At 45.0% G+C, this 144179-nt stretch overlaps 1 protein-coding gene across 1 annotated transcript; it reads left to right on the top strand.

Annotated features, from left to right (window-relative positions):
* Positions 1–29988: 29988 nt before the first annotated feature.
* LOC143797694 (uncharacterized) lies at positions 29989–111972 on the top strand. The gene is made up of 6 exons (XM_077281084.1): positions 29989–30053; positions 33936–34014; positions 34348–34420; positions 53445–53552; positions 110741–110807; positions 111918–111972. The coding sequence occupies exons 1-6, from the start codon at positions 29995–29997 to the stop codon at positions 111970–111972; spliced, it is 441 nt and encodes a 146-aa protein (XP_077137199.1). The 5' UTR covers positions 29989–29994.
* The last annotated feature ends 32207 nt before the right edge of the window (positions 111973–144179 follow it).

The following is a 144179-nucleotide window of genomic DNA, read 5'->3' as shown; positions in this document are numbered from 1 at the left end:
AAAAAAGATGTTTTAGCAAGCAATTTTTTATTTTCACAAGGGTAACAGGAGAAATTGGACCCCAATGTTTGTTGCCCAGATTGTTGTGAGTACGCTGATACCCCATATATGTGGGGGTAAACCACTGTTTGGGCACACGTCAGGGCTCGGAAGGGACGTAGTGACATTTGAAATGCAGACTTTGATGGAATGGTCTGCGGGCGTCACATTGCATTTGCAGAGCCCCTGATGTGCCTAAACAGTAGAAGCACCCCACAAGTGACCCCATTTTGGAAACTAGACCCCCGAAGGAACTTATCTAGATGTGTGGTGAGCACTTTGAACCCCCAAGTGCTTCACAGAAGTTTATAACGCAGAGCCGTGAAAATAATAAATGTGTTTCCTTTCCTCAAAAATATTTTTTTAGCCCAGAATTTTTTATTTTTGCAAGAGTAACAGGAGAAATTGGACCCCAAAAGTTGTTGTCCAGTTTCTCCTGAGTACGCTGATACCCCATATGTGGGGGTAAACCACTGTTTGGGCACATGCCGGGGCTCGGAAGGGAAGTAGTGACGTTTTGGAATGCAGACTTTGATGGAATGGTCTGCGGGCATCATGTTACGTTTGCAGAGCCCCTGATATGCCTAAACAGTAGAATCCCCCCACAAGTGACCCCATTTTGGAAACTAGACCCCCCAAGGAACTTATCTAGATGTGTGGTGAGCACGTTCAACCCCCAAGTGCTTCACAGAAGTTTACAACGCAGAGCCGTGAAAATAAAAAATCATTTTTCTTTCCTCAAAAAAGATGTTTTAGCAAGCAATTTTTTATTTTCACAAGAGTAACAGGAGAAATTGGACCCCAAAAGTTGTTGTCCAGTTTCTCCTGAGTACGCTGATACCCCATATGTGGGGGTAAACCACTGTTTGGGCACATGCCGGGGCTCGGAAGGGAAGTAGTGACGTTTTGGAATGCAGACTTTGATGGAATGGTCTGCGGGCATCATGTTACGTTTGCAGAGCCCCTGATATGCCTAAACAGTAGAATCCCCCCACAAGTGACCCCATTTTGGAAACTAGACCCCCGAAGGAACTTATCTAGATGTGTGGTGAGCACTTTCAACCCCCAAGTGCTTCACAGAAGTTTATAACGCAGAGCCGTGAAAATAAAAAATAATTGTTCTTTCCTCAAAAATTATGTTTTAGCAAGTAATTTTTTATTTTTGCAAGGGTAACAGGAGAAATTGGACCCCAACAGTTGTTGCCCAGTTTGTCCTGAGTACGCTGGTACCCCAAATGTGGGGGTAAACCACTGTTTGGGCGCACGTCGGTGCTTGGAAGGGAGGGAGCACCATTTGACTTTTTGAACGCAAGATTGGCTGGAATCAATGGTGGCGCCATGTTGCGTTTGGAGACCCCTGACGTGCCTAAACAGTGGAAACCCCTCAATTCTAACTTCAACACTAACCCCAACACACCCCTAATCCTAATCCCAACTGTAGCCATAACCCTAATCACAACCCTAACCCCAACACACCCCTAACCACAACCCTATCCGCAACACACCCGTAACCCTAATTCCAACCCTAACCCTAATCCTAACCCTAATCCCAACCGTAACCCTAATCCCAACCCTATCCACAACTGTAACCCCAACACACCCCTAACCCTATCCGTAACCCTAACCACAAGCCTAATCTTAACCCTATTTCAAACCCTAGCCCTAATTCCAACCCTAACTCTAATTCCAACCCTAACCCTAAGGCTATGTGCCCACGTTGCGGATTCGTGTGAGATTTTTCCGCACGATTTTTGAAAAATCTGCAGGTAAAAGGCACTGCGTTTTACCTGCGGATTTACAGCAGATTTCCAGTGTTTTTTTGTGCGCATTTCACCTGCGGATTCCTATTGAGGAACAGGTGTAAAACACTGCGGAATCCGCACAAAGAATTGACATGCTGCGGAAAATACAACGCAGCGTTTCTGCACGGAATTTTCCGCACCATGGGCACAGCGGATTTGGTTTTCCATAGGTGTACATGGTACTGTAAACCTGATGGAAAACTGCTTCGAATTCGCAGTGGCCAATCCGCTGCGGATCCGCGGCCGATCCGCTGCGGATCCGCTGCGGATCCGCGACCGATCCGCTGCGGATCCGTGGCCGATCCGCTGCCTATCCGCTGCGGATCCGCTGCCAATCCGCTGCGGATCCGCAGCCAAATCCGCACTGTGTGCACATGCCATAACCCTAACCCTACCCGTAACCCTAACCCTACCCCTAACCCTACCCCTAGTTCTAACCCTAGTTCTAACCCTAACCCTAGTGGAAAAAGAAAAAAAAATATTTTCTTTATTTTATTATTGTCCCTACTTATGGGGGTGATAAAGGGGGGGGGGTGTTTATTTATTATTTTTTTATTTTGATCGCTGCAATAGAACCTACCATAGCGATCAAAATGTACTTGTAATGAATCTGCCGGCAGATTCGGCGGGCGCACTGCACATGCGCCCGCCATTTTCCAAGATGGCGGCGCCCATGGAGAAGACGGCCGGACACCGGGAGGGACATCGAAGCTAGGTAAGTATGGGGGGGTGGGATCGGAACACGGGGGGGGGGGGATCGGAGGACCGGGGGAGCGGACAAGAGGACCGGGGGAGCGGACAGGAGGGAGGAGGGGAGCGGACAGGAGATCGGGGCAGAAAGGACGACTGGGGGGGCGATCGGTGGCGGTGGGGGGGGGGGCAGATCGGGGTCTCCAGCCATGGCAGATGCTATTGCAGCACATCGGCCATGGCTGGATTGTAATATTTCACCATTTTCATAGGTGAAATATTACAAATCGCTCTGATTGGCTGTTTCACTTTCAACAGCCAATCAGAGCGATCGTAGCCATGGGGGGGTGAAGCCACCCCCCCTGGGCTGAAGTACCACTCCCCCTGTCTCTGCAGATCGGGTGAAAATAGAGCTAACCCTTTCACCCGATCTGCAGGGACGCGATCTTTCCATGACGCCACATAGGCGTCACAGGTCGGATTGGCACCGACTTTCATGACGCCTACGTGGCGTCAAAGGTCGGGAAGGGGTTAATGACATACACGGTATATAGTGTAGTGCAGCAGTATCCACACTGTGCAGTGATGAGGCGGTGACCCAACCAAGTTCAAAACAAAACGTGTTTAATGTCTGAAAACTCACACAGTGGCCAACATGCTGAATCCACCGGATCGCAGCTTGGAAAACAAAAGATAGTCTGAGACAGGTTGCCAAGAGCGACTACACGCCCGTATCTATGGAGGGTGCCAGACCTTTTGGCTACACTTGGCCCTGTGTTGCCTCACACAGGGAATTCTCTGCCAGCAAGATCACACTGACACACCCAGACCCTCCTGCAGGGTTTTTTTTTAACTCTCTACCAGACTCTGTGGCCATAGGCGACTTGTAAGGTCTGGGTTGGAAGAAACGGTCCGGCCCCACTTCCTTCCTGCAGTTCGTGTCAAAAATAAAAGCCCATACTGGTTTTCTTGAACAATTCCTTGGTCCAATAACTTGACTAGGTTCCAGCTCACTTTTATTTTGCCTTGTGACTCACAGGCATCCTACTGTGACCACAAGGCACTCCAGCGGATCTACTGAGCGCATCCTGGGGGACACATAGCGACCTTCCCATATGACACCTTTCCCTGCCTCACAATTGCTATAAAACATTAGTCTCTGCTATATGGGGCAATGCTGCGTTCAGGAGAAATTGCATAGTAAATTATGCAAGAAAAAATTGGGGGCTGATGTACGAGTTTTTTTCTGAATGGAATTTGACTAAATTATTGTTTTTATTTTTTCATTAACTAATGTAAAGCACTTCAAGTGTTAGCTAACTTCTTGTATAGTTTGAAGCCTCCATTCTTTAAACTGGGGTGACTTTTGAGATATTACAATAAAGAGGCCCTTCAAGGTCACTTCAAAAGTGAGTAGGTCCCTAAAATGTTTTTCTTTTTTTTTACATTTCTTTAAAAATATGAAAAATTGCTGTTAAAATGTTAAGGATGTTTGACAATTCATGTCATCATAAAGTAGACATGTCGTAAAGGTGGCAGTGCGCTCTTTACCATTCAGTCTTTTTATTTTGTGATTCAGCATGTATCAAGGTATATACACTGCTCAAAACAATAGAGGGAACACTTAAACAACAGAATATAACTCCAAGTAAATCAAACGTCTGTGAAATCAAACTGTCCACTTAGGAAGCAACACTGTTTGACAATCAATTTCACATGCTGTTTTGCAAATAGAATAGACAACAGATGGAAATTATTGGCAATTATCAAGACACACTCAATAAAAGAGTGGTTCTGCAGGTGGGGACCACAGACCACATCTCAGTACCAATGCTTTCTGGCTGATGCTTTGGTCACTTTTGAATGTTTGTTGTACTTTCACACTCGTGGTAGCATGAGACGGACTCTACAACCCACACAAGTGGCTCAGGTAGTGCAGCTCATCCAGGATTGCACATCAATGCGAGCTGTGGCAAGATTACTTGCTGTGTCTGTCAGCATAGTGTCCAGAGGCTGAATGCTCTAACAGGAGACAGGTCAGTACACCAGGAGACGTGGATGGGGCCGTAGGAGGGCAACAACCCAGCAGCAGGACCGCTACCTCAGCCTTTGTGCAAGGAGGAACAGGAGGAGCTTTGCAAAATGACCTGCAGCAGGCCACAAATGTGCATGTGTCTGCACAAACGGTTAGAAACCGACTCCAAGAGGATGGTCTGAGTGCCCAACGTCCACAGATTGGGGTTGTGCTCACAGCCCAACACCGTGCAGGACGCTTGGCATTTGCCACAGAACACCAGGAGTGGCAAATTATTATTATTTTTTATTATAGCGCCATTTATTCACATTATTTACATGTGAGGAGGGGTATACATAATAAAAACAAGTACAATAATCTTAAACAATACAAGTCACGACTGGTACAGTAGGGGAGAGAGGACCCTGCCCGCGAGGGCTTACAATCTGCAAGGGATGGGTGAGGATAGAGTAGGTGAGGGTAGAGCTGGTCGTGCAGTGTTTTGGTTACTGCAAGTTGTAGGTTTGTTGGAAGAGGTAGATCTTCAGGTTCTTTTTGAAGGCAAGATGGTAGGCAAGAGTCTGATATGTTGTGGTAGAGCGTTCCAGTGTAGGGGTGATGTGCTAAAAAAATCTTGAATGCGATTGTGGGAAGAGGATCTTGTGAGGATCGGAGGTTACGTGCAGGTAAGTCCCGGGAGATGAGGTCACAGATGTATGGAGGAGACAGGTTGTTTATGGCTTTGTATGTCATGGTTAGGGTTTTGTACTGGAGTCTCTGGGTAATGGGGAGCCAGTGAAGGGATTGACAGAGAGGAGAGGCCGGGGAAAAGGTGGATTAGTCGGGCAGCAGAGTTTAGAATAGATTGGAGGAGTGCAAGAGTGTTTGAGGGGAGGCCACAGCAATAGGTTGCAGTAGTCTAGGCGGGAGATGATGAGGGCATGGGCTAGGGGTTTTGCAGATTCTTGGTTTAGGAATATATACGGATCTGTGAAAAATTTATGAGTTGAAGGCAGAAGGAAGTGGAAAGGGCTTGGATATGTAGTTTGAAGGAGAGATCAGTGTCAAGGAGTACCCCAAGGCAGCTAGTGAGATTGTGAGACTGGGGAGAGTGGGCAGACGTTTACTGTAATACATAGGTTCATTGGGGGGGGGGGGGGGGGTCGCGTGAGATGGGGGAAAGGTGATGAATTCTGTTTTGTCCATGTTAAGTTTTAGAAATCTAGTGGAGAAGAACGATGAAATAATGGACAGACATTGAGGGACTCTAGTTAGTAGGCTGGTGAAGCGGACAGACATTGAGGGATTCTAGTTAGTAGGCTGGTGATATCTGGTTCAGAGATGTAGATCTGTGCGTCATCAGCATAGAGGTGATACTGAAAGCCATGAGATTCTATGAGATGTCCCAGACCAAAGCTGTAAATGGAGAAGAGCAGTGGCCCTAGGACTGAACCTTGCGGGACTCTGACAGATAGGTGGTGAGGTGAGGAGGTGGTGTGTGAGTGGAAGACGCTGAATATACGGTCTGTTAGGTATGACGAGATTCAGGATAGGGCCAAGTGTGAGATGCCAAGTGATGACAGGGTCTGTAATTATAGGGAATGGTCCACTGTGTCAAAGGCAGAGGACAGGTCCAGGAGGAGGAGGATAGAGTAGTGTTGCTTGCTGTTGGCGGATAATAGGTCATTGGTGACCTTAGGGCAGTTTCAGTGGAGTGGTGTAACCGGAAGACAGATTGTAAGCTGTCGAAGAGGGAGCAGGAAGAGAGATGGGAGGACAGTTCAAGATGGTCATGTTGTTCCAGTAGTTTGAGGCATAGGGAAGAAGTGATATAGGTCGAAAGCTAGATACAAAGGATGGGTCAAGAGAGGGCTTTTTGAGGATAGGTGTGATTGAGGCATGTTTAATGCTTGAGGGGAAAACACCCGTTTTTAATGATAAGTTGAAGAGATGTGTTAGGGTTGGGATGAAGACTGTGGCGAGGTTTGGGATGAAGTGGGAAGGGATCGGGACAATGCACAGGTGGGGAGATGCGATCTTGAGAGTAGAGTGGAGAGTCGATCTTCTGTAATGGTGGAGAAGTTTGTTTTGGACGTGGAAGGCTGGGCAGTTGGGAGGAAGGGCTCTGGGGGGTTGTCGACCAAAACTCTCTGATGTTATCAATCTTTATTCGCCACTGGTGCCCTATGCTCTTCATAGATGAAAGCAGGTTCACACTGAGCACATGTGACAGACGTGACAGAGTCTGGAGACGCCGTGGAGAGCGATCTGCTGCTTGCAACATCCTTCAGCATGACCGGTTTGGCAGTGGGTCAGTAATAGTGTGAGGTGGCATTTCTTTGGAGGGCCGCACAGCCCTCCATGTGCTCGAAGAGGTAGCCTGACTGCCATTAGGTACCGAGATGAGATCCTCAGACCTTTTGTGAGACCATATGCTGGTGCGGTTGGCCCTGGGTTTCTCCTAATGCAGGACAATGCCAGACCTCATGTGGCTGGAGTGTGTCAGCAGTTCCTGCAAGATGAAGATGCTTTAGGGTACCGTTACACTAAAAGACTTACCAACGATCACGACCAGCGATACGACCTGGCCGTGATCGTCACCGCTGTGCTCTGCTTTACGGCCGGCGCTGACACAGTCAGTGCAGGAAGTTCTCGGCAGCAGCGCGTAACCCTGTGGAGGCCGGGGGACGTGACAGACATCAGAAGGTGAGTATGTACTGTTTTTTTTTTTAACTTTTACAATGGTAACCAGGGTAAATATCGGGTTACTAAGCGCAGCCCTGCGCTTAGTAACCCGATATTTACCCTGGTTACAAGTGAACACATCGCTGGATCGGCGTCACACACGACGATCCAGCCATGACAGCGGGTTATCTGACGACGAAAGAAAGTTTCAAACAGTCTGCTACGACGTACGATTCTCAGCGGGGTCCCTGATCGCAGTAGCGTGTCAGACACAGCGAGATCGTAAGTATATCGCTGGAACGTCACGGATCGTGCCGTCGTAGCGACCAAAGTGCCACTGTGAGACGGTACCCTTAGTCCAGGTCTTGGAGAAGATCCCTCAGGAGACCATCCGCCACCTCATCAGGAGCATGTGGGCTTCTGCCGCCTCTGCCCTTCAGGGAAGAAGTGGCCCTGTATCCTGTGATTCTGCGCCACCCCCCCGCAATCTACATTTGGACTATAAGACACACCCTTCATTTTTCTCCCAATCTTATGTGGACAAATTGCATCTTATAGTCCAAAAATTACGGTATATGAATGTCATTTATTTTTAATATCATCCCTAAGCTAGAAGACTTGGTGGTGTCCTTAGCAATCATAGAGGTCATACCAAATACTAGACGGAGTAGTTTTGATGTGGGGCGTATTCATTTTTGTGAAACGCAGTCTTGTCCACATTTTGGAAACTGTTCTTGTGTTCAGTGAGGTATTAATTAAGATCTTACTTTTTGGAGGGTCTGTAGTCACTTTATGCTGAGCACTGAAAAACTTGTATTTATCCATTCATAAATATATCACACACCTACGTGTTACATGTTATTTTATCGCCTGGACTGATCAGTATTTCCTTTAATTACTATATAGGTATCGCTGACCATGAGGACAATGTCGGTATGTACTGCACATTACCATTCCATGTTTCCTAACCCTGTCTCATGGTAATCAGTATTAACCTTCCTGACAGCCCCATTTTTAAAGTCTGACACGTCACTTAAGTGGTAATAACTTTGAAATGTTTCTGCTTCTGCCAGTGATTCTGAGATTGCGATTTTCTTTTTGTAAAACATTGTACCTTTTACTACTGGTAAATTTAGATTAATATGTTTTGCTTTATTCATGAAATTATGACACAGTTTCTGGAAATGTTGAAAATGTGCAAATTTAAAATTTAAAGGCATTTTCCCATCTAAAAGATCCTATCCCAATATGTAGTAGGGGTAGTAATAATATTAGCAAATACCTCGAATTAGAAATGTAGAATAGTTTTTTTGATTAGCTATGTCTCGTTCCTCATATGCAGGCATTGCAGGATCTTAGGTATCTATAGTTACGTCCACTGATGAAGTGACAGCTAGTTGCTAGTGGTGGTAACGATGGATACCTAAGATCCTGCAATGCCTGCATATGAGGAAGGAGACATAGCTAATAAAAAAAACTAATCTACATTTCTAATTGGAATTCTTTGCTAATATTATTATTATTACCTCTACTACATATTGGGATAAGATCTTGTAGATCGGAATATTCCTTTAATTGTTTACCCTTAATGACATATACTGGTTATAGCTTTAAAACATTAGTGTATGCTATATATATAGGGCATTGGTACGTTCAGGAAAAATTGCATAATAAATTGTGGAGGCAAAAATTTGGGTCTGAGGTAACATTTTTTGAATGGTATTTGACTAAATGGAATTTTTTATTTATTTATTCCATTTTTCATGAATTAATGTAAATCTCCTCAAGGATTAGCAAACGTCTTGTATACTTTGAAGGCTGCATTCTTTAAATTGGGGTGACTTTTGAGAGACTGCCATAAAGATTCACTTCAAAAGTGAATAGGTAGCTAAAATGCATTTTTTTATATTTCTTTGAAAACTATGAAAAGTTGATGTTAAAATGATAAGGATGTTTGACAAATCATGTCATCATAAAGTAGACATGTGGTAAAGGTGGCAGTGCGCTCTTTATTCCTCAGTCTTTAGTTTGTGGTTCAGCATGTCTCAAGGTATATATTATATGTAGGCTTATTGCTCTTTACTTTGTTTTACTAGCATGTGATATACTTTATCTACCGTATTTTGTACTATAGGGTGCACCCCAAATTTAAGGTAGAAAATAGGAAAAACAAGTTTTTTATAAGCTGGGCGTCCGTCGTTTAGTCCGATTTTAAGGTATCTTACCTGGGAAAGGGCGGTTGCTGAGCGGGTTCACAGTTGGCATGGTCCCTTCCTCAGGAAGCCGACACCAGCAGAAGTGGAGCAATGCTGCAGGCCCTGGGTAGGAAAAATGGTGTCATTGTCGGCGGTGAAGCAGAGTGGTGTGCACACAGGGAATCTGCGGGCGCCCAGGTCCGCTAGCTGTAACCACATGGACCAGGGATCATCCCACCGAACGCTCGCTCTCCTTTTAACGTGGGCATAACACTACTCAGACATCCCAGCGTGAGGGTAAAACAGTGTGGCATTGTTTTATTGAACCTCAAAACAGGAAGATAACACACAGAACAGTCCCAGCAAAATACCCCCAGATGGTGCACATTACAGAGTCTCACCCTTCTGCTGATTTGACCGGGATAATGGCAGCTGTTATTTCAGAGCTCCCATCGTCGACTACTGCACCTGTGGCACGCACATAGAAAGGAGGTAATGACAAGTGTAGGAAGATGACAGTCCATTCAGGTACAAGGCCAGTTGACCGAGTGTCACAACCTGGCTTCTCCGAACATCTCCATGGAGCCAGGCGACCGGCGGGTCCCAATCCTGGCTTTCTCTAACCGTATCCATGGTTCAATGATGGTCAATGGAGCAGATCTGTATTTTTCCAACTGGTGACAAGGTCCCTTAGGTTGTTTCCTGTAAAATGATAGATCTGTTTCCCTCTTGATAATGTATTTGCTGCTGTCTGGTCCTTTGGATGTTTTGTTATCTTGGCTGAAACTCTGTCTGTCTCTCAGTCTCTCTGTCTATAGAGGCACGTAACCTCTTTTTATGCTTAGTGTCCTTCATTCAGTATTGACATAAAGGGTAAGAATGGAGATGAGATCAACTAGGAATGCTTATTTATTTAATCTATTTACATAGTGTTTCCTCCTCTGTTTTTGAAGTCACAAAATTATCTGGCCTACAGAATGCATAATTAGCACATCAGTAAACATCACTAGTCATTAACCCCTTCACCCCCAGAGCTTTTTTCGGTTTTGCGTTTTCGTTTTTTGCTCCCCTCCTTCCCAGACCCATAACTTTTTTATTTTTCTGTCAATATGGCCATGTGAGGGCTTATTTTTTACGTTACGAGTTGTACTTTTGAACAACACCATTGGTTTTACCATGTCATGTAGTAGAAAACGGGAAACATATTCCGTCGTGAAATTGCAAAAAAAGTTCAATCCTACACTTGTTGTTTGTTTGGCTTTTTTTGCTAGGTTCACTAAATGCTAAATCTGACCTGTCAGTAAAATTATCCAGGTCATTGCTAGTTCAGAGACCGCAAACATGTCTAGGTTCTTTTTTATGTATGTGGTGAAAAAAAATTACAAATTTTGCTAAAAAATAAAAAAGAATTTGCCATTTTCCTATACCCTTAGCGTCTCCATTTTTTGTGATCTTGGATTGGTTGAGAGCCGGGCTGACATTTTTAAGGATACCATTTTGATGCAGAATCATTCTTTTGATCGCCCATCACTGCAAATTTGTGGCGACCAAAAAAACTTAATTCTGGTGTTTTAACTTTTTTTTCTCACAATGCCGTTTAGCGATCAGGTTCATCTTTTTTTTATTGATAGATCGGACGATTCTGAACGTGGCGAAACCAAATATGTGTATGTTTGATTTTCTTTTTACTGTTTTATTTTGAATGGGGCGAAAGGGGTAATTTGACCTTTTGTATTTTTTTTTATTTTTTTTATATTTTTAAACACATTTTTTTTTTTACTATTGCCATGCTTCAATAGTCTACATAGGAGACTAGAAGCTGGCACATTTCGATCGCCTCTGCTACATAAAGGCGAGCTCAGATCCCCTCTATGTAGCTGAATTACTGCAATGCTATGGGTGCCGACCAAAGAGTGGCGCTCATAGCAATCCGACATCAAAAACCATAGAGACCTCAAGGAGACCTTTAGTTGTCATGCCCGGTGCAGCAGTGCACGTATTTCCGGCCTAATAGCCGGAAACGTGCTTTAAATGCCGCTGTCAGAGTTTGACATTGCCATTTAACTAGTTAATAGGTTCGGGTGGAACGCGATTCCACCCGCGCCTATTGCGGGCACATGTCACCTGTTCAAAGCAGCTGACATGTCCCGGCATTCATGTGGGCTCACTGCCGCAGCCCGCATCAAAGCAGGGGTACTGCCATTGGATGTACTATTCCATCCGATGTCAGTAAGGGGTTAAGGATAAGAGCACAATATGTTAAATGAAATGTTAATATTACAGTCTTACACAAGCAAAAGTCTGTTTTCTTGACCAACACATAAATTCACGTCAACATACAGATAACAGTCTGTTCTTCTTGGTTTGCTAAAAATAGTTGTCTGGTTAGTTAAGATAAAATGCTATCTCCACAATTAGTTTCCCAGTGGCCATCTTCCTGAAGACGTGGGCTTTTGCCGCTGCCGGCCTCCTGAGAAAGGGGCACTGCCTCCAGTGTTCCGCAACCCCACCTTAATCTACATTTGGACTATAACACGCACCCCCATTTTCCCTTCAAACAAATGGTGAAAAATTGTATCTTATAGTCCAAAAAATAAGGTCTATAAATCCTTTATTTTTGGGATAATCTCTGAGCTAGAAGACTTGGTGGTGTCCTTAGCAGTCATAGAGGTCATACCAAATACTGGATGGAGTAGTTTTGATGTGGGGCGTATTTGTTTGTGTGAAACTCCATCTTGTCAGCTTTTTTGGAAACTTTTCAGTGAGGTATTAATTAAGATCTTACATTTTGAAGGGTCTGTAGTCACTTTATATTGAGCTCTGAAAAATTGTATTTATACTTACATAAATACTGTATATCACACACCTACGTGTTACATATGATATTTTATTTCCTGGACTGATCAGTATTTCCTTTAATTACTATATAGGTATCGCTGACCATGAGGACAATGTCGGTATGTACTGCACATTACCATTCCATGTTTCCTAACCCTGTCTCGTGGTAATCAGTATTAACCTTCCTGACAGTCCCATTGTTAAAGTCTGACACGTCACTTTATGTGGTAACAACTTTGAAATGTTTCTGCTTCTGTCAGTGATTCTGAGATTGTGACTTTCTGTTTGTAAAACATTGTACCTGTTACTACTGGTAAATTTAGATTAATAAGTTTTGCTTTATTTATGAAATTATGACACAGTTTCTGAAAATTTAGAAAAATATGCAATTTTTAAACCTAAAGGCATTTTCCCATCTCAAAGATCCTATCCCAATATGTAGTAGGTGTAATAATAATATTAGCAGATACCTCAAATTAGAAATGTAGTATAGTTTTTTATTCACTTTGTCTCTTTCCTCATGTTTAGGCATTGCAGGATCTTAGGTATCCATGGTTACGCTCACTGATGAAGTGACAGCTAGTTGCTAGTGGTCGTATCTATGGATACCTAAGATCCTGCAATGCCTGCATATGAGGAATGAGACATATACTACATTTCTAATTGGAGGTATTTGCTAATGTTATTATTACACCTACTACATTTTGAGATAGGATCTTGTAGATGGGATTATCCCTTTAGCTGTATACCCTTAATGACATACACGGTATATAGTGTAGTGCAGCAGTATCCACACTGCAGTGATGAGGCAGTGACCCAACCAAGTTCAAAACAAAACGTGTTTAATGTCTGAAAACTCACACAGTGGCCAACATGCTGAATCCACCGGATCGCAGCTTGGAAAACAAAAGATAGTCTGAGACAGGTTGCCAAGAGCGACTACACGCCCGTATCTATGGAGGGTGCCAGACCTTTTGGCTACACTTGGCCCTGTGTTGCCTCACACAGGGAATGCTCTGCCAGCAAGATCACACTGCACACCCAAACCCTCCTGCAGGGTTTTTTTTTTACTCTCTGCCAGACTCTGTGGCCATAGGCGACTTGTAAGGTCTGGGTTGGAAGAAACGGTCCGGCCCCTCTTCCTTCCTGCAGTTCGTGTCAAAAATAAAAGCCCATACCGGTTTTCTTGAACAATTCCTTGGTCCAATAACTTGACCAGGTTCCAGCTCACTTTTATTTTGCCTTGTGACTCACAGGCATCCTACTGTGACCACAAGGCACTCCAGTGGATCTACTGAGTGCATCCTGGGGGACACATTGCGACCCTCCCATATGACACCTTTCCCTGCCTCACAATTGCTATAAAACATTAGTATCTGCTATATGGGGCAATGCTGCGTTCAGGAGAAATTGCATAGTAAATTATGGAAGCAAAAATTGGGGCTGATGTACGAGTTTTTCTCTGAATGGAATTTGACTAAATTATTGTTTTTATTTTTTCATTAATTAATGTAAAGCACTTCAAGTGTTAGCTAACTTCTTGTATAGTTTGAAGCCTCCATTCTTTAAACTGGCGTGACTTTTGAGAGATTACAATAAAGAGGCCCTTCAAAGGATGTTTGACAATTCATGTCATCATAAATAAGTCATGTGGTAAAGGTGTCAGTGCGCTCTTTACCACAGTCTTTTTATTTTGTGATTCAGCATGTATCAAGGTATATACACTGCTCAAAACAATAAAGGGAACACTTAAACAACAGAATATAACTCCAAGTAAATCAAACGTCTGTGAAATCAAACTGTCCACTTAGGTAGCAACACTGTTTGACAATCAATTTCACATGCTGTTGTGCAAATAGAATAGACAACAGATGGAAATTATTGGCAATTATCAAGACACACTCAATAAAAGAGAGGTTCTGCAGGTGGGGACCACAGACCACATCTCAGTACCAATGCTTTCTGGCTGATGTTTTGGTTACTTTTGAATGTTGGTTGTGCTTTCACACTCGTGGTAGCATGAGACGGACTTTACAACCCAAACAAGTGCCTCAGGTAGTGCAGCTCATCCAGGATGGCACATCAATGCGAGCTGTGGCAAGAAGACTTGCTGAGTCTGTCAGCATAGTGTCCAGAGGTTGGAGGCTCTAACAGGTGACGGGCCAGTACACCAGGAGACGTGGAGGGGGCCGTAGGAGGGCAACAACCCAGCAGCAGGACCGCTACCGCATCCTTTGTGGAAGGAGGAACAGGAGGAGCTTTGCAAAATGACCTCCAGCAGGCCACAAATGTGCATGTGTCTGCACAAACGGTTAGAAACCAACTCCAAGAAGATGGTCTGAGTGCCCAATGTCCACAGATTGGGGTTGTGCTCACAGCCCAACACCTTGCAGGACGCTTGGCATTTGCCACAGAACACCAGCAGTGGCAAATTATTATTATTTACTATTATAGCGCCATTTATTCCATTGAGCTTTTTATGTGAGGAGGGGTATACATAATAAAAACAAGTACAATAATCTTAAACAATACAAGTCGCGACTGGTACAGTAGGAGAGAGGACCCTGCCCGCGAAGGCTCACAATCTGCAAGTGATGGGTGAGGATAGAGTAGGTGAGGGTAGAGCTGGTCGTGCAGTGTTTTGGTTACTGCAAGTTGTAGGTTTGTTGGCAGAGGTAGATCTTCAAGTTCTTTTAGAAGGTTTTGATGTTAGGCGAGAGTCTGATATGTTGTGGTAGAGCTTTCCAGAGTAGGGGTGATGCGCTAAAAAAATCTTGAATGCGATTGTGGGAAAAGGAGATAAGAGGGGAGCAGAGAAAGAGGTCTTGTGAGGATCGGAGGTTACGTGCAGGTAAGTGTTGTGAATTCCGCTCTTGGGCTCCCTCTGGTGGTTGTAAGAGGCACTTTTGTGAATTCTGCTCTTGGGCTCCCTCCGGTGGTTTTAAGTGGTACGGCTGCTCCTTGGATTTAGCAGTCAGCAGCTGCTTCCACTGATTGTCTTTCTGGCTCGGCTATTTAACCTGGTTCTATCCTTCAGCCTGTGCCAGTTGTCAATGGTTCCTGCTTGGATTCACATCTCTGCTTGGATTTCCCTGATATTCTGACCAGTTCAGCAAAGATAAGTCCTTGCTTTGTTCTTTTGCAGTCCACTTGTTGTGGACTTAATCGTTCTGCACATTCTATGTTTTTTCTTGTCCAGCTTGTCAGTATGGATTTATTCAGTTAAGCTGGAAGCTCTGGGAAGCAGATTTACCCTCCACACCTTTAGTCGGGTGTGGAGATTTTTGTAAACTCTGTGGTGGATTTTTCTAGATTTTAATACTGACCGCACAGTATTCTGTCCTGTTCTATCTATCTAGCTAGACTGGCCTCCTTTGCTACATCCTGGTTTCATTCTGCGTATGTCATTTCCCTCTCCACTCACAGTCAATATTTGTGGGGGGCTGCCTATCCTTGGGGATTTTCTCTGAGGCAAGATAGCTTTCCTGTTTCTATCTTTAGGGGTAGTTGGTCCTCCGGCTGTGACGAGGTGTCTAGGGAGTGACAGGAACATCCCACGGCTACTTCTAGTGTTGTGTTACGCTCAGGAACTGCGGTCAGTACAGGTACCACCTCCTCCAGAGCACGTCCCATGTTGCTCCTAAACCACCAGTTCATAACAGTACAACTGGCCGAAAATGAATTAAATGCATCTCAAAAGAAGGAAAAAAAGTTCTGAGCCTTTTTTTTTTCTGCAGTCTGTTTTGTCTTTTTTTTCCTCTTAATCTCTGGGTGGTTCAGGATTTTGGCGCTTGCATGGATGTTCAGGGTTTGTTTTCTCGTGTGGATCAACTTGCTGCAAGGGTACAGAGTATCCAAGATTATGTTGTCCAGACTCCGGCTTTGGAGCCTAAAATTCCTACTCCTGATTTGTTTTTTGGGGACAGATCCAAGTTTTTGAACTTTAGAAATAACTGCAAATTGTTTTTGCTTTGAAACCCCGTTTCTCTGGTGATCCCCTTCAGCAGGTTAAAATTGTCATCTCTCTGCTGCGTGGTGGCCCTCAGGACTGGGCATTCTCCCTTGAATCAGGGGATCCGGCATTGCTTAATATAGACGCATTTTTTCAAGCGCTCGGATTATTGTATGACGAACCTAATTCTGTGGATCATGCAGAAAAAACCTTGTTGGCCCTATGTCAGGGTCAGGAAGGCGCAGAATTATACTGCCAGAAATTTAGAAAATGGTCTGTGCTCACTAAATGGAATGAGGATGCTCTGGCAGCAATTTTCAGAAATGGTCTTTCTGGAACCCTTAAAGATGTTATGGTGGGCTTCCCCACGCCTGCTGGTTTGAGCGAATCTATGTCTCTAGCCATTTAGATTGATCGGCGCCTGCGCGAGCGCAAAGTTGTGCACCATATGGCAGTGTCCTCTGAGCGGAGTCCTGAGCCTATGCAATGTGATAGGATTTTGACTAGAGCAGAGCGGCAGGGATTCAGACGTCAGAATAGGCTGTGTTTTTACTGTGGTGATTCTGCTCATGTTATTTCTGATTGCCCTAAGCGTACTAAGAGGGTCGCTAGGTCTGTTACCATCAGTACTGTACAGCCTAAATTTCTCTTATCTGTGACCCTGATTTGCTCATTATCGTCCTTTTCTGTCATGGCATTTGTGGATTCAGGCGCTGCCTTGAACTTAATGGACTTGGAATTCGCCAGGCGCTGTGGTTTTTCCTTGCAGCCTTTGTAGAGCCCTATTCCTTTGAGGGGCATTGATGCTACACCGTTGGCCAAGAATAAACCTCAGTATTGGACTCAGCTGACCATGTGCATGGCTCCAGCACATCAGGAAGATTGCCGTTTTCTGGTGTTGCATAACTTGCATGATGTTGTTGTACTGGGTTTTCCATGGTTACAGGAACATAATCCAGTGCTGGATTTGAAATCTATGTCTGTGACTAGTTGGGGTTGTCAAGGGGTTCATAGTGACGTTCCTTTGATGTCAATTTCCTCTTCCCCCTCTTCTGAAGTCCCTGAGTTTTTGTCGGATTTCCAGGATATATTTGAGCCCAAGTCCAGTTCCCTCCCTCCACATAGGGACTGTGATTGTGCTATTAACTTGATTCCTGGCTGTAAGTTCCCTAAGGGCCGACTTTTCAATCTGTCTGTGCCAAAGCATGCCGCCATGCGTAGTTATGTCAAGGAGTCTTTGGAGAAGGGGCATATTCGGCCGTCTTCGTCACCATTGGGAGCGGGATTCTTTTTTGTTGCCAAGAAGGATGGCTCCTTGAGACCCTGTATTGATTATCGCCTTCTTAATAAGATCACGGTCAAATTCCAATACCCTTTACCTTTGCTTTCTGATTTGTTTGCTCGGATTAAGGGGGCTAGTTGGTTTACTAAGATTGACCTTCGAGGGCATATAATCTTGTTCGTATTAAGCAGGGTGACGAATGGAAAACGGCGTTTAATACGCCCGAAGGCCATTTTGAATACCTTGTGATGCCTTTCGGCGTTTTCTAATGCTCTTTCTGTATTTCAGTCCTTCATGCATGATATTTTCCGCAATTATCTTGATAAATTCATGATTGTGTATTTGGATGATATTTTGATTTTTTCCGATGATTGGGAGTCTCATGTGAAGCAGGTCAGGATGGTATTCCAGATCCTTTGTGATAATGCTTTATTTGTGAAGGGGTCTAAGTGCCTATTTGGAGTTTAGAAGGTCTCTTTTTGCGTTTTTTTTTTTCTCCTTCGTCTATAGAAATGGATCTTGTTAAGGTCCAGGCCATTCATGACTGGATTCAACCCACATCGGTGAAGAGCCTTCAGAAATTTTTGGGCTTTGCTAATTTTTATCGCCGTTTCATTGCCAACTTTTCCAGTGTGGTTAAACCCCTGACCGATTTGACGAAGAAAGGCGCTGATGTGACGAATTGGTCCTCTGCGGCTGTTGAGGCCTTTCAGGAGCTTAAACGCCGATTTACTTCTGCCCCTGTGTTGCGTCAGCCGGATGTTTCTCTTCCTTTTCAGGTTGAGGTTGACGCTTCTGAGATTGGGGCAGGGGCCGTTTTGTCTCAGAGGAACTCTGATGGTTCTTTGATGAAGCCGTGTGCTTTTTTTTTCCAGAACGTTTTCGCCTGCGGAGCGCAATTATGACGTTGGCAATCGGGAGTTGTTGGCTATGAAGTGGGCATTTGAGGAGTGGCGACATTGGCTTGAGGGAGCCAAGCACCGTGTTGTGGTCTTGACCGATCATAAGAATCTGATTTACCTTGAGTCGGCCAAGCGGCTGAACCCTAGACAGGCTCGATGGTCCCTGTTTTTCTCCCGTTTTGATTTTGTGATCTCGTATCTTCCGGGATCTAAGAATGTTAAGGCTGATGCCCTCTCCAGGAGCTTTTTGCCTGATTCTCCTGGAGTCCTTGAGCCGGTTGGCATTCTTAAAGAAGGGGTGATTCTTTCTGCCATCTCCCCTGATTTACGGCGGGTGCTTCAGGAATTTCAGGCTGATAAACCTGACCGCTGTCCAGTGGGGAAGCTGTTTGTTCCTGATAGATGGACTAGTAAGGTAATTTCTGAGGTTCATAGTTCAGTGTTGGCTGGTCATCCTGGGATTTTTGGTACCAGAGATTTGGTTGCTAGGTCCTTTTGGTGGCCTTCCTTGTCGTGGGATGTGCGTTCTTTTGTGCAGTCCTGTGGGACTTGTGCCCGGGCCAAGCCTTGCTGTTCCCGCGCTAGTGGGTTGATTTTGCCTTTGCCGGTCCCTGAGAGGCCCTGGACGCACATTTCCATGGATTTTATTTCGGATCTTCCTGTTTCCCAGAACATGTCTGTTATCTGGGTGGTTTGTGACCGGTTCTCTAAAATGGTCCATTTGGTACCTTTGCCTACATTGCCTTCCTCCTCTGATTTGGTTCCATTGTTTTTTCAGCATGTGGTTCGTTTGCATGGCATTCCGGAGAATATTGTGTCTGACAGAGGTTCCCAGTTTGTTTCTAGGTTTTGGCGGGCCTTTTGTGCTAGGATGGGCATTGATTTGTCTTTTTCTTCGGCGTTTCATCCTCAGACAAATGGCCAAACTGAGCGAACTAATCAGACCTTGGAAACCTTTTTGAGATGCTTTGTGTCTGCTGATCAGGATGATTGGGTGGCTTTCTTGCCGTTGGCCGAGTTTGCCCTTAATAATCGGGCTAGTTCGGCTACTTTGGTTTCGCCTTTCTTTTGTAATTTTGGTTTTCATCCTCGTTTTTCTTCGAGGCAGGTTGAGCCTTCTGATTGTCCTGGTGTGGATTCTGTGGTGGACAGGTTACAGCAGATTTGGACTCATGTGGTAGACAATTTGACGTTGTCTCAGGAAAAGGCTCAGCGTTTTGCTAACCGCCGTCGGTGTGTTGGTCCCCGGCTTCGGGTGGGGGATTTAGTCTGGTTATCTTCTCGTCATGTTCCTATGAAGGTTTCTTCCCCTAAGTTCAAGCCTCAGTTTATTGGTCCTTATAAGATTTCTGAGACTATCAATCCGGTGTATTTTTGTTTGGCCCTTCCAGCCTCTTTTGCCATCCATAATGTTTTCCATAGATCTTTGTTGCGGAGATATGTGGTGCCCGTTGTTCCCTCGGTTGATCCTCCTGCCGCGGTGTTGGTTGAGGGGGAGTTGGAATATGTGGTTGAGAAAATTTTGGATTCTCGTTTTTCGAGGCGGAGGCTTCAGTATCTCGTTTTTCGAGGCGGAGGCTTCAGTATCTTCTCAAGTGGAAGGGTTATGGCCAGGAGTATAATTCTTGGGTTGTTGCCTCCGATGTCCATGCCGCCGATTTGGTTTGTGCTTTTCACTTGGCTCGTCCTGATCGGCCTGGGGGCTCTGGTGTGGGTTCGGTGTCCCCTCCTCAAGGGGGGGGTACTGTTGTGAATTCCGCTCTTGGGCTCCCTCCGGTGGTTGTAAGAGGCACTTTTGTGAATTCTGCTCTTTGGCTCCCTCCGGTGGTTTTAAGTGGTACGGCTGCTCCTTGGATTTAGCAGTCAGCAGCTGCTTCCACTGATTGTCTTTCTGGCTCGGCTATTTAACCTGGTTCTATCCTTCAGCCTGTGCCAGTTGTCAATGGTTCCTGCTTGGATTCACATCTCTGCTTGGATTTCCCTGATATTCTGACCAGTTCAGCAAAGATAAGTCCTTGCTTTGTTCTTTTGCAGTCCACTTGTTGTGGACTTAATTGTTCTGCACTTTCTATGTTTTTTCTTGTCCAGCTTGTCAGTATGGATTTATTCAGTTAAGCTGGAAGCTCTGGGAAGCAGATTTACCCTCCACACCTTTAGTCAGGTGTGGAGATTTTTGTAAACTCTGTGGTGGATGTTTCTAGTTTTATAATACTGACCGCACAGTATTCTGTCCTGTTCTATCTATCTAGCTAGACTGGCCTCCTTTGCTACATCCTGGTTTCATTCTGCGTATGTCATTTCCCTCTCCACTCACAGTCAATATTTGTGGGGGGCTGCCTATCCTTGGGGATTTTCTCTGAGGCAAGATAGCTTTCCTGTTTCTATCTTTAGGGGTAGTTGGTCCTCCGGCTGTGACGAGGTGTCTAGGGAGTGACAGGAACATCCCACGGCTACTTCTAGTGTTGTGTTAAGCTCAGGAACTGCGGTCAGTACAGGTACCACCTCCTCCAGAGCACGTCCCATGTTGCTCCTAAACCACCAGTTCATAACAGGTAAGTACCGGGAGACGAAGTCACAGATGTATGGAGGAGACAGGTTGTTTATGGCTTTGTATGTCATGGTTAGGGTTTTGTACTGGAGTCTCTGGGTAATGGGGAGCCAGTGAAGGAATTGACAGAGGGGAGAGGCCGGGGAAAAGGTGGATTAGTCGGGCAGCAGAGTTTAGAATAGATTAAGGGGTGCGAGAGTGTTCCAGTTGCAGTAGTCTAGGCGGAAGATGATGAGGGCATGGACTAGGGGTTTTGCAGATTCTTGGTTTAGGAATGTACGGATCTGTAAAATATTTTTGAGTTGAAGGCAGACGGAGGTGGAAAGGGCTTGGATATGTATTTTGAAGGAGAGATCAGTGTCATGGATTACCCCAAGGTAGCCAGTTTGTGGGACTGGGGAGAGTGGGCAGACGTTTACTGTAATAGATACATTACACCTCCCCGCAATCTACATTTGGACTATAAGACACACCCTTCATTTTTCTCCCTATCTTATGTGAACAAATTGCATCTTATAGTCCAAAAATTACGGTATATGAATGTCATTTATTTTTAATATCATCCCTAAGCTAGAAGACTTGGTGGTGTCCTTAGCAATCATAGAGGTCATACCAAATACTAGACGGAGTAGTTTTGATGTGGGGCGTATTCATTTTTGTGAAACGCAGTCTTGTTCACATTTTGGAAGCTGTTCTTATGTTCAGTGAGGTATTAATTAAGATCTTACTTTTTGGAGGGTCTGTAGTCACTTTATGCTGAGCACTGAAAAACTTGTATTTATCCATTCATAAATATATCACACACCTACGTGTTACATGTTATTTTATCGCCTGGACTGATCAGTATTTCCTTTAATTACTATATAGGTATCGATGACCCTGAGGACAATGTCGGTATGTACTGCACATTACCATTCCATGTTTCCTAACCCTGTCTCATGGTAATCAGTATTAACCTTCCTGACAGCCCCATTTTTAAAGTCTGACACGTCACTTTAAGTGGTAATAACTTTGAAATGTTTCTGCTTCTGTCAGTGATTCTGAGATTGCGATTTTCTTTTTGTAAAACATTGTACCTTTTACTACTGGTAAATTTAGATTAATAAGTTTTGCTTTATTCATGAAATTATGACACAGTTTCTGGAAATGTTGAAAATGTGCAAATTTAAAATTTAAAGGCATTTTCCCATCTAAAAGATCCTATCCCAATATGTAGTAGGGTTAGTAATAATAATAATATTAGCAAATACCTCGAATTAGAAATGTAAAATATTTTTTGATTAGCTATGTTTCGTTCCTCATATGCAGGCATTGCAGGATCTTAGGTATCCATAGTTACATCCATTGATGAATTCACAGCTAGTTGCTAGTGGTGGTAACGATGGATACCTAAGATCCTGCAATGCCTGCATATGAGGAAGGAGACATAGCTAATACAAAAACTATTCTACATTTCTAATAGGAGGTATTTGCTAATATTATTATTACCTCTACTACATATTGGGATAAGATCTTGTAGATCGGAATATTCCTTTAATTGTTTACCCTTAATGACATATACTGGTTATAGCTATAAAACATTAGTGTATGCCATATATAGGGCATTGGTACGTTCAAGAAAAATTGCATAATAAATTGTGGAGGCAAAAATTTGGGTTTGACGTAACATTTTTTGAATGGTACTTGACTAAATTGAATTTTTATTTGTTTATTCAATTTTTCTTGAATCTTAACCCCTTTCTGCCAATGGACGTATTATTCCGTCCATGTGGGGTGGGCCCTAATTCCCAAGGACGGAATAGTACGTCCAGCGCGATCGGCCGCGCTCACGGGGGGAGCTCGGCCGATCGCGGCCGGGTGTCAGCTGCATATCCCAGCTGACATCCGGCACAATGTGCCAAGAGCGGTCACGGACCACCCCCGGCACATTAACCCCCGGCACACCGCGATCAAACATGCCGGCGGTACAGGGAAGCATAGCACAGGGAGGGGGCTCCCTGCGGGATTCCCTGAGACCCCCGGAGCAACGCGATGTGATCGCGTTGCTGCAAGGGTCTCTTACCTCGTATCCCTGCAGACCCCGGATCCAAAATGGCCGCGGGGCTGCATCCGGGTCCTGCAGGGATTACTTCCGGGTGCAGAGCAGGCTGCAGATGAAAGCTGCAGCCTGCACTGCTGGAAGTAAGATCGCCGATTTGACAGAGTGCTGTGCAAACTGTCAAATCGGCGTTCTGTGATGTCCCCCCCTGGGACAAAGTAAAAAAGTAAAAAAAAAAAATTTCACATGTGTAAAAAAAAAGAAAAAAAAAATCCTAAATAAAGAAAAAAAATATATATTATTCCCATAAATACATTTCTTTATCTAAATTAAAAAAAATCAAACAATAAAAGTACACATATTTAGTATCGCCGCGTCCGTAACGACCCAACCTATAAAACTATATCACTAGTTAACCCCTTCAGTGAACACCGTAGAAAAAAAAAAAAGGCAAAAAACAACGCTTTATTCTCATACCGCCAAACAAAAAGTGGAATAACACGCGATCAAAAAGACGGATATAAATATCCATGGTACCACTGAAAACGTCATCTTGTCCCGCAAAAAACGAGCTGCCATACAGCATAATCAGCGAAAAAAAATAAAAGTTATAGTATTCAGAATAAAGCGATGCCAAAATAATTATTTTTTCTGTAAAATAGTTTATATCGTATAAAAGCGCCAAAACATAAAAAAATGATATAAATGAGGTATCTATGTAATCGTACTGACCCGAAGAATAAAACTGCTTTATCAATTTTACCAAACGTGGAACGGTATAAACGCCTCCCCAAAAGAAATTCATGAATAGCTGGTTTTTGGTCATTCTGCCTCACAAAAATCGGAATAAAAAGCGATCAAAAAATCTCCCGTGCCCGAACATGTTACCAATAAAAACGTCAACTCGTCCCGCAAAAAACAAGACCTCACATGACTCTGTGGACTCAAATATGGAAAAATTATAGCTCTCAAAATGTGGTAACGCAAAAAATATTTTTTGCAATAAAAAGCGTCTTTCAGTGTGTGACGGCTGCCAATCATAAAAATCCGCTAAATAACCCGCTATAAAAGTAAATCAAACCCCCCTTCATCACCCGCTTAGTTAGGGAAAAATTTAAAAAATGTATTTATTTTCATTTTCCCATTAGGGTTAGGGCTAGGGTTAGGGTTAGGGCTAGGGTTAGGGCTAGGGTTAGGGCTGTTATGGACCTGGTGGTTAGGTGCACCCTGAATGACCTGATAGTTAAACACGGAATCGGGACGAGCTCTGGGGAAATGGGAACTCTGCTGACCGCAAACCCTACTCCTATCAACACACACTAGAAATAGCCGTGGAGCGTGCCTGACTCTGCCTAGATGCCTCTTCACAGCCTAAGAGCTAACTACCCCTAAAGAAAGGAAACAAAGCCTCACTTGCCTCAGAGAAATTCCCCAAAGGTAAAAGCAGCCCCCCACAAGTATTGACTGTGAGTTAAGAGGAAATCACAAACACAGGGATGAAATAGGTTTTAGCAAAGGAGGCCAGTCTACCTAAACAGATTGAGGATAGAAAAGGGATCTTTGCGGTCAACACAAAAAACTACAAAAACCACGCAGAGTGTGCAAAAAAGACCCCCGCACCGACTCACAGTGCGGTGGTGCCACTCTGCACCCCCAGAGCTTCCAGCTAGCCAGGCAGTTTCATGATATCTATCTGGACTAGAACTTAGCAAGAAAAACAATATGCAACAAATGAACAAGCAGGAACTTAGCTTCTGCTGGAGTAGACAGGTCCTCAGAAAGGTCCAAGAGAGATCTGAACCAGTGCAAAGACATCGACAGCTGGCATGCACTAACGATCTGAGTGGAGTTAAATAGAGAAGCCAGTAGCAGTAAACGAGACCAGGTGAGGAACGAACCTCAATGGCTAGTAGCTCCACACACAGCCACCAGAGGGAGTTCACAGACAGAACTCACCGAAGTACCATTCATGACCACAGGAGGGAGTTCGAGAATGGAATTCACAACATAGGGCTAGGGTTAGGGCTATGGTTAGGGTTAGGGTTGGGGCTAGGGTTGGGGCTAGGGTTAAGGCTACATTTAGGGTTGGGGCTAGAGTTAGGGTTAGGGTTGAGGCTAAAGTTAGGGTTAGGGTTTGGATTACATTTACGGTTGGGAATAGGGTTGGGATTAGGGTTAGGGGTGTGTCTGGGTTAGAAGTGTGGTTAGGGTTACCGTTGGGATTAGGGTTAGGGGTGTGTTTGGATTAGGGTTTCAGTTATAATTGGGGGGTTTCCACTGTTTAGGCACATCAGGGGCTCTCCAAACGTGACATGGCGTCCGATTTCAATTCCAGCCAATTCTGCGTTGAAAAAGTACAACAGTGCTCCTTCCCTTCCAAGCTCTCCCGTGCACCCAAACAGGGGTTTACCCCAACATATGGGGTATCAGCGTACTCGGAACACATTGGAGAACAACTTTTGGGGTCCAATTTCTCCTGTTACCCTTGGGAAAATACAAAATTAGAGGCTAAAAAATAATTTTTGTGGAAAAAAAATTTTTTTTTATTTGCATTGCTCTGCGTTATAAACTGTAGTGAAACACTTGGGGGTTCAAAGCTCTCACAACACATCTAGATGAGTTCCGTAGGGAGTCTACTTTCCAAAATGGTGTCAATTGTGGGGGGTTTCTACTGTTTAGGTACATTAGGGGCTCTGCAAAAGCAATGTGACGCCTGCAGACCATTCCATCTAAGTCTGCATTCCAAATGGCGCTCCTTCCCTTCCGAGCCCTCCCATGCGCCCAAACGGTGGTTCCCCCCCACATATGGGGTATCAGCGTACTCAAGACAAATTGGATAACAACTTTTGGGGTCCAATTTCTCCTGTTACCATTGGGAAAATTCAAAACTGGGGGCTAAAAAATAATTTTTGGGGGAAATTTTTTTTTTTTTTTCACGGCTCTGCGTTATACACACTTGGGGGTTCAAAGTCACAACTAGATAAGTTCCTTGGGGGATCTAGTTTCCAATATTGGGTCACTTGTGGTTTTTTTTTACTATTTAGGTACATTAGGGGCTCTGCAAACGCAATGTGACGCCTGCAGAACATTCCATGTAAGTCTGCATTCCAAATGGCGCTCCATCCCTTCCGAGCCCTCCCATGCGCCCAAACGGTGGTTCCCCCCAACATATGGGGTATCAGCGTACTCAGGACAAATTGGACAACAACTTTTGGGGTTCAATTTCTCCTGTTACCCTCGGGAAAATACAAAACTGGGGGCTAAAAAATAAGTTTTGTGGGAAAAAATTTTTGTTTTATTTTTACGGCTCTTCATTATAAACTTCTGTGAAGCACTTGGTGGGTCAAAGTGTTCACCACACCTCTAGATAAGTTCCTTAGGGGGTCTACTTTCCAAAATGGTGTCACTTGTGGGGGATTTCAATGTTTAGGCACATCAGTGGCTCTCCAAATGCAACATGGCGTCCCATCTCAATTCCTGTCAATTTTGCAGTGAAAAGTCAAACGGCGCTCCTTCCCTTCCGAGCTCTCCCATGCGCCCAAACAGTGGTTTACCCCCACATATGGGGTATCAGCGTACTCAGGACAAATTGTACAACAACTTTTGGGGTCCAATTTCTTCTCTTACCCTTTGGAAAATAAAAAATTGGGGGCGAAAAGATCATTTTTGTGAAAAAATATGATTTTTTATTTTTACGGTTCTGCATTATAAACTTCTGTGAAGCACTTAATGGGTAAAAGTGCTCAAAACACATCTAGATAAGTTCCTTAGGGGGTCTACTTTCCAAAATGGTGTCACTTGTGGGGGGTTTCAATGTTTAGGCACATCAGTGGCTCTCCAAACGCAACATGGCGTCCCATCTCAATTCCTGTCAATTTTGTAGTGAAAAGTCAAACGGCGCTCCTTCACTTCCGAGCTCTGTCATGCGCCCAAACAGTGGTTTACCCCCACATATGGGGTATCGGCGTACTCAGGACAAATTGTATAACATCTTTTGGCGTCCATTTTCTCCTGTTACCCTTGGTAAAATAAAACAAATTGGAGCTGAAGTAAATTTTGTGTGAAAAAAAGTTAAATGTTCATTTTTATTTAAACATTCCAAAAATTCCTGTGAAACACCTGAAGGATTAATAAACTTTTTGAATGTGGTTTTGAGCACCTTGAGGGGTGCAGTTTTTAGAATGGTGTCACACTTGGTTATTTTCTATCATATTGACCCCTCAAAATGACTTCAAATGAGATGTGGTCCCTAAAAAAAAAATGGTGTTGTAAAAATGAGAAATTGCTGGTCAACTTTTAACCCTTATAACTCCCTAACAAAAAAAAATGTTGGTTCCAAAATGGTGCTGATGTAAAGTAGACATGTGGGAAAAGTATTTTGTGTGACATATCACTGTGATTTAATTGCATAAAAATTCAAATTTGGAAAATTGCAAAATTTTCAAAATTTTCGCCAAATTTCCATTTTTTTCACAAATAAACACAGGTAATATCAAAGAAATTTTACCACTATCATGAAGTACAATATGTGACGAGAAAACGTTGTCAGAATCACCAGGATCCGTTGAAGCGTTCCAGAGTTATAACCTCATAAAGGGACAGTGGTCAGAATTGTAAAAATTGGCCCGGTCCATAACGTGCAAACCACCCTTGGGGGTGAAGGGGTTAATATTATTGAAAGACATAAATATATACCATCCGCTGCTGGTATTAATAATAATGAATAAATAGAACACTAATTAAATAAATAAATAAATAATTGCATCATGAGACACCTAACATAAAAACCTTTTCGATACCAATATTACATAAGTGATAGTAAATCGCCTTAATCAAAAAATAGTGCATAGAAGTGAATAGAATTGATAACAATGAATATTCAATAATACCAACATAGAATATGTGAATTGATAAAAGACTATATACGCCATATCAGATAACCCAAATATGAGTCCTCAGCATTAGATTCTTTATATTATGTCCTCTTTCTGTTTATTGATTCTTTTTTTCTTCTATTCTTTTCTTTAACCCCTTCTTTTCTTCTTTATTGGCCACTTGCAAGTTGTTCACCTGTTTGAATCTCCTCTGAAGAGTCGCATCATGGGCCCATCAAAACAACTGTCAAATGATCTGAAAACATGCCTATTTTAATGCATCCCATTATTTTATTTGCCTTTGTAGCGGCTGCCTGACACTGGCCACTAAATGTTAGTTTGTCATCCACCCATACTCCATACTCTTTTGCCCAGAGTATTAGAATTAAGCACATAGTTATACATCTTATTACTTCTACCCAAGTGCATGACCTTACATTTATCCCCATTAAAGCTCATTTGCCATTTATCAGCCCAAGCTTCTACATAAATCATCCTGTAATATAAAATTGTCCTCCTCTGTATTGATTACCCTGCAGAGTTTAGTGTCATCTGCAAATATTGAAATTCCGCTCTGTATGCCTCCTACCAGGTCATTAATAAATATGTTAAAAAGAAGAGGGCCCAATACTGACCCTTGTGGTACCCCACTACTAACCGTGACCCAGTCCGAGTGTGCTCCATTAATAAACACCCTTTGTTTCCTATCCCTGAGCCAGCTCTTAACCCACTTACACATATTTTCCCCTATCCCCATTATTCTCATTTTATGTAACAACCTTTTATGTGGCACCGTATCAAAAGCTTTTGAAAAGTCCATATACACTACATCTACTGGGTTCCCTTGGTCCAGTCCGGAACTTACCTCTTCATAGAAGCTGATCAGAATAGTCTGACATGAACGGTCCCTAGTAAACCCGTGCTGATACTGGGTCATGAGGTTATTCCTCTTTAGATACTCCAGTATAGCATCCCTTAGAATGCCCTCCAGGATTTTACTCACAGTAGAGGTTAAGCTTACTGGCCTATAATTACCGAGTTCAGTTTTTGTCCCCTCTTTGAATATTGGCACCACATTTGCTATACGCCAGTCCTGTGGTACAGACCCTGTTATTATGGACTCTTTAAAGATTAAAAATAATGGTCTATCAATGACTGTACTTAATTCCTGCAGTACTCGGGGGTGTATCCCATCCGGGCCCGGAGATTTGTCCATTTTAGTGATTTTTAGACGCCACCGTACTTCCTGCTGGGTTAAGCAGGTAACATTTAATTGGGAATTTTTTTCACTAGTCATATTGTCTGCCATGGGATTTTCTTGTGTAAATACTAATGAATAAAAGTCATTTAGCATATTGGCTTTTTCCTCATCCTCATCCACGATTTCCCCCAGACTATTTTTTAGGGGGCCATCACTATAATTTTTTAGTTTCTTACTATTTATATAGTTAAAGAATATTTTGGGATTATTTTTACACTCTCTGGCAATGAGTCTCTATGCCTCAATCTTAGCTGCCTTGATTTGCTTTTTACAGAATTTATTTAATTTTCTGTATTTATTTAATGCCTCCTCACTACCTACTTCCTTTAATTCTCTAAATGCTTTCTTTTTGTCCCTTATTGCGCCCCTTACAGCTCTATTTAGCCATATTGGTTTCCTCCTATTTCTAGTATGTTTATTCCCATATGGTATATACTGTGCACAGGTCCTATCCAGGATGCTAATAAACGTCTCCCATTTTCTTTGTGTATCCGTAAGTAGCCGTAAATCCGCTCATCTCTAGTCCCAACTACCCAGAAACAGCCGCCAGGCTTGGATTTAGGTCTACACCCTCAATGCTCAGGCGTCTGCTGAATTTGCCTCACTGCCAGCACCTCTCTGACATCTCCTCCTGCCAGGGGAGAAAGAAGTAGTAAATGGGCATGGATTGGGGTGTGGCCAGGGGTGTGGCCAAATTTACCATGCCGCATAATTTGTCCCTCTGTTCTTCTAAAGGTGTGGGGTATGCTTCTACTTCTACTTACCAAATACCTCCAATTAGAACTGTAGTATAGTTCTTCTGATTTGCTATGTTTCTTTCCTCATTGTCATTTTCATCTCCTAAAAATCTATTCATCTCTTAGAGGAAGTGTTAATGTGCGAAAAATACTGGGCCGAGAGGAGGGAACTTATTGACTTGAAGCAGCCTCTAGAGTAAGTATATTACAATTTGTAAATGTATGCCGTTCCATTTTTTTTTACTTAACCCCTTAACAACCAGAGATATTTTTCGTTTTGCATTTTCATTTTTTGCTCCCTGAATTCCCAGAGCCATACATTTTTTATTTTTCTGTCTATATGGCCATGTTAGGGCTTGATTTTTGTGGGACGAGTTGTACTTTTCAACGACATCATTGGTTTTAACATATCGTGTACTGGAAAATGGGGAAAAAAATAAATTCCAAGTGCGGTGAAATTGCAAAAAAGTGACATCCCACAGTTTTTTTTACCATGTTCACTAAATGCTGAAACTGACCTGCCATTATGATTCTCCAGGTCATTACAAGTTCATAGACACCAAACATGTCTAGGTTCTTTTTTATCTTATTGGTGTAAAAAAAATTCCAAAGTTTACTTTAAAAAATAAAAAATAAAATTGTGCAATTTTGCAATACCCGTAGCATCTCCATTTTTCGTGATCTGGGGTCAAGTGAGGGATTATTTTTTACGTGCCGATCTGATGTTTTTAATGATGCCATTTTGGTGCAGATACTGCATTTCATTGCAATGTCGCAGCGACCAGAAAAATGTAATTGTGGAGTTTTTACCTTTTTTTATCGCTACACCGTTTAGCGATCAGGTTAATCCTTTTTTTATTGATAGATCGGACGATTCTGAACGCAGGGATGCCAAATATGTGTAGGTTTGATTTTTTTTTATTTTGAATGGGGCGACTTTTTATTTTTGGCATGCTTTAGTAGTCTCCATGTGAGGCTAGAGGCTGCCACAACTTGAGGCTCAGATTGTAGTAGCAGAATAACAGCCTTGCTATGAGCGTGGGCCACAGGGTGGCGCTCATAGCTGTCCGTCATCAACAATCATAGAGGTCTGGTTGTCATGCCGACACACCGATGACCTCCGATCATGTGACGGGGTCACCTGTTATGACCCCAATGGCGAGGGTCTCAGAGATATCAGCAAGTCTGCGAAGTACAAAAATCCAGCTCATAGGGCAGTGGTAACTGGGTTGACCATATATCTACTCCTAACGCCAACACTAGAAGTAGCCAGGGAACATGCCTACGTTGGTCGCTAGATGTCTCGCGCCAGCCGGAGAGCTAACTACCCCTAGAAGAGGAAATCAAAGACCTCCCTTGACAAAAATGCAAACAAAAACAAATAGCAAAAAGCAAGAAAGCAGACTTAGCTTAATCGAACAGGAACCAGGATCAGTGGACAAGAGCACTACAGATTAGCTCTGATATCAACGTTGCCAGGCATTGAACTGAAGGTCCAGGGAGCTTATATAGCAACACCCCTGACCTAACGACCCAGGTGAGCATACAAGGGATGAATGACATACCCAGAGTCAAATCACTAGTAGCCACTAGAGGGAGCCAAAAGGTAAATTCACAACAGTCACCGGTGCGTGCATTTCCAACTGGATGGCCGGAAGAGCTTGTTAAAGGCTACTGTCAGAGTTTGACAGCGGCATTTTAGCTAGTTATTGGATGCGGGTGGATCGCAATTCCACCCACGCCTATTGCGTGCACATGTCAACTGTCAAAAGAGCTGACATGTCCCGGCTTTGATGCAGGCTCACTGCCGGAGCCCACATTAAAGGGGGGGGGAGATACTGCCATCGGACGTACTATCCCAATGGCAGAAAGGGGTTAATGATACCATTTTGGTGCAGATAAGTTGTTTTGATTGCCCATTATTGCATTTTAATACAATGTTGTGGCGACCAAGAAAATGTAATTTTGGCATTTTGACTTTTTTCTCCCTACGCCATTGAGCGATCAGGTTATTTCTTTATTTTATTGATAGATTGGGCGATTCTGAACCCGGCAATACCAAATATGTGTATGTTTGATTTTATTTTTATTGTTTTATTTTGAATGGGGTGAACTTTTACATTTTGTTATACACTGCTCAAAAAAATAAAGGGAACACTAAAATCCCACATCCTACATATTACTGAATGAAATATTCTGGTTGCAAAGCTTTATTCATTACATAGTGGAATGCGTTGAGAACAATAACACCTAAAAATGATGAATTTAAATCACAACTAATATCCCATGGAGGTCTAGAGTTGGAATGATGCTCAAAATCAAAGTGGAAAATCAAATTACAGGCTTATCCAACTTCAGTGGAAATGCCTGAAGACAAGGAAATGATTCTCAGTTGTGCGTGTGGCCTTCACGTGCCTGTATGACCTCCCTACAATGTCTGGGCATTGTCCTGATGAGGCGGTGGATGTTATCCTAAGGAATCTCCTCCCAGACCTGGATTAAGGTATCAGTCAACTCCTGGACAGTCTGTGGAGCAACGTGGCATTGGTGGATGGAGCGAGACATGATGTCCCAGATGTGTTCAATCGGATCCTGGTCTGGGGAATGGGCGGGCCAGTGCATAGCTTCAATGCCTTCATCTTGCAGGAACTGCTGACACACTCCAGCCACATGAGGTCTGGCATTGTCCTGCATTAGGAGGAACCCAGGGCCAAACGCACCAGCATATGGTCTCACAAGGGGTCTCAAAGAAATCCCACCCTACACCATTATTGACCCACTGCCAAACCATTTATGCTGAAGGATGTTGCAGGCAGCAGATTGCCCTCCACGGCGTCTCCAGACACTGTCACGTCTCACATGTGCTCAGTGTGAACCTGCTTTCAGCTGTGAAAAGCACAGGGCGCCAGTGGCGAATTTGCCAATTCTGGTGTTCTGTGGCAAATGCCAAGCATCCTGCACAGTTTTGGGCTGTGAGCACAACCCCCATCTGTGGACGTCGGGCACTCAGACCATCCTCATGGAGTCGGTTTCTAACCGTTTGTGCAGACACATGCACATTTGTGGACTGCTGGAGGTCATTTTGCAAAGCTCCTCCTGTTCCTCCTTGCACAAAGGTAGTGGTCCTGCTGCTGGGTTGTTGCCCTCTTACGGCCCCTTCACGTCTCCTGGTTTACTGAACTGTCTCCTGGTAGTTCCACCAGCCTCTGTACACTACGTTGACAGACACAGCAAACCTTCTTGCCACACCTCGCATTGATGTGCCATCCTGGATGAGCTGCACTACCTGAGCCACTTGTGTGGGTTGTAGAGTCCGTCTCATGCTACCACGAGTGTGAAAGCTCAACCAACATTCAAAAGTGACCAAAACATCAGCCAGAAAGCATTGGTACTGAGATGAGGTCTGTGGTCCCCACCTGCAGAACCATTCCTTTATTGAATGTGTCTTGATAATTGCCAATAATGCCCATCTGTTGTCTATTCCATTTTCACAACAGCATGTGAAATGATTGTCAATCAATGTTGCTTCCTAAGTGGACAGTTTGATTTCACAGAAGTTTGATTTACTTGGAGTTATATTCTGTTGTTTAAGTGTTCCCTTTATTTTTTTGAGCAGTGTATTTTAAAAACATTTTTTTCAATTTTGTCATGCTTCAACAGTTTGCATGGGAGAATAGAAGCTGCCATATCCCGTTTGGCTCTACTACATACAGGCAATGTTCACATCACCTGTATGTAGCAGAATTACTGACTTGCTATGAGCGCTGACCACCACGCAACCTCTGGTTGTCATGCCAACACATCGGTGACCCGCAATCTCGTGATGGGTGTCACCGTTGGGCGGATTTCCAGCACGATTGCCGATAGTGCATGTTATATGTTGCTGTCATTTAACTGGATAATTGCCGTGGGTGGAGCGCGATTCCTCCCATGGCTGTTCCCGGCACATGTCAGCTGTTCAAAACTTAATTGCTTATTTCCTAATGTAGTATGTTTTGTTTCCTTAACGCATAAACTGTATTTATAGCAGGTTTACTAGATTCTGCCTTATAGAGGGAAACATTTTGTTCTGTTTTAGAGACTGGTTGCTTCCAGACCCGCTGACGGTAATGGTGAAGCAGGAGTTTGCCCAAGACCCTTTTTTTGGGAAAATGGAGGTAACGCCACATATGATCCCACATATATGTATGATCGTCTGTGTGACACATTTTGATCTGTTTCACCACATAATGTAAATATATTGGATATAGACATGACCTAGTGAAGGCACTACATTGTTTCATCCTCCTTGTTGATGTCTAAATATAAATTTCAAAGACATAGCAAATGCAGCAAAAATGTACAAGGTTTTATTAATGCTAGAATATTAATTCATTGTTACACTTTGCCAATATTTCTTGTGATAGATTGTGTCTTTTCACGTTTCATTAAAAAAAAAGTCCACCTAAGTGCTCCATGTAAGCAGATTTTCTCCTCTCTATATGACACAGATGCCCCCTCTTTTCCCGACGTCACCCAGGGACTATGGTGAACGAGAGAGTCGCAGAGCAAGCCATAGCGAAGGTGAGATTGGAAGGACACAGAAAATAAGAAATAAGACTGAACCCTAATGTTCATCAAAGATGATTTTACTGACTATCACTTATTAAGGGGGTTTTCCATTTTCAGAAAAGCCTTATCTCCAGACATAGATGTTCAGTACTCACCTCCGCTACTGCGCCGCTGCTGCTAATGTCTGTTATTGTCTGCAGAATTTCCATTAATAGCACTGCAGCCAACCACAGAGCTCAGAGGCTCTGAGCAGCTCATGCGGTCTAAACGGGCAGAGCCACTGAGCTTACTGATTGGCTTCAGTGCTGTCAGCGTGATATTAACACTGCAGACAAGAGCAGAGACTTGTGCAGCGGCAGAGACTCCCTGCTGGACCTGGGCAGGGTGAGTAAGGCTCAGTTTTTTGTTTTTTTTTCAAACAATTTGTGAAAGCTTATTAACTAAGCAGTTGCTGATCGTTAACCGCTCTAATGATGTTACCGATGAGTAACTGCTTAATAAAGGACGTGGCATGTCTTGATCTCAGCCAAGCTCTGATGTGAGATAAAGCAGTTGTCAGTGAGCTCTGCACAATGTTTCTCTCTGTCTCGGCCTCTTCTCTTGCCCTGCTCCACACTCCTGATTTCTCATTCCATATAGCATATACAATCCATCTTGTCTGAGCAAGACAGATTTGAGCTTTTCTTTTCAGAGTGGATGACAAGTTAAGGAAGCAGGGCCAAGGGGAAGAAGTGTCTGATGAGTGAGGAAGGAATCTGATTTTGATGATCATATTTTACAAAGATTGTTCTATTCGCTTACACTACTGATTTATGCATAGTTTGTTTAAAGTACCGTTTGATTTGAAATTAAAGGTGTACTCCCATCTTCAGTATGCTATCCCAATATGTATTAAGCATAGTAATAATATTAGCAATGTAGCATAGTTCTTCTGATTTGCTAGAGTGGGGAAGAAAGTATTTAGTCAGCCCCCAATTGTGGAAGTTCTCCTACTTAAAAAGATGAGAGAGGCCTGTAATTGACATCATAGGTAGACCACAACTATGAGAGTCAAAATGAGAAAACAAATCCAGAAAATCACCTTGTCTGATTTGGCAAGATTTATTTTGCAAAGTTTTGTGCACTTCTGAAAAGAAGGACACTGCTGAACAGAGGCCAGACGGATTCCGGAGTAACTCTGCTGCCTCATTATAGTGAACTAGACTGTGGCCTGATACTAATGCATCGGGTATTCTAGAATATGCATGTCCTCGTACTATATGGACAATGATGATTCCAGAATTCGCTGTAGACTGTGCCCGTCGCTGATTGGTCAAGGCAACCTTTATGACATCATTGTCGCCATGGCAACCATTATGACATCTACGTCGATACTGTGCCCGTCGCTGATTGGTCGAGGCGAATTCACGGCAGACTGTGCCCGTCGCTGATTGGTCGAGGCAACCTTTATGACATCATCGTCGCCATGCTGTGCCCGTCGCTGATTGGTCGAGGCCTGGCGGCCTCGACCAATCAGAGACGCGGGATTTCCAGGACAGACAGACAGACAGAAAAACCCTTAGACAATTATATATATATAGATGTGTCTCTCGTGCGTTTCATCCGAATCACGTCACTAGGAGATTTAGATGGAAACCCCAAAGTAAATGATCAGCGTAGAGCGCCGGATAAATGTGATCCTAAATGCTATGTAAAATGTTCTCAACAAAAGCTTCAGCTCAATCTACAAAAAAACAAGTCCCCACTCAGGTCTGTCATGTTACCCATGAAGTCAAAATCGTCACTACATCTGTAGATAAATTCCCCAAGGGGTATAGGTACCAAAATTGGGTCACTTGAGGGGGTACATTGCTCTTCTAGCAATTAATGGCTCTGTATATGGAGTCTGCAAACTGTTCTAGGAACATCTGTGCGCCAAGAGGCAAATAACGCCCCGTCCCTCCCGAGTCTCTCCGCATGGCTAAGTAGTACTGTACAGCCACTTGGGGTATTGCCACGTTCAGGAGAAATTGTGGGACACATTTTGTTGCCATTTTTACCTACTTCTTGTGTGAAAATGTAAAATCTGCGGCTAAAACAAAATTTTGGTGGTAAAAATTATTTTTTCTTGACTGCCCAATGGTACAAAATTCTGTGACACACCCATGGTGTAAATATGATCAGCGCACCCGTAGATTATTTCATTGAGAGGTGTCGTGTGTCCAGTGAGGTCACTTACATGGGGTTTGCACTGTGCCTGAAAAAGATTTCCCAATTACATGTAGGGTGTTGTTGCAGTTTGTTGTAAAAAAAATTCCTATTAGCCCTTAGAAAATGTAAAAACTTGGGGCTTAAACAACATTTTAGTGGTGAAAATGTAATTTATTCTTTCTTCATGGCTCAGTGGTATAAAATTCTATGAGGCACATGTGGGGACAATATGATCACTGCACCCCTAGATGAATTCATTGGGGAGTGTAGTTTGTAAGTTGAGTTCACATATAGGGGGTTTTATCATGTTCTGGCACCTCAGGGGCTCTGCCAATGTGACATGGCACCCTCAAACCATTCCAGCAAAATCTGAACTCCAATATGGTGCCTCCTTCTTTCTAAGCTTATCACTGTGCCAAAAAAGTAGTATTCACTGACATCTGGGGTATTGGCGTAGTCAGGAGACATTGCGCAACACACTGTATGGCACAATTTCTCCTGTTACCCTTATGAAAATGCAAAATTTGGGGCCAAAATGAAATTTTTGTCGGGAAAATGTGTTTTTTATTTTTGCAGCTCAACTTTATAAACTTCTGTGGAGCACCTGGGGGTTCAAAGTGCTCACACATCTAAATACATTCCTTGAGGGGTCTGTTTTCCAAAATAAGGTCACATGTGGGGGTTTCCACTGTTAGGCACATCAGAGGCTCTCCAAAATCAACATGGCGTCCACCAATTGTTCCAGCAAATTTTGCATTCAAAAAGTCAAGCTTTCCAAGCTCTGCCGTGCGCCCAAACAGTAATTTTTTTGTGAAAAAAGTTAAATGTTCATTTTTTATCCCCATATTACAAAAATTCCTGTGAAGCGCCTGAGGGGTTAATAAACTTGTTGAATGTGGTTTTGAGCACCTTGAGGGGTGCAGTTTCTAGAATGGTGTCACACTTGGGTATTTTCTGTCATATAAACCCCTCAAAGTGACTTCCAATGTGATGTCCCTAAAAATAAACGGTTCTGTAAATTTTGTTGGAAAAATGAAAAATCGCCAGATTTCACAAATAAATGCAAGTCATGCCGATGAAATGTTATCACTGTCATGAAGTATAATATGTCACGAAAAAGTATAGGTGGGATCCGTTGAAGCTTCCTGGAGTTATTTCCTCATAAAGTGACAGAATGGTGAAAATTGGCCTGTCATTAACGTGCAAACCACCTTTGGGGTAAAAGGGTTAATATTGAGCCACATTAATTTGAGCCTATCTGTGTGCCCTCCACAAAAGTCAAGGTCTCTCATCACCCCCTTGGGAAAATTAATCTCCCACCCCTGCTCTGTTATGTATAGCACCGTGTTATGTATATTGCTGTACATAAAGGAAAAATGGCATGACACGCATAGTTATCTCTGTTATTTTACATCTGCAGATGTGCACTAGGGGACCTGTGTGTTACTCACATGATTTATGTCACATGATACATCGGGTACCTTGGGGTAGGGCCCTCTTGTTCCGCCTCTGTCAGGTGTACAACCTTTGTATCCACTTATACCCTGCCAGTGTGTAGAATAGTAGAAGTGTCAGGCATCCATCTCTCCGTATGTCATGCCAGTGTGCAATTTGTTCTTGCCTAAGATCCGTATGACGTGTATGCAATCAGTATGCAATGCATTTTTAACATAATCTTTTGCATAATATAATGCTCTATGTAACTTAAAGCTAGTTTCCAAAACTAATAAAGCAAACATATAAAGAGCTAGATAGATAATAGAATGGATAGCCTGTAGCTCGTATAATGTCACAGGCCCCCTACATATTATAAACTTGTGCCCTTTAGTGTCTTTCATGTGGCACTAAAGTATGTTTAGCCTTGTTAAACCTAATAATTACATTATAAAGAATGACGTAAGATCACCCTTATTTTATATAAACGGCAACAGTAAAGCAGAAGGGAATTTTTTTGTGTGTGTTTGTGTTTATTTTTGACTAGTGGGTTAGTAATGAGGCTGTCTTTTAGACACCTCTCCATAACTAACCCCAGGGTTTGATGCCAGCTGTAATCTTTGACATATCACAGCTAACAACAACACAAACTACAATTACCCCCTTTGCCACTGGGCCATGGCAATTGGGAATAGCAAGACATTGCCCCAGAATTCACACGTCTAATGTGATGCGTCACTTCTGGGGCAAATGTGTGTTGGAATTTTAGGCTGGCAATGGCACAATAACCAGCCTGATAATATAAGTCGACATCCTTCTGCTTTATCTTTGCTGGTTACCAAAATTAGGAGGTGACCCCATAATTTTGAAATATTTGTTAGGTTAAACAAGGCTAAACACCCATTAGTGCCACATGAAATACACTAAATGGTGCACATTTATAAGATGTAGGATGATTGTGACTTTATATATCTTCCGGATATCTTTCTATTCTACATATCTATCTGTTCTATTTATCTATGCTATCTCTCTATGTATCTGTTCTGAGGGTACTGGCTGTGAATGCAGAGCTCCTGATGAGCCTAAACAGCTCAACTCCCCACAAGTGACCCTATTAACCCTCAAGGAACTTATCTAGAGGTGTGGTGAGCAGCTTGAACCCCTAGGTGCGACACAGCATTTTACGTATAACGTTGAGCCTTGAAAATGAAAAAATATATTTTTCCTTGCAAAAAATAAGCTTCAGCCCCAAAAATAGACCGTACAATTGTTGTGCTATTTGTCCTGAGTACACTGATACGCCAGATGGGGTGAAAAACTACTGTTAGGGCGCACGACATGACTCGAAAGGGAAGGAGCGTCAATTGAATTCTGGAGCACAATTTTGACTGGAACAGATTAAGAATGCCATGTCACATTTATCGAGCCCCTGACATGCTAAAATAGCAGAAATCCCCACAACTGAACCCATGTTGGAAGCTACGCCTCTTGAAGAATTTATGTAGCAGTGTTGCAATTTGTTACCATCTTTTCAGTTAGCCATTAAAAGGTATCAACCACTGAGGACTCTCAATTCTAAATATTTTTCTATCTACTGGCTAACACGGTACCAAGATATATTTCTTTCCTGTAGCAGTGTAGTGAGCATATTTAACCCTCAAGTGATTCACAGAATTGTAACATTGAGCTGAGTCAAAGGAAAATTACCATTTTGTTCCACTACAATTCTACTTTGGCCTACTTTTAAATTTCCAAAAGGGAAAATAGGGGAAAATGGACCACAAAGCTTAGGTGTGCCATATTGTAGTGCACATTTTGCTAGAATGCCTTGAGAGTACAATGTCAGATTGGCAGAGCCCCTCAGGTGCCAGAACAGTAGAACCCCCTTCCCCCATAAGTGACCTCACATTACACACTACAACTCTCAATGAATTCATCATCTAGGGGTGTAGTGATCATATTGGCACCAGGGGTATGTCACAGAACCATTGGATGGTGAAGAAAAAAATAATTACATCGTTACCACAAAAATTTTGTTTTTGCCCCAGATTTTACGTTTTCGTGTAATTCATGTAATGCCACACAACTTCTGCTGAGCGTGGCAATACCCTATATGTGGCTGTGCAGTACTGCTTAGCCACATGGCGAGTCTCAGGAGGGACGGAGCGCTATTTGACTTTTGGAGAACAAATTATCGTAGAATAGTTTGCAGACTCCATAGACAGAGTTCCTACAGTAGGTGCCAGAAAGAGCAGGATCCCCCCTCAAGTGACCCCATTTCGGAAATGACACCACTGTGGAAAATTTTCTACTAATTTAGTGACGACATTGACTTCATAAACACGCAGCAATGAATGTTGCTGAATGAAAAATTCCAAGTCTGCCAGTGTAAAGCCTGAACGTTGTAGTTCCCATACATTGTGCCCAGCTCGTGCTTCTGGAGACAAGCACCTGTGAATTAAGTGGGTTCTCATTGCTACAGAAATGCCAATGTGTTTGCTAAATGTGGTTTAGGCACACTGTGGGGCTCAGAGGGGCATTTGGATTTGGTAATGTAGAATTTGCTGGATTTCCTTTGGGGGCGAGGAGCCATAGTACTTTTCCAGAGCCTTTGTTCTTCCTGTCATGTGGAAAGCTTCTATATTTCCATTGGCAGATTACAGACCTGAGTGAGGAATTGTTTTTTTTGTGGATGGTTTCAAACTTTTTTGGGGAAATGGACGTCCTAAATCTCAAAAGGATGTGATTGAAATGATACCCCTGAGGGATCCATTCACTATATAATAAGGCAACGTAGTTACTCTGGACTCCGTTTGGCCAGTGTTCAGTGTCCCGCCCCCCTTTTTATTTTTTTCATACACACGCATGTTTCAGAACTTTACGTGGAAACACCAGTAGTGCAGGATAAATGTGAACCAAGCCTTACTACAATCTCTGAGGCAGAATGAACAAATCAACAGCAGATGAAGAATTGGTTCTATTTATTTTACGCCAAATTTTACAGTTGTGACCAGTGTCACTTTATGTCGTGATAACTGTGGAACACTTAACATATCCCACTGATTCTGAGAGTGTTTTTTCATAAGATCTTGTACTGTTAGAAGTAACATTTCTTCAACATGACTTGCGTATCTATGAAAAAAAATGACATTTGGCAAAAATTTAGCAATTTTCATACTTTTAAAATTTGTGCCCTTAAGTCCTGCTTTTCTTCTTCTGAACATGCCCAAGGGACGACCTCTCACATGCTCAGGTCCTGTAGCAGCTCCTATTTTACCACTAGGAAGGTCCTGGAGAGCTTCCGCTATAAAAAGTTTGCATGGCCGCATAACCATGCGCTAGTATAAACTTATTATTGTGTGTGGATGTATGCCTGTCGATGGATGAAAGCTCTGAATCATTCCTATCCCTGGCGCCTGACAGTGCTATCCCGCACAGCTAGCACACGATACAGCATCTGATAACAGTGACCACCAGTGCGGCGCCGTACGCTAATAGAGCGCTTTCCTGGCCCAAGTTTGGGTGGTTAGTGGTGTCCACCAGAGCGGCACTACACGCACCCTTGTGCAGTAAATTATTAGTTCTGTTAATCTCTGACACCACAGTAGCAGTGCCGAGCGCAAGAGGTCTAGAGGAACGCTTTCCCTGAGTCTTGGGACAGAGTTCTGTGACTCTTTGCTTGTGCTCTTTGTGCGGTACCGTGGCCCTGTGACGCAACTGGGTTCCCTTCCTTCATACCGGGTGAAGCTATCCCGTGTGTGTATCCACATTATACCACCATATAGTCCGTCATTACTCAGCAGCAGCTTCCATCTCTGCACGGTGGACCCCGGGCTGCGAACGCACCTTATACCATCCTTATGATTATTTGGTGCATTCCTCTAGCCCTAACATTATACTAGGCCAGGGTCTGGCTAGTAATGGCGGACCAACCGCGACTGCAGCGGTACATCCAGCAGCTGGAGAGCAGGTTGGCGGCTCTTGAGCGCACAACCTCGGCTGTAGATGTTACCGCAGTAGCTGTTCAGGATTCTAGCATGGCTGCAGCTAGTTTGTCCACTGCCACCCATGTTCCGACCTTATCCCGCCTCCCGCTGCCAGATAAGTACTCTGGCGATAGCAAATTGTGGAGAAACGGGATCAGTGGGTGCTCTCGTCCGCCTGCCCGGCTGTCTTTAGCAAGACTGCATGGACCAGGGCTCATACCACTGAACGCCTGCTCTATCACCCGTTGGGCAATACACTACACAGATAACACAGGGTTAAGGTAAAACAGTGTGGCAACACTTTATTGAACCACAACACACAATAGCAAACAGAACAATTTCAGCGATTACCCCAACACAGTGCACATACAGGCTCTTACTCTTCCGTTTTCTCACCGGGATAATGGTAGATGTTATATCAGCGCTCCCAGGGTCGCTATTCCACCTGTGATTTACACACAGAGAAGAGATATCGACAAGCCAAGTAAGATGACAGAGAACAGTCCATAAAGTCCGTACAAGGTCAAAAGCCAGTTGACATGATGTCAGAGCTCCCAGGGTCGCTATTCCACCTGTGATACACACACACAGAGAAGAGGTAACGACAAGCGTAGGGAGATGACCAAGAACTGTCCATAGAGTTCATACAAGGTCCAAAGCCAGTTGACACGAGAGTCACCACCTGGCTTATCTGACCATCTCCATGGAACAAGGCGATCAGCGGGTCCCAAACCTGGCTTTCTCTAAACATACATCCACTAAGATAATGTTTATTAAATAGAATACAATATTAAAAAACAATGGTAAGGGGAATTCATAGGTTTGTCAAAAAGAGGATGCTGTTACAGATAAAGTTTATGCATGTGAATAGTACTATATGATAAAAAAGAAGAAAGAGCAGCCTATTACTTAAAGTGCTAACAAGAAAAAATACTCTCCAATAAAAAATATATATGCAAAAAAAGTAAAAAAATGCAAAGAAGTAAAAAAGTGATATTAAAAATAGAGATTGAGCATCTCCAAACAGATAGCTCAATATTAAACACAAGTGAAAAAAAGTGCTAAGGTGAAGTAATAAGCAAGATGAGTCATATAAAATGTGCTAGCATATAAAAATAGGTATTTAAACAAGTAGTGCAAGGTCAATGGTAGACACTGGGTCTGAAAGAATCGTGGCAGCAGTTCAGTACTAGTGGTATAAGGTACAACTTACAGAGAATAATATGGGACCCAGGGCTCCAGGACAGCGTCCACCCCAACTCGCGTTTTGGCGCTATTGCCTCCTGATGAAGTTGTACCTTATACCACTAGTACTGAACTGCTACCACAATTCTTTCAGATCCAGTGTCTACCATTGAACTTGCACTTCTTGTTTAATACCTATTTTTATATGCTAGCACCTTTTATATGACTCACCTTGCTTATTACTTCACCTTGGCACTTTTTTTTCACTTGAGTTTAATATTGAGCTATCATTGTTTGGAGATGCTCAATCTCTATTTTTTATATTACTTTTTTACTTCTTTGCATTTTTTTTACTTTTTTTGCATATATATTTTTTATTGGAGAGTATTTTTTCTTGTTAGCACTTTATGCTCTTTCTTCTTTTTTATCATATAGTGCTATTCACATGCTTAAACTTTATCTGTAACAGCGTCCTCTTTTTGACAAACCTGTGAATTCCCCTTACCATTGTTTTTTAATATTGTAATCTATTTAATAAACATTATCTTAGTGGATGTATGGTCGTTTTTGGTGCTCTTTTTTCGGTTGTTTTAAATTGGTCCAGTCTCACGGGCACTGTCTATTCACGTCTGTCACTGTGAGGTATATATATTCCTACGTGAGCATTTTCTTTTGCAATCTGTTTATTTGATTTCTCTAAACATATCCATGGTTCAGAGATGGTCACTGGATCTGTGTTCTTCCAACCGGTTCTGAAAACCCCTAGGTTGTTTCCTATAGAATCATAGATCAGTGTCCCTCGTGATGGTGCCATGATGAATTGGCTGCAGTCCTTTCTCTTGTCTGTTGGGTGGTTTACAGAATGTCTGACTGGTAGCTCTGTGTTACTTCACAATCCTTTGCCAGATATGAATGATCATTTTTCTGTTGTCGAGGATTGGAAGGGGCCAGATGCTGCAGTGATGACAGCACTGATAAAAAATAAGTTCATAGAAGGTGCCCCAGCTGCTTACAAATCCCCATTATTCACCATGTTCAGAGCGCTTATGGGAAACTCCACTAATGTACAGTTATTGGGCAGCACGGTGGCGCAGTGGTTAGCTCAGCAGCCTTGCCAGCGCTGGAGTCCTGGGTTCAAATCCCACCAAGGACAACATCTGCAAAGAGTTTGTATGTTCTCTGTTGTGAATTCCGTTCTTGGGCTCCCTCTAGTGGTTGTAAATGCACATTTGTGAATTCTGCCCTTGGGCTCCCTCTGGTGGTTTCAAGTGGAACTGCTGCTCCTTGGGTTTAGCATTAGCAGCTGTTCCCACTTATCTTCTCTCCTGGCTTTGCTATTTAACCTGGCTCTGGTCATCAGTCCGTGCCAGCTGTCAATGTTTCTGGGTTGGATTCAGATCTCTCCTTGGATTTCTCTTATGGCCTGTCCATTTCAGCAAAAGATAAGTTCTTGCTCGTTCTTTTGTTGTCCATTTGCTGTGGACTTAATCGCTCATGTTATGTCTCTTTTTGTCCAGCTTGTCAGTATGATTTATTCAGTCTAGCTGGAAGCTCTGGGGAAGCAGATTTGCCCTCCACACCGTGAGTCGGTGTGGAGATCATTTTTGTATAGTTTGCGTGGATTTTTAGTTTTTAATACTGACCGCACAGTATCCTTTTCTATTCTGTCTATCTAGATTAGTAGTGGCCTCCTTTGCTAAAATCTGTTTTCATTTCTGTGTATGTCATTTCCCTCTCCACTCACAGTCAATATTTGTGGGGGGGCTATCTTTCCTTTTGGGGTTTTTCTCTGAGGCAAGATAGCTTTCTGTTTCCATCTTTAGGGGTAGTTAGTTCTCAGGCTGTGACGAGGTGTCTAGGGAGTGACAGGAACATCCCACGGCTACTGCTAGTGTTGGTGTTAGGATTAGGAACTGCGGTCAGTACAGATACCACCTCCTCAGAGCTCGTCCCATGTTGCTCCTTAACCACCAGGTCATAACAGTACAGCTGGCCAGCAATATGTTGAATGCATCTCAAAAGAGGGAAAGAAAAAGTTCTGAGTCACTTTTTTTTTTTTTTCTTTGCAGTTTGTTTGGTCTTTTTTTTCCCCTTAATCTCTGGGTGGTTCAGGATTCTGGTGCTGACATGGATGTTCAGGGTTTGTTCTCTCGTGTGGATCAACTCGCTGCAAGGGTATAGAGTATCCAAGATTATGTTGTTCAGACTCCAGTTTTAGAGCCTAGAATTCCTACTCCTGATTTATTTTTTGGGGATAGATTCAAATGTTTGAATTTTAAAAATAACTGCAGATTGTTTTTTTGCTTTGAGACCCCGTTCCTCTGGTGACCCCATTCAGCAGGTGAAGATTGTTATTTCTCTGCTGCGTGGAGACCCGCAGGACTGGGCATTCTCCCTTGAGTCAGGGAATCCTGCATTGCTCAATGTAGTCGCATTTTTTCAAGCGCTTGGATTGCTGTATGACGAACCTAATTCTGTGGATCAGGCAGAAAAAACCTTGCTGGCTCTGTGTCAGGGTCAGGAAGCGGCAGAAGTATACTGCCAGAAATTTAGAAAGTGGTCAGTGCTCACAAAATGGAATGAGTATGCCCTTGCAGCAATTTTCAGAAAGGGTCTTTCTGAAGCCCTTAAAGATGTTATGGTGGGGTTCCCCACGCCTGCTGGTTTGAACGAATCAATGTCTTTGGCCATTCAGATTGATCGGCGCCTGCGCGAGCGCAAGGTGGTGCACCATATGGCGTTGTCCTCTGAGCAGAGTCCTGAGCCTATGCAATTTGATAGGATTTTGACTAGAGCAGAACGGCAGGAATTCAGACGTCAGAATAGGCTGTGTTTTTACTGTGGTGATTCTGCTCATGCTATTTCTGATTGCCCTAAGCGTACTAAGAGGGTCGCTAGGTCTGTTACCATTAGTACTGTACAGCCTAAATTTCTCTTGTCTGTTACCCTGATTTGCTCATTGTCGTCCTTTTCTGTTATGACATTTGTGGATTCAGGCGCTGCCCTGAACTTAATGGACTTAGAGTTCGCCAGACGCTGTGGTTTTTCCTTGCAGCCTTTGCAGAGCCCTATTCCCTTAAGGGGGATTGATGCTATCCCATTGGCAGAGAATAAACCTCAGTACTGGACACAGTTGACCATGTACATGGCTCCAGCACATCAGGAGGATTGTCGTTTTTTGGTGTTGCATAATTTGCATGATGTTGTTGTGCTGGGTTTTCCATGGTTACAGGTACATAATCCAGTGCTGGACTGGAAATCTATGTCTGTGACTAGTTGGGGTTGTCAAGGGATACATAGTGATGTTCCTTTGATGTCAATTTCCTCTTCCCCCTCTTCTGAGGTTCCTGAGTTTTTGTCGGATTTCCAGGATATATTTGAGGAGCCCAAGTCCAGCTCCCTTCCTCCTCATAGGGACTGCGATTGTGCTATTAACTTGATTCCTGGCTGTAAGTTCCCTAAGGGCCGACTTTTCAATCTGTCTGTGTCAGAGCATGCCGCCATGCGGACTTATGTTAAGGAGTCTTTGGAGAAGGGGCATATTCGCCCGTCTTCGTCACCGTTGGGAGCGGGATTCTTTTTTGTTGCCAAGAAGGATGGCTCCTTGAGACCCTGTATAGATTATAGCCTTCTCAATAAGATCACGGTCAAATTCCAATACCCTTTACCTTTGCTTTCTGATTTGTTTGCTCGGATTAAGGGGGCTAGTTGGTTTACTAAGATTGACCTTCGAGGGGCGTATAATCTTGTTCGTATTAAACAGGGTGACAAATGGAAAACAGCATTTAATACGCCCGAAGGCCATTTTGAATACCTTGTGATGCCATTCGGGCTCTCTAATGCTCCATCTGTGTTTCAGTCCTTTATGCATGATATCTTCCAGAATTATCTTGATAAATTCATGATTGTATATTTGGATGATATTTTGTTTTTTTCCGATGATTGGGAGTCTCATGTGAAACAGGTCAGGATGGTATTTCAGATCCTTCGTGCTAATGCGTTATTTGTGAAGGGGTCTAAGTGCCTTTTTGGAGTTCAGAAGGTTTCTTTTTTGGGTTTCATTTTTTCTCCCTCGGCTATTGAAATGGATCCTGTTAAGGTCCAGGCCATTCATGATTGTATTCAACCCACATCTGTGAAGAGCCTTCAGAAATTTTTGGGCTTTGCTCATTTTTATCGCCGTTTCATTGCTAACTTTTCCAGTGTGGTTAAGCCCCTGACCGATTTGACGAAGAAGGGCGCTGATGTGATGAATTGGTCCTCTGTGGCTGTTGAGGCCTTTCAGGAGCTTAAACGTCGTTTTACTTCTGCACCTGTGTTGCGTCAGCCCGATGTTTCTCTCCCTTTTCAGGTTGAGGTTGACGCTTCTGAGATTGGGGCAGGGGCCGTTTTGTCTCAGAGAAGTTCTGATGGCTCTTTGATGAAACCGTGTGCCTTCTTCAGAAAGTTTTCGCCTGCTGAGCGTAATTATGATGTCGGTAATCGGGAGTTGTTGGCTATGAAGTGGGCTTTCGAGGAGTGGCGACATTGGCATGAGGCAGCCAAGCATCGCGTTGTGGTCTTGACCGATCATAAGAATCTGATTTACCTTGAGTCTGCCAAGCGGTTGAATCCTAGACAAGCTCGATGGTCCCTGTTTTTCTCCCGTTTTGATTTTGTGGTCTCGTATCTTCCGGGATCTAAGAAAGTGAAGGCTGATGCCCTTTCTAGGAGTTTTTTGCCTGATTCTCCGGGAGTCCTTGAGCCGGTTGGTGATTCTTTCTGCCATCTCCCCTGGTTTACGGCGGGTGCTTCGGGAGTTTCAGGCTGATAAGCCTGACCGCTGTCCAGTGGGGAAACTGTTTGTTCCTGATAGATGGACTAGTAAGGTAATTTCCGAGGTTCATTGTTCAGTGTTGGCTGGTCATCCTGGGATTTTTGGTACCAGAGATTTGGTTGCAAGGTCCTTTTGGTGGCCTTCTTTGTCGCGTGATGTGCGTTCTTTTGTGCAGTCCTGTGGGACTTGTGCGCGGGCCAAGCCTTGTTGTTCCCCTGCTAGTGGTTTGCTTTTGCCTTTGCCGATCCCTGAGAGGCCCTGGACGCATATTTCCATGGATTTTATTTCGGATCTTCCTGTTTCCCAGAAGATGTCTGTCATCTGGGTGGTTTGTGACCGATTTTCTAAGATGGTCCATTTGGTACCTTTGCCTAAGTTGTCTTCCTCCTCAGATTTGGTTCCATTATTTTTTCAGCATGTGGTTCGTTTGCATGGCATTCCGGAGAATATTGTGTCTGACAGAGGTTCCCAGTTTGTTTCTAGGTTTTGGCGGTCCTTTTGTGCTAGAATGGGCATTGATTTGTCTTTTTCTTCAGCATTTCATCCTCAGACAAATGGCCAAACGGAACGAACTAATCAGACCTTGGAAACCTATTTGAGATGCTTTGTGTTTGCTGATCAGGTTGATTGGGTGACCTTCTTGCCGTTGGCCGAGTTTGCCCTTAATAATCGGGCTAGTTCGGCTACCTTGGTTTCGCCTTTTTTTTGTAATTTTGGTTTTCAACCTCGTTTTTCTTCAGGGCAGGTTGAGCCTTCTGACTGTCCTGGTGTGGATTCTGTGGTGGACAGGTTACAGCAGATTTGGACTCAATGTGGTGGACAATTTGACGTTGTCTCAGGAAAAGGCTCAATGCTTTGCTAACCGTCGTCGGTGTGTTGGTCCCCGGTGTGTTGGGATTTAGTCTGGTTATCTTCTCGTCAAGGTTTCTTCCCCTAAGTTCAAGCCTCGCTTTATTGGTCCTTATAAGATTTCTGAAATTATCAATCCGGTGTCTTTTCGTTTGGCCCTTCCAGCTTCTTTTTCCATCCATAATGTTTTCCATAGATCTTTGTTGCGGAGATATGTGGTGCCCGTGGTTCCCTCTGTTGATCCTCCTGCTCCGGTGTTGGTTGAGGGGGAGTTGGAATATGTGGTGGAGAAGATTTTGGATTCTCGTTTTTCGAGGCGGAAGCTTCAGTATCTGGTCAAGTGGAAGGGTTATGGCCAGGAGGATAATTCTTGGGTTGTTGCCTCCGATGTCCATGCTGCCGATTTGGTTCGTGCTTTTCACTTGGCTCGTCCTGATCGGCCTGGGGGCTTTGGTGAGGGTTCGGTGACTCCTCCTCAAGGGGGGGTACTGATGTGAATTCCGTTCTTGGGCTCCCTCTGGTGGTTGTAAATGCACTTTTGTGAATTCTGCCCTTGGGCTCCCTCTGGTGGTGTCAAGTGGATCTGCTGCTCCTTGGGTTTAGCATTAGCAGCTGTTCCCACTTATCTTCTCTCCTGGCTTTGCTATTTAACCTGGCTCTGGTCATCAGTCCGTTCCAGCTGTTAATGTTTCTGGGTTGGATTCAGATCTATCCTTGGATTTCTCTTATGGCCTGTCCATTTCAGCAAAAGATAAGTTCTTGCTCGTTCTTTTGTTGTCCATTTGCTGTGGACTTAATCGCTCATGTTATGTCTCTTTTTGTCCATCTTGTCAGTATGATTTATTCAGTCTAGCTGGAAGCTCTGGGGAAGCAGATTTGCCCTCCACACCGTGAGTCGGTGTGGAGATTATTTTTGTAAACTCTGCGTGGATTTTTAGTTTTTAATACTGACCTCACAGTATCCTTTTCTATTCTGTCTATCTAGATTAGTAGTGGCCTCCTTTGCTAAAATCTGTTTTCATTTCTGTGTATGTCATTTCCCTCTCCACTCACAGTCAATATTTGTGGGGGGGCTATCTTTCCTTTTGGGGTTTTTCTCTGAGGCAAGATAGCTTTCTGTTTCCATCTTTAGGGGTAGTTAGTTCTCAGGCTGTGACTAGGTGTCTAAGGAGTGACAGGAACATCCCACGGCTACTGCTAGTGTTGGTGTTAGGATTAGGAACTGCGGTCAGTACAGATACCACCTCCTCAGAGCTCGTCCCATGTTGCTCCTTAACCACCAGGTCATAACAGTTCTCTCCGTGTTTGCGTGGGTTTCCTCCGGGTACTCCGGTTTCCTCCCACATTCCAAAGTCATACTGATAGGGAGTTTAGATTGTGAGCCCCAACGGGGACAGTGATGATAATGTGTGCAACCTGTAAAGCGCTGCGGAATATGTTTGCGCTATATAAAAATAAAGATTATTATTATTATTATTCCGTTGATGTGATCTCTGAGTCTTTTTATACCCAAGGCATGTAAGCTATTTTTAGAATTACCCAGTGTCCTTCAGTCCTACATCAAGATAAGGTAAGCAATGGTAATGGGATCAAGAATCACTATTAGCATATCAGGACACATCAATAAGCAAAGCTTAACACACCCTATGTACAGTCACTATTAGAGACTTAAGGTACCTTCACACTCAGCAACTTTACAACGAGAACGACAAAGATTTGTGACGTTGCAGCGTCCTGGTTAGCGATCTCGTTGTGTTTGACACGCAGCAGCGATCAGGATCCTGCTGTGATATCGCTAGTCGGAGCTAGAAGTCCAGAACTTTATTTGGTCGTCAGGTCGGCGTGTATCGTCGTGTTTGACAGCAAAAGCAACGATGCCAGCAATGTTTTACATGGAGCTAACGACCTGTGAGAACGATAAGTGAGTCACCGTTATGTCACAGGATCGCTCCTGCATCGTTCTGGAGCTGCTGTGTTTGACGTCTCTACAGCGACCTAAACAGCGACGCTGCAGCGATCGGCTCAATGTCTATATCGCTGCAGCGTCGCTGAGTGTGACGGTACCTATACACAGTATGTTAGATAGTATATCAGTTGGCAAGTCTGTCTTCTTGACCCACCAGACATAAACACTTAAATTCACAAGCCAACATAGATAAAAAGCCAGTTCTTTTGGTTTGCAAAAACATGGTTGTCTGGGAAATAAAGATACAATCTGGTTTCTTCACACAAGTCATGCCCCTTGCACTGTGAACCAGTGTGCAATACATCTTCAGCTTCTGGCTTCACGTTTCCCCTCAGAGCAGGATAAAGTGGGATTCATAATATCTCTCTTGTCGGACAGTGCATTGGAGTGGGCTACACCGCTGTGGGAGCGTGACGATCATGTGGTGCAGAGTGCTTTGCGGTTTCTGAGCACTCTGAAACAGGTTTTTGTGGGACCTCAAGTCACCCATGATACTGCGCTCCAACTGCTGGCACTGACACAGGGCTCACCCTTGGTCAGCCATTTATCCGTCCACTTCCGGACTTTAGCATCTGAGCTAGAGTGGCCGGATAAAGCCCTCATCCCTGTATTTTGGAGGGAGCTGGCTGACCATGTGAAGGACGTTTTGGCCACTAGGGAGATTCCCGCCACACTCGAGGAGCTAATAGCAGTATCAACTCGCATCGACCTTCGTTTTAACGAGCGAAGGTTGGAGCAAGCCCAGTGTAGGCAGAGGTTTTAGCTGGCTCCCACCTTCGCCATATCTCTGGAATCTCTGGTCCAGGCGTCCGAGCCACATGAGGCCATGGAGGTGTCACGAGCGGGATCTAAGTCTCGGATCGCTCGTGCACTCAAGGTCTGTCATGTGTACCAGCGATCAGGACATCTTGCCTCCAAATGTTCCCAGCAGTCGGGAATACGTCAGCATCTAGTGGATGTAGGAGGAGGTACACTAGACACGGCGACATTTTCCTCCAAACTGTCCTTCAAAGGGACAATCACCTTTGGCCCATCCACTCTTACAGTCGGGCTTTGTGTGGATTCCGGGGCAGAGGAGAATTTTATGTCCTCTGCCTTCGCCCAACGCCACGCAATACCCCTGGTGATGCTCGCCAAGCCGGTGACTGTACGAGTGGTGAATGGGTCGACTCTGCCCTCACAAATAACACCCCAGACCGTCCGATTTACTTTATCCATGTCTCCATCCCATCAGGAGATTATCTCCCTGCTAGTCATTCTCGAGGGAATTGATGAGGTTCTGTTAGGGATACCAAGGCTACGCTACCACTCTCCTCATATAGAGTGGTCCTCTGGGAGAATTCCGGGATGGAGTGAATCTTGTGAGGCAAGATGTCTGAGGGTGTGCGTTCAGATTGCTACTACTGAAGTACCCGCAGCTCTCCCCAAGCCCTATTGGCCCTATGCGGACGTGTTCTCCAAAAGGGCTGCGGAGACCCTTCCACCCCACCGCCCCTATGACTATCCTTTTGACCTCTTGCCTGGTACAGAGCCTCCTCGGTGTCGAGTCTATCCTCTATCTCTCCTGGAGATGGAGGCGATAATACAAGCAACTCTTAGTTTGTATAGGTGCAAATCCCACCAGCCTGTATACTTGACCGGTTGGCAGTTGAGATGGCCCGACGCGCGTGACCTTCTTTCTTAGGGTGTGTGTGTCAATGCCGGGTAGCGATCCAGGGTCCATTTATAGTCCTATCTGTACATTGATGGCACGGTAAGTAATGGCGCTCGCTCCATAGTGAAGGGCAGTGACGTCAGGCGGCTCGGCGTCCCACGTGACTGATCCACTCCCCGTCCGACGTGTCAGGACAAGGGGCGGAGCTACAGACGCGTTGCCACGGAGACTCCCTTACCAACTACGGAGGAGAGCGCTCACCGCAGGAGGGGGAGGTGAGGGGGCCGATCTTACTGATAATCCATCGCCACGGTGACTGACAAGTTATACAGAGAGCTGTCACAAACAAAGGAGAATAATATAAATACGAGGATAGCAGGATAAATCTGATACCCTCAGTGGAAAGTTAGTGGGCAACAACCCACAAAACAGATTTAATGATAAATGTGCTGTAACTAAATATAAGGGTAGAAGATAGATCTAAATCATCAATAAACGGGCAACAGTCCACATAGCAACTAATATCAAAACAGGTTAGTGATTGATGGGCTGTGACTTATGAGTATTATGGACCCATCAAATTGGGACCCAGTTTACTCCTGCCCATTGTGACTATGTAATGTGAAGCATCATTACAAAGAGAGGTATATTGTGATGTACTCAATATACAATTACTGAGACAAGAAAAGTGAAAAAAGACAAAACTAGTAATACAAAATATTAAAGAGAGAATATATTACAATATTAGGTTATTTATATATGATAATACGTAATTAAGTGATTGCTTGCTCATGATAATTACATATGCTAGTGGACTTCACCGAGTGAAAACAGAGAAATTATAATAATAAATATAGAAGAAAAAGATGCTGCCGCCAGATACGACAGATAGAGGAAGAAAAAAGTCAAATTAATAAGTCCCTATCACTTAATTGTTTTTCTTTCTTTCTTCTTAGAAAGAGAATCCTCCACCCAAGGGCAACATGGAGGACAGCTGCAAGTGAACTCGCACCTCCTTCTCCCCAATCCAGAGACAGAAGTGTCATCCGGACCATCAATTGGTGGTAAGTATGGAAGGATAAATAGATGAATTGTGAAAACTAAAAGACTAAAGTTAAAAACGTGTTAATATAACAAGGTCAAGACATAAATAGATATTAACATCCTAACTTTTTTTAAAGGAAAGGGGCAAAGCTTAAAATTTCATTTAACCCACTGGGCTGAACTGATCCAATCTTGAATATCCATTTGGCTTCTAGTTGAGACAGATTTTTTCTCCAGTTACCTCCTCTCTGACTGATAAAGACCTTATGGATTCCAATCACTTTGAGGAGTTTGGAATCGCAATTGTGGTGGAGTTTGAAATGTCTTGGTATCGGTTTTAAATCCGAGACTATCATAGCATCTTTGGCATTATTTATGTCCCTAACATATTCTCTCACTCGCATTTTTAAAGGTCTAGATATCAGACCTACATATATTTTGTCACTCGGACACATAGCATTATCTACAACACTGTCACGCTGCAGCGATGCAGGTATGTGTAGACTGCACGAGGGAGAGTGGGTGACAGAAAAAGAGGTCACACTTGCCGCACCACAGCCCAGTGCACGCTGCACTGCGCCACCAGGTGGTGACAGAGAGTGGTCAAAACGAGCCAAGTCAGTAAAAGTCGGTAAGCGTATAGTTTAAAGGGGAAAACAGAACTCGTGGTCAAAATACAAGCCGAGGGTCAGAACCAGCCAAGAGCAAAGGTACCAGAGACGTGAGGCAGAGAACGGAGTCAGAGTAAGCCAAAAGGTCAAAAAGCCAGACAGACGTGTCGTAACCAAGACGGAAAACAGGAGACAAAATCAGAGTATAAGCCAAATCACAAGGGGAGGGGAAACTTGGTCAGGTACAGGAGACAGGTCATGTACAGGTAAGGGAGGTCAGAAGCAAAAGGAACACAGGGGTATCACAGGTAACAGTCCCAGCAAGCCCAAAACTATCACTGGCACAGGCTGCCAGCAAGAGCACCAAGAAATAGCCACTCCCAAATCAAAGAGAGGCAGAAATAGTTAACCCCACCATGACCAGGTCGGAGCAGGAGAAACATAGCAAACTCCGACCCGGATCATGACAAACACCCACAGTATTGCATGTTATATGCTGAGTGATTGTAAAATTCTCAGTTCCTGCCTGTGAATCCCAGCCCCGCAATGTGAATAAATCAGAAGACACTGCGGGGCTGGGATTCACAGGCAGGGCGGCCGCACAGGCGCAGTCAGCTAGACTGCATATGAGGACAGACGGGCCACGCTCACTGCGCCTGCCCAAGGCAGGAAAAAAGAGCGCAGGCGTCGGCTCATTTCAAAACAGAGGTGAGGAGGCGGCGCCCGGCACCAAGAAGATTTGAGTGACGGCTGTGTGGTGTCTAAAGCAGGGGGGGGAAGGCCTGCCTCCTCGACTGAAGACAAGGTATTTAGGACAAATTACAAAACTGATTATTTCGGCAGTTACAGCTCCCAGAACTAAAAGAGCCACCTTGTCAGAGTGCAGCATTACTGCTGCACAAGGTGGCTCTTTTAGTTAAAATTGCAATGGGGGGGTTTCAGGTTTCCCCTTAATTTTTTATTTGTAAATGAGGCCAATCGTACAGAAAACGACGTTTCGGCCCTATAGGCCCTTATCAAGGTTATCTATAACAAAGGAAATTGATCTCTGTATATGAGTCATTTTGTTCTTATTTGTATGACCAATTGTATATTTTGATATATTTTCTCTGATTTCCTTTGATATAGATAACCTTCATAAAGGCCTATAGGGCCGAAACTTCATTTTCTGTGCGATTGGCCTTATTTACAAATACAATTTTTTTTTCTTGGCAACATTAAATGCCTCAGGTTAATTCAGTGACTGTTTATCCCTTTTTCCTGTTGGCATTATTATTCTGTGGACAGTAGTCCCCTTACAAATCTTCGCTATATTGTTATATGGAGCATCTTATGGGGCCATAATGAACTGTATCGAGCATTATATGTGACACATTGTTATATGGAGCATCTTATGGGGCCATAATGAACTGTATGGAGCTTTATATGTGACACATTGTTATATGGAGCATCTTATGGGGCCATAATGAACTGTATGGAGCTTTATATGTGACACATTGTTATATGGAGCATCTTATGGGGCCATAATGAACTGTATGGAGCATTATATGTGACACATTGTTATATGGAGCATCTTATGGGGCCATAATGAACTGTATGGAGCATTATGTGTGACACATTGTTATATGGAGCATCTTATGGGGCCATAATGAACTGTATGGAGCTTTATATGTGACACATTGTTATATGGAGCATCTTATGGGGCCATAATGAACTGTATGGAGCACATTGTTATATGGAGCATCTTATGGGGCCATAATGAACTGTATGGAGCTTTATATGTGGCACATTGTTATATGGAGCATCTTATGGGGCCATAATGAACTGTATGGAGCACATTGTTATATGGAGCATCTTATGGGGCCATAATGAACTGTATCGAGCATTATATGTGACACATTGTTATATGGAGCATCTTATGGGGCCATAATAAACTGTATCGAGCATTATATGTGACACATTGTTATATGGAGCATCTTATGGGGCCATAATGAACTGTATCGAGCATTATATGTGACACATTGTTATATGGAGCATCTTATGGGGCCATAACGAACTGTATGGAGCATAAGGCTACGTTCACATTTGCGTTGTGCGCCGCACCGTCGGCGCCGCAGCGCACAACGCAAACAAAAACGCGGCAAAACGTACGCTAAAACGCTGCGTTTTGCGCCGCATGCGTCCTTTTTGGCCGAAAGTTGGACGCAAAAAAAATTAAACTTGAAGCGTTTCTTGCGTCCAACGCTTGCGGCCATGCGGCGCAAAACGCAGCACAACGCATGTCCATGCGCCCCCATGTTAAATATAGGGGCGCATGACGCATGCGGCGATGCTGCGGCGCCCGACGCTGCGGCGCTGACCGCAAATGTGAACGTAGCCTTATATGTGACAGATTGTTATATGGAGCATCTTATGGGGCCATAATGAACTGTATGGAGATTTATATGTGACACATTGTTATATGGAGCATCTTATGGGGCCATAATGAACTGTATGGAGCTTTATATGTGACACATTGTTATATGGAGCATCTTATGGGGCCATAATGAACTGTATGGAGCATTATATGTGACACATTGTTATATGGAGCATCTTATGGGGCCATAATGAACTGTATGGAGCACATTGTTATATGGAGCATCTTATGGGGCCATAATGAACTGTATGGAGCACATTGTTATATGGAGCATCTTATGGGGCCATAATGAACTGTATGGAGCTTTATATGTGGCACATTGTTATATGGAGCATCTTATGGGGCCATAATGAACTGTATCGAGCATTATATGTGACACATTGTTATATGGAGCATCTTATGGGGCCATAATGAACTGTATGGAGCATTATATGTGACACATTGTTATATGGAGCATCTTATGGGGCCATAATGAACTGTATGGAGCTTTATATGTGACACATTGTTATATGGAGCATCTTATGGGGCCATAATGAACTGTATGGAGCACATTGTTATATGGAGCATCTTATGGGGCCATAATGAACTGTATGGAGCTTTATATGTGGCACATTGTTATATGGAGTATCTTATGGGGCCATAATGAACTGTATGGAGCTTTATATGAGGCACATTGTTATATGGAGCATCTTATGGGGCCATAATGAACTGTATGGAGCACATTGTTATATGGAGCATCTTATGGGGCCATAATGAACTGTATGGAGCACATTGTTATATGGAGCATCTTATGGGGCCATAATGAACTATATGGAGCACATTGTTACATGGAGCATCTTATGGGGCCATAATGAACTGTATCGAGCATTATATGTGACACATTGTTATATGGAGCATCTTATGGGGCCATAACGAACTGTATGGATCATTATATGTGACACATTGTTATATGGAGCATCTTATGGGGCCATAATGAACTGTATGGAGCTTTATATGTTACACATTGTTATATGGAGCATCTTATGGGGCCATAATGAACTGTATGGAGCACATTGTTATGTGGAGCATCTTATGGGGCCATAATGAACTGTATGGAGCACATTGTTATATGGAGCATCTTATGGGGCCATAATGAACTGTATGGAGCTTTATATGTGGCACATTGTTATATGGAGCATCTTATGGGGCCATAAAGAACTGTATGGAGCACATTGTTATATGGAGCATCTTATGGGGCCATAATGAACTGTATGGAGCACATTGTTATATGGAGCATCTTATGGGGCCATAATGAACTGTATGGAGCACATTGTTATATGGAGCATCTTATGGGGCCATAATGAACTGTATGGAGCACATTGTTATATGGAGCATCTTATGGGGCCATAATGAACTGTATGGAGCTTTATATGTGGCACATTGTTATATGGAGCGTCTTATGGGGCCATAAAGAACTGTAAGGAGCATTAAATGTGGCATATTTTAACACTTAACCTACTGATGTCTCAATCAATGTTACTTTTATTGGTATCTATTTTTATTTTTGAAATTTACCAGTAGCTGCTCCATTTCCCACCCTAGGCTTATACTCGAATCAATAAGTTTTCCCAGTTTTTTGTGGCAAAATTAGGGATCTCGGCTTATACTCGAGTCGGCTTATACTCGAGTATATACAGTATGTTTGAGCATGGTCTTCAATTTAGTCTAGCTTAGGCAACCCATTCCTGTCCACTTACTTTGGCTATTATGCACTGATGCACTTTATAAGCATGGTCATTAAAATCAATGGGAGATATATACAGGTCCTTCTCAAAAAATTAGCATATAGTGTTAAATTTCATTATTTACCATAATGTAATGATTACAATTAAACTTTCATATATTATAGATTCATTATCCACCAACTGAAATTTGTCAGGTCTTTTATTGTTTTAATACTGATGATTTTGGCCTACAACTCCTGATAACCCAAAAAACCTGTCTCAATAAATTAGCATATCAAGAAAAGGTTCTCTAAACGACCTATTACCCTAATCTTCTGAATCAACTAATTAACTCTAAACACATGCAAAAGATACCTGAGGCTTTTAAAAACTCCCTGCCTGGTTCATTACTCAAAACCCCCATCATGGGTAAGACTAGCGACCTGACAGATGTCAAGAAGGCCATCATTGACACCCTCAAGCAAGAGGGTAAGACCCAGAAAGAAATTTCTCAACAAATAGGCTGTTCCCAGAGTGCTGTATCAAGGCACCTCAATGGTAAGTCTGTTGGAAGGAAACAATGTGGCAGAAAATGCTGTACAACGAGAAGAGGTGACCGGACCCTGAGGAAGATTGTGGAGAAGGACCGATTCCAGACCTTGGGGAACCTGAGGAAGCAGTGGACTGAGTCTGGTGTGGAAACATCCAGAGCCACCGTGCACAGGCGTGTGCAGGAAATGGGCTACAGGTGCCGCATTCCCCAGGTAAAGCCACTTTTGAACCATAAACAGCGGCAGAAGCGCCTGACCTGGGCTACAGAGAAGCAGCACTGGACTGTTGCTAAGTGGTCCCAAGTACTTTTTTCTGATGAAAGCAAATTTTGCATGTCATTCGGAAATCAAGGTGCCAGAGTCTGGAGGAAGACTGGGGAGAAGGAAATGCCAAAATGCCTGAAGTCCAGTGTCAAGTACCCAGTCAGTGATGGTGTGGGGTGCCATGTCAGCTGCTGGTGTTGGTCCACTGTGTTTCATCAAGGGCAGGGTCAATGCAGCTAGCTATCAGGAGATTTTGGAGCACTTCATGCTTCCTGGCACCTGCTCACAGTGCCAAAACCACTGGTAAATGGTTTACTGACCATGGTATTACTGTGCTCAATTGGCCTGCCAACTCTCCTGACCTGAACCCCATAGAGAATCTGTGGGATATTGTGAAGAGAAAGTTGAGAGACGCAAGACCCAACACTCTGGATGAGCTTAAGGCCGCTATTGAAGCATCCTGGGCCTCCATAACATCTCAGCAGTGTCACAGGCTGATTGCCTCCATGCCACGCCGCATTGAAGCAGTCATTTCTGCCAAAGGATTCCCGACCAAGTATTGAGTGCATAACTGAACATTATTATTTGATGGTTTTTTTGTTTGTTATTAAAAAACACTTTTATTTGATTGGACGGGTGAAATATGCTAATTTATTGAGACAGGTTTTTTGGGTTATCAGGAGTTGTAGGCCAAAATCATCAGTATTAAAACAATAAAAGACCTGACAAATTTCAGTTGGTGGATAATGAATCTATAATATATGAAAGTTTAATTGTAATCATTACATTATGGTAAATAATGAAATTTAACACTATATGCTAATTTTTTGAGAAGGACCTGTATAACCAGAAATTTGGCCAGAACAGTCTGAGCTATACACACCAGCCATTGTATCGATCATGGAACTGACTACTTGATCTACTCCCTTGTAGGACGATATTTGTAATTTATTAATTCTCTATGTAGATCTATGTGACCACTTATATTAAATGTTATTTATCCTGTTCATATAGTAGGGGTTACTCATGGTTTAACCCCTTAGTGACAGAGCCAATTTGGTACTTAATGACCGAGCCAATTTTTACAATTCTGACCAGTGTCACTTTAAGGCTACTTTCACACTAGCGTCGGGAACAACCCGTCGCTGTGCGTCGGGCCGACGTTCCCGACGCTAGCGTGGTCTCCGCCGCACAACGGGGGCAGCGGATGCATTTTTCCCACGCATCCGCTGCCCCATTGTGAGGTGCGGGGAAGTGCGGGGAGGTGGGGGCGGAGTTCCGGCCGCGCATGCGCGGTCGGAAAAAGCGGACCGTCGGGAGCAAAAAACGTTACATGTAACGTTTTTTTCTCCCGACGGTCCGCTACCACACGCCCAAGCGTCGCAAAACGGACGCAACGTTTGGCAATGCGTCGCAAATGCGTCGCTAATGTTAGTCTATGACGAAAAAACGTATCCAGCAAGAACTTTTGCTGGATGCGTATTTTCGGCAAAACGACGCATTTGCGATGTATTGCAGTTAACGCTAGTGTGAAAGTAGCCTAAGAGGTTATAACTCTGGAACGCTTTATCGGATCCCGCTGATTCTGATATTGTTTTTTCGTGACATGTTGTACTTCAAGTTAGTGGTAACATTTCTTCGATATTACTTGCGATTATTTATGAAAAAAATGGAAATATGGCGAAAATTTTTAAAATTTTGCAATTTTCAAACTTTGTATTTTTATGCCCTTAAATCAGAGAGCTATGTCACAAAAAATAGTTAATAAATAACATTTCTCACATGTCTACTTTACATCAGCACAATTTTGGAAACAATTTTTTTTTTTTGTTAGGGAGTTATAAGGGTTAAAAGTTGACCAGCAATTTCTCATTTTTACAACACCATGTTTTTTTTAGGGACCACATCACCTTTGAAGTCATTTTGAGGGGTCTATATGATAGAAAATAACCAAGTGTGACACCATTCTAAAAACTGCACCCCTCAAGCTGCTCAAAACCACATTCAAGAAGTTTATTAACCCTTTACGTACTTCACAGGAACTAAAACAATGTGGAAGAAAAAAATGAACATTTTAACTTTTTTTTGCAAACATTGTACTTCAGAACCATTTTTTTTAATTTTCACAAGTGTAAAAACAGAAATTTAACCACAAATTTTGTTGTGCAATTTTTCCTGAGTACGCCGATACCCCATATGTGGCGGTAAACCACTGTTTGGGCGCACCGCAGAGCTTGGAAGTGAAGGAGCACCGTTTGACTTTTTCAATGCAGAATTGGCTGGAATTGAGATCGGATGCCATGTCGCGTTTGGAGAGCCCCTGATGTGCCTAAACAGTGGAAACCCCCCACAAGTGATACCATTTTGGAAACTAGACCCCTTAAGGAACTTATCTAGATGTGTGGTGAGCACTTTGAACCCCCAAGTGCTTCACAGAAGTTTATAACGTAGAGCCGTGAAAATAAAAAATCTCATTTTTTCTACAAAAATGATCTTTTTGCCCCCAAATTTTTATTTTCACAAGGGTAACAGGAGAAATTAGACCACAAAAGTTGTTGTGCAATTTCTCCTGAGTACGTCGATACCCCATATGTGGGGGTAAACCACTGTTTGGGCGCACCGCAGAGCTTGGAAGAGAAGGAGTGTCGTTTTACTTTTTCAATGTAGAATTGGCTGGAATTGAGATCGGACGCCATGTCACGTTTGGAGAGCCGCTGATGTGCCTAAACAGTGGAGACCCCCCACAAATGACAGCATTTTGGAAACTAGACCCCTTAAGGAACTTATCTAGATGTGTGGTGAGCACTTTAAACCCCCAGGTGCTTCACAGAAGTTTATAACGTAGAGCCGTGAAAATAAAAAAAATCGCATTTTTTCTACAAAAATGATCTTTTTGCCTCCAAATTTTTATTTTACCAAGGGTAACAGGAGAAAATGGACCCCAGAAGTTGTTGTACAATTTGTCTTGAGTACGCCGACACCCCATATGTGGGGGTAAACCACTGTTTGGGCGCACGGCAGAGCTTGGAAGGGAAGGAGCGCCATTTTGGAATGCAGACTTTGATAGAATTGTCTGCGGGCGTTATGTTGCGTTTGCAGACCCCTAATGTACCTAAACAGTAGAAACCCCCAACAAGTGACCCCATTTTGGAAAATAGACCCCCCAAGGAACTAATCTAGATATGTGGTGAGAACTTTGAATGCCCAAGTGCTTCACAGAAGTTTATAATGCAGAGTAGTGAAAATAAAAAATATTTTTTTTCCCACAAAAAAGATTTTTTTAGCCCCCAAATTTTTATTTTCACAAGGGTAACAAGAGAAATTGGACCCCAAAAGTTGTTGTCCAATTTGTCCTGAGTATGCTGGTACCCCATATGTGGGGGTAAACCACTGTTTAGGCGCACGGCAGAGCTCGGAAGGGAAGGAGCGCCATTTTGGAATGCAGACTTTGATATAATTGTCTGCGGGCGTTATGTTACGTTTGCAGACCCCTAATGTACCTAAACAGTAGAAACCCCCAACAAGTGACCCCATTTTGGAAAATAGACCCCCCAAGGAACTTATCTAGATATGTAGTGAGAACTTTGAATGCCCAAGTGCTTCACAGAAGTTTATAATGCAGAGTAGTGAAAATAAAAAATATTTTTTTTCCCACAAAAAAGATTTTTTTAGCCCCCAAATTTTTATTTTCACAAGGGTAACGAGAAATTGGACCCCAAAAGTTGTTGTCCAATTTGTCCTGAGTATGCTGGTAACCCATATGTGGGGGTAAACCACTGTTTGGGCGCACGGCAGAGCTCGGAAGGGAAGGAGCGCCATTTTGAAATGCAGGCTTTGATAGAATGGTCTGCGGGCGTTATGTTGTGTTTGCAGAGCCACTGATGTACCTAAACAGTAGAAACCCCCCCACAAGTGACCCCATTTTGAAAACTAGACCCCCCACGGAACTTACCTAGATATGTGGTGAGAACTTTGAATGCCCAAGTGCTTCACAGAAGTTTATAATGCAGAGTAGTGAAAATAGAAAATATTTTTTTTTCCACAAAAAAGATTTTTTAGCCCCCAAGTTTTTATTTTCACAAGGGTAACAAGAGAAATTGGATGCCAATATTTGTTCTCCAATTTGTCCTGAGTATTCTGGTACCCCATATGTGGGGGTAAACCACTGTTTTGGCACACGGCAGAGCTCGGAAGAGAAGGAGCGCCATTTTGGAATTCAGACTTTGATAGAATTGTCTGTGGGTGTTATGTTGCGTTTGCAGAGCCCCTGATGTACCTAAACAGTAGAAACCCCCACAAGTGACCAAATTTTGGAAACTAGACCCCCTAAGGAACTTATCTAGATATGTGGTGAGAACTTTGAATGCTCAAGTGCTTCACAGAAGTTTATAATGCAGAGTAGTGAAAATAAAAAAATATTTTTTTTTCCCACAAAAAAGATTTTTAGCCCCCAAGTTTTTATTTTCACAAGGATAACAGGAGAAATTGGACCCTAAAAGTTGTTGTCCAATTTATCCAGAGTACGCTGATGCCCCATATGTGGGGGTAAACCACTGTTTGGGCGCACGGCAGAGCTCAGAAGGGAGGGAGCACCATTTGACTTTTTAAGCGCAAAATTGGCTGTTGTGTTTGGAGACCCCCTGATGTACCTAAACAGTGGAAACCCCCAAATTATAACTCCAACCCTAACTCCAACACACCCCTAACCCTAATCTCAACCCGATCCATAATCCTAATCACAACCCTAACGATAATCACAACCCTAACCCCAAAACAGCCCTAATCTCAACCCTAACCATAACCCTAATCAAAACCCTAAATCCAACACACCCCTAACCCTAATCCCAACCCTAACCCTAATCCAAACCCTAATCCCAAACGTAACCCTAATCCCAACCCTAATCCCAAACGTAACCCTAATCCCAACCCTAATCCAAACCCTAACCCTAATCCCAACTCTAACCCTAACTTTAGCCCCAACCCTAACCCTAACTTTAGCCCCAACCCTAACCATAACTTTAGCCCCCGTCGTCACAAAAAAAGTTCAATGTAACCTTTTTTTTGTACGTCGCGTCCGCCATTTCCACGCATGCGTGGCCGTAACTCTGCCCCCTCCTCCCCAGGACATAGACTGGGCAGCGGATGCGTTGAAAAACTGCATCCGCTGCCCACGTTGTGCACAATTTTCACAACGTGCGTCGGTATGTCGGGCCGACGCATTGCGACCGCCCCGTACCGACGCAAGTGTGAAAGAAGACTAAGGCTACTTTCACACTAGCGTCGTACTCGGCCCATCGCAGTGTGTCGGGCCGACGTACCGACGCTAGCGTTGTAAGCGCCGCACAACGGGTGCAGCGGATGCTGTTTTTTCAACGCATCCGCTGCCCCATTGTGAGGTGCGGGGAGGCGGGGGCGGAGTTCCGGCCGCGCATGCGCGGTCGGAAATGGCGGACACGTCGCACAAAAAAGTTACATGTAGCTTTTTTTGTGCCGACGGTCCGCCAAAGCACGACGCATCCGTCGCACGATGGATGCGACGTGTGGCAATCCGTCGCAATGCGTCGCTAATGCAAGCCAATGGAGAAAAAACGCATCCTGCAAGCTCTTTTGCAGGATGCGTTTTTTCTCCAACGACGCATTGCGACGGAAGCCAAAAAACGCTTGTGTGAAAGTAGCCTAACCCTAACCCTAAATTTAGCCCCAACCCTAACCCTAGCCCTAACCCTAACCCTAAATTTAGCCCCAACCCTAACCCTAAATTTAGCCCCAACCCTAACCCTAACACTAATTTTAGCCCCAACTCGTCACTCCTGCCGGCCGGCAGATGGCAGCAGATGGCGGGCGCACTGCGCATGCGCCCGCCATGAGGAAAAAGTCGGCCGGCAGGAGAAGACAGAAGAGGACCCAGGGACACCGGGTGAGTATGTTAGGGTCCCCGAATCCTCCTATTTCTCTGTCCTCTGATGTGCGATCACATCAGAGGACAGAGAATTACAGATCGCTTTTTTTTTTTTTTTTTTTCGCGGTCGCCGGTAAACTGTTAATTACCGGCGATCGCAAAACAGGGGTCGGTGCAAACCGACCCCGATCATGTTCTTTGGGGTCTCGGCTACCCCCGGCAGCCGAGACCCCAAAGATCTTCCGGGTGCCGGGCGGCGGGCGCACTGCGCGTGCGCCCGCCATTTTTTCCCTGAAAAAAGATGGCGGCGCCCATCGGGAGCAACGGGGGAGATAGGTGAGTATTGGGGGGCTATTGGGGGCCATCGGGGACCCTATTTCTCTGTCCTCCGATGTGCGATCACATCGGAGGACAGAGAAATTAAAAGGCAAATCGCGTTTTTTTTTTTGTTGTTGCGACCGCCGGTAAACGGTTAATTACCGGCGATCGCAACTCGGGGGTCGGTAAAAACCCCCCGAATCATGTTCTCTGGGGTCTTGGCTACCCTCGGCAACCGAGACCCCAGAGAAAATCCGACTCTGGGGGGCGCTATTCACTTTTTCCACAGCGCCGTTAGTTAACGGCGCTGTGGTTTAAGTACCCTTAGCGGCCGCCGTTAAAAGGCGTATCGGCGGTCGTTAAAGGGTTAACTTGACTTGTTATTTAGCAGTATTTTTTGCATTTGTATTTCTGTCATCAACGTTTTAAAATAAGAATTTCAATAAATATGGATTATTTTATAATATTTGGCGTAGACTTCCAATATTTGGAGGGAATGGTTGAGATTTAGGAAGTGCCATAAGTTTAGGCCAGTTTTTTCTCAAACCTCTATTTTACATACTGAATATTCTATTGTTTGAAAAAAAAATACAAAAAAACAAACAAACATAGCATTCATCTTGCAGGCGGCAGTGCCTGTGCTGTAGCATGATACGATGTATAATATGCATATATTAATTTTATTTAGGAGTTTTGTTGGGAAAAGAAATGATCTTAATCAAAATGGCTCCGGTGGCCGTGCCTGCGCAGTAGCATCTATCGCGTTCTGATAAATGCTACTTCGCAGGCATCGGCACCATTTTGATAGAGCCAAATTATTTTTTTCCCTTCACCGATGACAGCCCACCTGAGAGGGGGATCTGCCCTGTTAGGACAGAAAATCGACTGAAATAAAAGTACCTCTCCCCGCTTCAGTTTATTTCCTGTTCTTGATTTGAACCCTCGTGCTGAAACTTGGGTGAAGAGTTTGTTATTTTTAAGACTTACCCACTCCTGTCCTGGTACAGGAAGAGCAGGCGGTATACCCGTGGTCCGGCCTTCAGGGGATGGAAGCGCCATCCACGGGTCCAGATAGGGTGTTAGTGCACGAGCGGGCGCAGGCAGTACAGACGTTGATGTGACACATCTCTGGATCTGCCACGATGCTCTCCACTGTCTTCCTGTTTGACTCCGTGGTGAGTTGCAGTTCCGGGGGCGTGCTGGAAGCAAGATGGCGGCACCATGAGCGAGAATGCTGGCCGGGATGTGTGGAGACTCAGCGATACTTGGCTGGGGCGGATTGGAGGGGTTAGAGTTGTTTTTGTGACCAGAGGAGGCAGAACCAAGGAGAGCGCTGTAGATCCCCCTTAAAAGGAAGGGTAACCATGGGATAGCGCTTATGTCAAGCTCACTCCATCATAAAGGATTTGGAAGACAGCAGCAGCCATCACAGTAGCAGCATCCAAAAGTACCATTGTCCGCTCACCATCGTGGGCGTAGTAAAGAGAGTAAAATGGCCCTATTAAAAATTTTTCCATAGCTGGAACCTGTACCACCAGCTCCCTTATAATTTGGCAGCAAAAAATAAAGAAGCTGCTTAGGGACAAGACCCCAAGGGATGAAATCCTGGCTAATATGCCCCTGTTACACGGAGCGGCAGCATTTCTTGTGGATATTTCTGCAGACTCTGTCAGGCTAGTGGCTTGGTCAGCAGGTGTAGCAAATGTGGCCAGAGGGGCCTTATGGCTAAATACCTGTCTTGGTGTTTCATTCCATGCAATGGACAATTTCTCTTTGGTAATGAGAGGAGAGGAAATAGCCCGAGACAAAAAGAAGGGCTTTCCTGGATGCTAGGAAAGCTTCCTTTCGGAGGAGAAAATTTAATAGGGGACGTCCTCTGGAACAGAGAAGGAAGTGGGCATTCAAGGGCAGAAATGTCCGGTTTTATGTTCGGCGGGCCCTCTACATCTTCCAAAAAGCCTTCCCAATGACACCAGGTCAGCTGTAGAGGTAAGGCTCTCCCTCTTTCCCCCTGCCTCCGTGAACATCTCCCCCAGTCGCTGGGTCTTGTATCTTGTTAAGGAGGGTCTGAAGATACTTAGTCCATCTTCCATGTCAGACCTTCATAATGGCATCCCACAGGAAGTCACCGGAAGAACAACTTGCCCTGGAAGCAGAGATCATGGGACTCTTGGGAAAACAAGTTTTGTGCGAGATCCTAGAGAAAGAAAAAGGAAGGTGTAAGGAACACCATGACTGTTAAGGCTAACTCAGTACACGTGTTTCGCTATGTCCTGGATGAGTGAGGCAATGCAGTGCACGGAAAGCTTACCGGGGTGGGGCGCAACCGCTGAAGTGCAGGACCTGCGGCATGTGACTGCAGGGGTGCAACCGGGGGTGGAGCCAGCCGCAGCGCTCCCGGAGAAGACAGCGGGTACCGACAGAACAAGAGAAGATCAGGAGAGCTGAGGTCAAAAGCGAGATACAAAAGAGGAATCAAATACAGGCCAAGTATCAGAAACCGGAGAGGGCATGAAAAGTACCAGGGGGACAGGCAGAACGAGTAGTCAGAACAGAACAGAAGTCAGAAACCAGGCAGAACGAATGAGCAGTGCAGAATCAATAGAAAACAGCAAAAACGGGGGACAAAACCGGGCCAGTAACAGAATAGCACACAAGAGCAGGCAGAAGCACACAAGGGTCAAACTACTCAGCCGAGGGCAGAAGTATAACTGACAAAGACCAGAGTCCAGCTGAGGCCATATAATGCCCTAATACTGCCAGAGAGAGGCTGAATAGTCTTAACCCCTGACCCCCATGACAGAAGGGCATTTTATTCCCCCCCTCTTTTGATAAAAAAAAAATGGATGGTTCCTTCAGAACTATTATCAATCTGAGGAAACTCAACCGATGGATTGTAAATCGCTCTTTCAAGATGAAATTGGTGAACACAGCTATAAAGCTGTTATGTCACAACTGTTTCATGGCATTCATCGATTTGAAGGATGTGTATTACCACATCCCAATCCATCCGGACCATCAAAAGTATTTGAGGGTAGGTCTGTATGTCCAGGTACAGGTAAGGCTTCTTTCACACTTCAGTCGTTTGGCGTCAGTCACTTCCGACAAAGTGACGGATCGACGGATCCGTCACAATTGTTGAAAAAACGGATGTAACGGATCCGTTTTTTTGACGGATCCGTTACTCGGGGGTTGTATATACTTTTTGGAGCATGCGCAATTGAAAAAAATTGAAAAAACGGATTGGGGCGACGGATCCGTCGAAATAACGGCTGCGACGGATCCGTCGCCCATAGGTGGCCATTCTATGGAATGACGGACTCGACGGATCCGTCATTTCAACGGATACAAAAAACGTTGCAATGACCGTCAATGTCTAGATGACGTCCGCTAAATTTTGACGGATCCGTCGCATGACGGATGGAACGGACGACCATCCGTCACAATCCGTCGCTAATGCAAGTCTATGGGGAAAAAAACGGATCCGTCGAAAAAAAAAAACGGATCCGTTTTTTGAGGAAAATGACGGTTTTAGACTGACGCCAAACAACTGAAGTGTGAAAGAGGCCTAAAACATTACCAATACAGAGCCCTTCCGATCGGGCTGTCAGTGGCTCAGAGGATTTTCACCAAAGTAATATCAGAGGTGACGACCTACCTTCCTGCTTGGAACACCGTTATCGTCCCTTACCTGGACGACTCCTGACGAGTGGGAAGATAGGGAGACCACTGTGCAGAACAGCTAAAGAATGTAACAATGGTCTGCGCAGAGGTCGTTATGAGGACATTTAGAAGGGAAGGTAGATCTTTCTTCAACAGTCAGAAATTCCCTCTCTTGGTGGGCAGTCAGGTAAAACTTGTCATCAGTGGTCCAGTGGGTAAGGCCCGTACAGGACATAATTGCAACAGATGCGAGCAGCACTGATTGGGGTGCACACCTGAGGAATCACACAGTTCAGAGCACCTGGTCTACTCCAGAGAGAAGCCAGGTATCTAACTGAAAGAGCTATGGGCAGTGGAAAGGGCTCCAAGAGACTTTTTTCCCTTCCTCTTGGGTCGCCATGGCCCGGTCATGTCGGATAACTGAGCGACTGTGGCTTATATCAACCAACAAAGGGGAACAAGGTCCCATACCTTAATCATATCAGCAGACAAACTACTCCAGCTAGAAGAAGAACACTTGTTTTCCCTTTCAGCACTTCATATATGGGTAATATAGAATACAAAGGCAGACTTCATAAGCCGCGAAAGACTGAAACAGGGTGAATAGTCTTTAAATTCACAAATCTTTCAGCAGATAGTTCACACATGGGGGTGGCTGGAGGTAGACGTGCAGCGCCCCAGATGTTATAATCCGGTGGTAGGATCACCAAACTGACCTAATAGGTAAACCTGAATAGTAGGACAAGCTCCGGGGATGTGGGAACTATACCGGCCGCAATCCTGATCCTATCCACACACACTAAAGGCAGCCGTGGAGCGTTACCTAAAAACCTAGACGCCTCTTCACAGCCTGAGAAACTAGCTACCCCTAGAGAGAAAGCAAAGCCTCACTTGCCTCAGAGAAATAACCCCAAAGTTTAGACAGCCCCCCACAAATAATAACGGTGAGTTAAGGGGAAAATACAAACGTAGGAATGAAAAACAGATTTAAGCAAATGAGGACCGCTAACACTAAATAGACAGAAGTGTCATGATCTCAATGGCAAGAGATCATAGCATAAGCATATATAGGAACTAGCTCTTGGAAGATGGGAACTGAGCTGACCATGAACTAAACCTAACGCACAACTAGCAGTGGCCGGGTAGCATGCCTACGTTGATTCTAGATGCCCAGCACCAGCCGGAGGACTAAATAATGCTAGCAGAGGAAAATATTAGTCCTAGCTCACCTCTAGAGAAATACCCCGAAAGGAGACAGAGGCCCCCCACATGTATTGGCGGTGAATTAAGATGAAATAACAAACGTAGTATGAAAATAGGTTTAGCAAATTTGAGGTCCACTTACTACATAGCAGAAGACAGAAAGGACACTTTCATGGTCAGCTGAAAACCCTATCAAAACACCATCCAGAAATTACTTTAAGACTCTGGCATTAACTCATAACACCAGAGTGGCAATTCCTGTTCACAAGAGCTTTCCAGACACAGTAACGAAACTACAGCTGTGAACTGGAACAAAAATGCAAAAACAAACATGGACAAGAGTCCAACTTATCTAGTAGTTGTCTAGGAGCAGGAACAAGCACAGAGAGGCTTCTGATAACATTGTTGACCGGCAAGCAACTAACAGAGAAGCAAGGTTATATAGCGACTCCCACATCTTGATGGGAACAGGTGAACAGAGAAAATGAAGACACCAGTTCAATTCCACCAGTAGCCACCGGGGGAGCCCAGAATCCAAATTCACAACAGTACCCCCCCCTCAAGGAGGGGGCACCGAACCCTCACCAGAACCACCAGGGCGATCAGGATGGGCCCTATGAAAGGTACGAACCAGATCAGAGGCATGAACATCAGATGCATTCACCCAAGAATTATCCTCCTGGCCGTATCCCTTCCACTTGACCAGATACTGGAGTCTCCGTCTGGAAACACGGGAGTCCAAGATTTTCTCCACAACGTACTCCAACTCACCCTCAACCAACACCGGAGCAGGAGGCTCAACGGAAGGCACAACCGGTACCTCATACCTGCGCAATAATGACCGATGAAAAACGTTATGAATAGAAAAGGATGCAGGGAGGTCCAAACGGAAGGAAACAGGGTTAAGAATCTCCAATATCTTATACGGGCCGATAAACCGAGGCTTAAATTTAGGAGAAGAGACCCTCATAGGGACAAAACGAGAAGACAACCACACCAAATCCCCAACACAAAGCCGAGGACCAACACGACGGTGGCGGTTGGCAAAAAGCTGAGTCCTCTCCTGGGACAACCTCAAATTGTCCACCACCTGCCCCCAGATCTGATGCAATCTCTCCACCACAGCATCCACTCCAGGACAATCCGAAGATTCCACCTGACCAGAGGAAAATCGAGGATGAAACCCCGAATTACAGAAAAACGGGGACACCAAAGTGGCAGAGCTGGCCCGATTATTGAGAGCGAACTCCGTCAATGGCAAAAAAGCAACCCAATCATCCTGGTCAGCAGACACAAAACACCTCAGATATGTCTCCAGGGTCTGATTAGTCCGCTCGGTCTGGCCATTCGTCTGAGGATGGAAAGCGGACGAAAAAGATAAATCTATGCCCATCCTACCACAGAATGCCCGCCAAAATCTAGACACGAATTGGGTCCCTCTGTCAGAAACGATATTCTCAGGAATACCATGCAAACGAACAACATTTTGAAAAAACAGAGGAACCAACTCGGAAGAAGAAGGCAACTTGGGCAGAGGAACCAAATGGACCATCTTAGAGAAACGGTCACACACCACCCAGATGACAGACATCTTCTGAGAAACAGGCAGATCTGAAATAAAATCCATCGAGATGTGCGTCCAAGGCCTCTTAGGAATAGGCAAGGGCAACAACAATCCACTAGCCCGAGAACAACAAGGTTTGGCCCGAGCACAAACGTCACAAGACTGCACAAAGCCTCGCACATCTCGTGACAGGGAAGGCCACCAGAAGGACCTTGCCACCAAATCCCTGGTACCAAAAATGCCAGGATGACCTGCCAACGCGGAAGAATGAACCTCAGAGATGACTCTACTGGTCCAATCATCAGGAACAAACAGTTTGTCAGGTGGGCAACGATCCGGTCTATCCGCCTGAAACTCCTGCAAGGCCCGCCGCAGGTCTGGAGAAACGGCTGACAATACCACTCCATCCTTAAGGATACCTGTGGGCTCAGAGTTACCAGGCGAGTCAGGCTCAAAACTCCTAGAAAGGGCATCCGCCTTAACATTCTTAGAACCCGGTAGGTATGACACCACAAAATTAAACCGAGAGAAAAATAATGACCAGCGCGCCTGTCTAGGATTCAGGCGCCTGGCGGTCTCAAGATAAATCAAATTTTTGTGGTCAGTCAATACCACCACCTGATGTCTGGCCCCCTCAAGCCAATGGCGCCACTCCTCAAAAGCCCACTTCATGGCCAAAAGCTCCCGATTCCCAACATCATAATTCCGCTCAGCGGGCGAAAATTTACGGGAAAAGAAGGCACAAGGCCTCATCACGGAGCAGTCAGAACTTTTCTGCGACAACACTGCCCCAGCTCCGATCTCAGAAGCGTCGACCTCAACCTGAAAAGGTAGAGCAACATCAGGCTGACGCAACACAGGGGCAGAGGAAAAACGGCGCTTAAGCTCCCGAAAGGCCTCCACAGCATCAGGGGACCAATCAGCAACATCAGCACCCTTCTTAGTCAAATCGGTCAATGGCTTAGCAATATCCGAAAAACCAGCAATAAATCGACGATAAAAGTTAGCAAAGCCCAAAAATTTCTGAAGACTCTTAAGAGAAGAGGGCTGCGTCCAATCACAAATAGCTTGAACCTTGACAGGATCCATTTCAATGGAAGAGGGAGAAAAAATATATCCCAAAAAGGAAATCCTCTGTACCCCAAAAACACACTTAGAACCCTTCACACACAAAGAATTAGACCGCAAAACCTGAAAAACCCTCCTGACTTGCTGGACATGAGAGTCCCAGTCATCCGAAAAAATCAGAATATCATCCAGATACACAATCATAAATTTATCCAAATAATCGCGAAAAATATCATGCATAAAGGACTGGAAAACTGACGGAGCATTAGAAAGACCAAAAGGCATAACTAAATACTCAAAGTGGCCCTCGGGCGTATTAAATGCGGTTTTCCACTCATCCCCCTGCCTGATTCGCACCAAATTATACGCCCCACGAAGGTCAATCTTAGAGAACCACTTGGCCCCCTTTATGCGAGCAAACAAATCAGTCAACAACGGCAATGGGTATTGATATTTAACAGTGATTTTATTCAAAAGCCGATAATCAATACATGGTCTCAAAGAGCCGTCTTTTTTTGACACAAAGAAAAAACCGGCTCCTAAGGGAGATGACGATGGACGAATATGTCCCTTTTCCAAGGACTCCTTTATATATTCCCGCATAGCAGCATGTTCAGGCACAGACAGATTAAATAAACGACCCTTTGGGTATTTACTACCCGGGATTAAATCTATGGCACAATCGCACTCTCGGTGCGGAGGTAATGAACCAAGCTTGGATTCTTCAAAGACGTCACGATAATCAGACAGGAACTCAGGAATTTCAGAGGGAATAGATGATGAAATGGAAACCAAAGGTACATCCCCATGAGCCCCCTTACATCCCCAGCTCAACACAGACATAGCTCTCCAGTCGAGGACTGGGTTGTGAGATTGCAGCCAAGGCAATCCTAGCACCAAATCATCATGTAGATTATACAGCACCAGAAAGCGAATAATCTCCTGGTGATCCGGATTAATACGCATAGTTACTTGTGTCCAGTATTGTGGTTTATTATTAGCCAATGGGGTGGAGTCAATCCCCTTCAGAGGAATAGGAGTCTCCAAAGGCTCTAAATCATACCCACAGCGTTTGGCAAAGGACCAATCCATAAGACTCAAAGCGGCGCCAGAGTCGACATAGGCGTCCGTGGTAATAGATGACAAAGAGCAAATCAGGGTCACAGATAGAATAAACTTAGACGGTAAGGTGCAAATGGAAACAGATTTATCAAGCTTTTTAGTGCGCTTAGAGCATGCTGATATAACATGAGTAGAATCACCACAATAGAAACACAACCCATTTTTCCGTCTAAAATTCTGCCGCTCGCTTCGGGACAGAATTCTATCACACTGCATACTCTCTGGCGACTTCTCAGTGGACACCGCCAGATGGTGCACTGGTTTGCGCTCCCGCAAACGCCTATCGATCTGAATAGCCATTGTCATGGACTCATTCAGACCCGCAGGCACAGGGAACCCCACCATAACATCCTTAATGGCATCAGAGAGACCCTCTCTGAAAGTCGCCGCCAGGGCGCACTCATTCCACTGAGTAAGCACAGACCATTTACGGAATCTTTGGCAGTAAATTTCCGCTTCATCTTGCCCCTGAGATAGGGACATCAAAGTTTTTTCTGTCTGAAGCTCCAAATGAGGTTCGTCATAAAGCAACCCCAAGGCCAGAAAAAACGCATCCACATTGAGCAAAGCAGGATCCCCTGGTGTCAATGAAAAAGCCCAGTCTTGAGGGTCGCCCCGGAGCAAGGAAATCACAATCCTGACCTGCTGTGCAGGGTCTCCGGCAGAGCGAGATTTCAGGGACAAAAATAATTTGCAATTATTTCGAAAATTCTGAAACCCAGATCTATTCCCCGAGAAAAATTCCGGCAAAGGAATTCTCGGCTCAGATACAGGTGCATGACAAACAAAATCTTGCAAATTTTGTACCTTCGTGGCCAGATTATTCAAACCTGCAGTTACACTCTGAAGATCCATTACAAACAGGTGGACAAAGAGCCATTCAAAGATTAGCAGGAGAGGAAAAAAAAAAAAAAAAAAAAAAAAAAATCTCAGCAGACTTCTTATTTCTCTCCTTTCTCAGCCAAGGATTTTAACCCTTTAGTGGGCCGGTCAAACTGTCATGATCTCAATGGCAAGAGATCATAGCATAAGCATATATAGGAACTAGCTCTTGGAAGATGGGAACTGAGCTGACCATGAACTAAACCTAACGCACAACTAGCAGTGGCCGGGTAGCATGCCTACGTTGATTCTAGATGCCCAGCACCAGCCGGAGGACTAAATAATGCTAGCAGAGGAAAATATTAGTCCTAGCTCACCTCTAGAGAAATACCCCGAAAGGAGACAGAGGCCCCCCACATGTATTGGCGGTGAATTAAGATGAAATAACAATCGTAGTATGAAAATAGGTTTAGCAAATTTGAGGTCCACTTACTACATAGCAGAAGACAGAAAGGACACTTTCATGGTCAGCTGAAAACCCTATCAAAACACCATCCAGAAATTACTTTAAGACTCTGGCATTAACTCATAACACCAGAGTGGCAATTCCTGTTCACAAGAGCTTTCCAGACACAGTAACGAAACTACAGCTGTGAACTGGAACAAAAATGCAAAAACAAACATGGACAAGAGTCCAACTTATCTAGTAGTTGTCTAGGAGCAGGAACAAGCACAGAGAGGCTTCTGATAACATTGTTGACCGGCAAGCAACTAACAGAGAAGCAAGGTTATATAGCGACTCCCACATCTTGATGGGAACAGGTGAACAGAGAAAATGAAGACACCAGTTCAATTCCACCAGTAGCCACCGGGGGAGCCCAGAATCCAAATTCACAACACAGAAGATAGCAAGGAATCTGTGCGGTCGGTATCAAAACTATCCACGCAGAAAGTACAAGAACCCCCACACCGACTCACGATGTGAGGGGCGCACTCTGCACCCCAGAGCTACCAGCAAGCGAAAAATCACATATAAGCAAGCTGGACTGAACACATCATATACTGAGAAACATTTTCAAGGAAACAATGAGCAAAAAGAACTAGCAAGACTTAGCTTCTCAGAAAGAGACAGGTCACAAGGGAAATCCAGGAGAGGTCAGAACCAGTACTGAATACAACGACTGCAGGCAACAAGTAAAGGTCCAGGTGGAGTTAAATAGGAACCAGCATAGCCGGAAATGAGGTAGCTGAGCCCAGCTACAGACCCGCAGTATCGCTAAAGGCCACCAGAGGGAGCCCAAACGGAATTCACAACACCCAGAGTCCTGGTCGTTGCAGTAATGTCATTCTTACACTAAGGGAGTGATATTACATCTGAAGGTAATAAAGGAGTTCATCTTTCCAGGTATCACCAAACGTACACCAGACTTCACACTCCAATCCTCCAGGGGGAGCCATGCTCCTATCTAGTAGGGCACTCCTCACAGAAGGGTAAAACTGGTGGTTTGGATAGAAAGTTAGTCAGACGCTGCCTGGGTTTGACCCCGTGAGGACCAGTCAGGCAGACGGGGAGAAGGAGGAACATCTGAGCAGCAGACAGAGGGTGCCTGTCAGGGGTGGGATCCTGACAGAGGCCTAGCGGGATAGAAAGCTACGGAGCTGCGTCTGCCCCACATGCGGCAGCATCTTAAGAAAGGACACGAAGAGAACTGTTGTAGAGAGTGAGAAACGAAATCACAGCATTAGGAGAAAACACCGGGAGGAGTTCGGCCTTGAGGTAGGCTGCCTCCTTCCGAGGTGCGTAGCCGGTGGCCGGAACACCAAGGGAGTAATTGACTCTACGCATTACTTCAGAGACTGGCAGGACAGTCAATTCCAAGTTGGCTGCCCGACCTAAATACCTATGAAGACACAGTGGCAAATTGTGGGGGTCGGGGCGTCTCTAGGGTCCTTATAAACAAGCCTCAGGCCATCAGTCAAACGGGTTTGTCCTATCCACACCATCTGGGGGACAGAGAGGAAGAAACAACATCCAGAACATCCATGAAAGTTGTGAGGACCTTACCGAGTTGCTCAGCAGGGAGGTACTACAACACACAGGCGCTAGTAGGAAGGCTACTGATTTCCACCTGGATAAGGGGACTCTGGATTTGCCTTCGGACTGGCTGGATTCTGCCTACCCTGTAGCCTGTACCCTAGACTGTGGATGCTGAAGCTTCCAGTAAAAGGTAAAGAGACTGCAACCTTGTGTCCTCGTTATTCAGTGCGCCTCACACCATCCACCATCACTATCTACATTTCTGGGAAGCCCTGGGGATTCACTTCACCTGTGGGAAGGTATATCATCTTGCTGCCATAACATCACCCCAGCGGACCCCTAAGCAGCGTTGGTCGCCCTGACCGAATACCACAGGTATCGTCACGAACATTATACAAACTACACCTTTAATTGGACACCCATCAAAGGGCCACGGACCGGGTCAGGCCACCGTGACATCCCCCAAACCGAAGGACCCGGTGCCGAGTACCCCATTGCCCTTAACGTGGGGGCGCTCCAACTTTTTTAGCCAATTTACAGAACGGGGATGTGTGGAAATTCTGTTCGCTAGACCCAAGGGAAAGACCGTTTGTGGTAGATGCTCTTCAGATTCCCTGGAAATTCAGGATTATCTATGCCATTCCTCCAAAAGCAATGATTCCAACAATAGTGAGGAAGATCAGGCGAGGGTGATTCTCATTGCTCCATTCTAGCCGAGGAGACCATGGTTTTCCCTCTTAAGGTTAATGTCGGTGTCAGATCCGTGGATTTTGCTTGAAATGCCTGACATTCTCCCACAGAAGCAAGTATGCCACTCTCAAGTAAAGGGCTTCCATCTAGCAGCATAGAATTTGAGAGGGCAATACTGAGTCAGAAAGGTTTCTTACCGGGGTTAGTCTCCACCCTCTTGAAAAGTAGAAAAACTATAAAATCAAGAATTTACAGCAGGACATGGAAGAAATTTCTGGAATTTTCAGGGCAGCCTCTAGAGGATACGGTTCCAGTCAGAACCATTCTAGAGTTCCTACAGTCAGGACATAAGCTGGGTTTAGCAACTAATATCCTCAAGATACAGGTCTCTGCCTTAAACTCATTATATAACTGTAACCTGACGTCAAAAAGATGGGTGTCACGATTTCTAAAATCCTGTGCTCGGTCCAGACCGGTTACAATCCCCAAAATTCCACCGTTGGATATAAATCTGGTTCTACAGGCACTAACTAAAGACTCGTTCGAGCCCCTGCAGGATTTATCTGCCAAATTTCTTATACTTAAGACTATTATATTAGTGGCTTGAACATCGAAGGAAGAAGGACCAGTCCCTGTTTGTAGCCTTTCAGGGTAGCAGAAAGGGATATGGGGTATCCAAGTTTACCGTTGCCAGATGGATCAGGGAGGCCATTAGTTTGTCTTACACTGCACGTGGTGCTCTGGTTCCTGAAGGTATTAAGGCTCATTCCACTAGAATCATCGCAACCTCCTGAGCAGAAAGCGCGTAGGTATCAATTTGTCAGATTTGTAAGGCAGCTTCCAGGTCCTCACTATCTACCTTCATTAAGCACTACAGACTGAATCTGTCCCCCTCTGCTGACTTAACCTTTGGTAGAAGAGTGCTGCAAGCAGTGGTCCCTCCCTAAGGTGTTTCAGTTCTCCAAAAATTTGTCAGGTGTGCCATCATGGGTGAAGGGAAAACACAAAGTTTAGTTGCTGGTAGCCAGTTTTTCCAGAACCCATTACAGCACCCGTATAGCCCCTCCATTTTTCACCTTATGGGTGTGCACTGTAGTTTGGGTGTTTAAGGGTATATGCACACGCTGCGGATTACTCTGTGGATTTTCCCGGACTGATTTTGGTAAATCCGCATGTAAACCGCACTGCGGATTTCCTGTGGAATTACCGCGGATTTACTGCGATTTTTTTGCTGATTGTGTGCGGATTCCACCTGTGGTTTTACACCTGCGTATTCCTATTATGGAGCAGGTGTAAACCGCTGCGGAATCCGCACAAAGTATTGACATCTTGCAGAATAAACAACACTACGTTTCCACGTGTTTTTTTCCACAGCATGTGCGCTGCGGACTTTTGTTTTCCATAGGTTTACATGGTACTTTAAACTCATGGAAAACTGCGGCGAATCCGCTGCGGACCGCAGCAAAATCCGCAACGTGTGCACATACCCTTATAATGTGGTGTTGGTTATGTGTGTAAATTAACCTAGAGGTCCTCTCATGTTCTGTAACCCAACGGATGCAGGGGAGAAGTATCACACTTTTATTTCAGTAGGATTCATGTCCTTGCTGGGTGGATCTCTCTCATAGGTGCACTATCATGGGTTCTTGAAAAACCAGCTACCAGTAACTAACCTTGGTGTTTTCTCTATCAAAATGGTGGCTCTGCCTGCGCAATAGCATCTATCGTGTCTCGATAGATGCCACTGCGCAGGTGCCAGCGGCACCATCTTGATGGAGCCTAATTTTTTTTTTCTCTAGCAAAATGGCGCTAGCGGCGGTGCATGCGCAGTAGCATCTTTTGGAAGGCAATACATGCAACTGCACGGCCGCTGGCGCCATTTTTATTAAAATAATTTCTGCTGCATCAAAAGAAAATATGAATAAAATGAATATGCATTTTCTAAAATTTTATCATGCTACACTGCAGGCGCCGCCGTATAATGAATGTTTTGTTTGTATATTCAGTATGTAAAGTAGGGGGCAGGTCACTGAAAAAACAATGACCTGTCATAAGCCTATACAGATGAATATGTAAGCAGAGCACCACATGAAGTCCTGCCCACAGGTCACCCCGAAGCACAAAAATCTCATTAACTGAAAACTACAAATAAAGATTAAACAACAACCACAAGACGGACTTCATCAACCAAGCTATCATGTTAATTAGTATATTGGTGTCTGTCTGACAATGTCTGTAGTTTACTGAGCACAATCCTGCCGACAGGTTCACTTTAATGAACATGGTAAATAATACAAGTAAAACAATTGTGGCGTTCAACTTTTTTGCAATTTCACCGCACTTGGAATTTTTTTCCCCGTTGTCCAGTACTCTATTTGGTAAAATTAATGAAGTCATTCGAAAGTATAACTTGTCCCGTAAAAAAATCAAGCTCTCATGGCTATATTGACAAAAAAGTAAAAAAAGCGTATGGCATTGGGAAGAAAGGGAGGAATTACCGAAAAAGCAAAAAGGGGGAAATCACAAGGCAGTGAAGCAGTTAAGTACAATAAAAAGTGGGGAAAAAAGTTTATAAAAAACAAAAAACAAAAGTTTAAATCATCCCTCAATTGCCCCATTAAAAATCAAACAATCACAAAAATCAAATACAGAGATTTGGTATTTTCAGGTTTTCATGGACTCTCTGAGACAGAGCCTCTTCGGGCCCTTTTAACACATAAGCACAGATACGACAGAGAAATATAGGTATTCTACAATGCCAAATATTTCACTGAGGGTATGTTTCCACGGTCAGGAAACGCTGCTTGTTTGACGCTGCGCAGAGCTGCAGCGTCAAACAAGCAGCGTCCAGATGTTCCAGCATAGTGGAGGGGATTTTATGAAATTCCATCTCCACTATGCGTGGAAACCCGCACGCGGCGGCCCTGCGGCTACGGACATGCTGCGCGTCTTTTCAGATAGCAGCATGTCCGTACACCTTGCGGGGACGCAGCGTCCCCGCAAGGCATATCACAGGGCCCTATGGGACAGAGCGATCATCCCGGATGTGAAGAGTTAACACATCCGGCATGATCGCGTCCCAGAAAGGGGGCGGGGCTTAGCGCCGAGCGGCTTCGCCGCTGCGGCGATACCGCCGGCCATCCTGAACGTGGAGACATAGCCTAACACTACCGTTCAAAAAGTTTACGGTCACTTAGAAATTTCCTTATTTTTTAAAGAAAAGCACAGTTTTTCCAATGAAGCTAACATTATATGATTCAGACATACACTCTATACATTGTTAATGTGGTAAATGACTATTCTAGCTGCAAATGTCTTGTTTGTAATGCAATATCTTCATAGGTGTTGTGACGTACCAAGGGGAGAAGTACTAGAAAACAGATATGTTTCTCCCCGTTTCATTTCATATGTCTCCCAGTATTGATTGTGAAGCTGTTTATTTCACTGTAATCCGGTCCTGGTTTCTTTAGTGATCAGCGTGGAAAGGACTGAGGCTTCCCTTCCACACATGCAGTCCAGGTTTTGGTCTCCTGACTGCTTCAGCTGATATAATCAGGAGCTGCTGGGATCTCAGTCTCTCATCTGCTGGTCTGGGAAGCTGACACAGTTAGGGTACCGTCACACAGTGCCATTTTCATCGCTACGACGGCACAAATCGTGACGTTGCAGCGTTGTATGATTATCGCTCCAGCGTCGTAGACTGCGGTCACACGTTGCAATACACGGCGCTGGAGCGATAATTTCATGACGTATTTGCGATGTAGAAGCCGTTGGTTACTGTGCGCACATCGTATACAACCTGTGTCACACGATGAAATCATGCCGCCACAGCGGGACACTAGACGACGAAAGAAAGTTTCAAACGATCTGCTACGACGTACGATTCTCAGCGGGGATCCGGATCGCAGTAGCGTGTCAGACACAACGATATCGTAACGATATCGCTAGAACGTCACGAATCGTGCCGTCGTAGCGATGAAAATGGCACTGTGTGACGGTACCCTAAGGCTGCATGAACTTCTCTGTTATTTTGTAGGTTTATTTTTGTAGTTAGAAACTTATTGTTAGTTAGTGGCCAGATGGCCTTAGACATTTTATTTCATGTTTGGCACGTGTAACATTGTACGGCAAATGTGTACAATAAATACGCCTGGTGCATACCTGTGTGGAACTCGCTAGCCTGCTACTGTCCGTTGTGACTCCATAGCCACCTGCTTGGGCCAAAGCAAAGATCCCTGCTGAGCTATATTCCCACAAATGGTGTTTCGAATGCGGGCGTAGTGGCTATTGGACTGTGACTGCAGAGAAGGTGCTCTGTGTATGTCCTGGCTGAAAGCTTCTGTGCTTTTGAAGAGCCAAGAGTCCAGTAATATGGAGGAACTAGTGAAACAGTTACTTCAGGCAAGTGTTCAACAACAGCAGACTAATACTTACTTCCAGCAAGCCCTGGACCAGCAAAATCAGATTCAGCAAGAGCAATTGAATGCAATAAAGCAGGCTTTGCTTCGGCAGCCCCAAGATGAGAGGGATCGTGCACAAAGTGTTGCTAGTGCACAGAAAGCCGTGCAAAAGACTTTGCTTAAAATGACTGCTGATGATGATGTAGAAGCGTATCTCACCGTATTTGAACGTATTGCAGAACGTGAACATTTACCGGTGGACAGATGGGCTGAAGTGGTTGCTCCATTTTTGAGCGGAGATCCACAAAAGGCCTATTACGATTTAAGTGGAGTGGATGCTATGGACTATACCAAATTAAAAGGCGAAATCCTGGCGAGGCTGGGAGTAAACACATATGTACGAGCACGGAAGGTACACTTGTGGACTTTTGTGGAGCATCAGCCAGCCCGCTCACAAATGCATGATCTCATCCATCTTGTAAAAAAATGGCTGCAACCAAAGACTTTGACATCCGCAGAGATGGTGGAATGGGTTGTTCTAGACAAGTACCTGCGGTCCTTACCCGCTAAGATACAGAGGTGGGTTGGTCAGGGTGACCCATCTACAGCCGACCAGTTGGTGAATATGGTCGAACGCTACAATGCTTCTGAAAGCCTACTCCAAGGGACGCTATCACCTCGCTGCGCTCCCAAGAAATCGCCAGAAAATTCTGTGAAACCTACTTCATCTTCAAAAGAAGAGAACCTTGCAATAAAGGGTAGCAGACCTACAAAGGACTGTGGAGGCGGTACGGTCTCACAGCAAGCCAGCAGACCTTATCTGGGGTCCCCAACGAGGAGGCAAGGGCCTATACAGTGTTGGCGATGTCGCGGGCTCGGCCATGTAGCAGCTAACTGCCCAATGACTACAGAGCCAATGGACTGTAACGCTATGAAGCGTCTTTCGTTATATGTACAGTCGGTCTGTGTTGCAGAGGTCCTCACAGGAAATGAACGACATGTGTCTTGCCTTGAGATCGACGGTCATAGTGTGAATGCCGTCTTGGATTCTGGCAGTCAAGTAACTCTGGTACATGCCAGTCTGAGCCCTAACGAACTTAACCGTGGGCATTAGTTGCATCCATGGGATATAAAAAACTACCCCACTGCCTGGGTCACCCTTGCCACGCCAGTAGGAACCAAAAGACACCAAGCGGCAGTCCTAAAGTCTATGGGACATGATGTAATATTAGGGAGAGACTTTCCCTTATTTTGGGACTTGTGGAGCCTTAAAAATGGCATGAACAGTCTAGTTGAGGACGGTGCCGTGGAGCTAACCCCTGAGCCATTGCAGCAAGATGAAGGGGGGCCCATCTCAGAGGAAACTCCAGAATCTGTAGACTCTCCTCTGGCTGTATATGCAGGCGACGTAGATGAACTAGAGGAGCCTATAGAAATGCCAGGTCTTGAGGTGGCCCGTGGTAAATTCGGGACCGCTCAACACCAGGATCCTACTCTGGCAAAGGCATGGGAAAATGTAAAGGTCTCTGAAGGAAGACCATTGTACCCAGGGGCTCAAAATGAGTTCCCACATGTGGCGGTGCAACAGGATATGCTGTATCACATAGACAAAGTACGAGGTGTGGTGGTAGAACAACTAGTGGTGCCCAAGTCCTTCCGCCAGGTAGTTTTGGAACTGGCCCATAAACATCCCTTGGGGGGACACCTGGCCGCAGAATAAACAAAACACCGTATTCTACAACGTTTCTTTTGGCCGGGTCTAGCGGGAGACGTGTCAGTCCTGTCCTACGTGTCAATTGACTGCACCTATGTCACATTTTAGAAGTCCCCTTGTGCCCTTACCAATAATAGAGGTGCCCTTCGAGAGGGTAGCAATGGATATAGTTGGTCCACTAGTTAAATCTGCCAGGGGTCATCAGTACATTTTGGTAGTACTAGATTATGCCACTCGTTACCCTGAAGCAGTACCCCTGCGGAATGCCAATGCGAAAGCAATTTCAAAGGAGCTTGTTAATATGTTTTCTCGCACCGGCTTTCCGAAGGAAATACTAACGGATCAGGGGACCCCCTTTATGTCTCGTATACTTAAAGACTTATGTAAACTACTAAAAATCTCCCACTTGCGTACTTCAGTATATCACCCTCAGACTGACGGATTGGTGGAGCGATTTCATAAAACCCTGAAGGGAATGTTTAAAAGGGTGGTAGATAAGGACGGGAGGGATTGGGATGCTCTCTTACCGTATCTCCTGTTCGCTATAAGTGAAGTACCCCAATCCTCCACAGGCTTTTCACCTTTTGAGTTAGTTTATGGGCGGAGTCCTAGAGGCCTATTAGATATTGCTAAAGAGACTTGGGAACAAGAGGTGACTCCTTATCGTAGTGTAATTGAACATGTAATGCTTATGCAAGATAGAATTGAGGCAGTCATGCCAATAGTCAAAGAATGTTTAGAACGTGCACAACATGCCCAGAGCACGGTATACAACCGAGCGGCTAGAACACGAGTCTTTCAACCCGGAGACAGGGTGTTAGTATTAGTACCTACTGTAGAAAATAAATTTCTTGCGAAGTGGCAGGGCCCATACGAGGTGTTGGAGAGAGTAGGTGAAGTGAATTATAAGATACATCAACCAGACAAGAGGAAAACTGAGCAAATCCACCACATAAACTTGCTTAAGGCCTGGCGGGACAGGGAGAGTCTAATGGCAGGAGCTGCCCTTGGTGATGGACCTCGAAGGGCACCACCATCTTTGGTAAATGTCCCCCAGGTAACACTGCCCGAAGTGGGTATTGCAGAGACACTGTCCGAAAGTCAAAAACGAGAGACCAAGGAATTCATACAGAAAAACGCAGAGGTTTTCTCAGAACTTTCTGGCCGTACTCACTTAATTAAACATGATATTGTTACTGATCCACAGGCGCGGGTACGGCTAAAACCATATCGAATTCCGGAGGCTCGGAGACAAGCCATTGCCCAAGAATTTGAGAAAATGTTAGAGCTGGGAGTCATTGAGGAGTCCCGGAGTGGGTGGGCTAGCCCAATCGTGTTGGTGCCCAAGCCCGATGGGACTATTCGGTTTTGTAATGATTTTCGGAAACTAAATGAGGTATCGAAATTCGATGCCTACCCGATGCCGAGAGTTGACGAACTTATAGAGAGACTGGGTTCGGCCAGGTACATATCCACTATTGACTTAACAAAAGGTTATTGGCAGATTCCCCTCACAGATTCAGCCAAAGAGAAAACGGCCTTTGTAACGCCTCAGGGACTGTTCCAGTACCGTGATATGCCATTTGGGTTGCATGGTGCTGCAGCCACCTTCCAACGTCTAATGGATATTGTCCTAAAACCCCATGTCCAGTATGCGTCCGCATACTTGGACGATATCATTGTCTTTAGTGATGACTGGGACACACATTTGTCAAAAGTACAAGCTGTTTTAGACTCGGTAAAAACTGCTGGGTTGACTGCCAATCCCAAGAAATGTACCTTGGGATTGGAAGAGGCTCGCTATCTGGGATATAGCATAGGGCGAGGAGTCGTAAAGCCACAGACCAATAAGGTGGACGCTATTCGGAATTGGCCACGACCGGTCACCAAAAAACAAGTTGGAGCTTTTTTAGGGATCGTCGGTTATTATAGGCGGTTCATCAAACATTTTGCCACCATCGCGGCCCCTCTCACAGATCTTAACAGGGGGTCGAAGTCGATCACAGTAAAGTGGAGCGCAGAAGCAGAGGAGGCTTTTCAACATTTGAAAACGGTCCTCTGTGACCAACAAGTGTTGGTTGCCCCTGACTTTAAATGGGAGTTTATTGTCCAAACGGACGCCTCGGGTGTTGGCCTCGGTGCAGTGTTGTCACAGGAAGTGAATGACGAAGAACACCCAGTGGGCTATCTAAGCAGAAAGCTTACAAGGGCAGAAAAGAATTATAGTGTGGTTGAGCGGGAAGCCCTGGCTGTAAAATGGGCCCTATACACCTTACGCTATTATTTGCTAGGTCGCCAATTTAGGCTAGTGACGGACCATTCACCCCTAACGTGGATGGCCAGGGCAAAAGAGGGCAATGCGAGGGTGACACGCTGGTTCTTAGCATTGCAACCATTTATATTTTCCGTTGAGCACAGGGCGGGCGCAGCACACGGGAATGCAGATGCGTTGTCTAGAACGCACTGCTTAGTGACTCGTCGTGTCCGACCCTACGGGCTCGAACAGAGGAAGGGGGTGTGTGACGTACCAAGGGGAGAAGTGCTAGAAAACAGATATGTTTCTCCCCGTTTCATTTCATATGTCTCCCAGTATTGATTGTGAAGCTGTTTATTTCACTGTAATCCGGTCCTGGTTTCTTTAGTGATCAGTGTGGAAAGGACTGAGGCTTCCCTTCCACACATGCAGTCCAGGTTTTGGTCTCCTGACTGCTTCAGCTGATAATCAGGAGCTGCTGGGATCTCAGTCTCTCATCTGCTGGTCTGGGAAGCTGACACAGTAAGGCTGCATGAACTTCTCTGTTATTGTGTAGGTTTATTTTTGTAGTTAGAAACTTATTGTTAGTTAGTGGCCAGACGGCCTTAGACATTTTATTTCATCTTTGGCACGTGTAACATTGTATGGCAAATGTGTACAATAAATACGCCTGGTGCATACCTGTGTGGAACTCGCTAGCCTGCTACTGTCCGTTGTGACTCCATAGCCACCTGCTCGGGCCAAAGCAAAGATCCCTGTTGAGCTATATTCCCACAGTGTATAGAGACGCATTTCCAACAACCATCATTTCATTGTTCTTATGGTACTTTGTGTTTGCTGTTATGACCCCAATGGCAGAGGGTCTCAGGAATAAATACCAAGTCTGCAAACACAAAAAACCAGCTCATAGGGCAGTGGTAACTGGGCTGACCATATATCTAATCCTAGCACCACAAATAGAAGTAGCCGGGGAACGTGCCTACGTTGGTTCTAGACGTCTCGCGCCAGCCGGAGAACTAACTAACCCTAGAAGGGAAAAGAAAGACCTTTCTTGCCTCCAGAGAAAAGACCCCAAAAGTTGGATACAAGCCCTCAACAAATAATAACGGTGAGGTAAGAGGAAAAGACAAACATAAGAATGAGCTAGGTATTTAGCAAAGAGAGGCCCACTAGCTAATAGCAGAATATAGTAAGATGACTTATATGGTCAGCAAAAACCCTATTAAAATATCCACGCTGGATTTTCAAGAACCCCCGAACCGTCTAACGGCCGGGGGGAGAACACCAGCCCCCTAGAGCTTCCAGCAAGGTCAGAAATCACATTTAGTACAAGCTGGACAAAAATAGTAGCAATGCAAGTAACTCAAAAAACAAAGAAGCAAGACTTAGCTTAATTTTGCAAGAGCCAGGACCAGCAGACAGGAGCAACAGAAGGATCTGATTACAACGATGCCAGGCACTGGACTAAGGATCCAGGAAGTTAATATAGCGACACCCCTGGACTAACGACCCAGGTGAGTGCCAAACAGAAAAAAGACAATCCCAGAGTCATACCACTAGTGACCACAAGAGGGAGCCAAAAAGTCTAATTCACAACAGTTTGCTAACTGTTTAAGAAGGCTAATGGATGGTTAGAATACCATTGAAAACCCTTGTGCAAGTATGTTAGCACAGCTGAAAACAGTTTGGCTGATTAGAGAACCTATAAACCTGACCTTCCTTTGAGCTAGTTGAGAATCTGGAGCATTACATTTGATGGTTCCATTAAACTCTCAAAATGGCCAGAAAAAAAGGAACTTTCATGCGAAACTCGACAGTCTATTCTTGTTCTTAGACATGAAGGCTATTCCATGCGAGAAATTGCCAAGAAACTGAAGATTTCCTACAACGGTGTGTACTGCTTCCTTCAGAGGAGAGCACAAACAGGCTCTAACCAGAGTAGAAAGAGCAGTGGGAGGCCCCGCTGTACAACTGAGCAGCAAGACAAGTACATTAGAGTCTGTAGTTTGAGAAATCAACGCCTCACAGGTCCTCAACTGGCAGCTTCATTAAATAGTACACGCAAAGTGCCAGTGTCAATGTCTACAGTGAAGAGGCGACTCCGGAATGCTGGCCCTCAGGGCAGAGTGGCAAAGAAAAAGCCATATCTGAGACTGGCTAATAAAAGGAAAAGATTAATATGTGTAAAAGAACACAGACATTGGACAGAGGAAGATTGGAAAAAAGTGTTATGGACAGTGTTGTAAAACAAGTGAAAAGATGCTGGAAGAGTGCCTGACGCCATCTGTCAAGCATGGTGGAGGTAATGTGATGGTCTGGGGTTGCTTTGGTGCTGGTAAAGTGGGAGATTTGTACAAGGTAAAATGGATTTTGAATAAGGAAGGCTATCACTCCATTTTGCAACCCCATGCCATACCCTGTGGACAGCACTTGATTGGAGCCAATTTCATCCTACAGCAGAACAGTGACCCAAAGCGCACTTCCAAATTATGCAAGAATAAGTTAGGGAAGAAGCAGGCAGCTGGTGTTCTATCTGTAATGGAGTGGCCAGCGCAGTCACCAGATCTCAACCCCATTGAGCTGTTGTGGGAGCATCTTGACCGTATGGTACGCAAAAAGTGCCCATCAAGCCAATCCAACTTGTGGGAGGGGCTTCTGGAAACATGGAGTTAAATTTCTTCAGATTACCTCAGCAAATTAACTGCTAGAATGCCAAAGGTCTGCAATGCTGTAATTGCTGCAAAGGGAGCATTCTTTGACGAACGCAAAGATTGAAGGAGAAAATTATTGTTTCAAGTAAAAATCTTTTTTTCAAACCTTGTCAATGTCTGGACTAGATTTTCAATTTATTTGGCAACTCATTTAATTAATAAAAGTATGCATTTTCATGGAAAACTCAAAATTGTCTGGGTGACCCTAAACTTTTGAACGGTAGTATACATTACATGATTGATATATATTGTAAATTCTACATTACCATGCATATAGTATAATGCATCCCATAGTCCTCCATATAGTATAATGCACAGCCCATAGTCATCCTTGTATTAGAATGCATAGCCCACAGTTATCTATATAGTATAATGCACAGCCCATAGTCATCCATGTAGTAGTAATTTGGCCGCCGAGTACTCACTGATTTATTAAAGATCAGTACCTCCCATCTGCTCCCCCATCACCCGGCGTTCTTATCCGAAGCTGACAGCTGACTTTAACGTGATAGTGACGGAAGCGCATGATGTCACTGCCATTAGTCCCCACCGACACGGGCACACCGACATCAGCTGTTGGCCTTTGTTTGGCCGGCAGTGTACACACTGCTGACTGCACTACACTTCAGCTGACTGCACATCCGAGGTCGCACATCCAGAATTTGCTGATGTCTGTGGGCTCCTCATTCGCCTCACCCAGACAGCCCACGCAAATAACAAGCCCTCTTGCGGCATGAAGAAATATAAAATAATTATGGCTCTTATTAAAAGGAGAGGAAAAAACTAAGTTAGAATAGCCTGAGAAAAAGTTTTATGTCTGCCTCGTTGCAGGTTCCAGGTTAGGGTTTGTTACACGATGATTGACATGTGTAACAGATTCCTTTGACTAAGGTCCCCTTCATACATCCATATATTACCACTACCGGAGAAAACTGTACCAGTGTCTTCAGTATTTTGAATTACCGTATCGTTCCATCAGTGGGTCTTCCATGTGCCATCAGTGTTCCATCCCTGTGCCATCCCTTTTTTTCACTATGATTATCAATTCTGAAGCTTCTCCTATACTTTGCAATGTTTAACATGTACAGCTCACGGATGTCACAAGGATGTTTTACACAGAGCCATAAACTTGTATTGGCTCATCTGTGTGGCAGGTAGAAAGCGAAACATTCTCCATGTGGTTCATGCGAAATCACCATCTATATATATAATTGTCTAAGGGGTACTTCCGTCTGTCTGTCTCGGATATTCATTGGTCGCGGCCTCTGTCATGGAATCCAAGTTGCTGATTGGTCGCGCCAGCTGCCTGTCATGGCTGCCGCGACCAATCAGCGACGGCCACAGTCCGATTAGTCCCTCCCCTACTCCCCTGCAGTCACTGCCTGGCGCCCGCTCCATAATCCCCTTCCCCTTCAGTCACCGCTCACACAGGGTTAATGGCAGCTGTAACGGGCTGCGGTGTAACTCACTCCATTACCGCTGCTATTAACCCTGTGTGTCCCCGGCTATTTACTATTGACGCTGCCTATGTAGAATCAATAGTAAAAATATGTCATGTTAAGAATAATAATAAAAAAAAAACCTGCTATACTCACTATCCGCTGCCTTTCGCGCTCCTAGCGACGCTACGGTGACCGCTCCATGCAAGCGGCAGGTTCCGGTCCCAGGATGGTATGCCCGAAGGACCTTCCATGACGTCACGGGCATGTGACCGCGACGTGATCCCAGGCCCTGCGAGAAGGACCTTCCATGACGTAGCTGTCACATGACCGTGACGTCATGGAAGGTCCTTCTTGCAGGGCCTGTGATCACGTCGCAATCACATGACCGTGACGTCATGGAAGGTCCTTCTGGCATACCACCCTGGGACCGGAAGCTGCTGGTCATGTGACCGCGACGTCATCACAGGTCATTCGCGCCTGCGCGAGAAGGACCTGCCATGACGTCACGGTCATGTGACCACGATGTCATCACACCCTGGGACTGGAAGCTGACGCCTGCACCGCGCACAGGGCCAGGACTTCAACGGGCCTTCGGAGGGTGAGTATATGTTTATTTTTTATTTTAACTCTGTATACTACGTGGCTCTGTGCTGTATACTCCGTCGCTGTGCAATATACTACGTGGCTGGGCAATATACAGTCATGGCCAAAAGTTTTGAGAATGACACCAAAATTATATTTTCACATGATCTGCTGCCCTCTGGTTTTTATTAGTGTTTGTCTGATGTTTATATCACATACAGAAATATAATTGCAATCATATTATGAGTACCAATAGGTTATATTGACAGAATGAGTTAATGCAGCAAGTCAATATTTGCAGTGTTGACCCTTCTTCTTCAAGACCTCTGCAATTCTCCCTGGCATGTTCTCAATCAACTTCTGGACCAAATCCTGACTGATAGCAGTCCATTCTTGCATAATCAATGCTTGCATTTTGCCAGAATTTGTTGGTTTTTGTTTGTCCACCCGTCTCTTGATGATTGACCACAAGTTCTCAATGGGATTAAGATCTGGGGAGTTTCCAGGCCATGGACCCAAAATCTCTATGTTTTGTTCCATGAGCCATTTAGTTATCACCTTTGCTTTATGGCAAGGTGCTCCATCATGCTGGAAAAGGCATTGTTGGGCGCCAAACTGCTCTTGGACGGTTGGGAGAAGTTGCTCTTGGAGGACATTCTCGTACCATCCTTTATTCATGGCTGTGTTTTTAGGCAAGACTGTGAGTGAGCCGATTCCCTTGGCTGAGAAGCAACCCCACACATGAATGGTTTCAGGATGCTTTACAGTTGGCATGAGACAAGACTGGTGGTGGCGCTCACCTCTTCTTCTCCGAATAAGCTGTTTTCCAGATGTCCCAAACAATCGAAAAGGGGATTCATCAGAGAAAATGACTTTGCCCCAGTCCTCAGCAGTCCACTCCCTGTACCTTTTGCAGAATATCAGTCAGTCCCTGATGTTTTTTCTGGAGAGAAGTGGCTTCTTTGCTGCCCTCCTTGAAACCAGGCCTTGCTCAAAGAGTCTCCGCCTCACAGTGCGTGCAGAAGCACTCACACCAGCCTGCTGCCATTCCTGAGCAAGCTCGGCACTGCTGGTAGTCCGATCCCGCAGCTGAAACAGTTATAAGATGCTGAAACAGTTTTAAGATACGGTCCTGGCGCTTGCTGGTCTTTCTTGGGCGCCCTGGAGCCTTTTTAACAACAATGGAAGCTCTCTCCTTGAAGTTCTTGATGATGCGATAGATTGTTGACTGAGGTGCAATCTTTGTAGCTGCGATACTCTTCTCTGTTAGGCCATTTTTGTGCAGTGCAATGATGGCTGCACGTGTTTCTTTAGAGATAACCATGGTTAACTGAAGAGACACAATGATACCAAGCACCAGCCTCCTTTTAAAGTGTCCAGTGATGTCATTCTTACTTAATCATGACTGATTGATTGCCAGCCCTGTCCTCATCAACAACCACACCTGTGTTAATGGATCAATCACTAAAACGATGTTAGCTGCTCCTTTAAGGCAGGACTGCAGTGATGTTGAAATGTGTTTTTGGGGTTAAAGTTCATTTTCTGGGCAAATATTGACTTTGCAAGTACAGTAATTGCTGTTAAGCTGATCACTCTGACATTCAGGAGTATATGCAAATTGCCATTAGAAAAAATGAAGCAGTAGACTTTAAAAAAATTAATATTTGTCTCATTCTCAAAATTTTTGTCCATGACTGTACTACGTGTTGTGAATTTGCTTTTTGGCTCCCTCTAGTGGTTACTAGTGATTTGACTCTGGATATGTCAGTCATCCCTTGTATGCTCACCTGGGCCGTTAGTTCAGGGGTATTGCTATATAAGCTCTCTGGACCTTCAGTTCTATGCCTGGCAACGTTGTAATCAGAGCTAATCTGTTGTGCTCTTGTCTTCTGATCCTTGTTCCTGCTAGATTTAGCTAAGTCTGCTTTCTTGCTTTTTGCTATTTATTTTTGTTTGCATTTTTGTCCAGCTTGTACTTAATCTGTATCCTGTCCTTGCTGGAAGCTCTAGGGAGCTGGTGTTCTCCCCCCGGGCCGTTAGACGGTTCGGGGGTTCTTGAATTTCCAGCGTGGATGTTTGATAGGGTTTTTGTTGACCATATAAGTTATCTTACTACATTCTGCTATTAGTAAGTGGGCCTCTCTTTGCTAAACCTAGTTCATTTCTATGTTTGTCATTTCCTCTTACCTCACCGTTATTATTTGTGGGGGGCTTGTATCCTACTTTTGGGGTCCTTTCTCTGGAGGCAAGAGAGGTCTTTGTTTTCCTCTTCTAGGGGTAGTTAGTTCTCCGGCTGGTGCGAGACATCTAGCGACCAACGTAGGCATGTTCCCCGGCTACTTCTAGTGTTGGCGTTAGGAGTAGATATATGGTCAACCCAGTTACCACTGCCCTATGAGCTGGATTTTTGTACTTCGCAGACTTACTTATTCCTCTGAGACCCTCGCCATTGGGGTCATAACAGTTTGCCAGGCCAGTATTAAATGTTAAATGCATTGCAGAAGCGGGATTATAAGAAAGAAAATTCTGAGTTTTTTTTTTTCTTTTTTCTCATTTTTTTTTTTCTTTTCCCCTTTACCTCTGAGTGGCTTAAGCTTGCTGCAGACATGAATGTCCAGACCTTGATTACAAGTGTGGACCAGCTTGCTGCTCGTGTGCAGGGCATACAAGATTATGTTACCAGGAATCCTATGTCAGAACCTAAGATACCGATTCCTGAATTGTTTTCCGGAGACCGATTTAAGTTTAGAAATTTCAGGAATAATTGTAAATTGTTTTTGTCCCTGAGACCCTGTTCATCTGGAGACTCCGCTCAGCAAGTGAAAATTGTTATTTCTTTTTTACGGGGCGACCCTCAGGATTGGGCCTTCTCGCTGGCGCCAGGAGATCCGGCATTGGCGGATATTGATGCGTTTTTTCTGGCGCTCGGTTTACTTTATGAGGAACCCAATCTTGAGATTCAGGCAGAAAAAGCCTTGCTGGCTATGTCTCAGGGCCAGGACGAGGCTGAAGTGTATTGCCAAAAATTTCGGAAATGGTCCGTGCTGACTCAGTGGAACGAGTGTGCACTGGCCGCTAATTTTAGAAATGGCCTTTCTGAAGCCATTAAGAATGTGATGGTGGGTTTCCCTATTCCCACAGGTCTAAATGATTCCATGGCCCTGGCTATTCAAATTGACCGGCGGTTGCGGGAGCGCAAAACCGCAAATTCTCTTATGGTGTTGTCTGAACAGGCACCTGATTTAATGCAATGTGATAGAATCCTGACTAGAAATGAGCGGAAAATTCATAGACGCCAGAATGGCTTGTGTTACTACTGTGGTGATTCTACACATGTTATCTCAGCATGCTCTAAACGTCTAACTAAGGTTGTTAGTCCTGTCACCGTTGGTAATTTTCAACCTAAATTTATTCTATCTGTAACTTTGATTTGTTCACTGTCGTCTTATCCTGTCATGGCGTTTGTAGATTCGGGTGCTGCCCTGAGTCTTATGGATCTATCATTTGCCAAGCGCTGTGGTTTTGTTCTTGAGCCATTAGAAAATCCTATCCCTCTTAGGGGTATTGATGCTACGCCGTTGGCAGAAAATAAACCGCAGTTCTGGACACAGGTTACCATGTGTATGACTCCTGAACATCGGGAGGTTATACGTTTTCTTGTTTTGCATAAAATGCATGATTTGGTTGTTTTGGGGTTGCCATGGTTACAGACCCATAATCCAGTCTTGGATTGGAAGGCCATGTCAGTGTCAAGTTGGGGATGCTGTGGAAATCATGGGGATTCCCTGCCCGTGTCTATTGCTTCTTCTACACCTTCGGAAGTTCCGGAGTATTTGTCTGATTATCAGGATGTCTTCAGCGAGTCCAGGTCCAGTGCACTGCCTCCTCATAGGGAGTGTGACTGCGCAATAGAGTTGATTCCAGGCAGTAAGTTTCCTAAGGGAAGATTATTTAACCTGTCGGTGCCTGAACATACCGCAATGCGTTCATATATTAGAGAGTCTCTGGAGAAGGGGCATATCCGTCCTTCTTCTTCCCCTCTTGGTGCGGGATTCTTTTTTGTGGCCAAAAAGGACGGATCTTTGAGGCCTTGTATTGACTATCGGCTCTTAAATAAGATCACTGTCAAATTTCAGTATCCTTTGCCGCTGTTGTCAGACTTGTTTGCCCGGATTAAAGGTGCCAAGTGGTTCACCAAGATAGATCTTCGTGGTGCGTACAACCTTGTGCGCATTAAGCAAGGAGATGAATGGAAAACCGCATTCAATACGCCCGAAGGTCATTTTGAGTACTTGGTGAATGGAAAACCGCATTCAATACGCCCGAAGGTCATTTTGAGTACTTGGTGATGCCTTTTGGGCTCTCTAATGCGCCTTCAGTTTTTCAGTCCTTTATGCATGACATTTTCCGGAAGTATCTGGATAAATTTTTGATCGTTTATCTGGACGATATTCTGGTTTTTTCTGATGATTGGGACTCGCATGTAGAACAGGTCAGGATGGTTTTCAAGATTTTGCGTGAAAATTCTTTGTTTGTTAAAGGCTCAAAGTGTCTCTTTGGTGTACAGAAGGTTCCCTTTTTAGGCCTGACTCTTGTCCACCTGACAGATTGTTTGTGCCTGCTAGGTGGACCAGCAGAGTCATTTCCGAGGTTCATTCCTCGGTGTTGGCAGGGCACCCGGGAATTTTTGGCACCAGGGATCTGGTGGCCAGGTCCTTTTGGTGGCCTTCCTTGTCAAGGGATGTGCGGTCTTTTGTGCAGTCCTGTGGGACTTGTGCTCGAGCTAAGCCTTGCTGTTCTCGTGCCAGCGGGTTGCTCTTGCCCTTGCCTGTCCCGAAGAGACCTTGGACACACATCTCTATGGATTTCATTTCTGATCTTCCGGTGTCTCAGGGCATGTCTGTCATCTGGGTGATATGTGATCGTTTCTCCAAGATGGTCCATTTGGTTCCTTTGCCTAAACTGCCTTCCTCTTCCGATCTGGTTCCTGTGTTCTTCCAGAACGTGGTCCGTTTACACGGCATTCCTGAGAATATTGTGTCGGACAGAGGATCCCAGTTTGTTTCCAGGTTCTGGCGATCCTTTTGTGGTAGGATGGGCATTGAGTTGTCGTTTTCGTCCGCTTTTCATCCACAGACTAATGGACAAACGGAGCGAACTAATCAGACTCTGGAGGCTTATTTGAGGTGTTTTGTCTCTTCTGATCAGGATGATTGGGTGACCTTCTTGCCGTTGGCTGAATTTGCCCTTAATAATCGGGCTAGTTCCGCCACCTTGGTTTCGCCATTTTTCTGCAACTCTGGTTTCCATCCTCGTTTTTCCTCGGGACATGTGGAGCCTTCTGACTGTCCTGGGGTGGATTCTGTGGTGGATAGGTTGCAGCAGATCTGGAATCATGTGGTGGACAACTTGAAGTTGTCACAGGAGAAGGCTCAGCGTTTTGCCAACCGCCGCCGCGGTGTGGGTCCCCGACTTCGTGTTGGGGATTTGGTATGGCTGTCTTCTCGATTTGTTCCTATGAAGGTCTCCTCTCCCAAATTTAAGCCTCGCTTCATTGGTCCTTACAAGATATTGGAAATCCTTAATCCTGTGTCCTTTCGCCTGGATCTTCCGGTGTCGTTTGCCATTCACATCGTATTTCATAGGTCCTTGTTGCGGCGATACGTTGTGCCTGTGTGTTGTGAAATTGGATTTTGGGCTCCCCCGGTGGCCACTGGTGGAATTGAACTGGTGTCATCATCCCCTCTGTTCACCTGTTCCCATCAGGATGTGGGAGTCGCTATTTAACCTTGCTCCTCTGTCACTTCCATGCCGGTCAACATTGTAATCAGAAGCCTTTCTGTGCATGTTCCTGCTGCTAGACAACTCCCAGATAAGTTGGACTTTTGTCCTCGTTTGTTTTTGCATTTTGTTCCAGTTCACAGCTGTAGTTTCGTTTCTGTGTCTGGAAAGCTCTTGTGATCTGAAATTGCCACTCTGATGTTATGAGTTAATACTAGAGTCTTAAAGTAATTTCAGGATGGTATTTTGATAGGGTTTTCAGCTGACCATGAAAGTGCCCTTTCTGTCTTTCTGCTATCTAGTAAGCGGACCTCAATTTTGCTAAACCTATTTTCATACTACGTTTGTCATTTCTTCTAAAATCACCGCCAATATATGTGGGGGCCTATGTCTGCCTATCGGGGAAATTTCTCTAGAGGTGAGCCAGGACTATATTTTCCTCTGCCAGGATTAGTTAGTCCTCCGGCCGGCGCTGGGCGTCTAGGGATAAAAAACGTAGGCTACGCTACCTGGCTACTGTTAGTTGTGCGGCAGGTTTAGTTCATGGTCAGTTTAGTTTCCATCTTCCAAGAGCTAGTACTTATGTTTGCTGGGCTATGTTCTCTTGCCATTGAGAACCATAACAGTTTGACCGGCCTCAAAGGGTTAAATTAATTGACAGAGAAAGGAGAGAAAAGAGAAGTCTGCTGAAGATTTTTTTTTTTTTTTCCTTCCCTTCAGTTCTGAGTGTGCTTGTAATTGAATCTCTTGCAAGTCTGCCTATATTGCAGCCTTTCTCTCTCTCTCTCTCCTTCTAATCCTGGAATGGCTCTGTGTTCACCTGTTTAAAATGGATATTCAGAGTTTAGCTGCAGGTTTGAATAATCTCACCACGAAAGTTCAAAATTTACAAGATTTTGTTGTTCATGTTCCTATATCTGAACCTAGAATTCCTTTGCCTGAATTTTTCTCGGGGAATAGATCTTGCTTTCAAAATTTCAAAAATAATTGCAAGTTGTTTTTGTCCCTGAAATCTCGCTCTGCTGGAGATCCTGCTCAGCAGGTCAGGATTGTGATTTCCTTGCTCCGGGGCGACCCTCAGGATTGGGCTTTTGCATTGGCTCCAGGGGATCCTGCGTTGCTCAGTGTGGATGCATTTTTTCTGGCCTTGGGGTTGCTTTATGAGGAACCTCAGTTAGAGCTTCAGGCGGAAAAGGCCTTGATGTCCCTATCTCAGGGGCAAGACGAAGCTGAAATATACTGCCAGAAATTCCGTAAATGGGCTGTGCTTACTCAGTGGAATGAGTGCGCCCTGGCGGCGAATTTCAGAGAGGGTCTCTCTGATGCCATTAAGGATGTTATGGTGGGGTTCCCTGTGCCTGCGGGTCTGAATGAGTCCATGACAATGGCTATCCAGATCGATAGGCGTCTGCGGGAGCGCAAACCTGTGCACCATTTGGCGGTGTCTACTGAGAAGACGCCAGAGAATATGCAATGTGATAGAATTCTGTCCAGAAGTGAACGGCAGAATTTAAGACGAAAAAATGGGTTGTGCTTCTATTGTGGTGATTCAACTCATGTTATATCTGCATGCTCTAAGCGTACTAAGAAGCTTGATAAGTCTGTTTCAATTGGCACTTTACAGTCTAAGTTTATTCTATCTGTGACCCTGATTTGTTCTTTATCATCTATTACCGCGGATGCCTATGTCGACTCTGGCGCCGCTTTGAGTCTTATGGATTGGTCCTTTGCCAAACGCTGTGGGTATGATTTGGAGCCTCTTGAAACCCCTATACCCCTGAAGGGGATTGACTCCACCCCATTGGCTAGTAATAAACCACAATACTGGACACAAGTAACTATGCGGATTAATCCGGATCATCAGGAGATTATTCACTTTCTTGTGCTGTATAACCTACATGATGTGTTGGTGCTTGGATTGCCATGGCTGCAATCTCATAACCCAGTCCTTGACTGGAAAGCTATGTCTGTGTTAAGCTGGGGATGTAAGGGGACGCATGGGGACGTACCTGTGGTTTCCATTTCATCATCTATTCCCTCTGAGATTCCTGAATTCTTGACTGAATATCGTGACGTTTTTGAAGAACCTAAACTTGGTTCATTACCTCCGCACCGGGAGTGCGATTGTGCCATAGATTTGATTCCGGGTAGTAAATACCCTAAGGGTCGTTTATTTAATCTGTCTGTGCCTGAACATGCTGCTATGCGTGAATATATAAAGGAGTCCTTGGAAAAGGGACATATTCGTCCCTCGTCATCTCCCTTAGGAGCCGGTTTTTTCTTTGTGGCTAAGAAAGATGGCTCTTTGAGACCGTGTATTGATTATCGGCTTTTGAATAAAATCACGGTTAAATATCAATATCCGTTGCCACTGCTGACTGATTTGTTTGCTCGCATAAAGGGGGCCAAGTGGTTCTCTAAGATAGATCTCCGTGGGGCGTATAATTTGGTGCGAATTAAGCAGGGGGATGAGTGGAAGACCGCATTTAATACGCCCGAGGGCCACTTTGAGTATTTGGTGATGCCTTTTGGTCTTTCAAATGCCCCTTCAGTCTTTCAGTCCTTTATGCATGACATTTTCCGTGATTATTTGGATAAATTTATGATTGTGTATCTGGATGATATTTTGATTTTTTCGGATGACTGGGACTCTCATGTCCAGCACGTCAGGAGGGTTTTTCAGGTTTTGCGGTCTAATTCCTTGTGTGTGAAGGGTTCTAAGTGCGTTTTTGGGGTTCAAAAGATTTCCTTTTTGGGATATATTTTTTCCCCCTCTTCCATCGAGATGGATCCTGTCAAGGTTCAGGCTATTTGTGATTGGACGCAACCCTCTTCTCTTAAGAGTCTTCAGAAATTTTTGGGCTTTGCTAACTTTTATCGTCGATTTATTGCTGGTTTTTCTGATGTTGTTAAGCCATTGACTGATTTGACTAAGAAGGGTGCTGATGTTGCTGATTGGTCCCCTGCTGCTGTGGAGGCCTTTCGGGAGCTTAAGCGCCGCTTTTCTTCCGCCCCTGTGTTGCGTCAGCCTGATGTTGCTCTTCCTTTTCAGGTTGAGGTCGACGCTTCTGAAATCGGAGCTGGGGCAGTTTTGTCGCAGAGAAGTTCCGATTGTTCCGTGATGAGACCTTGTGCCTTTTTCTCGCGTAAATTTTCGCCCGCCGAGCGGAATTATGATGTTGGGAATCGGGAGCTTTTGGCCATGAAGTGGGCTTTTGAGGAGTGGCGTCATTGGCTCGAGGGGGCTAGACATCAGGTGGTGGTATTGACTGACCACAAAAATCTAATTTATCTTGAGTCCGCCAGACGCCTGAATCCTAGACAGGCGCGCTGGTCGTTGTTTTTCTCTCGGTTTAATTTTGTGGTGTCCTACCTGCCGGGTTCTAAGAATGTTAAGGCGGATGCCCTTTCTAGGAGTTTTGAGCCTGACTCCCCTGGTAACTCTGAACCTACAGGTATCCTTAAGGATGGAGTGATATTGTCTGCCGTTTCTCCAGACCTGCGGCGGGCCTTGCAGGAGTTTCAGGCGGATAGACCTGATCGTTGCCCACCTGGTAGACTGTTTGTTCCTGATGATTGGACCAGTAAAGTCATTTCTGAGGTTCATTCTTCTGCGTTGACAGGTCATCCTGGAATCTTTGGTACCAGGGATTTGGTGGCAAGGTCCTTCTGGTGGCCTTCCCTGTCTCGAGATGTGCGAGGCTTTGTGCAGTCTTGTGACGTTTGTGCTCGGGCCAAGCCTTGTTGTTCTCGGGCTAGTGGATTGTTGTTGCCCTTGCCTATCCCGAAGAGGCCCTGGACGCACATCTCGATGGATTTTATTTCGGATCTTCCTGTTTCTCAGAAGATGTCTGTCATCTGGGTGGTGTGTGACCGTTTCTCTAAGATGGTCCATTTGGTTCCCCTGCCTAAGTTGCCTTCTTCTTCCGAGTTGGTTCCTCTGTTTTTTCAAAATGTGGTCCGTTTGCATGGTATTCCGGAGAATATCGTTTCTGACAGAGGAACCCAATTCGTGTCTAGATTTTGGCGAGCATTCTGTGCTAGGATGGGCATAGATTTGTCTTTCTCGTCTGCTTTCCATCCTCAGACTAATGGCCAGACCGAGCGGACGAATCAGACCTTGGAGACATATTTGAGGTGTTTTGTGTCTGCAGATCAGGATGATTGGGTTGCTTTTTTGCCTTTAGCGGAGTTTGCCCTCAATAATCGGGCCAGCTCTGCCACCTTGGTGTCTCCTTTTTTCTGTAATTCGGGGTTTCATCCTCGATTTTCTTCTGGTCAGGTGGAATCTTCGGATTGTCCTGGAGTGGATGCTGTGGTGGAGAGGATGCATCAGATTTGGGGGCAGGTAGTGGACAATTTGAAGTTGTCCCAGGAGAAGACTCAGCTTTTTGCCAACCGCCGGCGTCGGGTTGGTCCTCGGCTTTGTGTTGGGGACTTGGTGTGGTTGTCTTCTCGTTTTGTCCCTATGAGGGTTTCTTCTCCTAAGTTTAAGCCTCGGTTCATCGGCCCGTACAAGATATTGGAGATTCTTAACCCTGTGTCCTTCCGTTTGGACCTCCCTGCATCTTTTTCTATTCATAATGTTTTTCATCGGTCATTGTTGCGCAGGTATGAGGTACCGGTTGTGCCTTCCGTTGAGCCTCCTGCTCCGGTGTTGATTGAGGGCGAGTTGGAGTACGTTGTGGAAAAAATCTTGGACTCCCTTGTTTCCAGACGGAAACTCCAGTATCTGGTCAAATGGAAGGGATACGGTCAGGAGGATAATTCTTGGGTGACTGCCTCTGATGTTCATGCCTCCGATCTTGTCCGTGCCTTTCATAGGGCTCATCCTGATCGCCCTGGTGGTTCTGGTGAGGGTTCGGTGCCCCCTCCTTGAGGGGGGGGTACTGTTGTGAAATTGGATTTTGGGCTCCCCCGGTGGCCACTGGTGGAATTGAACTGGTGTCATCATCCCCTCTGTTCACCTGTTCCCATCAGGATGTGGGAGTCGCTATTTAACCTTGCTCCTCTGTCACTTCCATGCCGGTCAACATTGTAATCAGAAGCCTTTCTGTGCATGTTCCTGCTGCTAGACAACTCCCAGATAAGTTGGACTTTTGTCCTCGTTTGTTTTTGCATTTTGTTCCAGTTCACAGCTGTAGTTTCGTTTCTGTGTCTGGAAAGCTCTTGTGATCTGAAATTGCCACTCTGATGTTATGAGTTAATACTAGAGTCTTAAAGTAATTTCAGGATGGTATTTTGATAGGGTTTTCAGCTGACCATGAAAGTGCCCTTTCTGTCTTTCTGCTATCTAGTAAGCGGACCTCAATTTTGCTAAACCTATTTTCATACTACGTTTGTCATTTCTTCTAAAATCACCGCCAATATATGTGGGGGCCTATGTCTGCCTATCGGGGAAATTTCTCTAGAGGTGAGCCAGGACTATATTTTCCTCTGCCAGGATTAGTTAGTCCTCCGGCCGGCGCTGGGCGTCTAGGGATAAAAAACGTAGGCTACGCTACCTGGCTACTGTTAGTTGTGCGGCAGGTTTAGTTCATGGTCAGTTTAGTTTCCATCTTCCAAGAGCTAGTACTTATGTTTGCTGGGCTATGTTCTCTTGCCATTGAGAACCATAACACCTGTGGTTCCTTCCGCTGAGCCTCCTGCTCCGGTGTTGGTTGAGGGCGAGTTGGAGTACGTGGTGGAGAAGATCTTAGATTCTCGTCTCTCCAGGCGGAGGCTTCAGTACCTGGTCAAGTGGAAGGGCTATGGTCAGGAGGATAATTCCTGGGTGGTCGCCTCTGATGTGCATGCGGCCGATTTGGTTCGTGCCTTTCACGCCGCTCATCCTGATCGCCCTGGTGGTCTTGGTGAGGGTTCGGTGACCCCTCACTAAAGGGGGGGTACTGTTGTGAATTTGCTTTTTGGCTCCCTCTAGTGGTTTCTAGTGATTTGACTCCGGATATGTCAGTCATCCCTTGTATGCTCACCTGGGCCGTTAGTTCAGGGGTATTGCTATATAAGCTCCCTGGACCTTCAGTTCTATGCCTGGCAACGTTGTAATCAGAGCTAATCTGTTGTGCTCTTGTCTTCTGATCCTGGTTCCTGCTAGATTTAGCTAAGTCTGCTTTCTTGCTTTTTGCTATTTATTTTTGTTTGCATTTTTGTCCAGCTTGTACTTAATCTGTATCCTGTCCTTGCTGGAAGCTCTAGGGAGCTGGTGTTCTCCCCCCGGGCCGTTAGACGGTTCGGGGGTTCTTGAATTTCCAGCGTGGATGTTTGATAGGGTTTTTGTTGACCATATAAGTTATCTTACTACATTCTGCTATTAGTAAGTGGGCCTCTCTTTGCTAAACCTAGTTCATTTCTATGTTTGTCATTTCCTCTTACCTTACCGTTATTATTTGTGGGGGGCTTGTATCCTACTTTTGGGGTCCTTTCTCTGGAGGCAAGAGAGGTCTTTGTTTTCCTCTTCTAGGGGTAGTTAGTTCTCCGGCTGGCGCGAGACATCTAGCGACCAACGTAGGCATGTTCCCCGGCTACTTCTAGTGTTGGCGTTAGGAGTAGATATATGGTCAACCCAGTTACCACTGCCCTATGAGCTGGATTTTTGTACTTCGCAGACTTACTTATTCCTCTGAGACCCTCGCCATTGGGGTCATAACAACTACGTACGTGGCTGGCCAATATACTACGTGGCTGGGCAATATTCTACGTACGTGGCTGGCCAATATACTACGTGACTGGGCAATATACTACATCACTGGGCAATATACTACGCCACTGGGCAATATACTACGTGACTGGTCAATATACTACATCACTGGGCAATATACTACGTGGCTGGGCAATATACTATGTCACTGGACAATATACTACGTCACTGGGCAATATACTACGTCACTGGGCAATATAATACGTCACTGGGCAATATACTCCGTGACTGGGCAATATACTACATCGCTGGGCAATATACTACGTGACTGCAATATACTACGTGACTGGGCAATATACTACGTGACTGGGCAATATACTACGTGACTGGGCAATATACTACATCACTGGGCAATATACTACGTGGCTGGGCAATATACTACGTGGCTGGGAAATATACTACGTGGCTGGGCAATATACTACGTGGACATGCATATTCAAGAATACCCGATGCGTTAGAATCGGGCCACCATCTAGTCTACTATATAATTGTCTAAGGGTCACTTTCGTCTTTCTGTCTGTAACGTTTTATTCGTCTTGACTACTGCAACATCCTTTACTGCGGCCTCCCTGCTAACACCCTTGCACCTCTCCAGTCCATCCTTACCTCTGCTGCCCGACTAATCCATCTCTCTCCTCGCTACTCCTCCGCTTCCCCCCTCTGCAAATCTCTTCACTGGCTCCCATTCCCTCAGCGTATCCAGTTCAAATGACTAATACTGACCTACAAGGCCATCCATGACCTGTCTCCTCCTTCTCTCCTCCACACTTATTCGCTCCTCATCCAATCGCTTCCAAGACTTCTCCCGAATATCCCTCATCCTCTGGAATTCTCTGCCCCAACACGTCCGGTTATCCAACACATTCGGATCCTTCAGACAGAGCCTGAAAACTCATCTCTTCAGGAAAGCCTACAGCCTGCACTGACCCCGCTGCCTCCTCATCATTACCGAAGCTACCGCCTCACCAACACAGGAGCTCCTGCAACCCTCAACCTACTGCCTCCTTCCCCATAATCCTGCAGAATGTAAGCCCGCAAAGGCAGGGTCCTCGCCCCTCTACATCAGTCTGTCATTGTAAGTTTGTCTACTGTAAGTGATATCTGTAACTTGTATGTAACCCCTTCTCATGTACAGCACCATGGAATCAATGGTGCTATATAAATAAATAAATAATAATAATATTCATTGGTCGCGGCGTCTGTCTGTCATTTAAATCCAAGTCGCTGATTGGTTGTGGCAAAACGCCCACGACCATTGCCACGACCAATCAGCGACAGTCACAGTCTGCCAGAAAAATGGCCGCTGCTTCACTGCCCTGCACTCACCGCTGACCGCTCACACAGGGTTAATTCCAGCGTTAACGGATCGCGGTGTACCGCACTCCGTTAACGCTGCTATTAACCCTGTGTGACCAACTTCGCTGTTGATGGTGCCTATGCAGCATCAATAGTGAAAAGATGTAATGTTAAAAATAATAAAAAAAAGTTATTCTCACCCCCTCCGATGTCGTGCTGTCCTCCGCGCCTCTCTCCGGTGCATGCCGTGCCTTCCGGTCCGAACGATGATATGCGTCCAGGACCTGCGATGACGTCACGGCCATGTGACCGTGACGTCATCGCAGGTCCTACGCTCAGACCGGAAGCCACCGCCAGCACTGCAGAGAGGCGCGAGGACTTCAGGGCTGAGGTGAGTATATCTTTATTATTATTTTTTTTAACACGAATATCGTGCCCACATTCCTAGACTACGTGGGCAGTGCAATGTACTATGTGACCAGTGCAATATACTACGTCGGCTGGCCAATATACTACGTGCGCGGTGCAATTTACTACGTGGACTGTGCAAGTTACTACGTGCGCTGGTCAATTTACTACGTGGACTGTGCAATTTACTACGTGCGCTGTCCAAAATACTACGTTGGCTGTCCAGTATACTACGTGGCCTGTGCAATGTACTACGTGGACTGTCCAATATACTACATAATCTGTGCAACATACCACATGGCTGCGCCTTCTAGAATACCCGATATGTTAGAATCGGGCCACCATCTAGTCCACTATATAATTGTCTAAGGGTCACTTCCGTCTTTCTTTCTGTCTGTCTGTCACAGAAATCCCAAGTCGCTGATTGGTCGCGGCAAAACGGCCACGACCAATCAGCGACAAGCAAAGTCCGGCGGCGACATCGCCGCTCCCTACTACTCCCCTGCCGTCAGTGCCCACTCCATACTCCCCTTCAGTCAGCGCTCACACAGGGTTAATGGCAGCGTTAGCGGACCGCGTTATGCCGCAGTGTAACGCACGCTGTTAACGGTATTAACCCTGTGTGACCAACCTTTTACTATTGATGCTGCCTCTGCAGCATCAATAGTAAAAAGATCTAATATTAAAAATAATAAAAAAAATAAAAAATCATTATATACTCACCTTCCGTTGCCCCCCGGATCCAGCCCAGGCCTTTCCCGCTCCTCGCGATGCTCCGGTGACCGATCCATGCATTGCGGTCTCGCGAGATGATGACTTAGTATATACTACGTGTCTGTGCTATTTACTACGTGGGCTGTGCTATATACTACGTGGCTGGGCAATATACTACGTGGCTGTGCTATATACTACGTGGCTGTGTTATATACTGCATGGGCTGTGCTATATACTACGTGGCTGTGCTATATACTACGTGGGCTGAGTTATAAGCTACTTGCCTGTGCTATATTTCTCTGCTGTATCTGTTCATCATGAATCGTGGTATGTGTTAAAGAGGGGGGCCCACTGAGACTCTTTCGCTCGGGGCCCTCAAAAACCTGGAGCCGGCCCTGGCTTCACTGATTGTTCACGGCCGTGCGTGACCAATCAATGACAGTCGCAGTCCGCCTGCGAATTGGCGTGGAATTTGAACCACGCTTCGCCAATTGGTCGCGCCCGGCCAGCCGAATCCTTTGTATGAATTGCATTATTCTGAAAACTTCATAAATAAACTACATACATACTCTAGAATACCTGATGCGTTAGAATCGGGCCACCATCTAGTAGATTATAGTAGGTACATGTGGATATGAGTCTCCGGTGCGTGAAAGCGCATGCCACATGTACCAGAAACACGTACATGTTAAGGAGGCTTTTCACTATATAGATACCGTATATAATCGAGTATAAGCCGAGACCCCTAATTTTGCAACAAAAAACTTGGAAAACTTATTGACTCGAGTATAAGCCTAGGGTAGGAAATGCAGCTACTGGTTAAATTTCAAAAATAAAAATAGATACCAATAAAAGTAAAATTGATTGAGACATCACTAGGTTAAGTGTTATGGACCTGGTGGTTAGAAGCACCCGGAATGACCTGATGGTTAAACAGTAGAACAGGACAATCTCTGGGAAGTGGGAGCTCTGCTGACCGCAAACCCTAATCCTATCACACACACTAGAAATAGCCGTGGAGCGTACCTAACTCTGCCTAGACGCCTCTTCACAGCCTAAGAGCTAACTACCCCTAAAGATAGGAAATTAAGCCTGACCTTGCCTCAGAGAAATTCCCCAAAGGAAAAGGCAGCCCCCCACAAATATTGACTGTGAGTTAAGATGGAAGTCACAAACACAGGAATGAAACAGGTCTTAGCAAAGGAGGCCAGACTTACTAAACAGACAGAGAATAGAAAAGGTATCTTTGCGGTCAGCACAAAAAACTACAACATACCACGCAGAGTGTGCAAAAAGACCCCCGCACCGACTCACGGTGCGGAGGTGCCACTCTGCATCCCAGAGCTTCCAGCTAGCAAAGCAATATCATGATAGCAAGCTGGACAAGAAAACAATGAACAACAAAATAACTAGCAGGGACTTAGCTTCTGCTGGAGTAGACAGGTCATCAGAAAGATCCAGGAGAGATCTGAACCAGTACTAAGACATTGACAGCTGGCATGAAGTAACGATCTGAGTGGAGTTAAATAGAGAAGCCAGGCTAGCCCTAAACGAGGGCAGCTGGGGAAGGAATCTCAGAACCAGCAGCTCCACTCACAGCCACCAGAGGGAGTCCACGGACAGAACTCGCCGAAGTACCATTCATGACCACAGGAGGGAGTTCGAGAACGGAATTCACAACAGTTAAGTGTTAAAATGTGCCACATATAATGCTTCATAAAGTTCATTATGGCCCCATAAGATGCTCCATATAACAATGTTCCATATATAATGCTCCATGCAGTTCTTTATGGCCCCATAAGATGCTCCATATAACAAAGTGCCACATATAATTCTCCATACAGTTCTTTATGGCCCCATAAAATGCTCCATATAACAATGTGCCACATATAATGATCCATACAGCTCTTTATGGCCCGATAAGATGCTCCATATAACAATGTGCCACATATAATGCTGCTGCTGCAATAAAAAAAAAAATGACATACTTACCTCTCGTCGCTGCCCACTGCTCCTCAGCATCCTGTCTATCCGCAGTGACTGTTCAGGCGGCGCGCACACTAATACTTCATCGTGCCCACTAACCTGAACAGTCACTGCAGAGGACGCAGAAGACGGAGAAAAGGTGAATATGAAATACTCACCTGCTCCCGGCGCGGTCCCTGGCTGCTTCTCCCTGACAGATGGTCTCCGGCACCCACAGCTCTTCCTCTGTTCAGCGGTCACTGGTACCGCTCATTACAGTAATGAATAGGCGGCTCCAACCCTATGGGAGTGGAGTCCATATTCATTACTTTAATGAGCGGTACCACGTGACCGCTGAACAGAGGAAGCGCTTCGGAGGGCCGAAGACCATCTGTCTGGGAGAAGCTGCTAGGGACCGCGCCAGGAGCAGGTGAATATGTGACAATCGTCGCACTTTCAGCCCAAAAAAAAGAGGCTGAAAATCTCGGCTTATACTCGAGTGTATACGGTAAATATCGAAAGTCACCTCTTCGTCATTGAATTCAGGTTCTCTCTTTTGGTCCCACTGCCACAGGCATATGAAATCCAGCACCTAAAAATGCCGGCTGCCTCTACAAATATTTGTGAAACTATTTCTCATAAAGAGCTCACTGAATTCAACATGTTGCTGTAATAATATATTGTCACAAGTCAGTTCATGAAAGTCCAAATAAGACATGGTTGGGTGAGTTAGGTGTGGAAAAACTTGAATGACCCTTTAACCCCCTAATCCCATATGACGTACTATCCCGTCGAGGTGAGCTGGGACTTAATTCTCAGTGACGGGATAGTACGTCATTGGAGATCAGCCGCGCTCACGGGGAAAGCGCGGCCGATCGCCGCTGGGTGTCTGCTGATTATTACAGCTGACATCCGGCATTATGTGCCAGGAGCGGTCACGCTCCCGGTACATTAACCCGCGGAACACTGCGATCAAACATGATCGCAGCGTTGCGGCGACATAGGGAAGCATCGTGCAGGGAGGGGGCTCCCTGCATGCTTCCCTATCGATATGATCGCGTTGTTCAGAGGGTCTCCTACGTCCTTCCCCTGCAGGCCCCGGATCCAAAATGGCCACGGGGATCCATCCGGGTCCTGCAGGGAGGTGGCTTGCAAACCTGGAGCACTAGCTGTCAGATCGCTGATCTGACACAGTGCTTTGCAAAGTGTCAGATCAGCGATCTAACACTATATAGTCATGTCCTCCTCGGTACAAAGTAAAAAAGTAAAAAAAAAAAAAAAAAATTACATGTGTAAAAACAAATAAAAATAAAAAACAATTCCTAAATAATGAAAAAAAATATTGTTCCACTCCATACATTTCTTTTAAAAAAGTTTGCATGGAAAAGTCAAATGGCACTCCTTCCCTTCCGAGCTCTGCCATGCGCCCAAACAGTGGTTTGCCCCCACATATGGGGTAACAGCATACTCAGAACAACTTTTGGGTCCAATTTCCCCTGTTATCCTTGGTAAAATAAAACAAATCAGAGCTGAAGTGAATTTTTTGTGAAATAAAGTAAAATGTTAACTTTTTTTTTTTTTTAAAAACATTCCAAAAATTCCTGTGAAATACCTGAAGGGTTAATAAACTTCTTGAAAGTGGTTTTGATCACCTTGAGGGGTGCAGTTTTTAGAATGGTGTCACACTTGGGTATTTTCTATCATATAGACCCCTCAAAGTGACTTCAAATGTGACTTAGTCCCTAAAAAAAATGGTGTTGTAAAAATGAGAAATCGCTGGTCAACTTTTAACCCTTATAACTCCCTAACAAAAGAAAATGAAATTTTGGTTCCAAAATTGTGCTGATGTAAAGTAGACATGTGGGAAATGTTATTTATTTATTAAGTATTTTGTGTGACATATCGCAGTGATTTAAGGGCATAAAAATTCAAAGTTGGAAAATTGCGAAATTTTCTAAATTTTCGCAAAATTTCCGTTTTTTTTCTACAAAATAAACGCAGGTAATATCAAAGAAATGTTACCACTATCATGAAGTATAATATTTCACGAGAAAACAGTGTCAGAATCACCGGGATCTGTTGAAGCGTTCCACAGTTATAACCTCATAAAGGGACAGTGGTCAGAATTGTAAAAATTAGCCCGGTCATTAACGTTCAGACCACCTGTGGCATATAAGGGGTTAAGAGACCTAACCTCAACTCCATCAGATACCTTTTAGGCCTCTTTCACACTAGCGTCGTGCACTGCACGTCGCTATGCATCGTTCTGTCAAAAAAACCGCATCTTGCAAAATTGCTTGCAGGATGCGTTTTTTCTCCATAGACTTGAATTAGCAATGCAGTGCGACGCATTGCCACACGTCAAAACCGTCGTGCGACAGTTGCATCTTGTTGCGTCGGACCGTCGGCACAAAAAAATTTACATGTAACTTTTTTTGTGCGTCGTCTGCAGCATTTCCGACCGTGCATGCGCGGCCGTAACTCCGCCCCCACCTCCACGCACCTCCCAACGGGGCAGCGGATGCGTTGAAAAACAACATCCGCTGCCCCCGTTGTGCGGCGCTCCCACACTATGCGTCGGTGCGCTGCAACGTCGCATAGCGACGTGCAGTGCACGACGCTAGTGAGAATGTAGCCTTAGATGAAATAAAGATTGCCAGCCAGGTTCTCTTGCCCAACATCAGTGTCTGACCTGATAAATTCTCTTCTGGAAGAATGGACAAAAAAATCCACAGAAATATCCCCAATTTTTTGAAAACCTTTCCAAAAGAGTAGAAGCTTTATTAGCTGCAAAGAAAGATCAATTCCATATAAATGACCCTGGATTTAAAAAAGAATTTTATAAAAGCTCCTCTAGGAGAAATATGTATGTGTCCCAATAGTTTCGTCCATATAGTGTGTGAGGCTATGTGCACGCGTAGAAAGGACTTCTGCGGATTTTTCCACAGCAGATTTTAGAAATCTGCAGGTAATAGACTCTGCGTTTTACCTGCGGATTTACCGCGGTTTTTATGCGGATTCCACTGCGGTTTTACACCTACGGTTTTCTATTATGGAGTAGGTGTAAAAGCGCTGCAAATTTCGCACAAAAAATTGACATGCTGCGGAATGTAAACCGCTGCGTTTCCGCGCGTTTTTTCCCCGCAGCATGAGCACAGCGTTTTCGGTTTCGGATCTTCAGCAAAATCCGCAACGTGTGCACTTAGCCTAATAGTTTCTGCTTTCTCCATGTTAAGCGGTGGAGACTGCACCTCTGATGTGTAAATGTGGTATGTCAATGAGAATCATAATCAGTTTTGGTATATATTTTAGGAAAAGATAAAACTTCGTCTAGAAAAAGACAATTGAAAGGAACAGACGAGGCATCTGTTCCTAAGAGGTAAGTTCTAAACACGGCTATCATTCTGGTAACATTACATTGTATTCTAAGGCTCTGTTCACATGTCCAGTTTTTATTTCCATTTTTGGATCCGTTTAGATAATAAAAATGTAACGATCATAATGATTGGTGATCTGCTGTGTCATCGGCTAGTGAATCTTGTTTTAATCAGTATATGAAACCTGTGTGCCTGTAAGTATTTTCAGTTTCTCAAAATCGCTTCAGCCTCCTGTAGGGATCTGTACTCACTCGGCTGCAGTTGAGGTAGGCACAGAAACCAGTATCATTAGAATGTCCAAGCAAGTTTATTCAAAACCGCATAAACTGCTCTGGTTAGGAAAACAAATGAACAACCTTTTCCAGGACAAAGTAACAAACAGAAAAAATAAAACAATCCATATAGTATAGCAGATCCGCCCGCACAGGACAGTGTCTTTAGCAGACACAGAATAGAGGTCTCCACGCCTCCAATCACAGACACTGAATGAAGCCATTGGCCTCCATTTTATGTGCCAAACCTTGCCCCTGGGGTGGGGATATGTGAGCAGCCATTCCCATTCATCTGACTGCTCGTAAAATCCGGCCCTATAGCGGCCCGAACAATTCTCTCTTCACTATACGTGCTGGCGCCTGCTACTGGGCTCACATCTCCGCAGCTAATATCCGTGATGACCCATATCTCCCCTCAAGAATTTGAAAGTTTAAATCCTGAAGTGCTAGGAACCACCTGATCACTCTGGCATTGTTCCCCTCTTCCACTTCAATGGGGCATGGTCTGACACCAGTCTGAACTTCCTAACCAAGGGGCAGTACCTCAGGGAGTCCAACACCCATTTGATGGCTAAACATTCCTTCTCCACTATGGAGTAGTTTTTTTTCATGGCATGACAACTTTTGGCTGAGATATATTATGGGATGCTCTTCCCCGTTCACCTCTTGGGACAAGAAAGCTCCCAGGCCGATATCCGACACATCTGTCTAGACCACAAACTCCTTGGAGAAATCGGGTGCTACCAGCACCTGCTGTTTGCACAGGTCCAGCTTCAGTTCCTAGAAGGCTGTCTCAACTTCTGGAGACCACTTAATCATAGCTGACTTTGTCACTTTAAGGAGGTCTGTCAGAGAGGCAGCTACCATGGCGAAGTTTGGAATAAACCGGCGGTAGTAGCCCACAATGCCCAGGAATGCCCTCACCTGCTTTTTTGAGAGGGGTTGTGGCCAGCCCTGGATCACCTCAACTTTGTTTATCTGGGGCTTTATTTCGCCTCTGCCTACAACATAGCCCAAGTATCTTGCCTCCTCCATTCCTAAGGCACATTTCTTCAGGTTTTTAGAAAACCCTGCCTACCGTAGAGCATCAAGTACAGCCTGGACTTTGCTCATATGACTCCCCCAATCCTGGCTGAAGTTTACAATGTAGTCCAGGTAGGCTACCTTTTATGGGTGGCCAGGATCCGGTCCATGGCTCTCTAGAATGTAGCTGGAATGCCTAGTAACCCAAATGGCATCCTTGTGTAATGGAAGCACCCATCTGGCTTTGAAAAGGCAGTATTCTCCTTGGCATCTTGGGACATAGGAATTTGCCAATACCCTTTTGTGAGGTCAAGGGTAGTAGTGCTTCCGCCTCTCCGGTTGTTGGATTTTGTCGTTGACCAACCAACTTTCTCCACTACCTCATAGGGACCCTGCCACTTGGCCAGGAATTTGGTCTCCACCGTGGGCATCAGCACCAGTATTTGATCGCCAGGGTTGAAGTGTCTCATCCTTGCCGACCTATTGTGGACCCTAGACTGCGTCTCTGGTGCTTTGAAGAGGTGTTCTCTCATGATGGGCATCACCTTGGCAATCCTCTCTCTTGCATCTGGGCCACATGCTCGATTACACTCCTGTTGGGTGTAGACTCCGCCTCCCATGTCTCTTTTGCTACATCGTGGAGTCCACGAGGGTGTTAGCCATACAACAGTTCAAAAAGGGAGAACCCATTTGAGGCCTGTGGTAAGTCTCGGATGAAGAATAGAAGGTACGGTAGTAGACAGTGCCAGTCCCGTCCATCTTTATCTACGATCTTCTTCAAAATGGCTTTCAAGGTTTTATTGAACCTTTCTACCGAGTCATCCGTCTGCAGATGGTAGACTGAGGTCCGGAGTTGTGTGATTTGCAGGGTTTTGCACAACTTCATCATCACCTTTGACATAAGCAGGCTCCCTTGTCTTTAGGCAACCCCGCTCTAGAGAAGACATGGACCAGCTATCGGGCAATATACTTTGCAGAGGAGTTACGTAGTGTAATGGCCTCCGGGTATGGTGTAACATAGTTCAGTATCACCAGGATATGCTGATGTCCCATGGCAGGCTTGATAAGGGGTCCTACTTAATCCATGACTTTGCAATCAAACGGAACCTCAATAATATGCAACGGCACCAAGAGGCTACGAAAATGGGCAACTGGGGATGGCAAGTGGGGCAGAACCTACAGTAATTCACCAGGCCAGTAGAACCTCTTGAGGATCCGTTCCTGGGTTTTCTCTATGCCCAGGTGACCACCTAACACATGTGTATGGGCCATGTCTAACACTCTGCGTCTGTATGGCCCTGGCACCGATAACTGCTCATTTATCTTCCTTCTCAGCTTGATGAAGCGATATACAGTATCATCTCCCCATTCATGGAAAAATGTGGGTGTCGAGTGTCATCCCCCCGGCTCTTGAGCAACACCATTAAGTACAAGTACCGTTACATTATCAAAGGCGTCTTTTTAGAGTTAAGTCCCTGAGTTGGGCGGTCCCAATTTTTCCCCCCGACACCTCCCGCTCAGGGACATTGGCCTCAGTGGAAGCTGCCTCATCCTCATCGCCAACAAGCACACACAATGGGAAACCTGTCATCTGTAGCCTGCGACGAGGTTTCTTTAGGAGCGATCTGGCTGTTGTTCGGGCAACCAGACGTCCTCTCTTGTCCCCACAGGTCCCAAAATAACACAAAGTCCCGCCCTATTATAATAGAGTGCAATAGGTTCTTGACCTTGCCAACCTCCTGGGAATTGATGCCACAGTTTGTGTTTATGACCACCTGGACCACAGGGCAGTCCTGTAGTCCTTCGTGTCGCCATGGAAACAGCGGACACCCATCCTCTTTCCAGGAATCAGCTAATGTGGAATTGTGGCCCTGACTAGGGTTACCAAACTTCCCGAGTACAGCAAACCAGTCACTTGTACCCCGTTTACTGTCACGGGGCATACCTGCCGCCCCTCTCCCATTTGGGGAACAGCAGTGCAGGCTGGATAGGCAAAATACGAGTAGCGCCGTCCTGTGCTGCAGTCCATTGGCTCACTGGTCATGTGACAACGGGCGGCTATATGTCCTGGCCCATGGCACTTCCAGCAAATAACATCAACCGTAGGTACCTTGGGCACCGCATCACGTGCCCCTTTGGACCTTGGATGCCCCACCCCCTTTTGGGCCTCCGCCCCCTGTTGGGATCGTCATTATGGAGTTGGCTGCCTTCCCAAGGAACCTTCAATCCTGTCATCTCTCAACCAATCTGATCAGTTCATAGGCATACTGGGGATCACCCTGGGCAACTCAAGTATGTATGGGCCTTGGTAGGGAGTTCACAAACCGGTCCATCACCACCCGTTCCACCATATGCGCAGGCATAGAGTACTCTGGTTGCAGCCACTTCTTGACCAGGTGTAACAGGACGAACATTTGGGAGCGAGGTGGTTTGTCCCAGTGATACGCCCAGCAGTGAACCTGTTGTGCCTTGATAGTCATTGTCACCCCCAAGTGCACAAGAATCTCACTTTTTAGCTTGTGATACTCTTTGGCATCCTGCAAAGTTAAGTCAAAGTACTCCTTCTGGGGTTCCTCTGTCAAGTATGGCGCAAGTACCGCTCCCCACTGCTCTGGCGGTAGCTTCTCCTTCTTGGCAACCCTTTCAAACACCGTCAGGATGGCCTTAACGTCATCCCCGGGGGTCATTTTCTGCAAAGCTGGTCTTACCGCCTTCCGGACATGTGCCTCATCAGCCGGACTTGGGGTTGGGGCTCTCGTCCTGCCCTGGATGGCTGATGCCAGAAGCTGCATCTACTGATGTTGCTCCTGCTGGATCTGCTGTAACAACAACCTGTTGGACTCTTGCTGCTGCGCTTGGACCAGGTGTTTTAGCAGGTCCTCCGTGTTGTAAGATTTCCCTCCTGCCGCCGCTTTCATCCATGGCATGCAGTATCAACAGTTACATTTCCTCTTGGGATTCGTCCCCGTGCTTCTATCACCAGTTGTAGGGATCTGTACTCACTCGGCTGCAGTTGAGGTAGGCATAAAGCGGTATCACTGGAATTTCCAAGCAAGTTTATTCAAAATGGCATAAACTGCTCTGGTTAGGAAAATAAATGAACAGCCTTTTCCGGCCCAAAGTAACAAACAGAAAAAATAACAGTCCATACAGTATAGCGGGTCCACCCACACAGGTCAGTGTCTTTAGCATGCACACTCAATGGAGGTCTCCACACCTCCAGCCACAGACCCTGAATGAGACATTTGGCCTCCGTTTTAGTTACCAAACCATGCTCCTGGGGTGGGGATATGTGGGCAGTCATTTCCACCCATCTCTTATGTCCGCTCGGGCCTTGAAGCGGCCCAAATAATTCTCTCAGCACTATACGTGCTGGAGAATACTTCCGGGCTCACATCACCACAGCTAATAGCCGCAATGACACATATCCCCATCAAGGACTTATCCGGCGACCATCTTACACACCGAACACTAAAGCAGCATTGGTGGCACCTGTATCCTGACGCCGCATCGGCGATACTTGAATCAGTCCTGTCTCTCCATGTCAATAACCGTTCTACCAGAGAACCTAGGACCTATTTGTCTGAATGGAGTCCAAGTTCATATCGGTGTTTGCGTACCTGACCCCAGGCATCAGTAGCTGCCTAGGATTGCCTAGGAGTTATACCTGGCAGCTACCTACAGCCAAGCCTGACTCCGCAATCAGGAGCTCCAGGGAACACCTGGTAGTCACTTAGCTACACCCCTCCTAGGTAAGCCTGATCCAGTGGCCACCTGAGTGCGTGACAAGCAGCCTTTTCTATTATCCGATTTGCATTTGAGAGAGGCTATCACAACCTCTCCCGATATTTCATATAGGGGTGGATGGAATTTTAAAGATTTCTAGGTCCAAAGCCATCATAACAACAAAGTAAGCATCACCGATACATGGCTAAAATCTACATCTGGACACAGCCTTATTAGACATGTTAGGGCGATGTTTCCATTCTCAAATTTTGGAGAATTTTCCAGTTGTTACTTTGCCAGATGAGTTAATATCGATAAGAAAAAAGATAAAATGAAAAGAAGCTTGTTGGATATTTTGTCTGAGACTTGAAAAGTTCAACAAGGGTTTTACTTTTTCAGCATTCTTATAATTTGATAATCCTGCTTCCCTCATGTACAGTGACACAGTTGCTTATTACCGTACATAAAAATGGAGAAAAGAAAAAGGAAGCAAAATGCCATAAAAATGAAAATGTTATTGAACATATTGATAAATTAAAAATGAATAAAAAACATGATAAAGTGGGGACAAAGATGCAAAAATAAGCCACTTACAAAAATCAATACACCAATAATATACCAAATGTAGGTAAAAGAGTCACCCTTGAAAAACTCAGTTTGGACTCCAAAAAAGGATAATATAAAAGGTAGTTATAAAAAAACTTCAACAAGAAATGTGTAAAAGCCTATGGACTATAATAATTCATTGACAAAACCCCCAAAAAGGTGAAAAATCAACATACACATTAGATATCCAAAAGCATGGGAAAAAGATGCACTAATTAATGGCCATATAGGTTATATAAACATAATAGGTGAGTCACCTTCAAGGATAACATGGAAATAGAACCAATAAAAAAACAGCAATATATAATCTCCATTAGTGTAAGTGTATGATGTAGTCAATAGAAAGGCCCATATTAAATGTACAGGGGGTAACAGTAGAACAAGTACCGTATTTTACGGCGTATAAGACGGCTGGGCGTATAAGACGACCCCCCAACTTTTCCAGTTAAAATATAAAATCTTCTTAAAAGTCGGGGGTCTTCTTATACACCGTATGTTGTCTTATAGGGCCGTGACTAATGTGCCTTTTGGAGGGGGGGAGTGGTCCTGATGACAACGAGGGGGCGTCTCACAAGAAAGTGAGTATCCCCCATTACCTCATAGTAGCGCTGCAGCGTGGGGTCTCTGTGCTGGGAGCGGCGGCTGCTGCTGCTCATCTTTGTGCCGCGTGTGTGCTGAGCTGTGGGGCGGCGGCTCCTCTTCTGCAGTGTGGGGCCTCTGTGCTGTGGGGCGGCGGTGGCGTATCTTCATGCAGTCGGGGCTCCCCCGGCATCTCCTTAAAGCCCGGAGGCCCCGCCGGCAGCTCCATCGGTGTAATGCGGTGGCCTCCGGGAAAATGGCCGCTGCTCAGATTCAGATCTCGTCCCGAGATCTCGGGAGACGAGATCTGATTCTGAGCAGCGGCCATTTTCCCGGAGGCGGCTCAATAGGTGCGATGTGGTGGCCTCCGGGAAAATGGCCGCTGGGGGCGGCGCATGCTCAGATTTAGATCTCGTCCCGAGATCTCGGGACACGAGATCTGAATCTGAGCAGCGGCCATTTTCCCGGAGGCCACCGCATTGCACCTATTGAGCTGCCTCCGGGAAAATGGCCGCTGCTCAGATTCAGATCTCGTCTCCCGAGATCTTGGGACGAGATCTGAATCTGAGCTGCGGCCATTTTCCCGGAGGCCACCGCATTACACCGATGGAGCTGCCAGCGGGGCCTCCGGGCTTTAAGGAGATGCTGGAGGAGCCCCGACTGCATGAAGATATGCCGCCGCCGCCCCACAGCACAGAGGCCCCACACTGCAGAAGAGGAGCCGCCGCCCCACAGCACCCACGCGGCACAAAGCGGAGAGGAAGCCGCCGCTCCCAGCACAGAGACCCCACGCTGCAGCGCTACGATGAGGTAATGGGGTATAGTCCACGCACTTTCCTGTGAGACGCCCCCTCGTCGTCATCAGGACCACTCCACCCACCATATACACCCGGCGTACAAGGCGATACCCGGCATATAAGACGACCCCCGACTTTTAAGAAGATTTTCAGGGGTTAAAAAGTCGTCTTATACGACGGAAAATACGGTAGTCAATATGACATAGTGTCTAAAGATCAGGAAGGGTTAATTGGCCCGGCATATTACCTTAGAAGGGCTGACAGACCTCGACGCGCATTTCGCGTTTGGCTTTTTCCTTAGGGGAGAGTGTGTGTTAAGGTACTGATGTGTGGTTCTTATATAGTGTGTTTAAATCAGTGGTGGCAGCAGCAGCTTGATTGCAGCGCTTCCAGCGGCAGGACCTGCACGACGTCACCGCAGACCAGCGTCATGTGATGCCGGGCCACTCCCCCGTTCGACGCATCAAAACGGGGCGGGACAGGCAGCAACCAAGAGGCGTCTCCAAGGTGACGCCAGGCAGGAAGCGCTGCCCACTGTGCAAGTACACTGAAGATTTAGCCACAAACTCACAAAGGTGAGTCCATGGTTAGGAGAGTAAATGAAATAGGTGTGAACTGGGTGAAGGGGAAACCCAATGTCAGTGTACCAAAACTACACGGTGAAACATCCCATGTGTATCAACATGACATCTGAGTCAAATAAGTTAATTATTAAAATGGCTGTGTATACAATGCAGTTTAAAGTGACAATGTGCATAATAAAAAGTGAATAAAGGGCATTGGATTAAAAAAGATGCATTAATGGCTGATAATAAGTAGAAATAAATAAAAATAAAAAAAATAATAAAAGCAGGTGTCATATAGGGTTAACAAATCCTCTATAAATGTGTGTGTGTGTGTGTATATATATATATATATATATATATATATAAATATAAAAAAAGGAACAGCACACTGGTACAACTTATCTCTAGGTGCAAAGCCTCCAGGCAACCCGTCCACTGGTCGTCCTCACTCAATATAGATCAAAAAAGAGGCAGCACTCCATTTTTCAAAAAGGTGCAGGATTTATTCAAATCCACATGTCAGTGCGACGTTTCAGCTCCATTGAGCTTTTCTCAAGCCTTGAGAAAAGCTCAATGGAGCTGAAACGTCGCACTGACATGTGGATTTGAATAAATCCTGCACCTTTTTGAAAAATGGAGTGCTGCCTCTTTTTTGATCTATATATATATATATATATATATATATAAAGTGCATTATAAAAAGTGATAATTAGTGAAACTATATAATACAAGGGTGATGACTCAAAAATAAAAAATATAAAATGATCAATAGCAGAAAAGTACAAAGAAATTCATGCTACAACAATTACTCAAAAATACACATAGGAGGGTGTATGAAAAGTTCACTCGAAGAAAAAGGGTATCACAGATAAAAACATAAATATATTTTATATTCACACGTTGTAAACAGACAAATAATATTAATTTCTTCTCATAACAGGATCAGACTGCAATCCCCGTCACCTGGGCCTTCTCTATCAACATCCAGGCAGCAGAGGGAGACTAATATCTCCTCGCACAGGAGTCAGGACATTGCTGCCAATCCAGGAAGACAGAGGGAACCGCATGAGTAAGTATAAATGAAATGTAACTAAAATGCTGAAGATAAAAAAAGACAAAATTAAATACAAGACAAACAACACACAAACCATAAAAAAACTAATTACTAAAGGAAAGGGGCAAAGCTTAAAACTTAAGTCAAGCCCTGGGATTAAACTGACCCAATTTTAGAAATCCTCTGGGCTTCGAGTTGGGCAAGATTTCTTCTCCAGTTACCACCCCTATGATCAATATAAACGTTGTCAAGCCCAGTGACCATCTGTTAGGGCTGGCAGAAGGCACCAAATAATATTAAAGAGGATATAAGGTGCGTTCACAGCCCTGGGGTCCACCGTGCAAAGATGACACCTGCTGCTTAGTAATGACTGACAGTATATGGCGGTATAACAAACACATGCAGGTTAACTTCATCCGGTTTGTAGGAGGCGAACCCTGTTGCATCACAGGGCCACAATACCGCAGAGTAAACGCTAGTGTTTTGGTCACAAGACTCTGGCCCAAGGAGACAGGGTTAGAGTCCCTCCAGACCAACTAGCGTTCGACGCCGCAACTGCAGTGCCAGGGAAAAAGCAGCTAAAGATTTACCGCATCAACTACAGCCTGGACTTTGCTCAGATGACTCCCCCAATCCTGGCTGAAGTTTACAATGTCGTCCAGGTAGGCTACCTTTTATAGGGGCCAGGATCTGGTCCGTGGCTCTCTGTAATGTAGCTGGAACGCCTTGTTACCCAAAATGGTATCCTTGTGTAATGGAAGCACCCTTCTGGCGTTGAAAAGGCAGTCTTCTCCTTGGGACATAGGAATTTGCCAATATCCTTTTGTGAGGTCAAGGGTAGTAGTGCTTCCGCCTCCCCGATTGTTGGATTTTGTAGTTGACCTCTCCAACTTTCTCCACTACCTCATAGGGACCCTGCCACTTGGCCAGGAATTTGGGCTCCACCGTGGGTATCAGTACCAGTACTTGATTGCCAGGGTTGAAGTGTCTCACCCTTGCCGACCTATTGTGGACCCTCGACTGCGCCTCTTGTTCTTTGAAGAAGTGTTCTCTCACGAGGGGCATCACCTTGACAATCCTCTCTCTTGCATCTGGACCACATGCTTGATTACACTCCTGTTGGGTGTAGACTCCGCCTCCCATGTCTCTTGCTACTTTGAAGAGTCCACAAGGGTGTCAGCCATACAAACAGTTCAAAAAGGGAGAACCCAGTAGAGGCCTGTGGTACGTCTCGGTTGATGAATAGAAGGTACGGTCGTAGACAGTCCCGTCCATCTTTATCTACGATCTTCAACATGGCTTTCAATGTTTTATTGAACCTTTCTACCGAGCCATCCGTCTGCAGATGGTAGACTGCGGTCCGGAGTTGTGTGATTTGCAGGTTTTGCACAACTCCTTCATCATCTTTGACATATACAGGGTCCCTTGTCTTTAGGCAATCCCGCTCTAGAGAAGACATGGACCAACTCTTGGGCAATATACTTTGCAGAGGAGTTATGTAGTGTAATGGCCTCCGGGTATCGTGTAGCACAGTTCAGTATCACCAGGATATACTGATGTCCTATGGCGGACTTGACAAGGGGTCCTACTTAATCCATGGCTTTGCAATCAAACCGAACCTCAATAATTTGCAATGGCACCATGAGGCTACGAAAATGGGCAACTGGGGATGGCAGGTGGGGCAGGACCTACAGTAATTCACCAGGCCAGTAGAAACTCTGGAGGATCCGTTCCTGGGTTTTCTCTATGCCCAGGTGACCACCTAACACATGTGTATGGGCCATGTCTAACACTCTGCGTCTGTATGGCCCTGGCACTGGTAAATGCTCATTTATCTCCCTTCTCAGCTTGGTGAAGCGATATACAGTATCATCTCCCCATTTATGGCAAAATGTGGGTGTCGAGTGTCAGCCCCCGGCTCTTGAGCAACGCCATTAAGTACCGTTACATTATCAAAGGCCTTTTTTAGAGTTAAGTCCCTTAGTTGAGCAGTCCCAAAGTTTGCCCGGACACCTCCCGCTCAGGGACGTTGGCCTCAGTGGATGCTGCCTCATCCTCATCAACAACAAGCACACACAATGGGAAACCTGTCATCTGTAGCCTGCGACAAGATTTCTTTAGGAGCGATATGGCTGTTGTCCGGGCAACCAGATGTGTCCTCCCTTGTCCCCACAAGTCCCAAAATAACACAAAGTTCCGCCCTATTATAATAGATTGCAATAGGTTCTTGACCACGCCAATCTCGTGGGATTTGGTGCCACAGTTTGTGTTTATGACCACCTGGGCCACAGGGTAGTCCTGTAGTCCTTCGTGTCACCATGGAGACAGCGGACACCCATCCTCTTTCCAGGAATCAGCTGATGTGGAATTGTGGCCCTCACTAGGGTTACCAAACTTCCCGAGTACAGCAAACCAGTCACTTGTACCCAGTTTACTGTCACGGGGCATGCCTGCGTCCCCTCTCCCGTTTGGGGAACAGCAGTGCAGGCTGGATAGGTAAAATACGAGTAGCTCCGTCCTATGCTGCAGTCCATTGGCTCAGTGGTCATTGGACAACGGGTGGCTATATAGTCAAGTAAAAAAGGCAGCACACTGCAGCGCTAAGACATGCAAACATGAAACATGAAAACTGAACTGCAATACTGCACTAGAAATATGAAAAATGAGAGCGTTTAGCGCATAAAAATGGCCAATTTTATGTGCTCAGTCAGAAGGCTAAATAATATATTTGAAAAAACTGACCGTCACATCCATACATAGACTAAGTGTGAACAGGTGCTGAACCTAGAGTAACCAACTCATATATAGTCAAGTAAAAAAGGCAGCACACTGCAGCGCTAAGACATGCAAACATGAAACATGAAAACTGAACTGCAATACTGCACTAGAAATATGAAAAATGAGAGCTGAGCACTCCGACTCCTAGCCCAGGTGTTTTAATCGCAGCAGGTCCAGTACCCCTCCACAGTAAAGGGGCTATCAGGTACATATAAAATTGGCCATTTTTATGCGCTAAACGCTCTCATTTTTCATATTTCTACTGCAGTATTGCAGTTCAGTTTTCATGTTTCATGTTTGCATGTCTTAGCGCTGCAGTGTGCTGCCTTTTTTACTTGACTATATATGAGTTGGTTACTCTAGGTTCAGCACCTGTTCACACTTAGTCTATGTATGGATGTGACGGTCAGTTTTTTCAAATATATTATTTAGCCTTCTGACTGAGCACTCCGCCTCCTAGCCCAGGTGTTTTAATCGCAGCAGGTCCAGTACCCCTCCACAGAGAGAGAGAATATGAGTCTAGGAAGAGGTTTTCACAGGTACCCATTCACATGGAGACGTTTATTCTCAGCGAGGTAGGCAAGCGTAGGACCTGATATACGAGAGATGCCGTAAAGGGGCTATCAGGTACACATAAAATTGGCCATTTTTATGCGCTAAACGCTCTCATTTTTCATATTTCTAGTGCAGTATTGCAGTTCAGTTTTCATGTTTGCATGTCTTAGCGCTGCAGTGTGCTGCCTTTTTTACTTGACTATATATGAGTTGGTTACTCTAGGTTCAGCACCTGTTCACACTTAGTCTATGTATGGATGTGACGGTCAGTTTTTTCAAATGGGTGGCTATATGTCCTGGCCCATGGCACCTCCAGCAAATAACATCACCCGTAGGTACCTTGGGCACCACCTCGCCTGCCCCTTTGGACCTTGGATGCCCCACCCCCTTTTGGGCTCCTCCCCCATTTGGGATTCACAGTATGGAGTGGGCTGCCTTCCCAAGGAACCTTCAGTCGTGAGGCATCTCTCGACCAGTCCATCCCTGGTCCATGAGCAAGTCCCGTTGTGGGACACCCAGGTTCCGCAGCACTCGGACAACGTGACAATCCAGCGGCTATGGAATGAGGTGGCCAAAACGATGTTGGATGGCTGGGACAACGCCCCGACTCGGGTCCGTAATGCATTTTGTAAGTATTGCAATGCGGTGTGCTGCAGCAGTGACCTTGGCCGAGATCACACATCTGTGTGTGATGAGAGAAACTCTCAGGAGTTTCTCTCATCACACACAGTTGTGTGATCACAGCCAAAAGTCCATTGTCTAACCATTCTTTTTTGTTTTTTCAACAGTGCTCAAAGCCAAAACATGTTGGCGTTTGATGAAGGATAGCTTCAACCAGGACCTTCGTCAAGAGAGTCGGCTTCCTAGTGGTTCGGGTGCAAGGATCCGAAAATATAAATACCGCATTCTGGCATTTTTGAGACCGGTCCTTGCCCAGAGAACATAAGTATTTTTTTGGTGTATTAGGTTGTGTTGTATTGCCATAATCTGTATGTTTCTATTCCACACTAATTGGCATTTTGTAAATGTTTGGTATTCATTTTTTTTTCTTTTTCACAGCACATGGAGCAGCACTCTTGACCCTGGTTCTGGAGCGGTCCTTCATCAGACAGCCACGGACCCATCCCAGCCATCCAGCAGCGCTGCAGCAAGTGGGCCTGTCACACAAACTGGAGACCAGGAAGCTGGTCCATGAGGTGTTCCCCTTTCCCTGTCCTCTGCCCCTTTTTTTTTTTTGGGTTCTTCTCGGCAGCGGCAGAGGGCCTCGGACAGGTCACTCATGCCCGAGTTTTTGCACTTGTGCTCTGTCTTTCATGATGGACTCAAGGCGATGGGTGACCGACTGCATACTGCCATTAGCCATATGAATACATGTATCCAGTAGGTCACCAAAAGCCTTGACCAAGTGAAAGCCGACCTCCAGAGGCCAGCACATCTTTTAATAAAATTGAACAGGGCATTTCGGAACACCTTACTCCTGATCTCCAGCTTAGTGTCATGCAGGCCTGCAATGCTGCTTATGTGCAGGCTATGCAGCAGAGTCGGTATTTTCAGCAGACAGTGGCGGCATATCCATCTGTGCCAACACTGTCACACTTGACCTCAATGCCGAGCTCTGCTGCATAGTACTGCACGGCCACCTGCATTCCAAGCACTGTCAGACACCACTACAGCACCACCACCATGCCGAGTGATGTTGGACAGCCCACTGCCACCACCATGACAACTGCTGCTCCAGTTTGGACCTCCTCCACTGCCACCACCATGCAGCAGCAGGACCCTGGCATGGCCTTGCGCTCCACCACGATGTAGCATGACCCAGGCATGGCTTTCCCCACCACCATGCAGCAGCAGGCCCCTGGCATGGCCTTCCGCTCCACCACCACGATGCAGCAGGACCCTGGCTTGGCCTTCCGCTCCACCACTACCACGATGCAGCAGGACCCTGGCATGGCCTTTCGCTCTACGAGCACAATGGACTCTGGCATAGCATTTCGCTCTACGAGCACAATGGACTCTGGCATGGCCTTCCGCTCTACGAGCACAATGGACTCTGGCATGGCTGTACGCTCTACGAGCAGAATGGACTCTGGCATGGCTGTACGCTCTATGAACACAATGGACTCTGGCATGGCTGTACGCTCTACGAGCACAATGGACTCTGGCATGGCTGTACGCTCTACGAGCACAATGGACTCTGGCATGGCAGTACGCAGCATGGCAGTATGCAGCAGCAGGACCCTGACAGGTCACCCACCACGACCAGGCCGCAACAAATGCGCCCACTGAGGCTCCCCAGACCATGTAGATCCAAAAAGGGAAAAAAAATAAAAAACAGCGTACCATCTGTATTCTTACCCCATCACCTCCTAATGTGTCTGTAATGTCAGGTTTGTCTCACCCTTCCAGTGTGTCTCAGGCCTCTCATGTGTCAAGCCCCATCCCCAAACTCCCAGACCCCACTAGTTTCATTGCCTCTTCTCCTGCCACCCCTGCATCGTCCACACTTAGCCAGGCCTCACAGCTACACACACCCCAGTTCTGTCACTCTACCCCAAGCAGACGCAGTTAATTTTTTTTTTTTGTTAAAAAATAAATAATAACGTTTTTTGCCCCCAATAATGTTTGGTTATTTGTGTATTTCGCCGCCAGCAACACACACCGTGCGTCTAATGAAACACTGTGCCGCACACTCTATTTTTTTGCCAACTCATAGGTCCAGTAGTTATTAAGTACAACACTGCAGCTTTGTGTGTTTGGGTATAGAGCTATGAGGTGGCAAAAAAAATATAACTTATATTTTCTCAATAATCGCTTCAGTCTGATTAATCTGTGTCGCAGATTGAAGAGAAAATGGCGGTAATACAAAGCAGAACTATACTCAACAGGTCATGTGTCATAAATAATGAGTTCATGATGCACAAAACTCTGCGTCATGAACTCATTATATATGACTCCTGACCTGGTGAGTAGAGAACTGCCTTGTGCACGTAATCTATTTCACACAAACCGAAGAGACGATGTAGGTCATACAAGGCATATCTATACTCACCTGGACAGGTGTCAGAAATAGTGAATTCATGAGGCTTTTATTTTTGCCTCATGAATTCATTATTTCTGACACCTGACTTGATGAGTGTAGATCTGCTTTTTATTATACCTCCATCTTCTCTTCAGTCTGTGTCCAATAGTTACTACAGAACAGAATCTGGACGTAATGATGTCAACTACCTTTCCACTATCAACATAAGTGGTTTTTAGAGGCAATACATAGGAGACTCGGTCAAGATAGCAAAACACAAATATTATTAACATTTAAAACATAACTGGTACAGGCCAAAATCCAACAGGAAATTTTACACAATATTGTCTTGCCATGCCACATGTCCAATATCTGAATGAAAATAGGCAGCAAATTGGTCCCGCATGTGGCCAACTTCAACTGTTGACTGCAGCGGGTGATGCTGGTAATCTGGCAATGGGTTTGCAACAGGTTCATCCAGTTCAATGTTGGGTCGCTTCTTAGCCATTATGTAATTGTGGAGAACCACGCAGACTTTGACCACCTCATCGACTCTCTCCATTTTTAGATTAATGGCTGTCGCAAGAATGCGCCATTTTGAGACAAGAATCCCAAAGGTGCACTCCACTGTTATTCGTGCCTTGGTCAGTCTGTAGTTATAAATCCTTTTAGTATGGTTCAAGTCCCGACTGGAATATGGCTTTAGTAGGTTTTCACACATCTGAAAGGCCTCATCCCCAACCATAACAAATGGCATCGGTGGGCCTTGAGTGTTGGGGAGAGGTCGTGTCAGTGGAAAATTAAAATTTCTTCCATACACACGTCGGTCCATATCCGAGTTCTTGAAAGGCTGTGAGTCATTCCCACGGCCAAAAGCTCCAATATCCACGGCGATGAAGCGACAGTCCGCATCTGCTATTGCCATGAGCACAACTGAAACATATTTTTTGTAGTTGAAGTACTCCAATCCAGTTCTGGCGGGTTTGGTAATGCCTATGTGCTTTCCATCCACCGCTCCCAAACAGTTGGGGAAATCACACACACTCCAGAATTTTTCAGCAATTTCAATCCACATGTCTTCCGTGGGTAGGAGCTTAAACTCATCCCGAAGAACATTCCACAAAGCCCGGCAGGTGTCCGCAACTATTCCAGACAGGGTGGAAATTCCAAGCCGGTACTGAAAGTGGAGGGATGATAAGTTCTCTCCGGTTGCCAGAAATCTGAAATAAGAATAAAAAAATAAATTCCATTTATGGTGGTGTTTAGCTAAAGACCTAAAGGAAAATACAAATACATGGCAGACCAAGAATAATTATGACTGGCATTTGATTACAATTATTGCGTAACTTAATGTAACCAGGAGACGTTCTTCTGCTGGAATCGCTCTACGTAGCTGGGTGTACTCTCTCCGGATGGCTCCTTGGACACGACCAAGCAATTCCTGGAAAGAGTCTTGAGACATCCTGGTATATTCAGGGAATTTGTCCGAGTTGGCATTAAGCTCGCCATATAGCATGTAGTAGGCTCCACGGCTCTCCCGGAGTTCAATAATGGGGTGTCTCCAAAAATGCCTACACCGTGTCCTTCTCTGTCATTCTCTATTTCTTTGTTGCTCCCAAGCAAACGCACAGGCAAGAAACAGCTTGTTACGTAAATCCAGGTTGAAATAAAAGCTCTCCATGCGAAGATCCATCATGACACAGGATACAGTAGCAAACTGTGAAGATTTCAGCAGTCCAAGGGTCTATATATAGATATCCCATAATACACGCACACTGTAGTCCCATTGGCGGTGTCTGGTTACCGGTTATCTAGATTTTTCTCCTGTTAAATTTTTCACCATGCATGCAAAAAACACAAACGCATACAAAACGCATGGAAAAGCTTGAAAACGCCACGTTTTTTAAACTCGTGCGTTAACGTATGCGTCTAAAAAATGCATTTGTACGCGTTTCAAAACGGTTTTTCCTTCATTTGCGGTTGCGGATTAAACGCTGCGAATTCTAACGCAAATGTGAAACTAGCCTTAGAAATACCCCATATGTGGCTGTACAGTACTGTACTAATGCTGTTGCAGTGCAGTATAGCGCAACCTTCACCAGGGAAGGTGAGGGAAGAGAGGTTGCACACACAGTACAACACCACTGAGCAGCAACACAAGCGCCACCTGGTGGTGAAAGAGTGGTCAGACGGGCCGAGTCAGAAACAGTCAGGACAAGAAGTACCAGAGGTCACAGCAATCCACGTGGTCAAATACTAGCCAGAAGTCAGATGCAGGCGGGAGCAGAGATAACAGAGACGATAGACGGTCAAACAGGTCAGAGGACAAACCGGGTCACATACCAAGAGGTCCAAGCACAGGGAGCAAACACTAAGACTAGGGGTCAGCTGCTCCAGCCTGGGAGCATGAATTTACACTGACATTGGTTTGCAGGCCACAACAGACTAAAATAGCCACACAGAATCCAAAACGAGGCAGAGAAGGTTAACCCCCACATGACCAGAACGGGGAGAGAATGACATGTAACAAACCTCGCCCTGGATCATGACAACTACTTAGCCATACGGAGAGAGACTTGGGAGGAATTAAGCGCTATTTGTCTTCTAATTTTCCTAAAATTATTTGATGACTCCATACACAAACACCCCTCAGAGCTAGAGGAGCAGAATCCCCCCTCAAGTGACCTCATTTGTAAAGTATTCCCCTTTGGTATCTGCAGGTGTAGTGATGATTTTGTTTTCCAGAAACAAGCAGCAACAGATGTTGTGGAGTGAAAATTGCAATCTGACATTTTTAGTGATTAGTACGTTGTAGTGCTCAACTCATGCTGTTCAAAACAGCTGACATGTCCCGGCTTTGATGCGGGCTCACCGCGGAGCCCTGCATCAAAGTAGGGGAGCTGACCTCGGACGTACTATCCCGTCCGAGGTCAGTAAGGGGTTAAGCATGCATACGCGATCTGCCACAGTTTTGTACACATCTGAAAAGAAGGACACTGCTGACCAGAGGCCAGACTTAGTTCAGAGTAAGGCCGGGGTCACACTTGCGAGTATGTGACATAAATTCCCCTTAAAAATATTAAATCTTTAATAGGATATCTTAAAAATACCACTTCCCAGTGAAAAACAGAAAAAAGAAAAAATTGATAGCATGGACTCCAAAAATACTAGGTGCACCTAACCTAATAAATAGGCCCTCCACTATCCTGCTGTCCCTGCCTGACAGTGGAGGTTGGCACCCTGATAGATAATTTGGCGCCCCCACTCCGCGGCGGCTAACACCTGCTGGCCCTATTGAGTAACTAGCCAGCTAAAGGTGGGAAAACAATGAGCAATTTAAAGTAATGAAAAAAGCAGGAGTAGAAAAACTAAGGTGCACACTAGATCAAAACAATGTCAGCCTCCATTCTTGAAGTCCCACTTAGGACAATGTACTAGAGACATATAACCAATTTGGCTAGTGAAATATTGATATAATTGTCCTCAGCACAATCATAAAAAAGCATATAAACTTATGTGCATAAATAGTGGAAAGATCAATAGGAGGAAAGACATACAATATAAAAGACCTGGTTCAGTCCGAATCAGAGACTGTGCATGCCCACACTTATCTGACAAGTATTACACATTAGTCATGATGACTGCATACAAGGATGGATAAACAATATTGCACAGGCACCTGCACTCAAAAACAATAGTATACAGGTGCCAATAGACAATCATGACAGGTGGTCAGTGTCTACACTTATGCACAGTGCAAAGGACCAAAAATATAGATGATACAAAAAACAGCCAAGGAGGAGGGGGGGTTTTGTCCCCAAAACAAGACACTTAGCTGTCAGTAGAACGCGTTGGGGCGTTCTACTGACAGCTAAGTGTCTTGTTTTTGGTCCTTTGCACTGTGCAAAAAAAGTGCAATCCCACACTTGTTTTTTGTTTGGCTTTTTTGCTAGGTTCACTAAATGCTAAAACTAACCTGCCATTGTGATTCTCTAGGTCATTACGAGTTCATAGACACCTAACATGTCTAGGTTATTTTTTATCCAAGTGGTGAAAAAAAATTCAAAACTTTGCTAAAAAAAGAAAAAAAAATGCCATTTTCCGATACCCGAAGCGTCTCCATTTTTCGTGATCTGGGGTCGGGTGAGGGCTTATTTTTTGCGTGCCAAGCTGACGTTTTTAATAATATCACTTGTGCAGATACGTTCTTTTGATAGCCCATTATTGCATTTTAATTATGGCGACCAAAATAACGTAATTCTGGCGTTTCAATTTTTTTTTTCGCTACGCTGTTTAGCGATCAGGTTAATGCTTTTTTTTATTGATAGATCGGGCGATTCTGAACGCGTGAACGCGGCGATACCAAATACGTGTAGGTTTGATTTTTTTTTATTGTTTTATTTAGGATGGGGCGAAAAGGGGGTGTTTTAAACTTTTATATTTTTTATATTTTTTTCATATTTTTAAAAATGCTGACCACAGGGGGTTGCTCACAGCAGGCCGGCATCAGTAACCATAGAGGACTCAAGGACCTCTATGGTTACTGTCCTGACACATCGCCGATCCCCGATCATGTGACAGGGGTCGGCGATGCGCTCATTTCCGGCCGCACGGCAAGAAGCGGTAGTTAAATGCCGCTGTCTGCGTTTGACAGGTTAATAGCGGCGGGTGAATAGCGATTTCACCCGCCGCTATTGCGCGCACATGTCAGCTGTGCAAAACAGCTGACATGTCGCGACTTTCATGTGGGCTCAGCGCCGGAGCCCACATCAAAGGAGGTGACACGACATGCATAGTAATAGTACGGCGCATGTCGTGAAAGGGTTAAAAACGCCAGCTCGGCAAGCAAAAAATAAGCCCTCACCCGACCCCAGATCATGAAAAATGGAGACGCTATGGGTATCGGAAAATGGTGCAATTTTTTAAATTTTTTTTTTTAGCAAACTTTTTTTTTTTTACCACTTAGATAAAAGAGAACCTATACATGTTCGGTGTCTATGAACTCGTAATGACCTGGAGAATCATAATGGCAGGTTAGGTTTATCATTTGGTGAACCTAGCAAAAAAGCCAAACAAAAAACAAGTGTGAGATTGCACTTTTTGTGCAATTTCATCGCACTTGGAATTTTTTTCCCGTTTTCTTTAAGGCCAGTCTCACACGTCCAGATAATTCCGGTACCGGAAAAATCGGTACCGAAATTATCGGTGTCCGTGTGCCCCTGCGTTTCTGTGGCACATCAGTGTGGCACACGTGCGGCACATGTGTGCTGCCTGTGTGCCGACTGGGTACCACACGCACCGTGTCGGAGACAGCGCTAGAGATAAGCGCTGTCCCCCCCACGTGGTGCTGAAGCCGCCATTCATATCTTCTCTGCAGCAGCGTTTGCTGTAGAGAAGATAGGAATAATCCTTTTTTTTTTGTTTCTCGTCTTTAACATAAAGATCCAGGTCCCCACCCCCCTCCCACCCCCTGTGCGCCCGCCCGCTGTTATTAAAATACTCCCCCGCCTCCCTCGCAGTGTCCTGTCCTGGCCGCAGCTTCTACTGTATGAGCGGTCACGTGGGGCCGCCGATTACAGTCATGAATATGCGGCTCCACCTCCCATAGGGGTGGAGCCGCATATTCATGACTAATCGGCGGCCCCACGTGACCGCATACAGTAGAATGGGGGTCGTGTAGTTGATTCTGGGGGGACTCCTACATGTACAGGTGTGTTTTTGTAAAGCTTGCTTTCTTTTGTCAAGAGGTGATGTTGTCAGATGGTTGTATTGGATAACGGGCAAGAGATTGGGGGAGGGAGAGGGGGGTTGGTTAGAGTAAGGGTGATGTTTAGTAAAATGAAAATGTATTATCAGGTCATGTATCTAATGTATTTGTCTGAAAATTGTATCGGACTGTGTTAATGGTATGTCATATGCTTTAATAAAAAAAAATGATTTAAAAAAGACTACACCCCTCCTCATTACAGAGATGCACATCACCTGATTTACTTGATTGGTAGTTGGCTCTCAAGCCTGAACAGCTTGGAGTAGGACAACATGAATCAAAAGTACCATGTGATCAAAATACAACTGGCCTAATAATTTTGCACACAGTGTAATGCATATATACCTTACCGGTACTGTTGCTGCAGGCCATAGGCCGGGATGAGGGACTGTCCGACGGTGCTGTGGGGTTGTCCGGCGGTGCTTCCCGGTGCTGGTGTGGGTGTTTCCAGTCTCGTTCTGCTGCGGAGGAGCTCTGCCGACATTTTGTGAAAGGCCAGAGACCACGCAGTTCAATGGTTTCCTTTTTCGGTGGACTCTGGTAAAATGGCTGCCAAATGGTGGCGCATGTGCAGATGGAGATCTCTGCACCGACATCTCGGGAGGTGAGATTTCAGTGCTGAGAAACTTTTTTTTACTTTTTTTCTCTTTAAAATTTGGGTTGCGTCTTATAATCCAAAAAATACGATATAACGTAAAAAAAATTGAGACCGCACTCCTTTTTTTTGATAAAAATGTAAACTGTGGTTTTTAGAACCTGCCAATTAACTAGTCCACATTCAAGATGCTTTTTCTGTGCTTGGGTAGCACTAAATTAGATGGACTTTTTGGTTGCTCCTTTTCCATCAGGTACTGAGAACAACACTAACCTAATAAGAGTCCTAAGTAATAAGAGCTTTTTAACCCCTTTCCGACATCTGGCGTAATAGTACAGTGATGTCGGACTCCCTCCCTTTGATGTGAGCTCTGGCGGTAAATCCAAATCTTTCCCGGTACATGTCAGCTGTTTGAACAGCTGACATGTGCCTGGAATAGCTGCAGATGGAATCGCGATTCACCCGCGGCTATTAACCCATTAAACAAATAATTAACTTAAAATGCAAATATATGTTGCATAATATTGGTGAATGAAGTTGTGGTGCTATTAGAGTCATATTTAATATTTTGTATGACTTCCATGAGCTTGAAGGACTGCACCCATGCGGTTCAACAATGATCTATACAATTTATTAATGACGTGATCAGGAATAGCAAAGAATGCAGTCTTACATGCCTCCTAGAGTTCATCTAGATTCTTTGTTTTTTTCTTCGAAGCTTCCTCTTTCATTCTACCCCAAACATGCTCAATGATGTTCATGTCTGGTGACTGGACTGGCCAGTCCTTGAGCGCCTTGATCTTTTTTGCCTGGAGGAACTTTGTTGTAGAGATGGATGTATGAAATGGAGCACCATCCTACTGCATAATTTGACCCCTTTTATGATTTGGAATATAAGAGGTAGTTAATACTTCTTGATATTTAACGCTATTGATATTGCCTTCCACCTTGCAAATGTTTCGCACACCCCTCTACTGAATGTAACCCCAGACCATGATCTTTCCACCACCAATTTTAACTGCTTTCTGTGGGTGTATTTTGGATCCATACGGGCTCCAGTAGGTCTCCTGCAGTATTTGCGGCGGCTGTGGTGTAATTCTACTGAAGATTCATCAGAGAAATGCACCTTCTGCCACTTTTCCAGCGTGCATCTGTTTAGCAGGCTGTGGGAATTTGCAAATGCCACACGTTTTTTTATTTGCCTTTTGTTAAGTGCTGGCTTCTGGGCACTGATTCGACCATGGAGGCCATTTCGAGACAGAATCCTACGAACTGTTCTAGTTGACACAGGGACTTGAGGTGACCAGGCCTGTTGGAGCTCTGCTGCAATGGAAGAGGGGTTTGCTTTGGATTTTCTAACCAGCAAACGTTCCTCCTGATCAGTTGTCTTGCAGGGTCTGCCAGACCTGGGCTTGTCAAACACATCTCCAGTCTCTTCAAATATTTTTTTAATTCTTTGTACTTGATGCTGAGACACATTAAAGGTACCAACCACCTCTGCAGTGGATCTTGTCTTCAGCCTCTTGATAATCCAGGCTTTGGTCGCAGGGTGGATTTTTGGCATGTTGTCAGAGCTCAAGTTGCAGTTCAAGTGAAGGTCTGGGGTGCTGGGTTTCTATTTATTCACACACACTAACCGATCATTTACTGAGCACAGGTGAGGATGTAAACTAGGATTGGGTATATTATATGACCAGGTGACAAAACTTTTGTCTTACCAAAATCTGACCATTCTGTGTCAAAACGCCAGAATTGCTTTTTTTTATCGCTGTGACATTGCATTAAAATGCAATAACGGGCGATCAAAAGAACGTATGTGCGCAAAAGTGGTATCATCATCAGCTCGGTGCGCAAAAAATGGAGATGCTATGGGTCTCGGAAAATTGCACTCTGGGAAGAAGGGGAGGAAAAAATGAAAACGCAAAACTGAAAATACCTCCGGGAGTTAAACCTAGCGAGCATGTGCACAGAGCAAGGATGGCGCGAGAGATGCAGTGTCATCTAGAGTGCCGGACCCTCTGAGTATGTGACATCGAGATGGGTGACTCGAGTTCACCCTGCGTCCATGAACAGCTGAAGATCTTCCTTGTATCTAGTTTTACCACATGTGTGGTTTAATTCATTAGCTTCTGTTTTTTTGCGCATATGCTTACGGCTTAAAGGGAACCTGTCACCCCAAAATGGAAGCTGAGCTAAGCCCACTGGCATCAAGGGCTTATCTACAGCATTCTGTAATGGTGTAGATAAGCCCCCGATGTATCCTGAAAGATGAGAAAAAGAGGTTAGATAATACTCACCCAGGGGCGGTCCCGCTGCGGTCCGGGTCTGATGAGCGTCACAGTCCGGTACACCGCCTCCCATCTTCATACGATCACATCCTCTTCTTGTCTTCACGCTGCGGCTCTGGCGCAGGTGTACTTTGTCTGCCCTCTTGAAGGCAGAGCAAAGTACTGCAGTGCGCAGGCGCCGGGCCTCTCTGACCTTTCCCGGCGCCTGCGCACTTCAGTACTTTGCTCTGCCCTCAACAGGGCAAATCAGTACGCCTGTATCGGAGCCGCAGCCTGAAGACAAGAAGAGGACATCACTGTAAGAAGATGGGAGGTCCCGGACCGGACCGCGACGCCCATCGGACCGAACTGCCGCTAAGTGAGTATAATCTAACCTCTTTTTCTCATCTTTCAGGTTACATCGGGTGCTTATCTACAGCATTACAGAATGCTGTAGATAAGCCCCTGATGCTGGTGGCCTTAGCTCATTTTCGATTTTGGGGGGTGACAGATGCCCTTTAATGGGGAAGTTCCTGTCACAAATCGCAAACACCTGATATTATGTGACCAATTATGCTCTTATACACTGTATGTATTCTTATTGTATACCAGATATTTATATGCACTTTATTATGTCATACTTTTTGATATTGAATGTATGCACTCGCATTGTAATAACTGTTATTAACATGCTTGGCACTTGTACACTTTTTTAATGTAAATTGATTTGTAATGGATGTACTGAAATAGCTTTCACTACTTGGAGCCGAAATGTTGCTGAAGTCCTTAGAGTATGTGCACATACATACATGTATGTTGCAGATTTGCCTGTGGAATTTTCTGCGCAGATTCTGCATCACTTGGCAGAAAATGCAGGTAAAAATCACCCCAGATTTGATGTGTTTTTGATGCGGATTTTCATGCTGTTTTTTAATGCGGATTTGTTTACTTTTTTAAGCTAAATAAAGATTTATTATTTAACAAAAAAAAATTGTGATGTCATTTCTTGTCCAACCTCTTCATTTCTATACTCCTTTGAAGAATAATGTTTACACACAGATAGAACTAGAGATAGATCTATTTGTAGATCTATCAACTGTATCAATCTATCCATCTATCTATTATCTATATCTATAGATAGATAGATAGATATTTCCATAGATAGATGATGGATAGATAGATCTATAGATCGATGGATAGGAAAAATTGGTACGGCATCCGATATTACCTCAAGTATCATGCAAAGCTTTCCCAACCAGTAGTCCAATGGTTTCCAGCAATAAGAGCAAAAAAAAAAGGAAAACAGCACAAAAAACTGAAGAAAAAAAAGTGGACTTTATTGCCCAAATGGCGTGGCAACGTTTTGGATGTATTATCCTTTTTCAAGATGATAGATGGATAGATAGATAATACCAAGCCCGATGTTTAGTAATAAACATTATAAAATGGTACATGAAGTTAATTAAAGACACACACACACACACACAAAAAATCTGCTTTAGATCGGGGTCACACTTGCGAGAAAGTCGCATGAGTCTCGCCTCAATGCCTGGCACTGCCGCCAGCACTTGGGACCGGAGCGTTCAGCTACATAGAAATACATGCAGCCGCACACTTCAGTCCAAGTGCAGGCGGCAGTAATGAGTATTGAGGTGCGAGACTCGTGTGAGTTTCTCACAAGTGTAACCCCGGCCTTAAACGCAATATCTGTTTAATTTTTAAAAAAATGAAGAAAAAAATGTGGGCTCCCGTGCAATTTTCTGCACCAGAGAGGGAAAGCCAGCGACTGGGGGCCGATGCTTATAGCCTGGGAAGGGGTTAAAACTCATGGATCTACCCAGGCTATGAATCTCAGCCTGCAGCTGTATATTTATCCTTTTAATGGCTATTAAAATAGGGGGACCCCCTCAAAAAATAATGTGGGGATCCCCCTATAATTAATAGCCAGAAAAGGCTATGCAGACAGCTGGGGGCTGATATTCATAGCCTAATAAGGGACCATGGATATTGCCCTTCCCCGGCTACAAACACCAACCGCCCCAAAAATGGCGCATCTTAGCCTCTATCTTCCCACTGCCCTGTAGTGGTGGCATATGCAGTAATAGTTGGAGGTTGATGCCACCTTTGAATTGTCAGGTGACATCAAGCCGGCTTAGTAATGAAGAGGTGTCAGAAAGACACCTATCCATTACTAATCCTTTAGTTGTGAAAGGGTTAAATAAACACACAGCCAGAATAAAGTATTTTAATGAAATAAAGCACAACACCGTTTTGTCATCTTTATTGTTCTGCCAATCCATGCGACACCCTCGATCTCCTGCAAGAAAATAAAAAAAATAATAAACCTACACAAATATTCCCTGGTCCGATGCAGTCCATTTAATTAACGAGTGTCCTATGATGATCTCCCCTATAGAGCTGTCACATCTGGAGATGTGACAGCTCTATAGGACTCCAGTGACACACTGACAGGAGACAATGGCTCCTGCAGTGTTATCACTGAGGGTTCAATGGCCTCTCACTTTACGGCACTGCTGTGTGAGAATTTTCCCAAGCATTGGTGCCGCAAGTGACTGTATGCACTCTGCACTCACAGCGGTGGAGGGATACAGTGCAGAGGATTACATCATGTCACTGTATCACCAGAGCCCCTGGAGAGTGGTCACATCTCCCGATGTGACAGCTCTCCACGGGAGATCGTCGTGCGATGCTTGTTATAAAATGGATTACATCGGATCATGGAGTATACTGTTGTTTTTTTAGTTTTTACAGGGGATCGACGGCTTCGGGGACTAGGTGATTGGAGAGTATATACTGTATGTTGTATGTACTGTATGTCTATGTGTGTATGTGCTTTTTCTTTTACACTTGAACACAGTAGCCGGATGATGGGACTACGATCATCGGACAATGCCTGCCTACAGACATACACACACACATACACTTCTTCGCACACACACGCAGACACACACAAACACCCGCACACAGACACGCACATCTTCTCTGTGCACACAATGTCTCTGCCCATACAGTCTCCGCCCACACACATAGTCTCCACCCACAGTCCACCCACACACTCTTCCTCCGCCCGATCTGCAGAGTTTCTAGCACCCAACACTACAGCAAATCCGCAGGTCTTTTGAAACCTGCGGTTTTGCTGCGGATTGGCCTGACACAATGGAAGTCAATGGGTGCAGGAACGCTGAAGATCCGCAAAAAGAATTGACATGCTGCGGAAAATAAAACGCTGCAAATCCGCACATTTTTTTCCGTAGCATATGCACACCAATTCACATTGACTAACATTGCTTGCGCTACACTGCGGATTTTATGCAGTTCTGCGCGTCCAAAAACGCTTAGTATCTGCATCAAAATCCACAGCGTGTGCACAAAGCCTTCTGGGCTATGACAACCACAACTTATCTATATCTATATATATATATATATATATATATATATATATATATATATATATATATATGTATATATATATACACACACACACACACAGCTCTGGCAAAAAATTAGGAGACCACTGCAAAATGTTCAGTTTGTCTGATTTCTCTCTTCATAGGTAGAGTTTTAAATGTAAATTGTTCTTTTAATCTATAAACTACTGACAACATTTCTCAATTTCCAAGCAATGTTTTTTTTTTTTTTTCCTGAAAATGAGAAATGGTCAAAATAAAAAAAAAACAGTTCTTTCAGACCTCAAGTAATGCAAAAAACAAGTTCATAATAATTTAGAAACAACAATACTAATGTTTTCACTCAGGAAGAGTTGAGAAATTAATATTCTGTGGAATAACCATGATTTTTAATCACACCTTTCATGTGTCTTGGCATGCTTTCCACCAGTCTTTCACACTGCTTCTGGAGCAAACAATTAAGGCTACGTTCACATTTGCGTTGTGCGCCGCAGCGTCGGCGACGCAACGCACAACGCAAATGTGAACGCATGCACAATGCTACGTTTTGCGCCGCATGCGTCCTTTTTTTCATTGATTTTGGACGCAGCAAAAATGCAACTTGCTGCGTCCTCTGCGCCCGGACGTGTGCGCCGCAGTGACGCATGCGGCGCAAAACGCAAGTGCGACGTATGTCCATGCGCCCCCATGTTAAATATAGGGGTGCATGATGCATGCGGCGACGCTGCGGCGCCCGACGCTGCGCGATGACCGCAAATGTGAACGTAGACTTAGCAGTTCTTCTTTGTTTGATGGCTTGTGACTATCCATCATCCTCTTGATTCCATTCCAGAGGTTTTCAATGGGGTTCAGGTCTGGAGATTGGGCTGGCCATGACAGGGATTTGTTGTGGTGGTCTCTTCATTTTTGCCAGAGCTGTAAATATATAATTTTATTTATTTTTTTTTTAAAAAAAGATTGCTGTCTTAATTTTTTTTTATATTGTATTTATATGTCAGTCCGATCGCTTCTAAAGCATAGCAATGCAGGGGCATTGCTATTAATGATATTAATATTGATACTAATGATGAGCGAGTGTACTCGTTGCTCGGGTTTTCCAGAGCACGCTCGGGTTGTCTCCGAGTATTTGTTAGTGCTCGGAGATTTAGTTTTCATCGCCTTAGCTGAATGATTTACAGCTACTAGCCAGGCTTAGTACATGTGGGGATTGCCTGGTTACTAGGGAATCCTCTCATGTAGTCAAGCTGGCTAACAAATGTAAATCATTCAGCTGAGGTGAGGAAAACTAAGTCACCGAGCACTAACAAATACTCGGAGACCACCTGAACGTGCTTGGGAAAACCAGAGCAACGAGTACACTCGCTCATCACTAATTGCTATGCTTAACAAACTATCAGCCTCACTGACACACATGCTCTGAAAATGGTGTAACAAGTTTGCTTGTTCTGGTGACCCGGATACATGTTGTCATGACGACATTGGGTCACTATTAGTGATGAGCGAATATATACTTGTTGCTCGGATGCTCTCCGAGTATTTATGACTGCTTGGAGACTTAGTTTTCTTCGCCGCAGCTGAATGATTTACAGCTATTAACCAGCTTGATTGCATGTGAGGATTCCCTAGCAACCAGGCTACCCCCACGTGTATTCAGGCTGGTTCGTAGCTGTAAATCATACAGCTGAACCAACAAAAACTAAATCTCCGAGCAGTCACAAATACTCGGAGACCACCCGAACGTGCTCGGGAAAACCCGAGCAACGAGTATACTCGCTCATCACTAGTCACTATGGCAACTATGGGGCCACCGCGATAACATCGCAGGGGCGTTGATCGGAGTGCAGAGGGGGCCCCCTCCTGCTGCCTGCGATCGAAATGCTGTGATCTATATCGATCACAGCATTTAGCGGGTTAACCTGCCGGTAGCTGTGAAATACTTCCTGACCACGGCGTATATATACTGCAAATGTTGAGAAGGGGCTACAACATATTTTTTTTACTTATTTACTTAGTCCCTCTATGGGACTTTCACTTTCACATCTCTGATCGTAGTTCTAAAGCACAAACATTGCAGTGCTTTCTACACTGTCAGTGTTGCACTGACACAAGCTAGTTAGACCATGTGGAGTGCCCCTAGGGCCGTGGTGTACTCGGTCTGGGTCCGGCGGTACTTAAAGGGGTGGTCAGATTGTCAGTGACCCGGTCCGTGGTCCTGGTGAATGAAAGTGGAGAATAAAATCTATAAAGGATAATTTGTGACGCCACCTGTGGTATTCAGCCAGGAATGGTTGACCCTGCTTAAAGGGGTCCAGTTGGTATAGCTCCCCACAGGTAGAGCTTAGTCCCGAGGGCTACCAGTACAGTTGGTAAGAGGGATGATTGACGGTGGGGTGCAGGACTGAGGGTGTTGTGAATTCCATCTGGGCTCCCTCTGGTGGCCTTTAGTGATACTGCGGGTCTGTAGCAGGGCTCAGCTGCCTCATTTCCTGCTATGACTGGTCCCTATTTAATTCCACCTGGACCTTCACTTGTTGCCTGCTGTCGGTGTATTCAGTCCTGATTCTTAGTGCTCCTGCATATTCCTTGTGTCCTGTCTCCTGGAGAAGCTAAGTTTGCTTGTTCATTTTGCTCATGATTTCCTTGAAAACTTTTCTCAGTATATTATGAGTTCAGTCCAGCTTGCTTTTATGTGATTTTTCGCTTGCTGGTTAGTTCTGGGGTGCAGAGTGCGCCCCTCAAATCGTGAGTCGGTGTGGGGGTTCTTGTATTCTCTGCGTGGTTAATTTTTGATTTTTGTACTGACCGCACAGACTCCTATCTATTTTCAGTCTATCTAGTGTTAGCGGGCCTCATTTGCTAAACCTGTTTTCATTTCTATGTTTGTATTTTCCCCTTAACTCACCGTTATTATTTGTGGGGGGCTATCTAAAACTTTGGGGTTATTTCTCTGAGGCAAGTGAGGTCTTTGCTTTCTCTCTAGGGGTAGTCAGTTTCTCAGGCTGTGAAGAGGCGTCTAGGTTTTTAGGTAACGCTCCACGGCTACCTTTAGTGTGTGTGGATAGGATCAGGATTGCGGTCAGTATAGCTTCCACATCCCCAGAACTTGTCCTAATATCCTGGTCATATGTGTCAGGTCAGTTTTGAGATCCTACCACCGGATCATAACAGTACAGCAGGCCACAAAGTGTTAATGGAGCAGAAGAGGGAGATGAGAAATCCTGAAGTCATTTTTTTTTTTTTTCCTCTGCACTGTGTTTAGCCTCTCTCCTCCCCTTAATCTTTGGGTGGTTCTGAAGTCAGCTGCAGATATGGACATTCAGAGTCTGTCTTCTAGTGTGGATCATCTCACTGCAAGGGTACAGGGCATTCAGGATTATGTAGTCCGCAGTCCTATGTCGGAGCCTAAAATACCAATTCCTGAGCTGTTCTCCGGAGATAGATCTAGGTTTTTGAACTTTAAGAATAATTGTAAGTTATTCCTTTCTCTGAGACCTCGCTCCTCTGGTGACTCTGTTCAGCAAGTTAAAATTGTTATTTCTTTGTTACGTGGTGACCCTCAAGATTGGGCATTCTCTCTGGCGCCAGGAGATCCTGCATTGCTAAATGTGGATGCGTTTTTTCTGGCGCTTGGAGTGCTTTATGAGGAACCAAATCTGGTATATCAAGCAGAGAAGGTTTTGCTGGCTCTCTCTCAGGATCAGGGGGTCAGGATGATGCAGAGGTTTACTGTCAGAGGTTTAGGAAGTGGTCTGTGCTCACTCAATGGAATGAGTGTGCCCTGGCGGCGATTTTCAGAAAGGGTCTTTCTGAAGCCCTTAAAGATGTTATGGTGGGGTTCCCCACGCCTACGGGTCTGAATGAGTCAATGTCTTTGGCCATTCAGATTGATCGGCGTTTGCGGGAGCGCAAACCTGTGCACCATCTGGCGGTATTTTCTGAGCAGAGTCCTGAGCCTATGCAATGCGACAGGATTCTGACCAGAATTGAACGGCAAAACCACAGACGTCAGAATGGGTTGTGCTTTTACTGTGGTGATTCTGCTCATGTTATCTCAGAATGTTCTAATCGCACAAAAAGGTTCGACAGGTCTGTCACCATTGGTACTGTACAGCCTAAATTCATTTTGTCTGTTACTTTGATTTGCTCTCTGTCATCCTACTCAGTTATAGCTTTTGTGGATTCAGGTGCTGCCCTGAATTTGATGGATTTGTCATTTGCCAGGCGCTGTGGTTTTATCTTGGAGCCTTTACAGTTCCCTATACCACTAAAGGGAATTGATGCTACGCCATTGGCCAAGAATAAACCTCAGTACTGGAGTAGTCAAGTGACTATGTGTATGGCTCCTGCACATCAGGAGGTGATTCGCTTTCTTGTGCTACATAATTTGCATGATGTTGTCGTGTTGGGTCTGCCATGGCTGCAGGTTCATAATCCAGTCCTGGATTGGAAAGCAATGTCTGTGTCAAGTTGGGGTTGCCAGGGAATTCATGGCGATGCTCCTTTGGTGTCAATTGCTTCTTCTACTCCTTCTGAAGTCCCTGAATTTTTGTCGGACTACCAGGATGTATTTGATGAGCCCAAATCCAGTGCCCTACCTCCTCATAGGGATTGTGATTGTGCTATAAATTTGATTCCTGGTAGTAAGTTCCCTAAGGGACGACTTTTTAATTTTATCTGTACCAGAACATGCAGCTATGCGGAGTTATATAAAGGAGTCCTTGGAGAAGGGGCATATTCGCCCGTCCTCGTCCCCTTTGGGCGCGGGGTTCTTTTTTGTGGCCAAGAAGGATGGTTCTCTGAGACCCTGTATAGATTATCGCCTTCTAAATAAAATCACGGTCAAATTTCAGTACCCCTTGCCACTGTTGTCCGATCTGTTTGCCCGGATTAGGGGGGCCTGTTGGTTCACCAAGATAGATCTTCGAGGAGCATATAATCTTGTGCGCATAAAGCAGGGCGATGAATGGAAAACAGCATTTAATACGCCCGAAGGCCATTTTGAGTACTTGGTGATGCCTTTTGGGCTTTCTAATGCCCCCTCTGTGTTTCAGTCCTTCATGCACGACATCTTCCGAGAGTATCTGGATAGATTTATGATTGTGTACCTGGATGATATTTTGGTCTTTTCTGATGATTGGGAATCTCATGTGACGCAGGTCAGGATGGTATTTCAGGTCCTGCGTGCCAATGCCTTGTTTGTGAAGGGCTCTAAATGTCTCTTCAGTGTCCAGAAGGTTTCCTTTTTGGGCTTTATTTTTTCTCCTTCTACTATTGAGATGGATCCAGTCAAGGTCCAGGCTATTCATGACTGGACTCAACCTACATCTGTGAAGAGTCTTCAGAAGTTCTTGGGTTTTGCTAATTTTTACCGTCGCTTTATCACTAATTTTTCTAGTGTGGTTAAGCCTTTGACGGATTTGACCAAGAAGGGTTCTGATGTGACGAATTGGTCTCCTGCGGCCGTGGAGGCTGTCATGGTTCTCAACTGTCATGGTTCTCAATGGCAAGAGAACGTAGTAAAGCATACAAAAGGACTAGCTCTTGGAAGATGGGAACTCGAGCTGACCGTGAGCTAAACCTACCGCACAACTAACTGTGGCCGGGTAGCGTGCCTACGTTTTTATCCCTAGACGCCCAGCGCCAGCCGGAGGACTGACTGACCCTAGCAGAGGAAAATACAGACCTGGCTTACCTCTAGAGAAATTTTCCCCAAAAGGCAGACAGTAGCCCCCACATATATTGTCGGTGATTTCAGAGGAAATTGACATACGAAGTATGAAGATAGGTTTAGCAAATTGAGGTCCGCTTACTAGATAGTAGGAAGACAGAAAAGGGAACTTCACGGTCAGCTGAAAACCCTTTCAAAATACCATCCTGAAATTACTTTAAGACTCTAATATCAACTCATGACACCAGAGTGGCAATTTCAGCTCACAAGAGCTTCCAGCCTCAGAAATATTCAATCACAGAGAACTGGAACAAAAATGCAAAACAAACTTAGGACTACAAGTCCAACTTAGCTGATAGTAGTCTAGGAGCAGGAACATGCAACAGAAAGGCTTCTGGTTACATTGATGGCCGGCATAGAAATGACTGAGGAGCAAGGCTAAATAGAAAACTCCCACATCCTGATGGAAACAGGTGAACAGAGGAGATGAAGCACACAAGTTCAGTACCACCAGTGACCACCGGGGGAGCCCAGAAACCAAATTCACAACAGTACCCCCCCCCTCAAGGAGGGGGCACCGAACCCTCACCAGAACCACCAGGGCGATCAGGATGAGCCCTATGAAAGGCACGGACCAAATCGGAGGCATGAACATCAGAGGCTGACACCCA

The sequence above is a fragment of the Ranitomeya variabilis genome, chromosome 1, assembly GCF_051348905.1.
Source record: "Ranitomeya variabilis isolate aRanVar5 chromosome 1, aRanVar5.hap1, whole genome shotgun sequence".
Taxonomy (NCBI): domain Eukaryota; kingdom Metazoa; phylum Chordata; class Amphibia; order Anura; family Dendrobatidae; genus Ranitomeya; species Ranitomeya variabilis.
This window is presented reverse-complemented; position numbering and strand designations above follow the sequence as displayed.

Excerpts from the sequence above, each read along its gene's own strand:
- LOC143797694 (XM_077281084.1), top strand. The coding sequence starts at position 29,995 with ATGTGCGAAAAATACTGGGCCGAGAGGAGGGAACTTATTGACTTGAAG. Across the intron at positions 30,054-33,935 it reads GACTTGAAGCAGCCTCTAGA|AGACTGGTTGCTTCCAGACC; the intron begins GTAAGTATATTA and ends GTTCTGTTTTAG. Across the intron at positions 34,015-34,347 it reads CTTTTTTTGGGAAAATGGAG|ATGCCCCCTCTTTTCCCGAC; the intron begins GTAACGCCACAT and ends TATATGACACAG.